This window comes from Lithobates pipiens, unplaced genomic scaffold (genome assembly GCF_037356315.1).
Source record: "Lithobates pipiens isolate NorthernLeopardFrog02 unplaced genomic scaffold, aLitPip1_a1.2 Scaffold_3, whole genome shotgun sequence".
Classification (NCBI taxonomy): domain Eukaryota; kingdom Metazoa; phylum Chordata; class Amphibia; order Anura; family Ranidae; genus Lithobates; species Lithobates pipiens.
The window spans coordinates 13,446,822-13,591,000 of NW_027507790.1; the positions used below are offsets into that span (position 1 = coordinate 13,446,822).

The 144,179-nt window shown below is 42.5% G+C and overlaps 3 protein-coding genes across 3 annotated transcripts in view; 2 read left to right on the forward strand and 1 right to left on the reverse strand.

The window, feature by feature from the left end:
* Window positions 1-1,753: 1,753 nt before the first annotated feature.
* Window positions 1,754-29,659, reverse strand: PLBD2 (phospholipase B domain containing 2). The gene is made up of 12 exons (XM_077461283.1): window positions 29,345-29,659; window positions 25,886-25,979; window positions 20,368-20,526; window positions 16,807-16,907; window positions 16,054-16,268; window positions 15,576-15,670; window positions 13,235-13,395; window positions 8,918-9,013; window positions 6,794-6,865; window positions 5,777-5,929; window positions 5,425-5,587; window positions 1,754-5,329 (listed from the first exon to the last, which is right to left on the reverse strand). The coding sequence occupies exons 1-12, from the start codon at window positions 29,527-29,529 to the stop codon at window positions 5,162-5,164; spliced, it is 1,662 nt and encodes a 553-aa protein (XP_077317409.1). The 5' UTR covers window positions 29,530-29,659; the 3' UTR covers window positions 1,754-5,161.
* A 96-nt stretch (window positions 29,660-29,755) lies between these two features.
* Window positions 29,756-112,613, forward strand: SLC8B1 (solute carrier family 8 member B1). Its single transcript, XM_077461282.1, has 17 exons — window positions 29,756-29,894; window positions 40,010-40,071; window positions 62,940-63,078; window positions 79,354-79,506; window positions 81,518-81,570; window positions 83,434-83,491; window positions 84,141-84,246; window positions 84,335-84,502; window positions 87,970-88,077; window positions 94,624-94,680; window positions 97,350-97,480; window positions 97,573-97,714; window positions 98,857-98,978; window positions 99,069-99,222; window positions 103,092-103,172; window positions 107,614-107,678; window positions 111,810-112,613. The coding sequence occupies exons 3-17, from the start codon at window positions 62,941-62,943 to the stop codon at window positions 112,002-112,004; spliced, it is 1,731 nt and encodes a 576-aa protein (XP_077317408.1). The 5' UTR covers window positions 29,756-29,894; window positions 40,010-40,071; window position 62,940; the 3' UTR covers window positions 112,005-112,613.
* Window positions 112,614-138,379: 25,766 nt separating this feature from the next.
* FICD (FIC domain protein adenylyltransferase) overlaps window positions 138,380-144,179 on the forward strand; it is an 11,253-nt gene continuing 5,453 nt past the window's right edge. Inside the window, exons 1-3 of the mRNA XM_077461284.1 lie at window positions 138,380-138,569; window positions 140,524-140,857; window positions 142,366-144,179. The exon at window positions 142,366-144,179 is cut by the window's right edge and continues 5,453 nt beyond it. Coding sequence (XP_077317410.1) covers window positions 138,546-138,569; window positions 140,524-140,857; window positions 142,366-143,441 — 1,434 coding nt within the window. The 5' untranslated portion in view covers window positions 138,380-138,545 and the 3' untranslated portion in view covers window positions 143,442-144,179. The remainder of the gene's footprint in view (window positions 138,570-140,523; window positions 140,858-142,365) is intronic.

The window sequence follows — 144,179 nt, forward strand, 5'->3', positions numbered from 1 at the left end:
TGATTTGCACCATAGCTTGTAGACTCTATAAATTTCACACAGATCATATAATATGCAAAAATTTGGTTATTTTTACCAAAGATGTGTAGTAGTATAAATTGTGGCCAAAATTTATGAAGAAAAACTGCTAATTTGCTAAATTTTGTCACAGAAACGAAGAAAAATTCATTTTTTTTTTCAAAATTTTCGGTCTTTTTTCATTTATAGCGCAGAAAAAAAAAAACCGAGAGGTGATCAAATACCACCAAAAGAAACCTCTATGTACATAGTGCGTTATCGGTACTATTGACTCGCCATGTTCATTCATAACTGAAGCATAGCAATGGAACGAACATTTGCTCTCAGCCCATACACACACACACGACAGATCCGAGTTCGCTGCTGAAATTGGAGCAAACTCATTGGAGTTCACTGCTGAACAAGTCACCACACATAAGGAAAGATTTTGGCATTTTGTGATCTGTCATTTACCATTGGTTAGAGGCCCCTCTTTCTAGAACAAGAGCACAAACAAGTGGAATTGTTTACAGCACTGAGGACTTTGTTCACCTTTATTATATGTTGGACTTATTACCTTAGAGTTGTGGTTGGACTTTGGATTATCGCTGCACTTATTATACAGTACTTTTTTTTTTTTTGCACCATTTGGATTCATGTGAGCTGTATTGAATTGCTAATTCACTGGCTTTCGTTTGCCATATCATTTGGAATTTATGTGGATGCAATTGTTATATATTTCATTATGTATTTTACCATTTAAAGTGACAATGCACTTTTTTCCCCCGCCTAGTACACACGCTCTTATGCTCACAGCCCAGCCCTGTTAGAGGGAATGCAAGAGTCTGATACCAGTTCAAAATTTGGGTATTTATGCTGTTTGCAAGAAATACATTTGATAATTTATTAATTAAAAAAGCTGCCTCAATGAGTACTTTGTAAAATGCCTAGAAGTTCAGCTTTAAGGCAGTAAACAGCATATGAAGACCAATTTTCCAAAAGGTCCTAAATCTAAAAATAATGTAGCAGAGACATTTTTAGCCATACACACAGGCAAGATTAAAAATTATGTAAAATGTGATGCAAATGGGGTTAATTTACTAAAACCAGATGCGAAATCTGGTGTAGCTCTTCATAGAAACTTCAGCCTTAAGATTAAAAAAATAAAAATAGCGTAAAAAAAAGCAGCCTGCAACCAAAATAAATTTAAAACAAGTCAGCAAAAAGTGTAGCTGCTGACTTAATAAATCGGACACACACCTATCTCACAGTCCAGCGATGTAGGCATACGAAGCCCAGCTCCTCTCCATGGTGCTGGCATTCTTACTACACTCCGTATGCGCGAGCAGTGCTACGAATGGTCAGGCAATCTTCTGGGACCTACGACGCTTCCTGGAAGATGGAGGGGAGGGAAGTGAAGTGAACTTCCTTCTGGTGCCGTGGAGCCCCGTGAGGAAGAGGCAATCTGCCCCCCCAAATAAAAATAAGGGTCAGGGGGGTCACCATCACTTAAAGCAGAATTTCCATTTTCTGGGTGCAACTCCGCTTTAATTGAACAAGCTGAAGTTAGAAGCAGATTTGTTTCTATGCACAGCTGCACCAGATTTTGCACCCCAGTTTTGGTAAATCAACCCTAATGTCTTTAGCTAGTTGGGGGAATGACAGAGCCAATTACTACATGAATGTACCCAAAATATTTAAGATTATAGGGGCCACAATGATCAGTTAAGTAAAATATCAATTCATCGACTCTAGGTTGAAAGTGAAATCAATTTTTATTACAATTAAAACATACATATCAGAAAGTGGTCTATACACATCTTGAAAACAAAAATGCAACGTTCCATTTACGCAAACATAATTGCGGGACAAGGTAAAGACACACAAGTATTGCTCACTTGTAGCAGCTTCAAAATCTTATTGCATAGAGGTTTTAGCAAGAAGGCAGATACCAGACAATTAGAATACCTGAATCTTTTATGGTACTGGCACCGATCTAAAGCAAGGGGGTTTTAAGCTAAAACTATAATGTTAGAAGCCCATGCTAGCAATGTGGATATGGCCCACGATTGACCAATCCACGAGGATAAATGTAAAGACAAACTTAGTTTTCTTTAGATAACATTTTGATCTGGGAGAGGAAATCGGCTTAAAGTCTACATCTTGCAAGAATAAAAAAAAAAAAAAAGCTTCTATGTGGTACAGATTAGGGGATATTGCCATTTGGAGCCATTAGGCGGTTATAGAGTGCAGACAGGAGACTAGCACGATATCAGATTCTGCTGTCTAACTGCAGGTTATGCTTCCAGCAAATGTTTAACAAAAAAAGTAGTGCAGCAAGCACAATATGGCCACTTGCACTGTTGATTAACTACAAGTGCTTTTGTGGATATGCCAGTTCCAAAAAGGCCGTAGGCACATTTGCAATGAGAATTAGGATTAAAAGGTCAATGTCTGCATCACTGGCTTCTAAAAGCACTTTGCCTAACAGGTTTATAAAAAAGGTAGCTGGACAGTCACAGGACCAGTAAAGCGGACCAACCATCATTGTTACACGCCCCTTGTTTTTCTTTTACATAAATAGCTTTAATAGGTACCTGTCAGACAAAATATGCAAGCTGACATTTCAGGCCTGTGAATGTCTTATGAAGTCCAGTAACTCAAGAAAATTGTGCAATTTTTTTTTCTGAGCACTTATCACTAGAAAAAAAGTGGTGGGGTGACAGGCAGCAACCACTTAATGTTCTAACCCTTCATAATTAAAAACACATTTTTATTGCAGTCTGCATTCTAATTTGAGAAATGTCATCTCGCTTCCTGTGCCAGTGACCACCAGGAAAGGATGGGAGGAAAAGCCGCCAAATTAGCATCAATTAAATCCGACAGGTTCTCCAACCTCAACCTTTCCCCCCAAAAATGTAAAACACACCACACTGACTGGATCTCCACTTTAAGCAAGGATTAATATGTCTGACTTGGTAGGTACCCTTTAAATTACATAGGCATCAAACTAAAATAAATGCTCCTCCCTCTTGAACATACCATTAAGAAGTCAAATTGTGTGTATAAAAAAAAAAAAAAAAAAACCCTATTTATTTACAACGAGACAAAGTATGGCTTAGGCAGCACAATAGCATGACTTCCCCAAAGATATGCAAAAGAGAATCTAAATTAAAGTCAGTGCTATGGATGGCAAAAGGCAGCCAGCAAAAAGGATACATGTACAAACAAACCCCAAGTCTTAATGTACATGGGACGTTTCTACAACCTCTACGGAACGATTCAACTTGGCAGATAGTAACCCCCATTTAAAAACGTCTGTTTTACCACGTTTAGAAGCATTTGGAAACAAACACATTATATATATATATATATATATATATATATATATATATATATATATATATATATATATATATATATAAAATTAGTTACCGCGCCTGGTGCTCAAAATGCCTTTAAACTCAGCGTCTGAACTCATTTTTTTTTGCTTTCCAAAAAAGGCCTCTAAACTCAACTGCCTAGAAACGACATTAAGACAAACCTGTGTACATGTACACATAAAACATTGGATTGGACTGCCCCTGTCAGTTTACCAGCAGCAGTGTACATGAGGCCTTAACAGCAATACAATTGCAAAATACTGTGCCAATCATATACTATGTAACATAATAAAACATTCAGTGAAAAAGATTATGCAACATCAGAACCTAGACTCTGCTCAGCGGTGGCTTTTCATGCGAGTTTGTGTCAGTTTTAACCAGACGCTTATAATGTCCTTACTGACGTTTTAATTGATTGCAATAAAAAGACAGCACTATGGTCTCATTTTGTCTGCTCCTTATGCAAGGCTTGCAGTGCAGCCCTTGCTGGTGTATGGCTGCATCGGGAGAAGGGGTAGTGGTTCTTTCAAGCTGTCAGACTGCATCTTGTTTGGCTGGAAAGGGGAGAGCTGCTCTCAGATAAGTAGGATGTGCTGTGCACTTTTCAGCTTATGCTTCTGGCAAGTGTTAAATTCACCTGGTTGTGGTGTGCAGTCACACATTAGAAGATTTAGTGGCAATTTCTAATGGTGGTTGACACAATTGAGACACTTGTTACACACAGGTACATTCCATTTACAGACTTTGAGGGTCACAATATAACATTTTTCTTTGTGGACCTTTTCCCCCCTAGATGATTTGTTACACATATGATTGGCACCGCATTTAAAATTTTCCCAAAAAATACTTTATATTGATGCATCATTTGTATTTTTCACAATGAAAGGGAGGAAGGGAGCTCTATTAGTGCAAAACCAATTGGAACATGCAGTAACCCTTAGAAACCAGATTTCTATTTGCCATAGTCAGACCAATTAAAAAGATAATTTGTCTGCTATGAGCTTAATGCAGGTTGCCATTGTTCTTTGTATGAAGTCTTTAAATAATTCTAAAATGTAAATGAAAGAGTATTTTAAAGTATTCGGTCATCCATGCATAGCCCTTAATGAGGGGAGAAAAAAAAAAAAAACACAACCACACACACGCAAGTAATGAGCATGCATTGAAAAAAAAAATTAATAAAAATAAAAAATATATAAAAACCAAGCTCAGAAATAAGCCATGGTTAAGGAAGAAAAAAAACAAAAAAAAAAAAAAAAAAAAAAAACAATTACTTTGCGAAAACAATTATAATAAAGCTCTTTGTTTCTAGAACAATCCCTTTGGGTTTATTGGCCCTTCCATGGCATCAAACTGCATTTAGAAGGTCACTCACTGATTACTCTGCTAGTGTTAATTACCCCTTAACGAAGTGGTTAATTATTGCAGATCATTGTACCGCCATGATCTCATGTAGGCAAGCTTGTGTACTTTTACAACATAGCTGCATTCTGACACACGGAAAAAAAAAAAAAAAAAAAAAAAACAACAACAAACACACATATCAAATTTTTAAAGTGCAGCATTTAACAGATTATCCTAGTCAATCAGCTCCGTTTATCAGATTAAAAAATTCCCTTTTAATTGTAATAGGGTCTGGAATACCAGAGTTGCATGAACTTTAGCAGATTCTGTAAATCTGGAGCGCCACAGACTGTTGCCAGATCTGCAAAACAAGCGGTTCAATCTTGACTATAATGGTTGCTGGAAGAACAGTCATTTGTCACATTTGAGAAAATACTTCATTTCCATCTAATAAGGATTGGATCAAACTTCCAGAGGTCAGGGTGACCCATATGCATGAGGTTACTGAACGGAGAAGTGCTCCACTGGAAGGGAGGAACCTGGTCCCATGTGGGGCCATTAACTGCAAGCATCATATACTCCTTTGCAAACTCATAACTGGTGACCTGTGAAGAGAGCGGAGGATATTTTCTTATGAAAGATTAATTGCATTAAAGAAATCCTCATAACATTATAAACACATTGGTGGGCCTTTACCAACCTTCATATCAGTGCCACCATGCTGTCTCTGGCGCATGGCTCCAAAAGGGTAAGTACCATTGGCTGAATTGAGATCGGACCGGGCAGAAATGGCATTCTCTCCATTTGGCTTTGGTTCACAACTTGAGCAGACTGACAGAGGATCATTCAAGAAGTTATTGTATCTGAAATGTGAAAATAGCCCATCGTGAAATTTTCACCACAGACCTACTAAGCAGGCAACTATTTTATTTTGGAAATAGAATGCATATTGCAAAAGATTCTTCTGCCAGATAAAAATTCAAAAAGCTAAATAAATATAATTGCCAGAAAGGAAGATGTTCCATTTCAAACTGGGACTGTGGCTTCCTTACCTCATGAGCCTCATCATAGATGGTAGATCCTCCACGAGAGTGTGATTCCTCCTGAATATCTGAGCCCTGGGAGTTTTAGAATAAGTGAACCAGTCGCCAAATTTTTTCACAAGATCAGGCTGGCCACTTGCATTAAATATATCACCGAAGTACCTGTGTAAAAGGGAGGAGGACAAGTCATGTTAGTTACGTAGATAGGTTGGGGGAAAAAATAAATAAATAAAAAAAAAAAAAAAAACACCCCACACGACCATCTTGTTCAACCAATAAAAGAAAAATACAATAATAAAAATCCCATACTTGGTATCCAGTTATATTATTGTAAAGCTAGGATATAATCCAGGCCTTTTATTTTGTTTTACACAATCTACTGAGCTGGCCAGAATCAGCTCTTCAGGGGGTCTATTCCACAGCTCAACTGTCATCATACTATAGATCCATTTCCATTTAGAGGTGCTAATCAATTTAACATGAAACTTTTACAGAGAAAAAGCACAACCCTCTCCAGGTCAACAAAATGCACTGCAAGGCATTTAGTAAAACAAACAGTGTACAGGTTACTCCATCGCTACCAAAGCATGCATTCCAGTCAGCCTGCTAAAAATTAAAACGATCAAGGCTAAAAATCACGTGATCAGTCAGTCTGAGAAAAGCACCATCAGATACAAGAGAAAAACTCTCAGGGGGCTGACACGTTCGGGAATCATAGCTGCCACAGGCAGAAACTGTCAAATATATTTATAAATCTCCTGATGGCACTTTACACTAGTATTTATACAGATCAAATGCCAAAACTGGTACTAAAAAAAAAAAAAAAAAAAAAAAAAAAAAAAAAGGTGGGTAACAGTCACATCAGCTTTAGGTGCCCGCAGAGTTCCTTAGGTTAATGGGCAATGGAAAGTTAGAACCCACAGGTAAAGGTTTGACTGAAAACATGTCAATGGTGCATTGAGAAGTGTCACATACTGTAAACACATATATAATACAGCTAAATTTAGCCATGCCATGTATACTCACGGAACATTGTAGCTAGGCCAGTATGTGCTCTGATAGAGGAGATCGGATTTATCAGCCCAAGTCATTAAACCTCTGAAAATAAATAAAAATAAAGAAGAAAAAAAAAAAAAAAAAATTAATAAAAAAAAAAGTTGCAAAAGAAACATTTTGCACTGTAGACTGCAGAGTACTGCAACCATGATCATGGGTGCAGTACACAGGCTCTTGCAAACTGTCCCCCCTCAGCCCTAGATCCGCATGGAGGCTAGAGAAGTAAACAATGGACTACAAGTGATATGATGTCATTACACTTGTGCCCCATTGAGATCTAATAGTCCCTTTGCTGTTGTGGAAAATGGGACCTGTAGTCTTTCCATTCACACATCCCAGTGAATCTGCCTGTGAATGGAAGACAGGGTTGCATGGGTGGAAGGCATTTTTAGGGAGAAGTACAACATAACTCAGGTGAGTGGAGGGCAGTGTGCTATTTGAGGAATGTGACCTAGTTACACCCTATAAGATCTGGTCAGAAAGGTGAACTATGCTTTTAAAGCAGAATAGTTACGAACACAATAAAAAAAATTAGAAACCCATCTTGCATCTAATAGAACGCATAAGGAAAGCAGACAGGTAGGCTTTTTATGACAAAGAAAGGCTCTCTATGTCACTTCTGTCATAGTTTCTACATGCCAGTGTACACAGAGCCATACATTCGCAGCACAGTATACACGGCCTCTCTATAGGCACACTGAAGTGCCAGTCTCGGTGTTGCGTCCCTATGTGTGCATGCATCGTTTCTCAGCTTCAGCAAGGACAAAATTGCTCTATTACAGATTGTACTAAACAATATATGTTGCAATATTGACTTATATACATAAAATATTCTAAGGTAGGTTCACATCCAACATGTGACTTAAATGGAGGCACCAAGCATTTAATGCCAAAACGCCTACCTAGGCATACTGGGTTCAAGCCAGCCAACCCAAAATGACCTGTGCAGCTCTGCCCTTCAAACTCATCATCATCTCAGCCCTTGCAGCCCCCAGGGATATGTGATGGGATATCCCAGGGGGCTGTGGGACTAAGAACACACCATTCTCTGTAGTTGTAAAAGGCAACAGGTAGGAAAATCCGCCCCCCCCCAAAAAAAAAAAAAAAAAAAAAAACCCCCACACAAAACACACAACACACAGTGTTTTAAACTTATTGAGTAGTAAAGGTTGGGGAGGAAAATACCACTTTTTGAGTGAAGGTCTGCTTTAAAACCCATTTGAATATATACAATGGGATACTTAGATGAATTGGTCTCCATGAAAAAAAAAAAAAAAAAGGGAAGTTTTCCCCTTCATTTTGTGAGCACACCATCTGGGATATGGGATATCGTTATTGGTTAGTAGGCAACATTTCTTTACATGCTTCATACTTCCCCTCCCCCCCCCCCCCTTTAAAGCAAAATTTTCACCAACAGTTCCTCTGCACGAAGACCCCTTTCACACCGAGGCAGTTTTATTGTGTTTTAGTGCTAGAAATAGCCTCTGAAAACCACCTCCCATTTATTACACTGTGTGCTTTCAAACTGGGGTGGTGTGCTAGCAGGACGTAACAAAAAGTCCTGCAAGCAGCATCTTTAGGGTGACTTGGGAGCGCTATAAATAGCTGCTAAAGCATCGCAAAAACGATCAGCGCGTCGGTGTGAAAGGGGTCTAAAAAGGAGCAAAAGTCTGGTGGTCTGATAAGAGAAAAGAAAAAAAAGGCTCCACATCAATCAGCTGTATTTTTAAGCTAAACAGGTGTGCACAAGGATTTTCACACGGGACAGGGGAAGGTTAGTTTATGGACATCCTGTGTTTAATGAGCTTGTACTCCGAGCCTGTAGCACATGTGTTACTAAAAACTAAAAACCAAAAACTGTTACACAAGCTAAAAAGGAAGTTATTCAACCATCAATGTGTGAAATGTTCATTCATTTTAGGTACTTATAAAAATGTGTAAAGCACTGTGTAAATTGATGGTGCTGTATAAGATGTACAATATACAAGTATATTTCAAGTTAACATCATTTAGATATGCAATAAAATAAATCATATCATCTATCTTTGCTAGAGATATCAATTAGAAATAAGCAGAAGCCAACCGTGAACTTACGGGAGTTGCTCTAGGACGATTAGAAGTCCACTAGGCACATCTGTTTCACCTGGTTTGAATTTGTTGTAATCAACCACCATCCACTGGTTGTTGTACCTAAGAAATATTTTATAGGACAGACAGCAAGATTTAGAAAAAGTCACTGAAAACGTAAAATCTGCAACAAAACCTGCCAGCAATTAGGATACAGAGCCCACCATCCCTAAACTACTCAAATGGTACAATATATGAAATTACTTCTACTGGAATGCAAACAATAGTAAATGTGCAGCAACTTAACAACTGCCCCATAGCCGAATGATGGCCACATGGTGGTTTCTTAACTCTGGGAGGCCGTCCTATGACATCCTCCCAGAATTCCCGCTCTCACGCGCCCAACCCCCCCCCCCCCCCGGGGCGCGCACTCGAGAGCAAATGTGGACCCGGCCCATCACGGTAAACAGTCGCTCATCGCGGCCGTTTACCACGTGATCGCTCCGTCAAATAACTTGTAATCACAATCACTTGTAAACAAACCGGCGTCATGTTAGGACGCTGGTTCCTCCCTCCCCTCTCTGTACCGATCGGTACAGCGGAGGGAGAAGAGATCGGTGTCAGCAGCACTGTGGGCTGCATCTGCAGTGCCCACATCACTGCTCACTGAAATTAACCCCTCAGTACCCGCCAATACCCTGCCATACCCAGCCATAGACGTCCCCGTCCATCCCCCCCCTCCAGCCGCCCTCCGGTGCTTCTACCGACTCGCCAATACGATCAAAGCCAGAATCGTTTTGTTTTTTAATTTCAGGCTTCCCAGCCTAGAGGTGAGATGTGGGGTCTTATTGACGTGTGGGGTCCATATCTCACTGTAAAGAGGACCTGTCATGCCATATTCCTATTACAAGGGATGTTTACATTCCTTGTAATAGGAATAATAAAAAAAATTCAAACTAAACTAAAATGAACAATAAATAAAATATATATATATATATATATATATATATATATATATATATATATATATATATATATATATATATATATATATATATATATATATATATATATATATATATATATATATATATATATATATATATATATATATATATATATATATATATATATTTTTTTTTTTTTAAAAGCACCCCTGTCCCCATCTGCTCGCATGCAGAAGCGATCGCATACGCAAGTCCCACCTACATATGAAAACGGTGTTCAAACCACACGTGAGGTATCACTGCAAACGTTAGAGCGAGAGCAATAATTCTAGCCCTAGAACTCCTCTAACCCAAAACTTGTAACCAGTAAAAAAAAAAAAAAATTGAAAGCGTTGTCTATGGGTATTTTTAAGTAGCGACGTTTGGCGCCATTCCATGAGCACGTGCAATTTTGAAGAGTGACATGTTAGGTATCTATTTACTCAGCATAACTTCATCGTTCACATTCTGCAAAAATTGGGCTAACTTTACAGTTTTTTGGTGTTTTTGTTTTTTTTTGAAGCACAAAACTTTTTTCAAAAAAAGATTTAAAAAAAAAAAAAAAGCGTTCGAAAAATTGCTGCGCAAATACTGTGCTCCGACTTTGGAGCACTTGTCGCATCAGAAGTCAGACCCCATTCTGTGCAATGGAACTGTTCTAAATTGGTGCGACTTCCATTGACATCTGTTAAAGAAATCGCATGCAAGTCGTGCCGAAGTCTTGTTGGGGTCCGACTTTGTCACAGGCATTGGGAACCCCGGCTTAAGGCCACACATGACCTTAAACCACAGAACACTCATTAGCAGAAAATGGTCTTGCTTTGCAACTTTTAGAAGACAGGTTATCCCTTTACCCAGAAACTCATTAGCCAAAAAGTAGTGTGGTAAAGATCAAAGCAGAATGCACAAAAAGCAAAAGCAGGAAAGAGATCATTTAACCAATTGCTGACTAGGCCTTTTACAGAACTTTGTTTAAAAAGTTCAAATCAGTGTTTTTTTTGCTAGAAAATTACTTAGAACCCTAAAACACAATACGATAGATAGGACAGATTTTTTAAAAGACATTCAAAAAAATAAAATGGGAATTGTTGCAATATTGTAAAAACTCAAAACAAAAAAAAATAAAAAAATAAATAAATAATATACAAAAACCAAACACCCCCCCCTAAAAACACACACACACACAAATTTGTTTAGAAAATATGATGTTACACTGAGTAACTAGATAGACAATACTTAAAAATCTCCATAGCCAACACTTTAAACATTTTTACAGGTTACCCATTTAAAGTTACAGTAGAGGTCTTGCACTAGTATTATTGCTCTGGCTCAGACGTTCTTGGCGACACCTCACATCTGTCATCTGTGAGGTGTCGTGAGCACCGTTTACATATGCTTGCATGACTTACGTATGAGTTTACTTCTGCACATAAGCACAGGGGGATGGGGCGCTTTAAATTTATTTTTATTTTTTTACATTTTCACACTGTCCATTTATCGCTTTTAATCCTATTGCGAGGAATGTAAACAGCCATTGTAATAGAAATAAGGACGACATGTCCTCTTTATTCAGAGATCTGGGTTCAAAAAGACCCCAAATCTCTCATTTACCTTTAAAAACAAACAAACCACACACCCCCACAACACCAGGAGTTATGCTAGCCATACCACCAGTATTTAATGTCCAACAAATGACGTATATTTACTAAAGGCCGATCGGCAACTGAAGGAGAACCTGCCGCTAGCCTAGAAATATGTAAATAGCAATGGATTAGGTTTAAACAACCAATCCTTGATCCCATAGAACCCTGAAGAACTGTGTTTTTTGTTTGTTTTTCATTCTGCAAATGAACAATTTCAGCATAAGAAAAAAGCAGCAAAGCAAAATTAACTTTAAACTTTTTTTTTTTTTTAAAGGAAGATGTTAGCGGCTCTCGTTTAGTTGACTCGGCTACACCAAATGGACGATTTAGCTGATGCAAAGTTTTGGGCAGGCAAAAGCCTTGGCAGTACTGGATCTGCTGTGACACTCTAGATTGTCAATTTAAACCTCCAATGTGCAATGAATGCAGGCAAACTAGAAAAGTTTCAAAAGGTCACATACTATAACCCTTTCATGACTAAGCCTATTTTTGACATTTGGTGTTTACAAGTTAAAATCCATACTTTTTGCTAGAAAATTACTTGGAACCACCAAACACACATACATTATATATATGAAATTAGATAATATTATATATATATATATATATATATATATATATATATATATATATATATATATATATACATACACATATATACACACATATATACACACACACACACACAGGTATATATATTTATTTATTTTTTGCAGAGACTCTAGAGAATAAAAACAGCGATTGTTGCAATATTTTATGTCACATGGTATTTGCGCAACTGTGTTTTAAAGGCAACTTTTTGGGAAAAGGGACACTTTCATGAATTAAAAAAAAAAACGAAACAGTAAAATTAGCCCAATTTTTTTGCATAATGTAAAAGATGATGTTACGCCGAGTAAATAGATACCAAACGTGTCACGCTTTATAATTGCACGCAGTCGTGGAATGACGACAAACTACGGTACCTAAAAATCTGCATAGGCGACGCTTTAAATTTTTTTCCCAGTTACCAGGTTAGAGTTACAGAGGAGGTCTAGTGCTAGAATTATTGCTCTTTAAAATTTTATTTTTTTTCTCTTATTTTAAATAAAAAAAATAAAATAAAAAAAAATTGATCACTTTCACAGTAATAGGTGGTGACAGGTACTCTTTATGGAGGGAATCGGGGGGTCTAAAAGACCTCCAATCCCTCCTTTACACTTCAAAGTATTCAGATCGCCGTTTTCAGTGATTCTGAATACACTGTATATTTTTAAATCCGGCGCAATTGGCGGCCGAGTAAACCAGAAGTGCCGTCATGACGTCACGTCCGTGTTTACAATTAGTAGACGGGAATGAAGCTGCTTACGGCTTCATTCCAGTCCCTCCCTAGCCGCCAGAAGTGGCAGATCGTGCATCGGTGCTCCCGATTGAACGGGTGCCCCAGTAAGAGTGGCGGGTGGGGGGGCGACGACATCCCCTCCCGCTCCGCCGGCATAACAGCTGAGCGGCTTTTAGCCGCATCGGTTATGGCTGGAAAGCCAATCGCCGCTCTGAAAAACGGTACCAGGATGATGCCTGCAGGTGTGGGAATCATCCTGGTATAACCCCCGGAAGCCGAGTACACACATCTGCGTACGCTCGGCGGCAAGAGCATAAATAACTAAGGAGTCAAAAAGTGATAATTTTACAACTTTGTTAAAATCGGTACACTTCAACTGTACTGGTCTACTTACGTTCCACTATTAAACTTGCTGAAAATATCAGCCCACTCCTGCCCTCCTGTTGCCAGCCTGTTCGCAATAATATTTCGTAACCATTCCAGAACAGAATTTTTCGGAGTGATATACTTCCACAGATCTGGATTACTATTGCCAATGGTGGTCTCCAGGCTCACCTGCAAAAATAAAGTGTGATTTAAACATTTTTAATCCCCAAGTACCTGAATATTACTTGGCATTAGCTTTTTAGAGTTCATGTAGAACATGTTTCACACTGGGGAGGGGGGCCTGAGAAGCAGCACAAGAACGAAAAAAAGCTCCTTTTGCAGGCACCAGGTAACGACAGGGACACTGTCTGTAGAACATCTACTGGATGTAAACGGTTAACATCCAGTATACCCCATATCTAGTCATAGTGGATGGACATCTCTGGCTTGCTACAACCTGGCCCTAGAAGCTTTGTGGCCTCACGGTTTAAAGCGTGGGCCCTCTTATCCATTTTTACATCTACAGCCACACTTCATTCCATATCAGGCCCTGCTGGGATCTCTTTCAGCTCAGTTAAGACTTCCCACTGTGAAAATATCTTTTTAAACTTGCTCAACAATTTCCTGAAGCCCTGACAAAGCTACAACAACTGTAAAAACCTTGTTGGGTCAACCATCATCCTCCCTATGTGATCTATATAGGATATTTGTTATATTGTTGTTACTTTATGCAAAACACAATATATGGGAGGCTGATCAATTAGGAAAGCCGAATGGTTATCGCATTGTTTTTATGTATGCCTATGGGGATATTTAATTTCCCTGAATGGATTTTAATGATTATATTGTAATAAAATGTTATTTTTGAACACGATTTCCCATAATTCTTTTTGAGGGGGTAGATTATGGCACTGCAAGTGCTCAAAACACATGCATGAAAAAACTATTTTGAATACAAATACCATCTCCATGATTTCTAAACTTTTGCCAACATACTTTATTTTTGCCATGTGGGAATAAGGCCTCTTGCACACTCCAGCTTGAAAAAAGCTCAGTAGAATTTGTTAGTGACCTACACAATGAAGCCCAAACCCCACTCCTGCCTTTGGGAATTTGAGAAATTGTGTTTTCATGTTCCCTTACCATCTTTAAGCAGAACTCCTCTCTAAACCCCCCCCCCCCCCCCCCCACTTTTTTTTTTCTCAGTCTTTATTTTTCTTCTTATCTCTCTCTCCTTCGAACTATGGAACTAAATTCCCTCAGTGTTTCCGAATTATGTCTACCAACGGTCACTTAAGTTTATATGATATAGTTGATAGACACAAGTCTAGCTGTGGGTGGTCGATAGCCATTGAGCAGACTCATTGCCCCACAATTTTAGGCCATTCTTATACTTTCAATGTAGTTTCAAATAACTTTTTTCAACCCTAAAATGCAGCCCAAATCTGTGTTCCCAGTCAGCATTTTGCGCTGTGGTGTGCACATATACATACATATGAGCATAAATACTAATGGGTTTTCCCTAGGAATGTATTTTGCATTCATTTGTGTGCACAACAAATGCCTGAAATTACGTTAAAAACAGCAGATGCTCAAATATCAGTACTGTGCGTAAGAGGCCCAAAATTTATATTTTAGGGCTTAGTGGGTTCTGTGCGTAGAGAGAACGACACACAATTCTTGCATTAATTTATCAAGCCAAGGGGATATTGTGGAAAAAAAAAAAGCTAATTTTCTGATGCAGAAATAGAAACATTAGCAATACATATTAAAGCAGAATTCCAGCCTAAACCTAATTAGTCTCATGTTCACTTCTGAACATCTATGCTGTTCACACCGTATATTTAAAAAAATAAAATAAAGGGAGCCTATGGGTGATGTCACCACTTCTGGATTTCCCAGCCATTGTCTAGCACTCTCTCCTCTCCCATGCAGCGGTCACTGACTAAGGGGGCCACTGGACCAGAGCTAGTTGAAAATAGTCAGCATAGGTGTTGAGTGGGGAGGGGACATTTTTTAATCTAGTTTAAACTGGAATTCTCATGAAAAATATACAGGCTTCCATGTCTGACTTATGTCTTGAGCATGCAAGTTCATCACGATGAGCCATTGGTTTCAATGTATTCTGAGATATTGAGCAGGAGGCCCGATTTAACTAGCTATAGCCAAACTTCAATCAAGTGCCTGCTGCAAGGATGACACCCAAGAAATTAGCATTTTCAGGAGGGGATAGGATTTTAATGGTCCCTATAACCAGCAAGGAGGGCTGAAATCTGGGTCAGGTCCAATACAGGACTTGCTTGCCTTCCACATACTTGCAGACAAATCTCTTGACTATAATAGTATATATCTGGATCTTGAATACTCACCAGGCCACTGCTCAAAATGTAGAAATCATCGCCAGAGAAGATGGTGCCTGGGTAAGATGAGAATGTCTGCACTGATCCCGGTACCACAGTGCCCCCTAACACAAAATAAATGGTTAAAAAAAAAACCCTTGTAAATCCAGTTAAATCTACAACATGCCATATACATGGCTGCCAAAAACGGAGGAGAAGAAGAAGAAGAAGAAGAAGAAGAAGAAGAAGAAGAAGGAGGAAGAGGAGAAGAAGGAGGAGAAGGAGGAGAAGGAGGAGAAGGAGGAGAAGGAGGAGAAGGAGGAGAAGGAGGAGAAGGAGGAGAAGGAGGAGAAGGAGGAGAAGGAGGAGAAGGAGGAGAAGGAGGAGAAGGAGGAGAAGGAGGAGAAGGAGGAGAAGGAGGAGAAGAAGGAGGAGAAGGAGGAGGAGGAGGAGAAGGAGGAGAAGGAGGAGGAGAAGGAGGAGTCACAAGCATCAAATCAACCCTCACCATTTGGGGATCTACGAAAGGGAAGGGTATATTTCTTGATTATCCGCAACATGGACTGGTAGGTATTCCAGGTGACATGAGACACCAGAAGCTCCTTATTGCCAGGTAGAAGTTTAATGAGTGCTGAGCAAGACCCTGAGCCCAGCGTTCTTTTAGCATCAGACTTATTCAGGGCAGCTTCTAGATCCTCTAGGTCTCCACCAAGTTGGAAAAGCCTGTTAAAAAAAAAAAAAAAAAAAAAAAAAAAATAATAACACACACACACACACACACACACACACACACACACACACACACACACACACACACACACAATCTCTGACAAAATAGAAGCTTGTTATTTCCATGTAAAATAGATTTCAGATTGGAACAGGGGGGAGTTACCAAATGGGGAATGCTATGCAATTGTTGGTAAAAATAAATTAATAAAAAGGCAGCATGCCGGCACGAGGAGAGAGCAGATTGAGCAGAGGAAGACCCTCAGTCAGCTACTACTACTCCTTTATTCTTGTTCCAACCTTCTGATTGAAAAAACACTCATCTATGGGCCCTCTTCAAAAAAGTGGACCTTGCAACAAGTGTCTGAATTGCTATCAAACCAAACTAGAAAATACTTCCCTAGTGCAGCGGTTTACCTGGAATCCGAATAAAGCCAACATGTAATATATTATACATACACACAATATTTTTAAGTGATTGCAATTCATAATTAGAACAGTTTTTTTTTTTAAGCAAAAAACACAAAACACTTACAAGAACCCAAAGGGGTTCAGTGTGAATTTCTTCCCAGGAAAGGAAATGACTTCATTGTAGCTGTCTTCTAGGCCTTTCAGCTGAAGCAATGCAAGTCGAATCTGCAAAGAAAACAGGTCTTATAAAATCCAGTTGTTTAACAAGTCTATAGATTCCACTCTTTAGTAGGAACCTTTCACAAATGCAAAAAATTTCTTTGTGAAAAGCTTCTAATGAGCGGAAACCAATTTTCAGACTCGCATGCACACACAAAGTCACCACCGTGGAATTTTTTTCTTTGCCAAAAACTGCGGTATTTTTGGAACTGAAGAAGGGAAGACTAAAGGCAAATTGATGGTGCACTTTGGGAGTGCAGCTGCCCCAGAGCTTAGTAAATGAAAGAAGCAAAGGGCGCACCGAGTGTAGTATTAACATAGATTGGACATGAAAGTCAAATGGCAACTCGTATTTGTATAGTAAAAAAGCACGCTGATGACAGGGCTTCAGCCAAGCACAATATCCCTCTCTGTAGTAGCTACAGCTGCTAGTGGCAGTGAAGGTCCCAGACCAAAGTGTGGGGAAATGTCAGAATCCTCAGACAGTGTGGGACCCAGTGGAGATTGATGTCACACGCAGGCAAGCATGGCTACACATTTCCAGGCTGCCCGGCCTCTTTGTCTAGCACTTTGCAATATCCACAGCAGCTTTCTGGCATCACTCTGCAATGATTGGCTTGTTCCCTGACAAGCTCTGCCAACCTTCCTGGGTCCATCCAGCAATAATCCATTTAAAGTGCAACTCCACTTTTGTTGAGAAAAAATAAAAAATCTCCTCTGGGTGATCTATGTACATTGCAAGGATTATAACAATTGCATATTCCTACCTTTTGTTATCCTGAAGTAATCCATGGGTGTGTCTGTGCCTCTGTACTGAGCGAGTCTAATGGGAGGGGTTTCATAAATATCTGTCAGGTGTGCAGCGAGTGAGGAAATCTGCTGGGCCTGCATTCCTATTGGAAGTATCTCACCAAAAATGACATTTTTTGTAGCAAGGGATGCCTGAAATCTGACTTAGGCTGACTTCTGGGAAAAATCAGTGAGCCAAATCACACAAGCAGGAATTTATGTTTCTGGGGAGTGGTCAGTACACAGTCTGTGTACAGAACTCCATGTAGCCATATTGCAAAAAAAAAAAAAAACACAGCGCTGACCCCACAACCAAACTCAAAATGTTCACAGTCTATATACAAAAAGTTATCTTGCTCTAGGTGCTGCAGCGCTCTCAAAGATCCACTAGGCGGTGGACTTAATCTGAAATATACAAGGAAAGAGCACACGGCTGCCCTAGTGTAATTCCAATTTTAATGATACAAAAAAAAAAAAAAAAACACAATAGAGGATTGCACTCACAAACATGGGACTTAGATCGCATGTACATCTCCCTTCCTGGCCTGTATAACTGGGTTGGCTGCCAAGAACGAGTGGTGATGGTATCTAGTCACTGTGGACTGTTTCGTCTCGTCGGGCAGTGTCTGCTGTAGGGGACGCACACAGTCCAGCCGGCGCTATGTGATGTCACTCGCAGCCGGAGAGGAAGGACAAGGTGAGTGAGATGTCTCCTCTTTAGCGAACCAAAAAAAAAAAAAAAAAAAAAAAAAAGTCACCAAGACTGCATGTTTTGGAGGTGTGGCCTGCTTCAGGTCACACCGTTACCACCTCTAGCCTGTCTTTACATGAACCCTCCAGCCCCTCCCCCAGGACTGCCAATACCGTTCGACAGAGCAGGAGCACAGAGTTCACAACACATTCAAAGAGGGGAGGGCCTGATACGATTACTGAAATTCATCCTTAATCTATTAAAAAAAAAAAAATCATCATTCTAACCTACAGCAGCCTTCAATAAAAAAAATAAAAATGGTAAATTATTTTTTTTGGACCCCTTTCACACCAGGGCGTTTTGCAGGCGCTATAGCGTTAGAAATCAGGACATAGGGTCTCCTCCAAGCCCCTTCCATGTCACATTCATCACCAGTCAGCTGACCTCTAGTCTCTTCCCCTCCCCCCCCCCGCCCCCAGCCATGCCGTGAACTGAATGGGCAGCTGCGAAGAGGCTGAGTGGGTGGCCGTGGGCTCCAGGAACAGCCCAGATGGGTAGCCACAAAGAGTGGGGCAGGCTTCAGGTAAAGCCCAGGATTCGATGACCCCCTGGCAAATCATCATTCGACCCCTGAGGGGGTCCCGACCCCCAGGTTCACTCACCTTGCCCTTCCTCTCCGGCCGCGAGTGACGTCACGTAGCGCCGGCTGGACTGTGTGCGTGCCCTACAGCAGACACAGCCCGACGAGATGAGGAAACAAAATCCGCAGTGACTTCTCATACCATCACCACTCGTTCTTAGGAGCCAACCCAGGTATACAGGCCAGGGAGGGAGACACACATCCTGCTATACATGCGATCCAAGTCCCATGTTTGTGAGTGCAATCCTCTATTGTTTGATTTTGCAATTGCATCATTAAAATGGAATTACACTGGGGCAGCTGTGCGCTCTTTTCCTTGTATAAAGCTATATTACAATGCAATCTCAGAAAATGACAGCAGCTGCAGATTGAAAAGCAAAGATGCATTTTTAAGAACATTCAATTATAATATGATTAGTGTCACAATTATGTGCTATAGTTTTTCTTTGCTATTTTTTTCCCCCACGAAAGTGGGAGTTACCCTTTAAGCCTTGTTAGGATGATGTGAGCTACATGAGTGCAAATGCCAATTTTATACCCATTGTTTTAAAGTGTTACTAAACCCAGGACCCTGCATTCACTATATTTGGTCTCCCATTTTAGTATAAAACAGTCTTGTAATTTCTATCAATGTCTAGCCAAGCACCGATTAAGACTTGGAGTTTTCATTCTCCTGACTGTCCTATGAGGCTGCACGACCCCAATTCTCTGCCTGGACAGTGCCGTTTGGCCCTGTGCTTATCACATGCACCATCCCACACAGCATGTGCATAGTACCTCCTAGGGCTCTGTGCTATCAGCAGATGGACTGGGGACAGTAAAAGGGGAGGATCAGAGAAGACAAGATCAAACAGCCTTTTTACACAGTGAGTGCAGAGGATTAACCCCTTAGGGTCTAATCTAACACTTTAATAAAATCTACAGATGGTGATGCCCCCTGCATTTCTCTTTTCTTCAGGATTTAACCATTGATGTGCCCAAGATGAACTTTATGGACTCCATTCTTGTTTGTTGCTTTTAGTGCTGAAGTTACCTATACACTTGTGTCATTTAGGTAAATGAGGAAAACATAGCCGACGTCTAAATCTAATTGTGTGCAAATAAAAAGCGTTTTCTTTTTTTCCCCTTGCATGCGATTGGACATTCTTTGCACAGAGAAGCTTTACCCCGTTTACTACTAAGCTATTGAGCAACTTCACTTGCAGAGTCTATTTTCCTTTAGTAAATCAACCCCATAATGTTTCTTCTACCATTAAAATAAATAAAAATAACGACCTGAAAATGCTGCAAAGATTCCTTATTTAATGTAAACAAAAAAAGAAAACCCCACACACCACACAACTTACTTGATGCCAGTAATCCTGGTCTTGATGCAACTCCATTTGTTCCTGCATCCAAGCCAGATTGGCTGATAGATAGTCCCGCAGGCGTTCACAGTATGGGGTTTGGTATTTATAAGGACCACAGTAACCAAACATTGTGTTCATCCAGTGCATGTAGATAAGCTGCAGAGGAATGCAAGCAAGTTGTAAGAGTGCTGCTTCTATTAGAAGGTATCCATTTCCCCCACTGCCTATTTTGTTCACTATGAACCAGGTTATCAAAAAGGGCCAACCAACCCCCTACATCCACTGAATACCAGTCATGTGAGTTTTACTTGCAATGTGGTGAAACATAAAAACCAACACAATATAATTTATGTTAACCCACAAAATACACATTGTATAAAATCTTATGATCATTAAATTTATCCCTGTGATCCAGTGTATGCTGTACAGGCTGCACACAGGACCTTGAACCCGCCCCCCCCAATCAGGTTGGCCATTCAAACACACACAAAAAAGAAAGGGGGGGGGGGGGGGGAGTAGCAAATCTCCACAAAGAATGTTAATTTCCCCATTTTTACATAAAGAAATGTTGAGATATGGTTGAACAAGAGGGTGGGCCCACATCCCAATTACATGGAACCAGAGGTCGATCGATATATCGGCTGGCCGATATTTGCCGTTTTTTTTAATTAATCGGCATCGGCCGATTGAGCTGATAAAAAGGCAGATTTAGAACTACAGTGCGACTTGGAAACGACTTCTGTAATAGAAGTCAGTGCAAGTTGCCTGAGTCTTCATAGAAGCACTTTCCTCCTCTCTGGGCAGTATGTCAAGAAAAGAGCAAAACTATACAATGTTTACACTTGAATGAATGAACTCAGCTCTGTGTGTAGAAGTTCTCAGTTTAACCATTTAACCACTTGCAGACCGGACCATTTTGCTGGTCAAAGACCAAACCACTTTTTGCGATTCGGCACTGCGTCGCTTTAACTGACAATTGTGCGGTCGTGCGACGTGGCTCCCAAACAAAATTGACGTCCTTTTTTTCCCACAAATAGAGCTTTTTGGTGGTATTTGATCACCCCTGCGGTTTTTATTTTTTGCGCTATAAACAAAAATAGAGCGACAATTTTGAAAAAAAAACACATTATTTTTTACTTTGTTATAATAAATATCCCCCAAAAATATATAAAAAAAAAATTTTTCCCTCAGTTTAGGCCGATACGTATTCTTTCTACGTATTTTTGGTAAAAAAAAAAAAAAAAAAAAAACGCAATAAGCGATTATTGATTGGTTTGCGCAAAAGTTATAGCGTTTACAAAATAGGGATAGTTTTATAGCATTTTTATTAATAATTTTTTATTATTATTTTTTTTTTTACTAGTAATGGCGGCGATCAGCGATTTTTATTGTGACTGCGACATTGTGGGGGACCCATCGGACATTTTTGGGACCATTGTCATTTATACAGTAATCACTGCTATATAAATGCAGTGATTCCCGTGTAAATGACACTGGCAGTGAAGGGGTTAACCAGTGGGTGGCAGTGTAGGGGTTAAGTGTTCCTAGGTGTGTGTTACTAACTGTGGGGGGGGGGTTGGGCTTTCATTTAGTGAACACTGATCTCTGCTCCAATCACATGAAGCAGAGATCAGCATCACTAGTTGCTAGGCAAAATGGAAAAATGCTGTTTACATGGCATTTCCTCCATTCGGCCGCTCCGTGAGACGATCGAGGGGATGCCCGCGGCGATCCAGTCCACGGGTCCCGCGACCGGACTCACGGGGGTCCCGACCAGTGCGGGAGCGCGCCGCCGGCGGCGCACTCCCAATGGCAGGGCAGCATTGAATATTGGACGTACCTGTACGCCAATATGCCTGCCCGTGCAATTCTGTCGACGTACATCGTCGTGCGCTGGTCGGGAAGTGGTTAAAGACTAAATCTTTTTTTCCCCCAAAAAAATGAAAACACCCAAAACAGTAATTAGCCCATTTTTTTTTCATCCAAAAGTTTTGGACTACCTGTTTTTATTTTATAGGCTGCTTTCACGCTGGAGCGGGCAGGCGTTGATGGTAAAATGCTACTAGTTTTAGCAGCGCTTTACCATTTTAGCGGTACTATTCGGCTGCTAGTGGGGCGCATATAATCCAGCTAGAGGCCGAGGAAGAGGTTAAATGTGCCCGTGAAGCACCGCTGACAAATTGCATTGCATGGGCTTCAGCAGTGGTGCCCATTAATATCAATGGGCAGGAGTGGTGGAGGAGCGGTATACACCACTCTAAAAACGTGCTGCATGCAGGACTTTTTTTTTTTTTAAACATCCTGCCAGCGCATCGCCTCAGTGTGAAAGCACTCGGGCTTTCACACAGACTGCAAGCGCTATTTTTAGCACAAAAGCGCCAAAAAAAATAAAATAAATAAAAATAAAAATAAAAAAAACACCCAGTGGGAAAAGTGTCTGTTAGGTTTTATGAGATGAAGGGGGATGATAAAAAAACAAAATTGGCCTAACATATGGGGAAAAATAAATAAATAAATAAATCAGCATCATATGTCGGCCATCGGTCGCCATGATTTCTAAATATCGGCATCGGCCAGAGAAAAACCCATATCGGTCGACCTCTACATGGAACAAGTGGAAAAGTTCCCCCTTAATGGGACTTTAATGGTCCGAATACAGTGGCTTGCAAAAGTATTCACCCCCTTGGCATTTTTCATGTTTTGTTGCCTCACAACCTGGAATTAACAAGGATTGTTTGAGGATTTGCATCATTTCATTTACAGAACATGCCCACAACTTTGAAGATTTTTTTTAATTTTAATTTGTTATTGTGAAGCAAACAAATAGGACAAAATAACAGAAATGTGCATAACTATTCACCCCCCTAAAGGCAATACTTTGTAGAGCCACCTTTTACTGCTATTACAGCTCCAAGTAACTTTGGATAAGTCTCTATGAGCTTGCCACATCTTACCACTGGGCTTTTTGCCCATTCCTCTTTGCAAAACTGCTCCAGCCCCTTCCAGTTGGATTGGTTTGTGAACAGCAATCCAAGTCTGACTACAGGTTTTCTATCGGATTGAGGTGTGGGCTTTTTTTTTTTTTTTTTATTTTTTTTTATTGCAAGTGGGGTCACATCAATGTTCGTTTTGAAACAGAAATCTTCTTGGTCAAGGGAATTTTCAGACAGTGTATGGTTTTCGTTGAGAAATTACATTCATTTTAAAAACAGAATGTTGTGAAAATTTCAAACAAACATTCTCTCATTCAGCAAATGTACAAAGATTTTCCGTATGAATATTCTCGTCTGAAAAAAATAAAAATCGATCCTTATGGCCAGCATAAGGCTCAGTACTCACCTATGCAGTTTGCTTTTGATCTGTTTCTGCAGTGCTTTTTGTGCATGTGATTTTGCTGCAATTTGTGTTTTTAATTTTTTTTTGGGGGGCAATTTGTTGTTGTGCAGATTAAAATGACAATTTAATACAACACTGTACCCTAATGACATCAACCCCCCCCCCCCCATAGCTTTATTTTGGTGGTATTTTTTCCCCCAAAAATATAAAAAGACCAAATAAAAAACAAAAACAAAAAAATAAAAATAAAGCACAACACTTTTTTTTTATTTTGTTATAAAATTGAAAAAACAGGTAATTTTTTGTCCGTCATTAATGTATGCTGATGAGGCGGCACTGATTGGCAGCACTCGTGGACATCAATAGGTGGCATAATCACCTATTCTTTTGGGGCTGATGTCCCTTTAAGATGAGCCGGTGATCAGCTTTTTCTTCTCCTACGCTGTCAGTGATCAGCTGATCACATGGTAAGGGGCCGAGACCGGCCCCTTACGCGGATCTGTGATCGCCCGAGTCTCAGGGACTCTGATCACGTCGCGCGCAGGGAGCGTGCACAGGGGAGGCCGTCATATGATGTCAAGTGGTTAAAGAGCAGGTCTGGACTTTAAGGTGAACCCCACCCCAAAACTAGCATGGGGTTCCCCTCCCAAATCCATACTAGACCCTTATTTGAGCATGCAGGCCAGGAGACAGAGGGGGATGAGCAAGCCATACCAGGCCACAAGCGCTCAACATGGTGGGGGGGGGGGGGGGTGCTTTGACAATTGGATGAGTTTTGAACCACATTCGATTTGCATGACATGTGTACCAAACCAGCTTTCTATTCATATATGTGGTGCAGTAGTGCAAATTCACTGCAAATTTATAGAGAGTCTTGAGTTTTGCTCAAGTTTTGAGCACTGCAGAGCGATTTGGAAGCAAATTACATTATTATTGCCTTCTATGGAAACAACCCTGGCCTGTGGTTGTGGGGATCTGCGGGCAGGTAGCTTATCAGAATCTGGAAGCCACTGCCGAGTAGCCCTGCCCCTTAGCCATTTAACTGCTTCCCATCCGGCCAATGTACATACACGGCCGGGTGGGAGCCCTCTCCTCAGAAGGAGGGGTATGGCGCATCTCTGATCTGCAGGAGGGCTCTGTGATTGGCCCTCCCGATCACATGATGGCCCTCTCCAATCACAGCCATTATGTGATGTAAACAAGCAGCCGGTTGCTAAGCAATCGGCTCTCCTCACACAGAAGTTGTCACTGAGGAGAGGAGAGCCAATCACTGCAACCGGCTGGTGATCAGCTAGTATGAGCTGTTTTTTTTTTTTACAGCTATTTACTCACTGATCACCAACCTAGTGTAAACACACATGTCTCCCACATATGTCCCACTAAAAACACATGTCCCAATGATTATCTGCACACATGTCTGATCACCTGCACACATCTGTACATGATAATTTGCGTACATATGTCTGATCACACAAACCAATTATACACTTTACACTTTTTTTTGGTAAAAGAAATTGTTGAATACATTTTGGCTTAAATTTATGGCAAAATTTGATTTTATTGGATTTCTTTTAAAATAAGAAAATAAAGAAAATATTGTTTTGTTTCCCCCAAATTTACAGTCATTTTTCACTTATATATCGCAAAAAAATAAAAAACCGAGGCGTGAATAAATACTACCAAAATAAAGCTCTATTTGTGCGAACAAAATTCCAAAAAGCCCCTTGTCGGGAAGAGGCCTTTGTACCAATCAACATGGGACAAGTTACTTTGGGGTGGGGCATGGGGCCCGGTGTGGTTCAGGAGTGGATGGGGATGCTTGCTTGTCATTGAGCAATCAACTTCAGTACAACTAGTTGTTGGATTTTGTTCACGCAATAGCCACTAAACAACGATCATGGTGTCCTGCAGAATACAATAGCACTGCAGGAGGGATTCCAGCAGCAACACTGACTGTTGAGCAATTTTCTTTCCACCTGTGCTGGAAAGAAAGAAGACTGCATATTCTATGGGCTGCTTTTGGATTAAGAATAGTTAATGTTGACTGGAGTGAGTAATCGCACATGACCAATATCTGAGGATTACATTTCAATGCTTAAACCAACAGTGACTGATAAAAGGCTGGTTGTGATAAAACACCGGAATTTGCATGTATCAGCAAATAGATAAAGACACTTACCCGCTGAGAAACAGCAGCTTCAGCCACCCCTGCAGCATATGCCTGAATGCTGTCATTATATTGGTCATTGCTCTGCACCTCTAGAACAGCCCACCTGGAATAGAGTACATCAATATCACACTTGTACAACATGAGCAAGTGAGGAGCAGCACGGTTTCTCTTTTTATACAGTACTTCCTATTAAATTGCAAAAGAAAAAGTATGACTTCCTAAAAATACATTAAAACACTTTTCTTTGTATTTTACAACAAAAAAGACTGGGGCAGCCATAAAAATCTGAAGCACTTAACAGTCGACAGACACACATTACCCGTTATTGTATAAACAAGTGGTCCGTTGCAACAGTCAAAATGACATTTGACACAACAGAAGCCTGCACTACTATGCAATAGTTGAAAATGTTCTGAAATCAGTTCCAGGGCAGTGCATTGCTATACTAGTAATACTTCTACTTGGGGTAGGGGGCAGTATACTATACTCCTGCAACAGATAAATTGGACCATTCAGATGGACATGCATCAACCCAAAGGTTGATTACTGAGCAGTGTGTCTGTGGGGGATAGTGCCATAGTAGGGGTGATCATAAAAGAGCGCTCCTTTTTATTTGAATTGGTGCAGGGAAATTTTTCTCTTTAAAAAAATAAAATTGCCCTGCACAAAGTTGACTGGCTTTGGGCCTTGCCCCTCCAATCCCCATCTCAAAATGCTACTTGTGTTCAAACCGTACATTCCTTTTAAAAAGTATTTGCTAAATGCTATTGCTCCTTGTTTAGGGACTGCCATTGCTGGTCTCCTAAAAATGCTAGTTGCTCTGGAAGGTGTAAGGCCCCTTTCACATAGGCTTTCCAATAAGGTCGGGCCACCTGTGCGTTTTTCAGGCGGACTTGATCGGACGCTCCATACACCCCTATGCATTTTTTGTGCTTTTTGCACTACAGAACATGTTCCATAGGAAGCCATGTTAAAAATCGGCTGAAAATCTGCAAAATGCACTAAAAATTGCATAGGTGTGAATCCAGCCTTATGGAGCAGCGGATGTCAGCAGCGACATGTCCACCGACACATGCTGCAATCCAATCCTGGTCACCAAATCCAGACGGATGATGGCCCTATTTTCCATCCGTCTGGCAGATTGGATCGGACAGGCGGTCTGTTTTTAACGGATCTCCCAGGACAGATCCATCTCAGCACAGCGAGCGAAAAACGGACAGCTCATCCGCCTGCTCAGTGGATCGACCCCCGCTGAGCAAAGCTGAGTCCGTCGAGCGGATGGCTACCATGTGAAAAGGACCCTAACACGTTCAGCATCTGGCTGCTCTTCCCCCCAGCTACACTGACAGTCTGCAGGAGCCTGGCATTACGGTCATAATCTGCTGATTATGGGTGCAACGCTTTACACGCTCCAGAAAAAAAAAAAAAAATAAAAAAAAAAACCCACACACAGCATAATAGGGAGTACTCTCTGGTCAGCACTGGCCATGGATCCACACTGATCAGTAAGCATCTTTGTTCCAGGAAGAAAGGAGCCTCAAAATAATTCTCTCAATGGACAGGGCAGCATATGTGGTCCAAGCAGCAAGGACTGCAGGTAGCTGAAATTTTTTTTGAAAAGTTAAGCAAGCCCTAAGTCCTTTTGAATCACAGTCCAAGAAACAACCATGCTTTAAATGTCAGGCCTCCTTTTCTACAACAGTGATAAAAAAAAAAAAAAAAAAAAAAAAAAAAAAGCCACCGTGGAGACACTTATAAAAGTTATCGCTAGGGACCACAGATACCATGGCGAGGCTCTGTGGCTTAGGCCCCGTACACGGTCGAATTTTCCAACGACAAAACAAGTCAGATTTTTTCAGACGGATTTCGTTTCTTAATTTATTCTGAGCATGCGTGGCACTTTGTCCGTCTGAATTGTCTACACACAAGCTGAATTTAAAAGATCAGATTTTGTTGTGGCAAAATTTTAGATCCAGCTCTCAAACTTTGTGCGTCGGAAATGCCAATGGAAAAAGTCAGATAGAGCCCACACACACACACACAACTGAATTTTCCGACAAGATCTGATCGCGTGTACAGGGCATTATGCATGAATTTGCAAATGTGTGCAGACTAAATCCCTGCTTTTAAGGCATACTGTTAGACAGGTCAATTTGGTTGTCTGCGGGCTGGTCGGTAAGTAAGCTTGTTTTTTTCCCCCCCTTGGATTTATCCTTGCCCCGGTTTACTCCTTATTTCTACACTTGTTCCAGGTCAGTAACTCAAGAGAGCAATGAAGCCAAAGCATGAACATGACAGCAAAGGAAATAGCTCCCCAAAAGGAGAAGTTCAACAATGGCATCTTCCATGTTCCAGTTATGACAGGCTTCCTTTGAATCACTGTGCCAACATCCCCATGTTGTTTTTGGACACCATAGTAGTAGTTGGTCTACAGTTGTGCTCTTCAGGATTTCCATATCTTATATTGACTAGGGGGAAAAGGAAAACAGTGGTGTGCAATTTGTAATAGATCTTGCATCTGGCTGCATCTAGGCTATAAGCCAAATATCTGAATGCAGATATACCCATGGCATAAAGCAATGGACTTTTTGGTTCCACATTTTGTCCTGAAATGAGGAATCGACTCCTTGGTGAGGGAAGTGATAACAAGCAAGTAACTTGTTTTATTCATATGAAGGATGTGGTGAGGCACTCCATTTCTATAGATTTGCCTTGGAAAATAAACACATGCTTTAGAATATTCACTTATCGTTACCATAATACTAGTATTCATTAAAGGAACAACATTATTCAAATTGTAGGTGTATTACTAAACCCAAGCACACAAACCTCAGGGTAAAACCTATGCTCAGACATCAGTGAAACTTGGCATCTCCTACTCCTAGTATCCCTTAAAATATGGGAGCTCCACCTGATTTGTGGTACCACCCAAACTGAGGGAGCTCCACATCTCCTTGGTGTATCACCTAAACTGCGGGAGCTCCATCTTCTTGTGGTGCCACTTAAACTATGGGAGCGTCTACTCCTCCTGGTATCACTTAAACCTAGGGAGCTCCAATCTCCAACTATCAGACTATGGGCTCTCCATTGCCTGTTGATATCAGCTAAACTACAGGATCACCAGCTCTTCCTGGTATCACCTAAACTACATAAGCGACACCTTCTCCTGGTAGAAGATAGTAGGTCTTCACCTTCTGGCATCACACTAGCTACGAGCATCCATTTGTTCCTGGCATCCCCTTTTTGATTAGGACTCCATCAATCCCCCCCCCCCCCAGTCCTCGCCTCCGCTAGACCTCCATCACCCCCAGTCCTCGCCTCCGCTAGACCTCCATCACACCCAGTCCTCGCTTTGTCTCCACTAGATCGCCATCTCCCCCTGTCCTCGTCTTGTCTCCATTAGACCTCCATCTCCCCCGTCATCACATATGACCGCCCTCCCTCCTCCGGTCAGCCTGGATCTCTCACCCGTTCTCGTCGATGGTATCCTTTAGTGCAGCCCAGGCCACAGCGTCCCCCCTCCTCCCGGGCACGGTGCTGAGGTTCCCTGTGAGCGGGTTTAGAATGACAGACACTTCCGAGCTCTGTGCCCTCACGGCCGAGGGAACCAACACCAACAACAGCACCCAGCAGGCAGCCATCTCTCTCGTCATGTGACTGCAGGCGGAGATCACGTGCAGTGGGAAGTCAGCTGACACCTGTGAGGGCGGAGACTTGTATTAACCTTTTATTCTGGCGGTAGTCTTTATAATCAAAACAAACGCACGCTGCCTGATATAACCACCAGGTACGGCCGCATTGTGTCACGGAGCTGTCACCCCTTCTAGCATTTCTCAGAGTTAGTTAATGAGGTGTCTATGAGCGAGGCCCCGCCCATTTCGTGTAAAAGCATGCGGTGGGCGGAGCCTCGTGTACCCGGTGTGCTTGAGTCAGCTGATCGGTGCGGGTGGTAAACAATAGTCCGCTGTATTGATGGAGGAGACACCATAGAGAGGAGCAGCCCGGAGAGATCATACAGGTAATGAGTGAATGAAGAGCACCCTGAGATCTGTCAGTGTTTAGTGTATGGGCACTGGGGGAGGGGGCACGTAGAGTGCAGTGTATACACACACTGGGCATGGCTCCCAACTCCCTCATTCGAGGGACTGTCCCTCATTCCTCCTCATTTTGGTCCAATCTATATAGACGTTACGTACATAAAATGCACTATTTATCTAGCAAAAAGTGTTTTCCATTGGTAAACCTTTCATTTGATTTCTAAAGTGTTGCATTTGTAAATTCCAAAAGCCATTAAAAAGAAATAGTAGTGGTAAAAAAGCACTTGTGGGCAGGGGTGGACTGACCATTCGGCCACTCGGGCACAGCCCGAGGGCCCCGGGCCACTAGGGGGCCCCATCAGGGTTGCCAGCCTCAGTAAAACCAGGGACAGTATGTAAAAATCTGTGCTTTTTTTTTTACATGTCTCTGAAATGTCCCTTACTGACATCCTTTTGGTCTAAAATCCTGAGATCATAGCTGCCCCACCTTTCCAGTACCTTCTCAGCCAATAGAAACATGTCTGTGTATACTATGTGTACATGTATGTGTATACTGTGTTTGTGTATACTGTGTGGCCCCATAATCTCCTATTGCCTGGGGGCCCCATGAGTTGTCAGTCCACCCCTGCTTGTGGATTTAATAAATCTTGTTTTTCTTTTACAGTTCTCCTTTAAGGGGGCGCGGTAAAGGGTGTTTCCTATGCCTGCATACTTTTGCTGATAGGTGTCCCTCATTCCCATCTCAAAAAGTTGGGAGCAAGATGCAGAGGACGGAAACTGCAAGGTATCATACCTTGGAAAGAGAGGGAGCCGCGAGCAGCAGATAGGTGGGGCATGCATGCGACCTCACGCCATTAACTCGCAGTCCAGCTGGGAGTGGGAGTAGGGATGAGCTCCGGCGTGTTCGCATGGAACACGTGCAGAGCCCGCCAGGAAGTTGTTACAGCGCTGCGCTAATCACAGGCAGTGAGACATTGTCCGATCTCTGCAGCCGCACATCGGGGCAATGTCTCGCTGCCTGTGATTAGCGCAGCGCTGCACCGACTTCCTGGCAGGCTCTGCACGTGTTCCATGCGAACATGCCTGAGCTCATCCCTAGTGGGGAGCGAGAGCCACGCTCAGCAGCAGGGGGCGGGCACACGCGACATCACTGGTTGCTGGGACACCCACTGTCCCAGCAATCAATGACTGTTAAAATTGGGCGCTACACTGGTGGCCTGACGGTCCGGGCAGAAGCGTTGCTCGGTCTGTCATTTAGTGACGGCTGATCTATTGTATAGGGACAGATAGGATGCAATATATACACACACTGGAGTATGATCACTGGGGGAAGATGTATGATCACTGCATGTATAATATGATGCGTACACAAACACTGTTGTATATAGATTCCAGACATATATCAGTAGATCATCTCATGTGTAAACACTGGAAATAGTGCAATCCTTTTTGGTGCACCCCTCCTCCACCCAGACATAGGCTTCATGAGACTCACAACACTTTGTTGTCCTCCTCCTCCTCCTGTGTGTAATCATTATCGGCTCTTCCACCAGAGATAGGAAATCATTCAAGTAGAACTAAATACAAAACTTTTTTTTTTTTTTTTTTACACCTGTGAATACCCCCCCCCCCACATATGATAAGATGTGGGAACCCCAGCAGGGTACCCACTATTGTGAGAGGCAGTTCCATTAAAGCAAGGGGAGGCAGTCAGCTCCCACAGCTAATTGCACCCACTCATACATAGAGCCGATCACTTGTAGGCAGCTAGTGGTTGACACTGCCCCAGTTTGCCAGGTTGGGGTTAATTGTGTTTCCAAGGTCTTTCTTGGCCGGTTTTCTTGGGTCCAACCTCCCTGGTCCTGTGTGCTATAGAAAGGGTGGGTTGTCACAGAACAGGAATAGAGGGGAAATCTTTCAATGCGCACATTAGGAACTACCCTAGATTTCCTCACTTTGGAAGGATTTACCCTCACTTCCTGTTTGGCTATGGGACAGGAAGTGAAGAGAAATCTCCCTGAAGGGAAACCGATGGCAAAAAAGCAAAGAAAACCGATGGGGGTTATAATCTAGCAGCAGGGAGGGATAAAAGTGTTTTACCTCCACCACCCATATATGTGTCATCTGCAGAGGATATTGATGCTTGCTAACCAGGTAAAAAAATGGCACCAGCTCTCTGTTCTTCTCTATTCTATATTCTCAGGTTTAAAGAGTTACTATCAATCAGACACAAGTGAAGTGTTCCACGCTACAAACCTAAAAGGAAATCTGAGACCGCAAAATCATACAATAATGCAAATAAAAATAGGTCCTAAATAAAGTCCCTAATGCCACACATGTGAAATATAAAGTGGTTGTGACAGCTTCATGGCCGGGTGTGCACCGTACATGCGCGAGTTGCGCTGTCTGCCCTGAATGGCCGGGCAGTCTTAAGCCCCATACACACTCAGATTTTCTGCTGATTTTTGTCTTCAGATTTACCAAAACCATGTACTGCAAGGACCTACCTGATTGCATACAAATTGAAACTCCTAAGGTCTGACCTCAGATTATATGGTTTTGGTAAATCTGAAGGAAAAAAATCAGCAGAAAATCTGATAGTGTGTATGAGGGTTTATGGGACCTGTGATGTGTCCAAGAAGTTTGGGAGGAAGGAGTCGGTGGGGGCAGAACTGGGAGCTGGGTACCTGTCAAAACTTTGTTTTGACAGGTACCCACTCTCCCCCCCCCCCCCAAAATTACATGGCAAATGTGGCGTGTAAGGAGTCCTTAAAGCAGAAGTTCCACTTCTGGGTGGAACTCTGTTTTAAATTAACTCCATAAATAGTTTTTGTAAGAGTCTTTTCACACTAAAGCCAGCCAGCAGGGACTGGGCAAATTTTGATCTATCTATGGGCAGGCTGGTTGTACAGAAGTCGGTCTCTCAATCAACTTCTGTACAACCAGCTGTTTGAAAAATTTTCACTAGACCAGTGGTGCCAATGAGTGTATTCTGACAGCAGGGATGCTTCCTCACTGTCGGAATACAATAGCTCCCTGGCAGGGATTCTCCCATCCACCTCCAATGTGTAAATGAGGGAATCGATTCATTTTCTTTTGTTCAATCCTCTGTCTGAATGAAAGAAAGTGAATTATGTATAGCCAGCGAAAGGAAAAAAAACCCACTTGATTTCCCCATCAACACTGACAGTGCTGATGGGGGAACCCCTCCTGCCAAGCCATTGTCTTCTCCTGGTGGGGGGGGGGGGGGGGGGGCAGGGGAAGTCATCCCTGCCCGGAGGACCATGAATATTGAATAGTGGCTAAATCCAGCAGGCTGCATTCACACCTGAGCATGTTTTTTTCAGATATTTTGTCACGTGTTTGCACATTTTGAGATTTTTATTGTACAGCCTTTTCCAAGCATTTTGAAGCTCTGGAAATTCGTATTCGCCAATAGAGAAACTGTCACCTGTTACATAATATGTTGCTATGTGCTTCTGCTTTTAGCTGCTTCAAAAATGCACCGATCTGCTCAAATCGAGCTTCAAAAGTGGCTACAAAACTTTTTGTTGAGCTTCAAGCATTTTGGAGTGGAGATGTGAACCACCACCATAGAGAATAATTGTTTTTTTTTTTTTTTTTTTTTTTTTTTTCCCCCAAGCATTTTGGTTCTTCGAGCTAGAAAATGATCCGGTGTGAATGGGTCCTAAAAGCAGATTTTTGCCCAAGCAATGATTTCCTCTGAGCAGGCCTGCTGCGGGAGTACTTGGAAGTAGGGGTGCACCACAATGAAAAATTTGGCGCCAAAACCAAAAATTCAGGATGCACTTGGCCGAAACTGAAATTGACAGTTTTTAAAAAATATATATTTTTATAAATAATTGTAATATATTCGACTTTTTACTTAATATCATGAATATGTATTTATTGTCGCTGCCCGTCACCCAAAGAGTTATCCTCCACAGTGAATCACTCTGTGGAGGATCACTCTTCGGGGGACAGTTGGGACCACCTCAAGGGAGGCAGCAGCCCAGCCCACACCTAAGCGCGGAATATAACCAAATATACATGTATTTATTGTTGGCCGTTACCGGCACCTTTTGAAGCGGTGTTAAAAATCCTACTTGCTGCATTTTTAGTACATATTTGGCAAACCACACCACAAAACGTGCCTCCCCATTGAAACGCAGCAAGAACACATCAAAAATACACCTGTCTTGTGCTTTTTGTTGCCTTTTTTTTCAGTCACATGACCTATGGAAAGCACGCCATAAGCCAGATAAAATTGTGGGAAAATCATGGGCGTTTTCGGAAAACATTATCAACACTTTTTATTTTTTTCATTCGGCACAACGTTGAAAACCCTATTTTCGGCGGCCAACATTTCAGTGCATCACTACTATTAAAGCTGCATTTACACTTGAGTTTTGCATTTTTGAGCGTTTTTTTTTTTTTTTGGGGTGTTTGCACATTTTTGTACAGCATTTTTAAAGTATTTTTGAGCTTTGTTGTCTTTTTTTATTAGCCGATAGAGTCGAAAATCACGTTTCATTATTTGTTGCTATGCTATTCAGCTTTTTCATAATTTTCATCTGCATTTATTTATACATTTTTTATTTTATTTATTTTTTTACTTTTTTTTTTTTTTTGTAAGGGGTTAAGGGTTGAAGATGCGGGTCAAAACGCACAAAGCGTTTTCAATGCATTTATATGAAACAAAAACCATGTCGGAAACGCACCAGTCTGTCTGATTTGAGCTACAAAAACAGGACCAGAACTTTTTTTTGAGCTTCAGAAGTCTTGTAGTGGATATGTGAACCATGTCTGTAGAGAATTTTTTTTTTTTTCTCTTCCACCTTTTTTTGAGCTTCGAATTTCAAGCTACAAAACGCTTCGGTGTGATTGGGTCCCTACATGCTCCAGCTGAAGTACCCCCAATAGATCGCTCTCTTGTTCTGAGCTGCTCACGGTGCATAAATTCTAGAGATGAGGCTGTGTGCCAGAAATGGCCTACAACCACTGGGCGTGACATGATACAACTGCGTATTATTCCTGGAGAAAATTGTATTGGTTGGGAGAGATGTAACCTTGAAATTAACTTCAGAGCTGTTTACACAATGTTTCTTTTCTTGTCATGGTGACCTCCTTCTTGCATAGTAAGCATAGGTTGTGGCGATCGTAAATTCCACATGAAAACAGTACTGCCCGTTTGGTACATATGATTCAGTCCCACACCAGTATCACCCGATGAATCTGGATCTGATGATTGCTCTTAGAGTAGCCAGTCCCGGGGGCACTACTAAATTCCAACATTTACATACTGGTCTTTTTTTTTTTTTCTGTGTGCTTCCTGCTCCTGGCCATTACATTTGTGGCTGATTGCAGCAAGATAATGTATGGCCTAGGTGGTATTAGGAAGGTTGAGGGAAGTAAAAAAATAAATAAAATAAAAAACACGAAAGTCTACATTCTCTACCTCCTATAGCACATTCTGGCATTTGTTTTCACTTAAACAATTGCATAATGCAAGAGTTGGGGATTATACAGAATGTCCTAATCATATCTAGGGCAACGTCATGTGTAAATATAGCCCTGTTTAAAAAGCCCTAGCTGTAGATAGACTGAACTTTTGGCTGGTTCTGCAGGATCCAGCCAAATTTCGATCCATGTGTGTCCGTTCTTGCTTAACAGAAGTCAATCGTTACATCCACTTTTGTCATATGGGCTTGTTGGAAAAATGTTCTTGATTGCCTGGCTGTAGCTGCTGACCAGTGTATTCTGACAGAGGGGAGTCCTGCTGTCAGAATGCAATGTCCAACCTGTGTACCTCGCTTCTGTGGATTGAGAAATCTGTTGGTTGCCTCCTTTTTTTTTTTTTTTTTTTTCAATCCGCCCACTGGCTAATTGGAAGAAAAAAGGAAAAAGAAAAAGAAAAAATGTAATCTTTGGTTAGCTTAAAGTGATTGTAAAGTCTCAAGGTTTTTCACTTTTAATGCATTCTGTGCATTAAGGTGAGAAACCTTCTTTGCTGTAGCTGCCCCCCAAGCCCCCCCCTCTTTTACTTTACCTGAGCCCAATCCGATCCAGCGATGTGCACGAGCCCAGCAGCTCCAGGCGCTGTCTCTCTCCTTTATTGGACATATCAATAGCAATACCATTGGCTCCCGCTGCTGTCAATCAAATCCAGTGATACGTGAGTCGGGGGTAGGGCCGAGTCCTGCTGCCTCTGTCAATGGACTCAGGAGCAAACCTACACAGGTGCCCCCAGGGAAAGTGGCTCTTCATAGGGACACCTGATGAAGGGGAGGGGCCAGGAGCGCCGGCGGGGGACCCCAGAAGAGGTGGATCAGGGCTACTCTGTGCCAAATCCTTGCACAGAGCAGGTAAGTTTAACATGTTTGTTATTTTTATGTAGAAAAAAAACAAAAAGCCTTTACATTCACTTTAAAGCGGAGTTCCACACACTTTTGAGAGGTGGTCTTAAACGAAAGACCACCTCTCTGTCAGAAACCATGAATCAGACCGAGACAGAAGTACAGTTAAATCACAATTGTTTATTAAATAAAAATAAAAAGGTAAATAGAGAAAGCGTAGTCAAAGCATATCCAGAGTCCAGTAACCGTATAGAGTAGTCAGCCAGGCCAGAGTTCAATAACCAGATCGGGGTAATCGGCCAGGCCAGAAGTCAGGGTTACAAGTAGAGCAACAGCAAGCAGGATAAGGAGCCAGGAGGGATGTCAGAAAGCCAGTCTTTAAAAGAACCGCAGGAGATGGTTTCTTGTGATGTGACCAAGGCGAAGGCAGAGGTGAAGTGAGCTGGACAGCTTTAAGTAGGCAGGTCAGACGAGCATGATCAGGAACAGCTGGTAACTGTAGAGAGAGATGAGAGCTGGCAATTAGCCGACAGCTGAGCAGCCAGCCCAGAGAAGGAAGGGCTAAGCCAGCCCTGACACTCTCCACCCCTCGTTTTTGAATATTTAAAAACATTTTTTTTTCCCCTCTATAGCACTTCTTTTGGAAGTACTCGGTGTACTTCTGATCCAGCTGGGCCGCAGCCATAGACATCACGTCCTGTTCTGCAGCGCGCCCCCCCCCCCCCCCCCCCCGTGTGTGTCCCAGAAGAAGAACAAGCTGGCTATTCACAAAGCGCCGCACAACTTGCGCAAGCGCAGTCAGAAACCGGCAGAAACTGCCGGTTTGTCTTAGTTGGAATAGGGGCGCCTTCACCCGATCCGATAGATGGATCAACCTCGGAGGGCCGACATCGCAGGCTCCCTGGACAGGTAAGTGTCCTTATTAAAAGTAAGCAGCTACAGTGCTTGTAGCTGCTGACTTTTAAAAATATTTTTTGCGCCTGGAACACAGCTTTTAACAGGCTCAGAGCAAAAGTAAATTGTAATCGATTTGAGGTATAACCAAAACTACAGTATCCTTGCAAAATCCTTAAGCGGGCTATGTGCATGTAACACTGTGGCCACATTGTGACAAAAAACAAAAGAAAATGCACATCTCTATGTCTGTATGTACTGCTGGCTCCTCCCCAGTCTAAAGCCCACTTTATGGACATTCCCATCTGGGAGTTACAGCACAGCACTAGGCACCACCCCTTCTACTCTGTTTATTTCCTGGCACTAGCTCGGTAAAAGTGCTGCAACAACCCTGGTAACTTGATCTCATTACAAGGAAAGGCAGATCCCCTAGCATACAACATCTATTTATCTACAAGCATGTTGTAAATCTACTGCATATTGTGTACCCTCGGTCAATGGTGATAAGGCAGAGAAGCTCTGATCGCATGTTTCAGTGTACTGCAGCAGGCTGATAGATCACGGCACAGAAAACAGTCACTGCCCCGTTTTCCAATTATGCTTATGGGTATTTGTCAGTGTGTTTTGCACTCAGGGTTCATTAAAAAGTCACCTCCTGTGCAGTGGGTAGAGGGCAAGCTATCAACCACGCTATCTCGACACGCCTCAAAACTGGTCAAAGTGCTTATACATGTGTTTTGTTCCCTGTTGCACAGGAGAACACAAAATCTTTCTGTTGCGACTTCTTCTCTCACCACTTTTACACCTGTTCACTCCCTATAGGCCAGAGCAATTTTATTGTCATTACTTTAAAGAATATGTTATCCCAGAATTTCATATTCCTGATATGTCTGTTGTACCACGTACAACCGCATACAAAAAATCGGGCCTGAGCAGTTAAAGTCATAATGTGCTAGTATGCATCGCCCCTGACAGCAGCCCCAGCTTTTGATTAATCAGAGCCAAGCATTTCTAACCGTTAGTGGGGTCAAATCAATGTTCTTTTTCAACAACAGTGGCAGAAAATTTCTATCAAACACATTTTTTAACAGTATATGGGGATTTTGTTCAGTGAGGTCTATTTGTTGCAAAATCAAATGTTAAAAGCAAACAAAATTTTGAAATACCATATTTATCGGTGTACAACATTCCCTTTTTCTCCCTGAAAGGGAGGGCAAATAGAGAGCAAACCATGGGTGCATGTTATATGCAGATATTTTATCTGGCTGCCTCCAGGGGGGTCAACGGCACTGATGAGGCTGCATTAATGGGCAACGGCGAGGCTGTAGACGGGCATCGGTGAGGCTGCATTAAAGAGGTGGTAAAGCCTCAAGGTTTTTTACCTTAATGCATTAAGGTGTAAAACCTTCTGTGATGTAGCTCCACCCAGAGCCCCCCTTTTACTTACTTGAACCCAGTCGTTCCAGCAACGGGAACAAGCACACCAGCTGCAGGTGGTGTCGCCAGTCCAGATTGATAGCAGTGCAGCCGCTGGCTCCCACTGCTGTCAATCAAATCCAATGACGTGGGGGTCGGGTTGAATCCTGCTGTCTGAGTCAATGGATGCAGCAGCAAGAAACGGGAGATCAGCTCTTGAGAAGAGGAGAAGCCAGGAGTGCCTCTGAGGGTCCACAGAAGAGGAGGATCAGGGCCACTCTGTGCAAAACCAACTGCACAGAGGACATAAGTATGACATGTTTGTTAGTTTTTTTTTTTTTATAAAAACAAAAAACATTTACATTTCCTTTAATAAGCACTGGTGAGGCTGCAGATGGGCACTGATCAGGCTGCATTATTGGGCATGGGTGAGGCTGAAGATGGGTATTGATATTGCTACATTAATAGGCACTGACCCTTATTTTGCTTCAAAGGTTTTTTCCTGAAACTTCCCTCTTAAAATGAAGGTGCGTGTTATACGCTGATAAATACGGTACTTTTGAACAACATTCATCAAAATCAAGTAATCGAATGTGCATTCAAATGTTTGTGTGAACGTTAGTTTGAATATAAATATATTATATATAATATAAAGGTAATTCCTTGCTTTAGTATACCAAAAATTACTCCATGTGGTCAAACTGGGCATTGCCCTGGTTGGATATTATCTGTGTAGAGCAAGCAAAGCATATGTATTTTTCATGGTTCGCCATTAACATAAACTGCTATGTAAAGATCCAATAAAACAGAAGGAAGGTGCTTGTCTATGAAATGCCAGTCGCTGTTTTAGGCTGCATTCAGTTGCCCATTTTTAGACACATACGTTCTACATTAAAATCAGTAGAAATAAATGAAAACATGCGTTCGTGCGTGTTTTAGTGCATCTTCAAACTTTTTTTTTTTTTTTTTTGCATTTCTTTTGAAGTCTGCATAGCCTGGGCTCTAGGATGGCAAAAATGTATAGTGGGTGGGGTGCAGCACGTTGCCTAATCCTTCTTCTTTTTTTTCTTCTTTTTTTTTCTTTTTTCTTTCTTTTTTTTTTTTTTCATGTAAATATTCAGTAAGAAAAATATGAGGAAGTTAATATTTCAAAATGTTTACTGTATATGCCTCTTCTATGGAATGCAGAGCCTCAACAAATCTGGGTCAGAGGGCTTAGCGCAATAGAAAATAGGCCTTGGAGGCAATATAGCTGAACAAATACACTAAACGTGTGTCCAAAAAAGTTTTAATAAACCAGTTGAAAAAAAAAACACTTGTCCAAAATCTGACAATGAATAGCCTATTGGGTAACAAGATTTACACGTTCTCAAAATAACTGCACTCTGTCAATACAAATCCTAACTCACTGCTTTTGTTGTTCTTCATAGGTTACGCTTTATATACGTTAAATAGTTCCGGTTTGTCAGGCGTTTTCAAGAATCTATCAGTCGTGAGTATGCTCTTATAATTTACTGTGATTTTGGTAAAGCTGAAAGAAGTTGCTGTAGTAGTAAAGCGTATGTTACCCTAAGTATTCATTTTGTGTGTGTTTTACATATGTGTATTTTATAAATCAGTCTCTATCATTTTCATGTACTTCTATCTGAAATACCTGTTTGATCCTGCCCGTCACCTTTCTTCCTTGTTATAAACTGACCGCACAAAGTACAGAAACTGATCTGTGTTAGCATGGTCAGTTTTCATCCTTTGGCTGACCATTCAGAGGTACAGGACACAGTGCAGACACACAGCATGCCTGTATTGGGTGGTTTGTACAGCCACTCTGCCCCCTGACCAATCACAGCCCACCCCTAGCACACCCCCCCCCTCCCAATCACAGCATGCCCCTTGAACACACCCCCTGCATAGGGCTGGGTAAAAAATCTATTTGAATCTTGAATCGAGTTGAGAGGTCAAATTGATTCAAATTTTCAGCAAATAGTTTTTTTTTTTTTAGAATTTTTTTTTTTTTTTTTTCACCAGGACCGGAGCTGACACCGCGCCGGTCCTGAGGAGCTGCGGGCATGAGTTTTTAGGTAAGGCCGCGGCTTCAGCCTACTTCGCAAGGCCGGGTGCCGCGGACTAGGCCGAAGCCGCAGATAGTTGGGAACTTCCGAATCGGACTTTTTTTTATTTATTTATTTATTTTTTAAACTCTAATGGGCATAAAAAAAAGTTTCAGCTTGGACAAAACTTCTTACCTGGCATTATTTCATTTTACTGTAAGGAACTGATCACCTTGGCCAATATCATTTTCAGGATAAGGAAAGACTAAAAATCAATTTTCAGTAGGGCTCTGCAGGGATTGTACTAGCAGACACTTGTGACCAATCAATGACTCTATTTCTGATAACATACATACTGATTAACTCCACTATCACATAGTTTTTACTTAAACAGTATCAGCAGTTTTTTTCATATGCAGCTAGCGGTTTTTGTTTCACTTGTTGCAACTTTTTTTTATTTTTTTTTTTTTTTGTATTTTTTTTTTTTTTTTTTTTTTTTACTGAAAAATAAAGTTTATAGTGAATTCATGGTTTTATTTTCAATGTTATTCTGTTTTTAGTGAAGTGGAAACTGTAAAAATTCCTCCCCCCTCATTACTGCATTTTAAGCAATAACACTGAAGAAGTTGTATATTTGTATATATTTTGCTGTTTTGAAGCAGCCATAATCTTGGTATTGTTTTTTTGCCGCCGACAATGCTCTCTGATAAAAGCGATCCAAGCAGCTGATTAGCCGATTGATTGCTTTTAGAAGCTGAGGGAGGGGTCTGCGCAAATAATGTGGGTGTGTTAAAAAAAAGCCGCTATTTTATTCTCTGGTAAAAACAATAAATAAATAAATAAATAATGTTTGGGGGTTCTAAGTAATTTTCCAGCAAAAAATAAAGAAACCTGTCAGAAAACATCTGGTCATAAAGTGTTAAATGCATCACTGTTGGGTCTCATGTACACTGCAGCTCAAAGAAGCTGCTCCTACAGGCTTTTGAGCTTTTCTGAGCTCTATTTTTTTCTGCCTGGAAACTCCCCTCCATGTTGCCCTATGTGTCTATGCACACTATGACTTTTTTGGGAGTTACAGGCAGAGAAAAACCCCACCAAACTCACATTTTTGAGAGGAGCTTTTGAGCAGAAAAGACACCTAATTGCCCAAAAATGTACAAAAGAGCATGAAAAAATCTTTAAAAGGCTAACGCACACAAAGAAAAATAGGAAAAATTAGCTGAGGGGAGGGTTTGTGAAAAATACGCTTATGCTCCAGGAAGCTCAATAAAAAAGTACAAGCTTCTTCAAGGTGAAAAAAAAGCTCAAATGCCTATAGAAGCAGCTTTTTTTTTTTCTTTCAGCTGCAGTGTGCATGAGCCCTAAAGTGCATGCATCAGATCAGGATGGTTTACCTGCAGTGAAAGTTTGGTGAATTTCACTTTCACTGCTTTATAAATATAGGGGCATCTTATTACCATTTGTTTCACTTGACCCTCCCTTCTAGATTGTAAGCTCTAACGATCAGGGCCCTCTGATCCCTCCTGTATTGTAACTGTCCTGTCTGCCCTTATGTTGTAAAGCGCCGTACAAACTGTTGGCGCTATATAAATCCTGTATAATAATCTTTGTAAAGCAGTATAAGTGACACTCGCTTAATATATTCAGTGCTAATGAATCTTCGGTGCATGTGTTTTTAGTTAAAGGGATTGAATAAACCACCCGTGTATTGTGTGCTGACTGTCACATTCACTGCCTCCTAAATATATTGCATAGTTTTATAACTAATATTTTTAACCACGTGGTCATGCAATGCTGTACCCAAACTAAATTTTTATCATTTTTTTTTTTTGTAAATAAGTAAGTAATTTTTCTCCTTCACTGATGGGCTGCACTTATGGGGACTGATGGGCTGCACTGATGGGCCTTTATGGGCACTGACAGATGGCACTGATGGGCACTGAAAGGTAGCACTGGTGGGCACTGGCAGGCATTGCTGATGGGACTGCACTTAGAATCAATGGGCTGATTATCAGTGCAGATCTCCCCCCCCCCCCGTCAGGAAAACCGCTTCTTGGCTCTGACAGTGTGAGTAGAGGAATGCCGATAACTGGCCTTTCCTATTTACACTGTGATCAACTGTGATTGATTGAAAACAGCTGATCACATGGTAAAGAGTCTACATCATAGCGAGTGACACACTGCAGCACGATCGCTGCCCAAAATCATTTCAGAACTTTTTCCACCTTTAATGTGACCAATACTGTAGAACTCAATTGACATACAAACTGAAATGTTTTAAAGTGTGGGGTGGGGGGGGGGGTGTTCAGAATTAAGCAATTCAGACATTCAAACCCATGATAAATAGGAGTCAGTACACACCTGCCATAATTTAAAGTGCCTCTAATTAACCACAAATACAGTTCAGCTGTTCTAGTAGGTCTTCTCTGACATTTTCTTAGTCGCATCCTACAGCAAAAGATGTGGTCTGCAGAGGGATCTCATTGTTAAAAGGTATCAGTCAGGAGAAGGGTACAAAAGAATTTCCAATGCATTAGATATACCATGGAAAAGTGAAGACAGTCATCATCAAGTGGAGAAAATATGGCACAACAGTGACATTACCAAGAACTGGACGCTGTCAGGAGGCCTACAGCAACATTAAAGGAGCTGCAGGATTATCTGGCAAGTACTGGCTGTGTGGTATGCCCTGTACACACAGTCGGACTTTCCTGACGGAAAATGTGCGATCGGACTGTGCTGTTGGAAATTCCGATTGTGTGTGGGCTCCATCAGACTTTTTCCGTTGGAATTTCCGATACACAAAGTTTGAGATCTGGATCTAAAAATTTTCCGACAACAAAATCCGATTTGTTTAAATTCCGACCGTGTGTAGACAATTCCGATGGACAAAGTGCCACGCATGTTCAGAATGAAAGCTATTGGCTAATGGCCTGTTTATAGTCCCGTCGTACGTGATATACGTCACCTCGTTCTCAACAATCGGATTTTCCAACAACTTTGTGCAACCGTGTGTATGCAATATAAGTTTGGGCCAAAATCCGACGGATTTTGTCATCGATGTCCAACCGTGTGTACAGGGCAGTACATGTGACAACAATCTCCCGTATTCTTCATATGCCTGGGCTATGGGGTAGAGCGGCAAGACAGAAGCCATTTCTTATGAAGAAAAACATCCAAGCCCATTTAAATTTTGCAAAAACACATTTGAAGTCTCCCAAAAGCATGTGGGAAAATGTGTTCTGGTCTGATGAAACCAAGGTTGAACTTTTTTGGCCATAATTTCAAAAGATATGTTTGGCGCAAAAACAACACTGCACATCACCAAAAGAACATCATACCCACCGTCAAGCATGGTCATGGCAGCATCATGCTTTGGGGCTGTTTTTTTCTTCAGCTGGAACAGGGGTCTTAGTCAAGGTAGAGGAAATTAGGAACAGTTCCAAATACCAGTCAATATTGCCACAAAACCTTCAAGCTTCTACTAGAAAGCTGAATATGAAGAAGAACTTCATCTTTTAGCATGACAACGACCCAAAGCATACATCCAAATCAACAAAGGAATGCCCTTGCAATCTGACCGATTTGGAGTGTTTTTTGCAAAGAAGAGTGGGCAAATATTGCCAAGTCAAGATGTGCCATGCTGATAGACTCATACCCAAAAAAGACTGAGTGCTGTAATAAAATCAAAAGGTGCTTCAACAAATTATTAGTTTCAGGGTGTGCACACTTATCCAACCATATTATTATTTAAGTTTTTTTTTATTTTTACTTGCCTCCACTTAAAAGATATCAGTTTGTTTTTCAATTGAGTTGTACAGTTTATAGGTGACAAAGGTGTCTCCATTTTTTTTTTGCATCACAGAAACTTGACATTTTAATGGGTGTGTAGACTTTTTATATCCACTGTACCTATTCTGAAGGCGCTCTGGTTTGGTCATATCATCGGCTCCCAGCAGCGGCTTCAGTATAGAGGAGAGATGGCCAACAACGGATGCCCCATAGTAAGCCTATGGGTGATGTCATTGCCCAGGCATTCCAGCTGTTAATGGTGCTCTCTCCTCTACACTGAAGACCGGACTGGAGTCCTCCAGAATAGGAAGTATAGGCACCTTCCTTCACCAGAATAGGTGGGAGCATAGTTAGGAATAGCTTGGAATTCCACTTTAGGATAGAAGATTTTTTTTTTTTTTTTGTGCGAACACTGCTGTTGCCACATTATTATCTTCGTTAAATGATACAGATAAACATTTGTAGTTTGTGTTAAAATAATTTGTTATAGTTTTAAAAAAAAAAAATCCCTTTGCTGTGCAGCTTCCTTCAGGATTGCATACATGGCAATTGATTTCCATACATAAAAAGTTTCTAATTGATATTCAGAAGGTGTATTATCTGTTTAGATATGTTTAGTACCTACCTTAGATGACAGACTTGTAGCAGAGCCCAGTGAAGGTTCAGTATACGGCTAGTAATGTGACTCTTGAGTCAGAACTTGCTTTCCTCTGTATTCCTCCTCATTGATCCCGCTACGAATGGAATGTGGATGGTGTACACTCACTTGAGCACTCAAGCCTGAGTGGATTTTGCGTTTCAAATGTCATTTATGCAGGTCCTTGATGGAACATTACCCCTTTGACCACTTTCAGACACTTAAAACACAAAAAATAATAAAGCATTGCAAAGTTCAGTGATTTATTGTATGTTTACTCTCCATTATAATTGGAACAACTGATTATTTCAATGTGATCTTTTCCAGCCACTTGATGCAGAAGTTCAGGCTTCCCTTGTGTAATGTAGCGCTTGACGATGGAGCTAAAATTTGGCTAAAAATTGTAAAAGTTAATTTACTTATTGGTATTATGTTATATATGTTCCTTTTGCACTTAAAGGGGCAGCAGCCTTGAATTATTAGGTGTGGTGTATTGGGTTTTGGGTTGGTGCACTTCATTATTAGTGTATTCATTTTAACATTTTTTCGAAAAAAATATTATTTCAAGAAAGACTTTATTTAACAAATGTGCAATAATCATTACAGAATAAGTGTGTACTTTTTTCCCATTGGAACAATAATCCGTTCAAAAAAAGCATCTTCACAGCTCAGACACAAAACCACAATAGAAAGCATAATGTCAGACCTCAAACGCTCAGTCAGGCGTCTTTAGAAACGATATAACCTCCTTACTCCTCAAAAAGAAATCCTTAGTGCTTGTTTCTAATCCATAGTACCTCAATTATAATAATATTCTGTCCAGAATGAGATCTGCCAGGGCTAAGCCCAGCACACTTAACCAGAGTGTCCAAAGTTTGTCAAATTTCCTAGAACTACCCCTATACTGGTAAATTTATTTTTCTAATCTTATGGTGGTACCCATTTGAGCAATCCATACCTTCACTGTTCGGGGATCTGTAGATTTCCAGTGTCTCCAAAATACATTTTTGAGCAGGGAAAAGGGCTCTGGCTATTGCTTGTGTAGAGGTGTCTTTAACCGGGACATCATCTATTATACCCAGCAAACATTGTTTAAGGTCCTCTCAAATCTGAACCTGAAAGACTCGGTGAAAAGTATCTATAACCCCCTTTCACTATACATGCAATTTTGGACACCGTCATAGAAGATATATCAGATCGCCATAATCCCTAATACGAGTGCAAGTAGGGTCATAGCTCATACCCAGTCTAGTTAGCCTAGCAGGTGTAAAGTGGACTCGAAGAAGCAAGTTTAGCTGAGATGGACATTGAGCAACATTGAGAGCACTGGGTAACTGCTAATAAAGCTTCCTCCCATTGCTCCTCTTTAAAGGTCCCAACATCTCATTCCCATTGGGAAATCACATTACCAGTACAATCTGGAAGGAACATATTAAGTAAAATTGCAGAACTGCAGGATATGAACCCCTTATAGGAAGTTACCTCGTACATGTAATTTGAAAATGGAAGTGGGGCTCTGTACCCATAAATCTGCATCTTTGTTGGGCCCTGATCCCATGTTGAAGTTGCAAATAATAAAATTGCATGGATGGGGGGGGGGGAGCAAAAACAGTGTTTAGAGAGCAGAGAGAATGCATAATTCACCATTATTAAAAAATTATCGCAGGCGAGTGACCCAATATTGTTGTTATTTCAGACCATATTGCATTTTCCCAAACTTGCTGTAGTGATTATTACCCCATATGGAGCTAAACCTAGTGAACACCTTCACCTGCTGTAGTGCCCTGTCCTTCTTCCAGATTTTCTGCATGAGATTATCGGTAGGGTACAATTTATTTGATTTACCAAAGTGCAATGCTTCTAGGCCACCAGCGACTTCCATCCCAACCGTGAGTCTAAGGAGCTTAGTAGTGGGATCAATAAGATAAGGTTTCTGGGGGCGTATGGCTCTTGCTATGTGCTACATTTGAGAGGCTAAATAGTACAGTTAGAGGTTGGGCGCTGAAGCTGCTCCAGCCTCAATCTAGCAGTTGTGGAATGCCAAATAAGGGACCTAAGAATTGAAATAATGATGCGGAATAGCTTCAAAAGGATGACCATCAGTGAATTATGAAGCACATATAATATTTGTGGCATAATTTTTAGTATTTTGCTTGCACCCAATGTTGTACATGGGTACCCATGGTGGTGGTTGAGAGTAATGCCGCGTACACACGGGCGGACTGTATGGCATACTTAGTCCGTCGAAACACATTTCAGCGGACAGTCCGCTCGTGTGTGGGCTTCAGCAGACATTTTCAGCGTGCAGTCTGGCGTACTAAGTATTTCGGATTTTTCGAAATTCTGTCCGTCGTACTTTGGTTTCAGCGGACAATCCGCTCGTCAGTATGCTAGTTCGACGGACTAAGAATGGCTCATGCCCAGAAAGGATTTACACGGCGGAAGGGTGCTTTGCTGTGTCTTGGACTTCCTATTTCTAGTCCCGTCGTACGTGCTGTACACGTCATCGCGCAAGCTTTCGACGGACTGTTTGTTTGCATCCGTGTGTGGTCAAGTCCGTTCAGTCGAAAGTATGACGGACTGTCCGGATTGTATGACGGACTAAGTATGCCATACAGTCCGCTCGTGTGTACGCGGCATAAGACCCCTTTCACACTAGGGCAGTTTTCAGGTGCTTTAGCGCTAGACATAGCCTCTGCAAAGCGCCTGAAAACCGACTCCCATTCATTCCAGTGTGTTTTGTCACACTGGGGTGGTGCGCTTGCAGAACATTACGAAAACTCCTGCAAGCAGCATCTTTGGGGTGGGTTGGGAGCGCTGTATTTAGCGCTCCCAAAATGCCCTGCCCATTGGAAAGAATGACCAGTGCTTAGAAAGCGCTGCAAAGCGGGAGTTTTTAACCCTTAAAAGTGCCCCGCTAGTGGCTGAAAAGCGACGCCTTGGTACTAATGGCCAGCGCTTTCAATGTGAAAGTAGCCTTATCCATCTTTTAAAATATTTTATTAGATATACAGCTCCATGAATACTAAATATTCTTTTTGAAGTTTTTACAAACTTCCCTCTGCGTTTTAGGATTTAAAAAAGAATATTTTTTATTGGGGTTGTCACTTTGGAGGTTGTTGTGTTATCTTTTTTGTGATGATTCATTTACCCCATGACACCAGACCTTTTGTGTGGGTGTCGAAGTTTTCATTGTTCTTTTTGAAAAAAGAAATTTAGGAACACCAATAACCAGCACCACTCCACCCACTGAACTAACTAGAAATAGCACAAAAATTGAAAAATCCAAAACCAAACAAATAAAAACAAAAAATACTTATCCTGCAAAAAAATTGAAAAAACTGGTGTATCTTAGCCCTTGTACACACGGTCGGAGATTCCGACAACCAAATCCATCGGAGTTATTCCAACGGATTAATCCGGAAGAGGTCCGGAATTGATGTTGCATACACACGGTCAGACTAAGTTGTCGGAAAATCCGATTGTACATAACGTGATGACGTTATTTTGTTACGACGGGACTACGTTCAGGCTAGTAGCCAATAGCTTTGGTCTAGGAATTTGATCTGAGCATGGGTGGCACTTTGTCCGTCGGAGTAGGCTACACATGATCGGAGTATGTCCGATCGGAGCATTTTGTCGGAAAATTTTACCGGCAAGTTGGAAAACTTGGTCCGTCGGATATTCCGACGGAAACAATCCGATGCAGACCACACACAGTCGGAATATCCGACAAAACGGTCCGATAGGACACATTCCATCGGAATCTCCGACCGTGTGTACAAAAGGGCTGAGAATAATTTTTTTTTTTCACATGTGGGAAGGTAATATTCTCCTTATGAATGTGATGTGTAGATTTATTATTATGTTCATTATGGTTCCATGATTTCCAAAAATGCCCTCAGTCGGTCTCTTTTCTACCCTGCCAAATTTTAATTGCAATGCATAAAATGTTTATCAAAGTGCCAGGGCTGTCCCCTGTGATTCTGTGTTGTCAGAATAACTTGTAAGAATTGACTCGTGTAGATAGAAGGAAGAGACAGCAGATAGGAACCACACTAGGTTCTTTGGACAAAGCAGATACCACTATAGTGTGAACTTGCCTTGATCCATTTTTCATGTCAAAGGTTACAACCACTTTAAACCTTTTTCTTATTCTGCTGTCCCTAATACTTGCAGACCACCTGCCTACACTGTACTGCAAACAGGCAGGCCCCAGCCAATGATTCATGGCTGGGACATGCTGATTGGCTGTGTCCAATCACAGACCAGGGTTCTGTACAGGGGGAACAATCTCTCTGTTTCATATTCCTGCAAAGCAGGGGTAAGAAACAAACATTTTTAGTAAAAAGAAGCACATTGTTGGGCACACAGTTTGGGGCAGTTCACACCACATGCAGTCCAGTGCCTTTTTTGTGCATCAAAACGCATGGGAAGTAGGCTATATGGTTTTCAATGGCATAGTTCACAAAAAGTAGCATGTTCTACTTTTTTTATTTTAATTTTTTTGGCACTGTAACGCACTGTAACTGACCATACTGCTTTGAACTACGTATGCCATTAAAAACCATATAACATACTATCCATCCATTTTTGTTGCAGAACAAATGCACTGGACTGCATGTGGTGTGAACTGACCCTTAACCCTACGATCAACCTAAATGTTAGCACTTTCCCAGCTAGTGTCATTAATACAGTGACTGTGTATCGTATTACCACTGTATTTGTATGCCTGGTGATATCAGTGGCAGTTAGTCAGTTCCCACCCAGCATCAGTTAGTGTCAGATTGCTCACTGCACCATCCTAGTCTCACTATAATTTGCTGATTTACCGCCATTCGTAATAAAAAATAAAATGAATACCATAGTTTGTTGGGATTTTTAGCAAAAGTTATGACAATTTTTTTTTTTTTTTGGATATGTATTATAGCAGAAAGTAAAAAAAAAAAAAATAAGTAGGATTCTATTGCGTGAAAGAAAAGCAAGGCACACAGGGGTTTTATGCAAATTCTACGCGGAGGGTGTCCCTGTAGGAGTTCGTGTTACCACTTCCTTTATACTTGTTTTCTGCTAGCTTCTGCAACTTTCTGGCTATTACCTCTTCCCTTGCCTATTTTTTTTCTATTTGCTTTATGTTTTCATTTAAAATGTATGTAATGGATGGAATTTCAGTCATACATTGTGAATAATTTGGCTAGTACATAATCTACCAGGAACCTTGAATCTTTAATGACCTTAGCTATCTCTCTGCTGCAGTGGTCTGGAGAAAATCCCCATGACCAATGCCATTTGTTTCACAGGAAGGCATATTTTTATTTTTATTTTCACTCCATGTCTAATACTAGAATATTATATCTTTCATGGAACCATAGAAAATTGGTATGAAATCAATGTAAGTGCAAAATCATGAAGAATCTGAAGACACTCCAAAGTCTTTGTGTGAAGAACGTCTGACCACAAAGGTCTGTTTTGTGGAAAAGACTATGCCAGCACATCTAGGAAAGATGCATGATGAACTTTTAGCAACTTCTGTGATTTCATGTCCTGTGTTCTTTTAATGTGGTACGGAAAGCAGTGCGGTGGTTACCCAGAAGAACCACAACATTTTTGAATTGTTGCAGAAGTCATGATCATAAAGGGGCAGGTCCAAGTTATTTTACACTTCATATTCTTAGCTGCAGGAAACCCTGCTTATTACAAGATTGGCCATTCATTAAGATTAGGCTTGGTTCATACTATACACTGCATGTGAATCGCACAGGAACCACACCACATTCCTGTGCGGTTTGAGCCCATTCATTTTGAATGGGCTCAAATCGCACCAAACAAGTGCATGCACCTTTTTTGGAGCTGCACAAAACTGGACCCTATGGTCATTTCTACCATGCGATCCAGTGCGGTGGAGGCAAATGACCTGTAACTTTGTAATGACACCTGCAGCAGATTGCAAGGACCGTGCTGTTGCAATAGCGTTTCCGGAACCGCATAAGTGGGAAGCTAGCCTTAGTAAACCTCTGTATTGTACAAAAAACAGAGAGTAGTTATCTATCTTATACCAACAAGAACGACCCCCTCCGGGAAGGGGAGATTTTCTAAAGTCCTAAGGCCGCGTACACACGCGCGGACTGTTCGCCCAACCTTGTTCGGCAAACAGTTTGTCAAACAGTCCGCTCAAAATTTGCATGAGCGGACTTGCCCACACACGAGCGGACTGTTTGACGAACAAGGTTGGGCAAACAGTTCGCTCAACTTTTGAAATGAACGGACTGGCCCACGTAAGGAGGAGGCAAATCCGCCCATTTCGAGCGCGTGTACAGGTAGGCGGGGCCCGCGAAGGAGACGTCGCGGGCTCCGCCGCCTGGAATGGGCTTAAAGGGGAACCCCAACGCCGAAAAAAATCGGCGTGGGGGTTCCCCCCAAGTCCACACCAGACCCTTGTCCGAGCACGCTACCCGGCCGGCCAGGAAAGGGGGGCGAGCGAGCGCGCCCCCCCCTCCTGAGCCGTACCAGGCCGCGTGCCCTCAACATGGGGGGGTGCCTTGGGGAAGGGGGGGGCCGCGCGGCCCCCCCACCCCAAAGCACCTTGTCCCCATGTTGATGAGGACAAGGGCCTCTTCCCGACAACCCTGGCCGTTGGTTGTCGGGGTCTGCGGGCGGGGGGCTTATCGGAATCCGGGAGCCCCCTTTAAGAAGGGGGCCCCCGGATACCGGCCCCCCACCCTATGTGAATGAGTATGGGGTACAATGTACCCCTACCCATTCACCTGTGAAATAAAGTACAAATAAAAACACAACACAGGGGGAAAAAATATTTTATTGCACAGCCGGGGGTCTTCCGTCTTCGGGGGTCTTCTCGCCGGACTCCTCCGCTATGTGTGTGTAGCTCTTTTGCCAGCGGAGGAGTCCGGCTTTCTTCCTCCCCGCCGCCGGCCTCTTCTCCCGACTTCGGGGGTCTTGTCCCCCTCTTCGGTTCTTCTGCCGGGCCACCGCGCCTGGTCCGGTGGCCCGGTCTTCTGTCGCCGTCTTCCGTTCTTCTGTCGCCGCCTTCGGTTCTTCTGCCGGGCCACCGCGCCTTCTTGTAGCTCTTTTACAGGCGGTGGCCCGGTCTTCTGTCGCCGTCGCCGCCTTCCGTTCTTGTTCTTCTTCTTGTTCTTCTTGTTCTTCTCCAGGCGATGTTGACTCGACGAGCTCTCCGGCCGGAATGCCGGGGACGCGCTGTGCGGTCACTTATATAGTGACAATGGGGCGGGGTCACATGGTATATGTCACATGGGTTGGTCACATGGGTTGATGTCACATGGGGACTATGACATCGTAAGGGGGCGGGGTCACCATGTGACATCAACCCATGTGACATATACCATGTGACCCCGCCCCATTGTCACTATATAAGTCACAGCGCAGGGCGGCTCTGGCATTCCGGCCGGAGGGAGCGACGTGTCAACATCGCCTGGAGAAGAACAAGAAGAACAAGAAGAAGAACACGAACGGAAGGCGGCGACGGCGACAGAAGACCGGGCCACCGCCTGTAAAAGAGCTACAAGAAGGCGCGGTGGCCCGGCAGAAGAACCGAAGGCGGCGACAGAAGAACGGAAGACGGCGACAGAAGACCGGGCCACCGGACCAGGCGCGGTGGCCCGGCAGAAGAACCGAAGAGGGGGACAAGACCCCCGAAGTCGGGAGAAGAGGCCGGCGGCGGGGAGGAAGAAAGCCGGACTCCTCCGCTGGCAAAAGAGCTACACACACATAGCGGAGGAGTCCGGCGAGAAGACCCCCGAAGACGGAAGACCCCCGGCTGTGCAATAAAATATTTTTTCCCCCTGTGTTGTGTTTTTATTTGTACTTTATTTCACAGGTGAATGGGTAGGGGTACATTGTACCCCATACTCATTCACATAGGGTGGGGGGCCGGTATCCGGGGGCCCCCTTCTTAAAGGGGGCTCCCGGATTCCGATAAGCCCCCCGCCCGCAGACCCCGACAACCAACGGCCAGGGTTGTCGGGAAGAGGCCCTTGTCCTCATCAACATGGGGACAAGGTGCTTTGGGGTGGGGGGGCCGCGCGGCCCCCCCCTTCCCCAAGGCACCCCCCCATGTTGAGGGCACGCGGCCTGGTACGGCTCAGGAGGGGGGGGCGCGCTCGCTCGCCCCCCTTTCCTGGCCGGCCGGGTAGCGTGCTCGGACAAGGGTCTGGTGTGGACTTGGGGGGAACCCCCACGCCGATTTTTTTCGGCGTTGGGGTTCCCCTTTAAGCCCATTCCAGGCGGCGGAGCCCGCGACGTCTCCTTCGCGGGCCCCGCCTACCTGTACACGCGCTCGAAATGGGCGGACTTTCCGAGCGGGAACAGTCCGCTCATTTCGAAAGTACAGCGGACAGGCCCACACACGGGCGGACTGTTCGCTCAAACACAGTTTCAGCGGACAGTTTTTCGGAATTTCCGAAAGACTTTGTCCGTCCAACTGTCCGCTGAAACTGTCCGCTGAAAGCCCACACACGAGCGGACTGTCCGCCCAAACACTGTTCAGCGGACAAGGTTGGGCCAACAGTCCGCCCGTGTGTACGCGGCCTAACATTTTCTTTCCTAAAGTGACAGCGCTGCTCCTCCAAAGATACGGTACAGTGAGTGAGCTTCATCGCCCTTGGACAGGAAGTGTGTTACTGGCAGATGAGGACTTCATCCATGACCGTGTAAGGATGAAGTTCCCTCACAGACTCCCTGGCATGTCTTCACATCCAGCACTCCACTGTGGTACACTCACCGACCTTTCTCTGCCCTGAGTCCATGGTGAAGAACTTAACTGGACCGTACATTGGGACACCTTCTCCTGCCCCTCTGCTCCAGGAACTCCTCATTAGTGACTGTGTAATGATGAGGACCTCACCCATGACCATGTAAGGGTGAAGCTCCCTCACAGCTCTCCCTGCTCTCCTCCCGTGATTGGTGCACCCCCCTAGATGGGGGTGCCCTCTTGCTGCTGTCTTGTACTCCATTCTTCACGTCTCCCGGCCGACCACTCCACCCAGTGGCATGTTACCTCAGCTTATATGGGAGGCCTGCCCCCTGCCAATTCCAGTTGGGGATTGGTCAGGGCTTCTCACATAAGCTGCCCGCCACTCCAGTTCTAGACCCTGCCCCTCTTCCAGATCATTCTCACTGGAAACGGCAGGCGCCTCAGAACCAAAGTACAGGTGGTCACACCCACTGCTACACTCACCACTCACTGCCCCCAGATCAAAAACAAACAGGCCTAGCTTGAAGCATAGGCCTGTTTAAATTTACCTGTACTGACAGAACCTACCAAAATTCCTCACTCTAGCACCTACCTATGGTAGAGGTTGCTACATGTATACATAAAACTATTTTTCAGAAATAAAGAACTGATAATTGGCATGTGCATATGTATTCACCCCCTTTGTTATGAAGCCCATAAAAAGCTCTGGTGCAAACAATTACCTTCAGAAGTCACATAATTAGTGAAATGATGTCCACCTGTGTGCAATCTAAGTGTCACATGATCTGTAATTACATATTCACACCTTTTTGAAAGGCCCCAGAGTCTGCAACACCTAAGCAAGAGGCACCCCTAACCAAACACTGCCATGAAGACCAAGGAACGCTCCAAACAAGTAAGGGACAATGTTGTTAAGTACAAGTCAGGGTTAGGTTATAAAAAAAATATCCAAATCTTTGATGATCCCTAGGAGCACCATCAAATCTATCATAACCAAATGGAAAGGAAATGGCACAACAGCAAATCTGCCAAGAGACAGCTGCACACCAAAACTCAAGGACCGGGCAAGGAGGGCATTAATCAGAGAGGCAGCACAGAGACCAAAGGTAACCCTGGAGGAGCTGCAGAGTTCCACAGCAGAGACTGGAGTATCTGTACATAGGACCACAATAAGCCTTACGCTCCATAGAGTTGGGCTTTATGGCAGAGTGGCAATAAGAAAGCCATTACTTTCAGCAAAAAACAAAATGGCTCGTTTTGAGTTTTTGAAAAGGCATGTGGAAACTCCCAAAATGTATGGAGGAAGGGGCTCTGGTCTGATGAGACTAAAATTTAACTTTTTGGCCATCAAAGAAAACGCTATGTCTGGCGTAAACCCAACACATCAACTCACCTAAAGAACACCATCCCTTTTTTTTTTAAGCGGTCAGGACTGGGAAACTGGTCAGAGTTGAAGGAAAGATGGATGGTGCTAAATACAGGGATATTCTTGAGCAAAACCTGTACCACTCTGTGTGTGATTTGAGGCTAGAACGGAGGTTCACCTTCCAGCAGGACAATGACCCCAAACACACTGCTAAAGCAACACTTGAGTGGTTTAAGGGGAAACATGTAAATGTGTTGGAATAGCCTAGTCAAAGTCCAGACCTCAATCCAATAGAAAAACAGTGGTCAGGCTTAAAGATTGCTGTTCACAAGTGCAAACTATCCAACTTGAAGGAGCTGGAGCAGTTTTGCAAGGAGGAATGGGCAAAAATCCCAGTGGAAAGATGTGGCAAGCTCATACAGACTTATCCAAAGTGACTTAGAGCTGTGATAGCCGCAAAGGGTGGCTCTACAAAGTATTGACTTTAGGGGGGTGAATAGTTATGCACATTGACTTTTGCTGTTATTTTGTCCTATTTGTTTTCTTCACAATAAAAAAAAAAAATCTTCAAAGTTGTGGGCATGTTCTGTAAATTAAATGATGCAAGTCCTCCAAAACATGTCGCGCATGCCTATATGATTGTTACAGGGTGAACTGGGATCACTACCCTTTCCAGCTGCACCTTATATGTATGTATTGATAGAGCTGTTTAAAAAAAAAAAAAAACGTTTGTATGTTTTAACATGTCTATGTTAATTTAAAAAAACTTTATTTTATTTATTTGTGTATCTCAAGTGTTATGGTACCATTAACCATTTCAGCAATGGTAGAATTTACCCCCTTCCTGACCAGAGCACTTTTTGTGATTCGGCACTGCGTCGCTTTAACTGACAATTGTGCGGTTGTGCGACGTTTTACCCAAACAAAACTGAAGTCCTTTTTTCCCCACAAATAGAGCTTTCTATTGGTAGTATTTGATTGCCTCTGCGTTTTTTTTATTTTTTGCGCTATAAACAAAAAAAGACCACAATTTTGAAAAAAAAAAAGCAATATTTTTTACTTTTTGCTATAATAAATACCCCCCAAAAATATATTTAAAAAAAATCTTTTTTTCCTCAGTTTAGGCCGATATGTATTCTTCTTCAAATTTTTGGTAAAAAAAAATTGCAATAAGTGTATATTGATTGGTTTGCACAAAATTTATAGCGTCTACAAAATAGGGGATAGTTTTATGGCATTTTTATTTAATTTTTTTTATTAGTAATAGCGGCGATCTGTGATTTTTTTATCGGGCGCGATCTGTGATTTTTATCAGGACTGTGACATTATGGCGAACAGATCGGATACTTTTGACACCATTTTGGGACCATTGTAATTTATACAGCGATCAGTGCTATAAAAATGCATTGATTAATGTGTAAATGACACTGGCAGTGAAGGGGTTAACCACTAGGGGGCGGAGAAGTGTGTCCTAGGGAGTGATTCTAACTGTGGGTGGGGGGAGGCTACACCTCACATGACAGCGATCACTGCTCTCGATGACTGACAGAGAGCAGTGATCTCTGTTCTTTCACTAGGTAGAATGGGGAAATGCTTTGTTTACAAAAGCATCTCCCCATTCTACCTCTCCGTGACACGATCGCGGGCACCCGGCGGACATAGAGTCCGCGGGACTCACTGTCACAGAGACCGCGGCGGGCGACATTCTGCCGACGTAAATCGCATGCGCTGGTCGGCAAGCTGTTAAAGTCCACTCTAGCCTCAAACCACAAACAATTCCGAAAGTTGATCTATAGTTGCCATGGGTTTTGTGCAGCACATAATGTCTTTTTGCTCTGTTTTGTAAGCATAGCTGCTTAACCGCTTGCGATTCGGCACTGCGTCCATTTAACTGACAATTGCGTGGTTGTGCGATGTTGCACCCAAACAAAATTGACGTCCTTTCTTTTGGTGGTATTTTGATCACCTGCATTTTTTTAATTTATTTTTTTTGCACTATAAACAAAAAAAGAGCAACAATTTTGAAAAAAACACATTATTTTTTAGTTTTTTGCTATAATAAATATCCTCCAAAAATATATAAAAAAAATATTTTTTTCCTCAGTTTAGGCCGATACCTATTCTTCTTCTACATATTTTTGGTAAAAAAAAAATCGCAATAAGAGTTTATTGATTGGTTTGCGCAAAAGTTATAGCGTCTACAAAATAAGGGATAGTTTTATTATTAATTTTTTTTACTAGTAATGGTGGCGAGCTGCGATTTTTTTATTGGGACTGCGACATTATGGCGGACACATCGGCCAATTTTGACACATTTTTGGGACCATCGGCATTAACACAGTGATCAGTGCTATAAAAATACATTGGTTACTGTATAAATGTCACTGGCAGTGAAGGGGTTAACAGTAGGGGCGATCAAGGGGTTAATGTGTTCCCTACTGTGTGTTCTAACTGAAGGGACTGTGCAGGGCAGATGACAGATCGCTGTTCATACTCTGTACGAACAGACGATCTGTCTGTTCTCCTCTAAGAGAACCGGAAACTGTGTGTTTACACACACACAGATCCCGGTTCTCCGCGTGTCAGTGGCAATCGTGACCGTCGGGCACTCGCATCGGCTCGGGGGGGCGCATGTGCCTCTAGTGGCCACAGGGCGAAGCAACGTTAATGTTGTTTCGCCCGGCCATGCCATTCTGCTGCAGTACAACTGCGGCGGCTGGTCATGGCACAGGCCCTTCAAAAACAGCACGATTGAGCTGTTCCTTCAGTGCGCATGCGCCGTTGACATCAGGGCAAGCGTATATGGTAAATATCTCCTATTTCAATAACAATGTCATACTTACCTGCTCTGTGTAGTGGTTTTGGCCCCGCCCCCTGCTCTCTCCTGATTGGCTCATGCTGGGCCAAAAAATATTTCCTTCACTAACATGCAGTCCTTCGGACTGTTGAACAACCCGTTCGTTTTTTTCATTTAAAAAATCAGATGGACCTAGAAATAGAACATGTTTCAAATCTGTACGACCTACTAATTTCCCATCGGGAAAACCGTCCGACGGACCAAATACAACGCAAGGGCAGCTATTGGCTACTGGCTATTGAACCTCCTTTTTAGTCCCGTCGTACGTCATCACATTCAAAACATGAACGGACTTGGTCCGTTCATGTGTGGGCTAGTCCATACGTTCGGAAGGTCCGTCCGCTAGTCTGCCGGAAAGTCTGGTCGTGTGTAGGCGGCATAAGTATATACACATCACCAGTATATTATTCACATACCTTTTTGCTTTCTTAAATTGTGATTGTGCCAGCATTTCTTGTATTGCAATACAAACATCCAGTAAAGCTAGCAATACACAGAGCAAATTAGAGCCATGCAAATGCATAAATGTATGCATTGGATGAAAGGTTTAGCACTGGGAAGCACTTTTTGAAAGATAAAAAGTGTATTTTATATTCAACGATATAGATCAGACCAAAATGAGGGACACGTGAGGAGGAAACAAGGACAGAGGGACTTTCTTCCAAATCAGAGACAGTCCCTCAAAATCTGGGACAGTTAGGAGCTATGTTCTTTGCATCCTACTGTCCAATATCCTTTAACCTAAAAATCAAAAGAGCTGGGCGAAAAAATTGTTGTACCAGCACTGGCTGTGTGCAATCAGATGCAGGAACTGCTCCGGTATTCTGATAGCCCCTAATGCCAGCTAGAATACACAATAGCCAACAAGTGAAATTCATCCTGTAGGGCTGAACAAGAAGAATCTTAGTGTGATGCCATGTTTTGTTGGCCCTGGGGCATAGACAGTACAATAATTCTCCTGTGCTCAAGGGTGGCGTAATGGTACTGGATGTGTTACATGTTGGTGGTTCAAATGAATGCACAGGTTTTGCTGCCCTCCTGAGGGTCAGGGAACTGAACCTAATGGGAACACTGTAAAACAAAGCGAGGGCACACCAACCTTGTGCATTACCCAAGTGGCATCTTTAATAATGTACCAAAAGAGATCTTCTCACAAACATGAAAATGATAAAAGCATTTCAAAGTTCATGGTAAAATCAAAAGCGACTAGGGATGGTGAAGAAGGGATCTCCCCTTTAAAACACATCAGCCATCTTGAAGGTCTTCAGACGTGCTGGGAATAGTCTCGGTAACCTGGTCGCTTTTGATTTTTACCATGGACATTGAAATGCTTTGATCATGTATGTATTTGTGAGTATATGTCTTTTTATACATTATTAAAGATACTACTTGGGTAATGCGCAAGGTTGGTGTGCTCTCTCTTCTTTGTTTTTCAGTATACCCTGTGGCACGCTGGGAGCTGCTGTATTTCAACCATGTGACCACATCCACTCAGAATCAGGGTACTCACTTGCCTTCTCACAGTTGGGTTAGGCTTATAGCCTGTACTGTGTTCCTTTAATTCTCTCTCTTTGTGGGAAGCGTTTCTTTCATAAATGCTATAACTTTTTTAACAGCTATTTATTCTTTGAATTATTAACCAGTTCCCGACCAGTGCACGCCGATGTACGTCGGCAGAATGGCACGGGCAGGCATATTGGCGTACAGGTACGTTCAATCTTTAATGCCACCCTGCTGGTCGGGACCCCCGTATAAAGGTCACGGGTCCCGCGGACTCAATCGCTGCGGGCATACCCGCGATCGTCTCACGGGGCGGCTGAACGGAGAGATGCCGCTGTAAACAGCTTCTCCCCGTTCTGCCTAGCAACAAGCGACGCTGATCTCTGCTCCATGTGATTGGAGCAGAGATCAGTGTTCACTAAATGAAAGCCCAGCCCCCAACAGTTAGTAACACACCCCTAGGAACACTAAACCCCTACACTGCCACCCACTGGTTAACCCCTTCACTGCCAGTGTCATTTACACAGGAATCACTGCATTTGTATAGCAGTGATTGCTGTATAAATGACAATGGTCCCAAAAATGTGTCAAAAATATCCGATGTGTCCGCCATAATGGCGCAGTCACATTAAAAATCGCTGATCGCCACCATTACTAGTAAAAAAAAAAATTATTAATAAAAATGCCATAAAACGATCCCCTATTTTGTAAACGCTATAACATTTGCGCAAACCAATCAATAATCTAACCTTTTTTTTTTTACCAAAAATATGTAGAAGAATACATATCGGCCTAAACTGAGGGAAAAAAATGTTTTTTATATATATTTTTGGGGGATATTTATTATAACAAAAAGTAAAAAATAATGCGTTTTTTTTCAAAATTGTCGCTCTATTTTTGTTTATAGCGCAAAAAATAAAAACCGCAGGGGTGATCAAATACCACCAAAAGAAAGCTCTATTTGTGGGAAAAAAAGGACGTCAATTTTGTTTGGGAGCCACGTCGCATGACCACGCAATTGTCAGTTAAAGCGGCGCAGTGCCGAATCACAAAAAGTGGTCTGGTCTTTGGCCAGCAAAATGGTTCGGGCTGAAGTGGTTAAAGCGGGGGTCCGCCGTTTTTTATTTTTATTTTTTTTAAAGCCAGCAGCTACAAATACTGCAGCTGCTGACTTTTAAAATAATGACACTTGCCCGCCCAGCGCGCCCGCGATGTCGGCACCCGAAGCTGATCTCTCAATCGTCTCTCGGGTGCTTCCCGCCGCCATCTTGGGTATGGGAATCAGGAAGTGGAGCCTTTCGGCTTCATTTCCCGGTTCCCTACTGCGCATGCACGAGTCGCGCTGCGCAATAAGGATTGTCCCCGCTGTCTCTGGGATCCGTGTGTTTCCCAGCAGGCAGCGGGGGACCTTCGGAAAGGGGCGTAGATTCTGCGGAAAAGAGCGTGGCTTCTGCAGAATCTACGCCGGAAGTGGGTGCAGATACCTGTACTGTACAGGTACCTGCACCCCCCTCCCCCCTGAAAGGTGCCAATTGTGGCACCGGAGGGGGGGAGGGTTCCAATGAGCGTAAGGTCCACTTTAGGGTGGACCTCCGCTTTTAAGTTAGAGCATTTAACAGCTGCATTGTTTTCAGATTTCACTCTAAGCTGTTGACTTGAAAGACGACCTTTTTATTTTTAACACATTTTGAGGGTGAACCATTTTGAGTCTGGTATTGATTTTAATTTTAAGGGGGTACCTTGTACAAAGAAATTAGCGGGGGTGGTGGCTGGTGAAGCCAATCTTCCACAAACTTCATACCAGCAACCCAAGCATGCAGCCTAGCTAGCCAAAAAGGAGTTAGCAGTGCAAGTAGCTAGCCCAGCCTTTCTCAACCTTTTCAACACAGAGGAACCCTTGAAATAGTTCTCCAGTCTCAGGGAACCCCTGCTAAAAGTTAGAAATCTACAACTCATGATACATTAGTGTGATGGACAGTGGGAAGAATGGTCCTTAAACTTGTGGTCATTGGGAAGAATTACCTCCTGACAAATAGCTAAAAATATCAATGGTGTCAGTGGGAACTCATACGAGAGGCAGAAATGGCCCAATGCTGAAGGAACCCCTAGCAACCTCTGGAGGAACCCTAAGGTTCCACGGATCCCTAGCCTATGGTAGGTTACTTGTTTCGATGTTGATACAAACAAGGACCTCTTCCCAGGGCCTCTTCCCAACATCCCCCCCGGCCCAGTGAATGTGGGATTCTGGAGAAGGAAAGGGAACATACCTCCCAACATTTTGAAATGGGAAATGAGGGACACCTACTAGCAAATGTATGTAGGCATAGGACACGCCCCCTGCCACACCCCTTAAAGAAGAATTAACCCAAAATAAAAAAACACTACTTAACCACTACTATTTCTTTATATTGGCTTTTAAAATTTACAAATGCAGCAATTTAGAATTTAGATGAAAGGTTTAGCACTGAAAAACACTTTTTGAAAGCTAAAAAGTGCATATTATATACAACTATATAGATCAGACCAAAAAAAGGGACAAATGAGGAGGAAAGAGGGACTTTCTTCCAAATCAGAGACAGTCCCTCAAAATCGGGGACCGTTGGGAGCTATGCTCTTTGCATCCTCCTGTCCAATATCCTTCAATCTAAAAATCAAAAGAGCTGGGCGAAAAATTGTTGGACCAGCACTAGCTGCGTGCACTCGGATGCAGGAACTGCTCCGGTATTCTGATGGCCCCTAATGCCAGCTAGAATACAATCGCCAACAACAGAAATCAGACCAAAATGAGGAACAAATGAGCGGGGAAGAGGGACAGAGGGACATTGCTCCATATCAGGGACAGTTCGCAGCTATGAAGGAAGGGTATCAAATGTTCCATTATACTTTACTAATGAGCAAAATAATTTCTACCTGTTTGGAATACCGACTTTTCTGCTAAAAAGTGATATAACCATGCATGTAAGATCACGCTGTTCAGCCTTTTACAGTTTTGACTTAAAAAACCTGATAGAACTGCCTGGGCTAGTCAGTCGGAGTGATTTGTGGTGTTTAAAAATAAAAATAAAAAATGGAAACGTGAATAAGCAAATTCATAAATACTAATAGACACTAAAGTTTAAAAAAATAATAATAATAGTTTGTATTTTAGGAAATTTCAATAATCACATCACTATTCAGCAAGACAGAAAATGTGGGTGTAAGGGTATGATTGAAATGTGACTTGTTGGAATGCTAGTGTAACTTCCTTCCCCTTTGTAGATCATGTGAGGCAAAGGAGGAAGTGCATAGACAACAGCCGTATCTAGACAGGAAGGGGGCACCCCGTGTTAAAGGAGCATGTCGTGACATAATGACAGTGAAAGATGGTCCGTGTATATATACTATAGCTTTTCCTTGGATAAACGGTTAACTTTGGCTTGTCAAACACAGGATGCTCCTGGCCATTTCACAATGGTTTGTGACTGCTGCACCTACAAGTCAAGAAGCCGCCAACCTCACACTATTCTCCAGACTTCCAGCTTCAGAGAGACATGGGAACTATGGAAGCTACACTACAGAAGACGTTGACGTAAGTAGAAACCTCACAGGCATTAATCTTAAGTCATTTCAAATATGTTTGTATTGTAGCGCATGTTTATAATATGACTTGAGGTATGTTCATGTATTTCTCTGCACTTGTATGTATGAGGGAGGAGAGAAAATAAATAAATATATACATACACCTACACAATTACAATCAGGGTCGTCCGATGAGGTCAGTGGCTGGTGAGGCACTGGCTAGTATCCGAGCCAGTACATACATCGCGATCGTTAAAGTGACCGCAATAATTCTAGCACTGGACCTCCTCTAAACGTGTAACCTGTAAAAAAATTTTTTAAAGCAACGCCTATGGAGATTTTTAAGTACCGAAGTTTGCACCATTCCCCGATTGTGTGCGCAATTTTAAAACGTGACATGTTGGGCATCTATTTACTCGGTGTAACATCATCTTTCACATTATACAAAAAAAATACGGCAGACTTTAGTGGGGTTTATTTTTTATTTTTTTATATATATTTTATATTCATTTTGTCCAAAAAAAAAAGCATTTGAAAAATTGTTGCGCAAATACCGTGTAACATAAAAAGTTGCAACAACCACCATTTTATTTCCTAGGGTGTCTGCTAAGGAAATATATATAATGTTTGGGGTTATGAGTGATTTTTACATGTAGGAGAGAAGTGTCAGAATTGGCCTGGGTGGCAAGTGGGTAATTACCATAAGTGAGTAATATACAAATTATTATATATTGTTTTTAAGGTAATTTACTATATTTTCAAAAACTGTACTCAAGCAGGTGGCTTAACGGACAAATTACTGCATTTTGAAGTTATACCTTCCAACCAGTAATAACACAGTAAATGGATAAATAATACATTATCATGTTATAACATATAGCATAATATATTATGCTATATGTTATAACAGTACCTTTTTAGCAGCTGCAGATTCTCATTGTCCCTCTTAACTGTGTGATTAAAAACATGGGATTGTGGGTAAACCTTATACACATAAACACATGATTTTTCCTTGTAGAGGGTTGGGCTGGAAGGGAGCATTTGTCTTTTAGACACATGCCCCCTTCTATGACACTGCAGTGAGAGGACAGCCTCCACTGCAGCATTTTTATTGGAGCTCTAATGGTGCTTTACCATTGGTCCAAGCAAGCTGTCCACTAGGCTCAGTGCTTCTGACACGAAGTGAGAGGCACTGTGAGCTCATCCTCTCAGTCCGCTGCAAACAGAGTGTGCCAGCTTGTATTTAAACTGGCCACTCTGTATGTAGCTTTTGAAAGGCTGTAAATGAAGCCCCATATCACTGAAACTATAGCTATTACTAAAGCTATTTGACTAGTTATGGGGTAAGACTTCAGCTATGTGGGTTCTCTGTGACCCCAGGTCACCGAGCTACAACCCTCAAAGTTCGATCGTTTTTTTTTTTTTTTTTTTTTTTGTTTTTTTTGGCATTTTTGTTTTTTATGTTCATGGCAGGTGAGTTTCTGCCTCACCTGCCTCCCTTGACTGCACGTCCCTGATTACAATGCTTATCCCTTTCATAATGGAGGATAAAACAAATCCCAGCACCTGAACACAATTTTGCGACTTTGACATGTGTTCGTAAAATTGTACATACAGTGGATATAAAAAGTTTACACACCCTTGGTAAAAATGCCAGGTTTCTGTGATGTAAAAAATTGAGACAAAGATAAATAATTTCAGAACTTTTTGTACCTTTTAATGTGACCTATAAACTGTACAAGTCAGTTGAACAACAAGGAGGCAAGTAAAAATTAAAAACTGAAATAATATGGTTGGATAAGTGTGCACACCTTTAAACTAATACTTTGTTGAAACGCCTTTTGATTTAATTACAGCACTCAGCCTTTTTGGTCTATAAGCATGGCACATCTTGACTTGGCAGCATTTGCCCACTCTTCAATGCAGAAATGCTCCAACTTTGTCAGATTGCAAAGGGCATCTCCTGTGCACAGCCCTCTTCAGATCACCCCACAGATTTTCCATCTGATTCAGGTCTGGGCTCTGGCTGGGCCATTCCAAAACTTTAATCTTCTGGTGAAGCCATTCCTTTGCTGATTTTGGATGTGTGCTTTGGGTCATTGTCATGCTGAAAGATGAAGTTCCTTTTCATGTTCAGCTTTCTAACAGAAGCTTGAAGGTTTTGTGCCAATATTGACTGGTATTTGGAACTGTGCATAATTTCCTCTACCTTGGCCCCTGTTCCAGCTGAAGAAAAACAGCATCAAAGCATGATGCTGCCACCAACATGCTTCACTGTGGATATGGTGTTCTTTTGGTGGTGTAGTGGTGTTTTTGCGACAAACATATCTTTTGGAATTATGGCCAAAAAAAATCCACCTTGGTTTCATCCGACCAGAACATATTTTCCCACATGCTTTTCGGAGATTTCAGATGTGTTTTTGCAAAATTTAGCCAGGCTTGGATGTTTTCTTCCTAAGAAAAGGCTTCCGTCTTGCCACTCTACCCCATAGCCCAGACATATGAAGAATATGGGAGATTGTCGTCACATCTACCACAGAGCCAATACTTGCCAGATATTCCTGCAGTTCCTTTATTGTTGCTGTAGGCCTCTGGGCAGCCTCCCTGACCAGTTTTCTTCCCTTTTCATCAAGTTTGGAGAGATGTCCATTTCTTGGTAATGTCCCTGTTGTGCCATATTTTCTCCACTTGATGATGACTGTCTTTACTGTGTTCCATGATATATATTATGCCTTGGAAATTATTTTGTACCCATCTCCTGACTGATACCTTTTAACAATGAGGTCCCTCTGATGCTTTGGAAGCTCTCTGCAGACCATGGCTTTTGCTGTAGGATGCAACTAAGCAAATGTCAGGAAAGACCTACCAGAACAGCTGAACTTTATTTGGGGTTATTCAGAGGTGCTGTAAATGGTGGCAGGTGTGTACTGACTCCTATTTAACATGCATTTGAATGATTGCCTGATTCTAAACACAGCTACATCCCCAATTAAAAGAGGGTGTGCACACTTATGCAACCACATATATGCGGACACAAGTCGCTCCAACTTATAAAAAGGTTCCTGTTACGACTTTGGGGGTGACTTGAGGTGACTTGCATTGACTTCTATAGAGAAGTCATTTTGCAAGTCGCCGCAGCTGTCATGTCCAGGTCGCCTGAGGCAGTCGTGCTGCCTCAGTGTGAACCGACACTAAGGATATAGCCGCACAGAACCAGGTGGTTAGCCAATCATATCAATTATGGTCACTTTATAAGGATACATTTAGCCTATGCTCTTCTCCCCCTCCCTTGGCCACCTATTTGGGGACCCAAAATTTTCCCCAGCTTTCAATTTATCTAGTGCCTTTATCAGATGGATTGATCGGGGCATAGTAACCTTGGAATCTTTCCAACATAATGCCACTTTTCTTTCATTCTCCACCCTCCAACAACAATTTGACCTTCCTCATATGGAATTTTTTTTAGGTACCTCCAACTTGGACACTTTTTTATGAACACTATAGTTTGGCTTGCAGAAGGCCAGCATTGGTGTTTGAGCAGATATGTAATTCTTCTTCCAGGGATAGAGTCACCATTTCATTGGTTTATAAGCAGCTCAATGAACATGACCTCCCAGAGGTCTCAGCCTCCCAGTCTTTAGCTATGGTACACTGGGAGGCTGAGACGGGCCAAGAATTTTCAGTCGAAGACTGGCAGGATATGTTATCTAATATGCACAGGTGCACTAAATCTATTGCAATCAAAGAAACTGTGGTTAAACTACACACCAAGTGGCATTATACTTGGTCAAGCTGGATAGAATGTACCCACTTGAACCTGACATGTGTTTCAGGGGTTGCCCTGACAGGGGTACTCATCGCCATAGTTTTGAGAGTTATAAGGCGATTAAACCATTATGACAGCAAACATCATCGAGTGTGGCCTGTATTACTTGTTCAATTGTCGCTCTTACATTTCCCATGTGCCTATTTTTTGCAGATAAACCAGAGGTGTTGCCCCCTGCCAGAAACTGTCTCATTTGCTGTTTAGTGCAGTTCATTGGGCTATATCCTTAAATTGGCAATCCCCCTGAGTCCCCTGGTCGCAGGTGGTACAGAGAATGGAGGCAATAAAAGTTATGGAGAGAATGTACCATACGGTTATGGAAACAATGCATATATTCCATAATAAGTCACATCGTATTAAAGGCCTCGTTAAGTGGTGGGATTGGCCATGTTATATGCGGATACATACTAACATCCAGTATATTTCTCTAAGTTGTAGTCATTTTGTGGGTTTTTTTTTCTTTAGATCAAAGAAGTTATTGTTCACCAAATATGTACTTCTTCATGTTTAAAATTTATGCTGCTTGCCAAATTTTTTTTTTTTTTTTTTCTTGTTTTTTGGTACTTTCTCTTTATGATCTTTTCATTTGATTTGTTTATTTTATTTGTCTTTTTTTTTTTTTTCACTTTGTTTTACTATATTGTACGAGCCTTTTGAATATTGTGTAACCATCTGAATTGAGACTATGGATGAATAGCCTTTCAGTGCCTTTATATCCTATGCCTTAATTATTTGGACATGGTTTTCTTTTTTATAACCTAATAAAAGAGCATTTGTAATAAAAAAAAAAAAAAAACAACTTTTTAAAATGACGGTCATTGCAATACTTTTTTTCACACCATATTTGCGAAACGGTCTTACAAGTGCACTTTTTTTGGAAAAAAATCACTTTTTTGAATAAAAAAATAAGTAAAATCAGCCCATTTTTTAAAATTTTTTTTTAAATTGTGAAAGATAGTTATGCCGAGTAAATTGATACCCAACATGTCATGCTTCAAAATAAAATGGCGTCAAACTTTTACCCTCAAAAATCTCCATAAGCGACATTTAAAAAATTCTACAGGTGCATGTTTTGCGTTAGAGAGGAGGTCTAGGGCTAGAATTATTGCTCTCGCTCTACCGATCGTGGTGATACCTCACATGTGTGGTTTGACTGCCATTTTCATCTGCGAGCGCTACTCACGTATGCATTCGCTTCTGTGCGCGAGCTCATCGGGATGGGGTGTTTTTAAAAAAAATAAAAAAAAATTTCTTATTTCTTTTACTTGATTTTATTTTTACACTTAAAAAAAAAAAAAAAAATGGATATAGGGTTATATGGAGGCCACCCTCAAAGCTGTGGGAATACCTTCCCACCTGTTGAGTATGATTATGGCCCTGTACTCAACCCCGACAGCTAGGGTCAGGGTCAATGGTTCCCTGTCCAGTGCCTTCTCCGTGTCCAACGGAACCCATCAAGGCTGCCCTCTCTCCCCAATAATTTTCATTCTAACGATGGAACCCATGCTCCGCAAACTGAGAGAGAACCCGGCGATTAAAGGCATTGATATCTCCCGTAAACAGTATAAAGTAGCCGCGTACGCAGACTACGTACTACTCTTCCTCTCGGACCCTATAACAATGATCCCGAATCTCCTTGCCGACTTTTCCCTATTCAAACGCTTATCACACCTTCAAATCAACTTCGATAAATCCAAAGCCCTGAACATTACCCTGCAGCCCTCTATAGTGGAACAATGCAGGAGTAATTTCCCATTCGGTTGGCAAACACAGGCACTGTCATACTTGGGAATTAAGATTCCTTCACGCTTGTCTGACATTTTCAACTGCAATTTCTCCCCTCTACTCCAAGCGATTCAAGGGGATCTTGCAAAATGGCACCTAGGCTCATTCTCCTGGCTGGGCAGGATAGCCATACTAAAAATGAATATCCTGCCTAGGATCCTCTATCTCCTCCAAGCTATCCCTATTAAATTACCGTTTACGTTTTTTGCCTCTTATAAGAGGATTTGTAGAGACTTCATATGGGCCTCCAAGGCCCCTAGATTGAGCTGGGACCGTATGACGCTACCCAGGACATGCGGGGGCCTTGGACTCCCAGATCTCCAAAATTCCACTGGGCGTGCCACCTCACCAGGATAGTGGATTGGCACAAACACCATCTCACCAAAGACTGGATTCATCTGGAAAACTCCTTTGCGCCCCCCTCATTGCCCATTGTCCCTTGGATCTCTCAAAATTTACAGCCCCTGGCCCTCACCTCCCATCCACTCATAAGAGCTACTCTTGCAATCTTCAAGCAGGCTTGCAAATCATTAGCACTAGTCCCCTCACCGGGCCCCATGACACCTCTGGACGAAAACCCAGACTTCCCGCCTGGCCTGTTACATAATGACTCAAGCACAAGAGACTTTTCCCTTCATGCTAGGGCCCGAGACTTCTTTAGCAATGGGACACTGATGTCTCACTCCTCGCTGACCGAATCTATGCCAGCTTTTAATATCCCTCGCTATAAATATTTCCAACTTAGGCCGCGTACACACGCGCGGACTGTTCGCCCAACCTTGTCCGCTGAACAGTGTTTGGGCGGACAGTCCGCTCGTGTGTGGGGCTTCAGCGGACAGTTTCAGCGGACAGTTGGCCGAACAAGGTCTTACGGAAATTCCGAAAAACTGTCCGCTGAAACCTTGTTTCAGCGGACTGTTCGCTCGTGTGTAGGCTTGTTCGGCCAACTAAGTCTCGCGCATGCTCAGAAAGGATTTCCACGTCGGAAGGTTGCATTGCAGTGTATAGGACGTCGTATTTTTCGTCCCGTCGTACGTGCCGTTCACGTCATCGCGCACGGTTTCAGCAAACTGTTCGTCCGTCGTGTGTGGCCATGTCCGTCCATGCTAAGTTTGAGCGGACTGTTCGCTCAAACTGTTGGACGGACAAAGTTGGGCCAACAGTCCGCGCGTGTGTACGCGGCCTTAGACATTTCTTACTTGCCTCCAAACCTCCACTTCCCTGGTATAGAGAGCTTACCACATTCGAGCAGCTATGTACAGGCTCCGAAACACAAAGCCACTTGATTTCCTTAATTTACTCTTTTGTTCTCCCAACATAAGATCAAAGACGATAAATTAATCCAACAGTGGGAATCTGACCACTCCATAGCTCCCACCCCTGCAGAATGGGAAAACATCTTCATACTTATGCACAAAGGTTCTGTTAATGTCTCCACACAAGAGAACAGATATAAACTTTTTTCCAAATGGTACAGGACCCCTGACAAAGTACATTGTTTCCACCCCTCAGTACCGCCAACATGCTGGAGATGCCATGCAGCCCGTGGCACTCTCCTGCATGTTTGGTGGGACTGCCCTTTGATTCAACCTTTTTGGACGGCAATTCACCGACAGATATCCCACATCACCACTTACACCCCGCCCCCTTTCACCGGCATACTACCTTTTACACTACACTTCTATATCCCCTCGCAAGTATCGCAAATCCCTATCCATACACCTTGTTAACGCGGCTAATCTCTGCATCCCCGCCTTATGGAGAAACACGACCCCCCCCCCTGTCGATGACTGGATCCGTAGGGTAGACAAAATTGCTGATATGGAGAAACTGATCCACCAAGCGCACGATAATCCTACCAAATTTTCAACGACCTGGTCTTGCTGGTTACACTTCAGATCGACTCCCTCTTCGACCTCGCCTCCCGTTCTGGTCTCCCCTGCACCCCCCACATGACGATCCTCCCCATTAAGAAATCACGAAACTCCAGATGGTCCTTACAAGCCCTGCACTTCTTTACCCTCCGGAGGGATATCATATCATGGGTTTACTCTTATTCGTAGTCACTGGATCCCCCTCACCCCCTTCCCCCTTCTCTCAACAAGGACCTGTAAATTGGTCCCACATCCCTGTCCACGTCATAGCCTGTAGAACTAACTACAAGACATTCCCCCGGCCGTTCACAGCAAGCTCCCGAAAGGGGTGTTCGACGGGCGGAAGAGACTCGGATAGTAGTAAGTCCAAGTTTGAGTTTTACTAGTTCTTATATAAGTACTTTTAGAACAACGCCTTTGCCTATCCTGCTGCCCTAGCTTAATGTTGACGTAAATTTCAACTAGCACTAAATCTTTGGGTGGTAATAGCATCTGACCTTCCGGTCGGTGAAACGTTCCTATCTCTTCTTTCCCTTTCACCTGTTAAGATACTTTAGATGGCTCCTCCATAATAGCCTTCCTTGCATACTGTTCTTATAACCTCAGAGGATTCCCCCCCAGGTTTGCCGCAGGTTAATCCGTTGGCCTTGTTTTGCCAGCGAATCGGAATAAGGAGTAACGATATTGTAATACATATGTGTTTCTGACTTTCTGAACTTATTTGGTCTATTTAAATGCTCACCATCAAAACCTGGATGTCTTGATTGTTTATTGACTTACTGTTGTTCAATGTCTTACTTGTTTGAAACCAATAAAACATTATTAAAAAAATAAATAAATAAATGGATCACTTTTATTCCTATTACAAGGAATGTAAACATCCCTTGTAATAGAAAAAAGCATGACAGGTCCTCTTAAATATGAGATCTGGGGTCAAAAAGTCCTCAGATCTCCTATTTGGACTTAAATGCAATTAAAAAAGAAAAAAAAAGTCATTTGAAAAATGACATTGAAAAAAGTATACTTTTTTAAGAGGTATGGGCGGAAGTGACGTTTTTGACCACCGTTATCATACACAGGACCGCCTCCTATAAAGAGGGATATCTTGGTTGTGGCAGCAGCTGCTGCCGTTACCGACATATCCCTCTTCAAAATAACGACGTGTATATATACAGGAGGCGGTCCTTAAGTGGATATAAAACCACCTCTGAAAAAGTGATCCACCAAAGATCGCTTTTCAGAGAAGTGGTAAAGTCTGACATGTATATGAATTAGCCCTAAGACTTGTACACCATTTTGTTTTTATATACTTGCAATGTATTTGGTTGATCTAAAGGCTTTAGGCCATACCATCCCACACTGAAAACCCATCCATTTCCTGTGCAGGCCGGTGTCCATTCTGTATGCACAATGGGGCAAGGCCTATGCATTAATTTCAATGCAATGCAGCTCCGCTACAGGGCATAGACATGCACAGATGAATGGAGCTCTGGAGTGGTGTGAAAAAATGCATACATACTGCATTTTTTGACCCCTCTTGACTCCACACCTTTGTGCACTGTTGTGGTGTGAATGGGGCATGTAGAAATAATTGTTGCCCTTGCAGAGACCTGCTATTTTAAGTATATACACAGGTCTGCACATAGTGTAAATGAACCCTTACAGTGGATGAAATTTGTAGTACACCAGAACTATTTTAGTTGCCCTCTTACCCACCATGTACAAGCTAAATTGCTTAGAAAAGTTTTGGGGGAAAATACTTATCACCTGCTCCTATAGCCGAGGATAGGTGCACCAAGGGGATACCTGGCTCCTGATGGAAGACATGATTTGTGTACAGGCAGAGCCACTATTTGGGCTATGCATGGACGGCACAGTGGTATAGTGGTTAGCACTCTCGCCTAGCAGTAAGAAGGGTCACTGTTTCGAATCCCAACCACGACACCACCTGCCTGGAGTTTGCATGTTCTCCCTGTGCCTGCGTGGGTTTCCTCCGGGTACTCCGGTTTCTTCTCACAATCCAAAGACATGCAGGTAGGTTAATTGGCTTTTGTTCAAAATTGGCCCTAGTATATGAATGGGGACCTTAGATTGTGGGCTCCTTGAGGGTAGGAACAGATGTGAGTGTGCAATGTACAGGGATAGGGACAATTGTAGACACTCACGCAGGTTGAACTGGATGAACTGGTGTCTTTATTCAACCTTACTAACTATGAAACTATTTAGTGGGTTGTGCCTAAATGTTGCCCTTTTCAGAACACAAGGAAACAACTTCTGTAAAAACAAAGTCAGTAAAAACAAATTTCCTCAAAATGGGACTTTAAACGACCATGAACACTCAAACAATGAAAATTATCAATTTCATTGTTTGAGTGTTCATGGTCCTTTTACAGTCCCATTTTCAGGAAATTTGTTTTTACATATTGTATCAGGTATGCGGACCTGAACCTCTTTCTTTTCCAAATCAGTTAGTCCAAATACCTCTTGTCCAACAACCAGTCAGTGACTGCAGTAGCTTATAGATGAACATGGCCTGATCCCTGAAATTCCAGGAGTGTTGTAGGTACAGTGGGGACGGAAAGTATTCAGACCCCCTTAAATTTTTCACTCTTTTTTGTTATATTGCAGCCATTTACTAAAATGAATTAAGTTCATTTTTTTCCTCATTAATGTACACACAGCACCCCATATTGACAGAAAAACACAGAATTGTTGACATTTTTGCAGATTTATTAAAAAAGAAAAACTGAAATATCACATGGTCCTAAGTATTCAGAACCTTTGCTCAGTATTTAGTAGAAGCACCCTTTTGATCTAATACAGCTATGAGTCCTTTTGGGAAAGATGCAACAAGTTTTTCAGACCTGGGGATCCTCTGCCATTCCTCCTTGCAGATCCTCTCCAGTTCTGTCAGGTTGGATGTAAAAGTTGGTGGACAGCCATTTTTAGATCTCTCCAGAGATGCTCAATTGGGTTTAAGTCAGGACTCTGGCTGGGCCATTCAAGAACAGTCATGTTGTTGTGAAGCCACTCCTTCGTTATTTTAGCTGTGTGCTTAGGGTCATTGTCTCGTTGGAAGGTAAACCATAGAATGGTGCCGATCCAAAAACGCTCACTTGAAAAAAAGCTAAAAAAAAACGTGCAGCTGTCACTGCAGATCGCTCAGGTGTGAATGGAGCCTTTAAAGACAAATTTTGTTGCACATTGTCTCAAAAGATTTGGATACAGCAATTACAAGTGACACAATCAACAATTTACCCCAACATAGAAAGTGGCTTTACTTCTACTTTCTTTATGATATGGTAGTATTCTTTTACAAATTAGTTGCAACAACATAGCACCATACATTAAAGGTGTTGCAAATAAGGACTAATTGAATGCTTCTACTAACTACCAATAATGAAAATGTTTCAGGGTGTCTTACTTTATATGCACATCTACAAGTGTGTTGCCTTATTGAATTGCCCCCTGTGTTAATTAGCAGCCTGTGCTGTAGTTTGCATTGTACAGTGGTTTATAGCTACCTTTAACAAAAAATACTATGACTGAATGCATGTGTATATATGTTTATTTTATATATATATATATATATATATTATAGTTTATCGGCGTATAACACGCACCCCAAGTTTAGGAGGGAATTTTAAGGAAAAAAACCTTACATTTAAATGCCCATCAATGCAGCCTTATAAGTGTCCATCTGCAGCCTTGTCCATCATTGCACCCTTGTCAGTGTCATTTGCAGCCTTGTCCATCATTGCACCCTTGTCATGCAGCCTTGTCCATCATTGCACCCTGGTCAGTGTCATTTGCAGATACGCCCTGTGTATCTCGGCGGCTTTCGGCCGTTCTCGGCAGCTTTCGGCCACCGAGAAGAGCCGAAGGCCGCCCAGAGGCTCACAACAGCGGGGGGATCGGCGTATAACACGCACCCACGATTTTCCCCTGATTTTAAGGGGAAACAAAGTGTGCGCTATATGCCTATATATATATATATATATATATATATATATATATATATATATAATCTCTTTTTCTTTTTTTTTTTTCTGGCTAATTGAAATCCTTCTTTAACTCAACAGTGTATGGCTTTGAAGAACGAAGTAAAGCTTAAAGTAGAACTATGGGCAAACATGTTGTGTTTTATTTTTATTTTTTTTATTTTCATTTTGGATGGAGCAAGGGAGGATTATAACCCCCTGTCGGATTTTTTTTTTTTTTTGCCATTTGTGTCCCATTGCACAGATTTCCTTTCATTTCCTGTCCCATAGCCAAACAGGAAGTGAGAAATTACTGCAAATTAAGATAATTCCTTGGGGACAACTAGGTCACCAGAACTAGTGTCCCCATTGGAAGATTTCCATTCTATTAGTTTTCTGGGGACAGCCCAAAATTTGGGATTTTTCTTTTACTTTCACTTTCAATGATAATGGTAAACAGAACAAATAGAGAGGGAGAATCTCCTTAACAGGGGCACAGGCAGCAATAAAAACCTTTTTAGGTGTTCTAATCCATCTCCTCTCTATCCAAAATGGAAAAAAAAAGTTTTGCCTTAAGTTCTACTTTAATTTATACATCAGACATCCCCTTAATGCCTCCCCCCCCCCTCTGTATCACACCCATATAAATAGAAGCCTTGGAGCAGTGGTTGGGGAGATCTTAGGCCCTGTTCACATCTGGTATTTTGGGATCTCAGGCAGAACCGATGTGATGGTGCCAGCGATTCCAAATCGCACTGCAATAGTGGAAAAACACACCATGCGTGTTAGGGTGCCATTCATTTCAGTGCGGTTTTGCCATGATTGTTGTAAGAGGCTTGTTGACCAAAGGAAGCTCCTGCTCCTTTTTTTTGCACAATGTGGTTTCCTGCAATTGCCACGTGATTTAGCGTGCCAAAACCGCACCTCGTTTAGGTGCTATTAAAAATGAATCCTCATGTAAATGGGACCAAAGACTTCAGGCCTCTCTGGGCCAGCAGTGGTCTCCAGGTTTTAGTAGCTGGTATGTAGTGTTGCATTGCACTAATGATGATAATGGCCACAGCAGTGCTAAGCAATCCTACATTACAGATCATTGAGAACTCTGCTGGGCTTGAAGCAGACTGGAGGACTCGCTACTGTTGGATGATTTGAGGAAGTTTGATGTTCAATTCATCTCCATTTAAATCTTGTTAATCATTTGTTATAATAAATTGGCTTAAAGTAGAACTTTGGCCTCATTGAGAAAAATGTATTGCATTAATTAATTATGAGTACATCTGCACTTGTTTTTCTTAGTCCACATGCAAAGCCTCACAAATGTCCATTCATCCTGCCAGTAAAGTTCTCTTTAGGCAGTTTCTTGTGATGGTGTGGCAACAATGCTGCACTGGTTCTAAGTTCACAGCAGAGTTGAGACTCTCATGTAGGCTGTGACTGCTTGGATTGCAGTGGGTGAGATGTGGCTATCAGCATTGTCACTGCTGAGCCACAAAACAGTAGCTTGTCAGTGAGCACCTGACCACACCTAGTGCTGCCCACTACTTTCTGGATTGACAGCACTGTCTTTGTTGCCAAAATCCTCTCAGTGTGATCTGCAGTGTCTGGGGAGGGGAGCATGTGAGAGACAAATGAAGAGGGATTTAGCTCAGTCAGGGAAAGTAAAGAGAGTTTTCTTTATGAGACTCGCACTTGTTTAGAAGTTACACCAGTGGCAGGTGGTGTTTTTTTTTGGGGGGGGGGGGCAAACAAAACAAAACGCAGCCCCCACCACCACCACCACCACCCGCTGTCTTTACCCATGGCGGGCTTGGGGTAAGCTGCTCCAGTGTCCTCTCCTGGAGCAGCTTCCGCGGTGTCTCCTCTCTACTCCTCCTGGCGTTAGGCGTCCAATAGGATAGCCTGACATTTTGGCCAGTCGAGAAACCGGTTTCATACCTGCTTCCCGATTGGCCGAGAGGAGGATCAGTGTTGCGACAGCGAACTTTCATTTGCTATTGCAACACGCCTAGGTGGGCACCTGACGCAATGCTCTGCGTCCCGAGTCCACCCTAATTTGAAGCCTATTAGAGCCTATGGCTCTAAACAGGTTCTTCAAAAAAAAAAACCTGGCCACTCTAATGCATATGCCCGGTGACCCAAAAGGGGCCGGACACATGAATAGGGGGTGGCCGTGAATAGATTCATTCTATATATGAATCTATCCACTGCATATAGGTGGTATGGAGGATGGGATGGGGGGGGGGGGGGGGTGGCGGTGCCAATGTGCACCTAATGGACGGGCTACCCTTGAGTTACACTAGTATGCCACAAGTTATGATTATATGAAGGTGTGTCTTTATTGTTGGCTAGAATGTTTGTGTGCAAATGTCTTAGAACATTTCTTTGTTTATGTCAATAGCAACTAGAAAAACCTGATAACAATAGTGTCCAAAGTTGTGTCATTAGTCCTGATGCTTTTTGTATGTGTCCATCGTCCAGTTTGTACTTCTTTATTTCAAATAGTTCTCCTTATCACATATTATTTATACTGTTTTTAGTAGTACAATTTAGTATGTACCATTGGAAAGGGGTAACGTTACAGCTGGTCACATGCCAGTGTATAGTGCTTCCTGATTGCATTTTATAAAGAGGAAGTTTTGCAGTGTGCAGAGAGGAAATTCCTGCTTTATGGCATAGACTTTTATGTGGTGGTTTTATAACAATGCTTTGATATAGTTGGTAGTAAACATGCACAATTTAGAGTGGTTGGTTGTAAAGCTCTGAAATAAAAAATGAACATAGCCTATCGCTCTATAGTGTGAATTAGCTTCAATCCAAACTACCTTTAGTGTGGTTCCTATCTGCGCTCTGCTCCTTTCTCTGCTGTCTGCTTGAGTCACTTCTGACAGTTTATGCTAACACCACAGAATCCCAGGGGCTGCCCATAGCTCCCAACTGTCCCTGATTTTGAAAGACTGTCCCCGATTTGGAGCAACGTCCCTCTGTCCCTCTTTCCTCCTCATTTGTCCCTCATTTTGGTCTGATCTATATAGTTGTATATAAAATGCACTTTTTATCTTTTTAAAAGTGTTTCCCAGTGCTAAGCCTGTCGTCCAATTTCTAAATTGCTGCATTTATACATTTTAAAAGCCAATATAAAGGAATAGTAGTGGTAGAAAAAAAGCCCTTGAATGAATGAATGAAATATTTGTATAGCGCACAATGCGAACTGAATCGCCTCTAGGTGCTGTGGCGAGCTTTGATCATCTGATAAAAGAGGAAGGTCTTGAGTTTTTTCCTAAAAGCCAGGTGATTTGCCTCCAGGCGGATGTTGGTTGGTAGAGCATTCCATAGCCGAGGCCCTTGGACAGCGAATCTCCGATCCCCCTTGGATTTATACCGGGCTTTGGGCACGAGGAGGAGGTTTTTGCTGGCTGATCGAAGAAATGTAGATTTATTAAACTTTTTTTTTTTTTTTTTTGGTTAAATCTCCTTTAAGGGGGTGTGGCAGGGGCGTGTCCTATGCCTACGCATGTTTGCCAGTAGGTGTCCCTCATTCCCATCTCAAAATGTTGGGAGGTATGGTTCCCCCCCACTTCCCTATGAGACTGTAGAGGGGGTTGCATTCCTTCCCTCCAGGAATCTCAGGTTTAACATTACACTCGGCTCCCCCTGCTCTATGCTGTTCAGTGTGTGACATCAGATTACCACCCCCTGCCTTCTAGAGCTGAGAAATGCAGTGTAAACTTTGCATTTTGAAGGGCTGTAGAGAAGAGAGACAGAACTTCCAATAAGTGAACCAAGATTCTGCATGTCCAGGGCCTGTTGCAAATTTCTTCATGGAATACCATGAGTGCGGGAACAGATTTTTATAGTGAATCATTATGGTTAGGAGCAGAGCAGAGCAGCCCAGATTTAGATTTAGTCAAAGCCCAGATACTATACAAATACTCTTGCTCCAAACAAATGTATATTCAGGTCAGACGTCCAGGAGGTAGTGTAGGAAAGGGGGGGGGGGGTGGTGCTGTAACATGGGAATATGATTTGGAGATAATGCCCCAGGCATAAGGATCTGAGTTACAGATACCTTCAAAAAGTGTCATACTAGTTAGGGAAGAATGTATTCAGAATGTATGAAGTATCGAAAGATTTCCCTCGTTGGAAGTTGGACTTGATCTTTCAGGACAGAGAGCAAATACTATCTTTTGGTAATTCACAGTCTTTGCTTTCCGGAAATATACAATGATCTGTGCTTTAAGTACTTTTATGGCAAACAATGCAGATTTTTACACGTGTGCAAAAAAGTAGAAAATTGCTCTAGAACTGAAGTGCTTAAGAATATGTCCGTGATTGGAGACCACACATTTTGATTTTGGCAAGTCTGCACATGGAAAATGTAAAGAAAAAGATACACTTTTTTATGTATAGAAAGAATTGGGTAGGAGTGATGATAGGGGAAGGAGATTAGGCATGAATGGAGGGGGGCTGGACAGGTCAATAGGGGGAAGAGCAGCAGACAGGAATGTAGGGGAGGAAAAAGAGGGGAAAAATGGGCAGTCCAAGGACACCTTTACAGATTCACTGGATAGATTTTGCAACTCTAATTTCCCCTCTTTCTGACAAGCACCAAAAAATGCAAAAACAAGTCTTATCAGAACAAAGCCCTCTTTTGGTTAATTCATAGATATCAACAAATTATCAACAAACTAGCCCAATATGGGCTGAATCTCATTCCCTGTAGCTTTGTTGGCTCATCTTATATAGATTTATGTAAGTAATCTAACCTTTATAAGTGATTAACTTTGGATTTACTTGAGCCCTGTGGTGTTTGTTTTGTGCAGTGTCAAGAGGTGGGAAAGGTAAATGTTTCTCTTCGCTGTGAATTCATCAGAAGCACGCCAGATTGCAGTGACAGTGATGGATACATTAGTTACCTGGATGGGGCGTTCTGCAGCTTTTCTCCGCCATTCTTTGCGCTGGCTATCTTCTTGTATGTAAGTATATATTTACATCAACCTAGCAATGATTAACTCTTGTGAAAGACTTCAAATTTATATTGCCAAGATTGGGAAAGCTCACGCAAGATAGTTTGTAGCAAATAACTGGCTATGCGTTTTGCTTCTTCATTCATTTGATGATCAAGACTTGTTTTATAAGACAAGGCATATTGATGTTAATCTTCCAAGTTCCATAACTCCCTGAGAATTCATTCTGCCATTGGTTGCAAATATACTGGAGAGATTTTGCCTTTAAAGTGGTTCTAAAGGCAGAAGGTTTTTTTTATCTTAATGCAGCTGTCCGGGACTCTCCCTCCTGATTGGCTGAGACATGGAAGGTGCGCCATTGGCTCCCACAGCTATCAATTAAAGTTGGTTAGCCAATCAGGAGAGAGAGGGGGTGTGAAGTATCTGAATGGACACATGGAGCTGCAGCTCAGGTGCCCCCATAGCAAGCTGCTTGCTGTGGGGGCACTCGACTGGAGTGAGGGGCCAGGAGCATTGAAGAGGAGGATATGGGCTGCTCTGTGCAAAACCATCACACAGCAGGTAAGTATAACATGTTTGCTATTTTTAAAGAATAAAAAAGAGACTTTAGTATCACCTTAATGCTGTAAATGTTGATTGTATTAATTGAAATCTTTTTTAGGACTATGTTATTTCACATACAGTATTACTTAATATGTATCAAAAAAATGTACATGTTATTTGGTGCAGTATGTCTGTACAAAATTATACTGTGTTTCGGTATAGTTTGATTGCAGTATACACACATGACATTGTTTTCTAGATATGTCTCTATTCTGGACAACTGCGAAATGCTGATTCTAGTTCTGTTGCTGGAATGCATACTATACTTTTCATTAATTACTTTTATGCTAGCCTGACTTGGGCTAGATGAACTTGTTAATATGAATTCTAGCTGTTATAAGTAAGCACAACAGAAAATACATAAATCACTTTCTACCTAAAGTGGACCTGTCACAAGCTTACTGCTGCAGCTGCTACATTCATGAGTACGTAGCACTTTGTATACTGAAAATTAGGCAGTTTAAAGTCAGTCTGCTGAATAAAAGGATAGCTGTGATCAGCAACTGGCACAGAGCATAGTTATTCATCATGAATGTGACTACCACCGCTCCCAGCCTGTTTTCTAAACTGTTAAATCGATGGGTTCAGTTCCGCTTTGATTTACTACTGTTCAGGGGCTCTGGGCTTCAGCAAAATGGTAGCCTCCAGCAAGAAGAAACCGGAGCGATGCCGAAGGCAATTTACAGCACACACTAATTTTGGTAGCATAGTTATTAATGTGGAATGTATGTTCCTTGCTAAGGAACATTATTTTTTATCAAGTTGTTATAGGTAAAGTTCTGCTTTAACAATAATTTTCCAATTTCCCTTGGGATTAGTTATGTACTCTGTAAATCCAGAACTCCAGGCACAAATACTGCCTTAATAGCCACAAAAGATATCATTTGACTTTGTGTGCATACCTTTACGGACCCATACTTTTGTATGGTAATATATCAGAGACCTCATCACTATGCTGTAAACCTATGCAGAGGGCAGCTGTAAGTGGGACCCCGCTGGCTCCGCCCACTACAGGCTACCTACAGGAGGGGGCAGATACCAGAACAGTCACCCTGCACAAGGAGAGAGAGCAGCAGTGACCGGTCATTATTACAGGAAGCTCCTGCAGAGGCAAAGTTTCACACTAGGTTAATGTAGAGATCTGGAAAAAGAACACAGCCCCCCAAGATTCAAGTAAAAATACACATGCCACTTGTATTTAGACAATGTTTGCTTATCCCAGAATACAGCTTTCTGCAAGGTCCCCCCAGCTTTGAGCTTTAATATATAAAAACATGGTTTCCATTCATACTGAAAGTAGAAAACCCCTTGTCAAGTAGCTGGAGGTAAGCTTTGACTGTGTGGGGTTGTATTTGGGATTTGAATTGGTACAACAGTTACTAGATTCATTTTATCTCACCTCTTGTTTCCTGCATAGGCCCTGTGGCTTCTTTACCTCTTCATCATCCTTGCAGTAACTGCAGAGAAGTTGTAAGTATTTCAGTTGACTTTTTCTTTTCCTACATAGACCTGTCTGGTTGAAGATGATTTACAAAAAATGTTGAAGTGCTATAAACGTCCTAAATTTGCTCATTCCTGCCTTTTCCAACTAAGCAAAATTATACTTTGTTATAACTATTCAGCTTATACCTGCAGTTCAGGTAGATGTAAACCTAAAATCACAGATTGAGTACATCCCTCTGTCCCTCACAATAATCATTCTTCTGGCTTTTTTTTTTTCTTTATAAATTACAATGCATAAAAAATACCCATTAATTCTGCCAGTCCCATGTGGGCTTTCATGGAAGCAAATCTATGATACCATATGATACCATTGTAAAGGGCCCTCTTGAGTGCTTGTAATTAATTTATTAGCCTGTGACATCACAAGGTGATACATCTCCCACCCAGCCCTTCTGCTTCTAACTGGCCTTGGCTCCGTAGCCATGCTGACAACACTAAAAGCAACTGAACAAGATGCATGTAGCAACAGAGCAGACTGGTTTTAAGCATCTATGTTGTGGCGCTGGACAGTTGGGGAGTGCACAAACACACACTCCCCCATCCTTTGTAAGAGGGAAGTTAAGAGAAAAATTGGTCACATGAGCACTCAATAAAGTACATTTTCAGATATATAGGACATTTTTTTATTTGGCAATGTGTTTTTCTGGTTATAATAGATCATTTTAAACCAATAAAATTCCAACCTCGCGTACTTGGACATTCTCATGAATAATTATATTGCCTTATATATTGATTTATCGCCCTTGGGAACTCAAGTATTGACTTGAGGCCTAGTGTAGCTTACCCTCTCATATAGGTTGATTGAATAGGCTATTACCTATTGTGCTAGTCTTAGTTTCAGGCTTGCATCTGTGTACTCATTGTGACCTTTGTTAAGCACTACCTCTGAGCTATGACTTCACCCCCCCATACCCGCCCCCCATCCATGTTACAGTCTCACCACTGACCTCTTCTGTTTTTTTAACCCCTTACGCTCTATTTTCCCAACTTTACCTTCCTCGCTTATAGTCTCCACCAGTGGCGACCGGTGGTAATTTATTCTGGGGGGGTGGCAAATAGTTGCAACTGCCCCCCCGGCCAGGTGGGTCTGATGCACTTATCCCATCTATGGTGGGTAGTGCTTCTCCCGGCTGCTTCCCTTGCTTGGCAGTGATGGCTTTCCCTTCCCCTGCTCTCCACGGGCATTGCAGCAGCTTCTGTTCCCTCTCTCCTCCTCGTCGGCCAATTCAGACTCTTCTCTTTTTGGCCAATCGGAAAACAGGTTTCAGACCTGCTTCTGATTGGCCAGATTGAGGATCAGTTTTTCGATAGCGAATATTAATTTGCTGTTGTAACACCTGGCTAGACCTCTGGCTATAATCATGTGTTGTAATTCATGCGCCCGGCATCCTGAAAGGGGCCGGATGCATAAATAGGGGGTGGCAGTGTCCTAGGAAAATAGCGTCCGTGGATAGAGCATGGGAGTGGTGACCATAAATAGAGGAGGCAACCCTTCCGCCACCCCTAATGGATGGGCCGCCACTGGTCTCCACCCTTTTTCTTCTTTTCTTTTGACTGCCAGATGCTTACTTCTTGTGCTTGATATCACCATTGACCATAGACTTGAATATGTTTATTTTCTTTTGCTTATGTTTTGATAAAAGCCAACAAAAAGGCTAAATAAATTAAAATTTCTGAACTGTAAGCCGAAATAGTCATAGGACTCAGTAACTCATTTTGGATGGGACTACTGTCAATGTCTACATTGCAATGTCTTACAATAATTGTTTTTGTTTTTTATTGATTGTGTTTGATTTACCATTTTCCATTGCTTTTTTTTTTTTTTTTTAGCTTTTGTCCAAACTTGTCTGCAATCTCAAGAACACTCAGGCTTTCCCATAATGTGGCAGTATCCTTTTTTCAACTACCTAATTATGGTTTAAAGTTTTAGTTGTAATGTAGTATGTTTGTTTGTCCATGGGCACTTTTAGTTGTAGCTGATGTCAGTAGTGTATTAAGTACTGTAGTAGTCGGTATACTAATCAGCTACTACTAAAGGTGTCCATTGACACATGATGGCCTTCAAATCACTAATCCTCAAATGCCTACAGGGCAGCCTCCAATAGCCCCAAAACTGTTCATGGTGGAGAAAAAGTGACTGGACAGATAGAATACCTTTTCTGTTTTTCTTAGTTATAAGCAGTGCTGACATCTTCTGTGTGCTCCTCCTTCTCTGGCCCACATACTGTATTCCTGTTTTGAATTTAAGCCAAGAGACTGTGTGAGATAGTCATGTCCAAATGTTCTTTGATTTCCATAAGCAGTCCATATGCTAATAGTTTACGTACATTATGTTTTTGTTTTTTTTGTTTTTTTCTTTATTCAAATTTTTTCCATTGTACATTTCTAGCGTTTAAGCAATGGCCACACTTTACTATTGTGCTGTAATTGCACAATGGTAAATCGTTGTCTACATTGGTAGCATAACACAATGGGCCAGTCTGGAAAACAGGTTGACGTATTGATAAAGCAGACTTCCTTGACCATTTAACCTTCATGGTGTCACCTTTCTGGCCTTTGGGAATGGGGCCCCTGATGTTTTCAGTGCTGTGGCTGCGTTCTCAGACTCCCGGACTGCTGGGCTGGCTATTGGTGCTCTCTTTGGTATGTATTAAAACCAATAACATTTAAGATTGTGTTCAACTAACTTCCAAAAATGTCAGGTGTATGACCCATGTGACCTCTTTCCTAGGTGCTGGTGTATTTGTCACCACAGTCGTAGCTGGAGGCATCGCATTGGTAAAGCCATTCACTGCTGCTTCTCGTCCCTTCTTGAGAGATATCGTATTCTACATTGCTGCCATCTTCCTAACATTTTATGTGCTGTATCAAGGTTATGTGACCTTACCTGTTGTTCTAGGTGTGTATCTTTTTTTTTTTTTTCCCCCTCCCAGTCCTATTTTATTGAATTGTATTTCTGTTTCATTATCAGTCTTTACAAATGGTTTTATAGCTAGCAGTGACATTCCAGCTATTTATATGAACATATCTACCGTATTTATCAGTGTATAACACGCACAACAATTTTAGGAGGGAAGTTTAACCCATTCATGACTAAGCCTATTTTTGACATTTGGTGTTTACAAGTTAAAATCCATATTTTTCACTCGAAAATTACTTGGAACCCCCAAACATTATATTTATATATATATATATATATATATATATATATATATATATATATATATATATATATATATATATATATATATATATATATATATATATATATATATATATATATATATATATATATATATATATAATTTTTTTTTTTTTTTTTTAGCAGAGACTCTAGAGAATAAAACGGCGATTGTTGCAATATTTTATGTCACACGGTATTTGCGCAGCGGTGTTTTAAACGCAACTTTTGGGGAAAAGGGACACTTTCATGAATTAAAAGAAAAAACAAAACAGTAAAATTAGCCCAATTTTTTTGCATAATGTGAAAGATAATGTTACGCCAAGTAAATAGATGCCAAACATGTCACACTTTATAACTGCACGCACTCGTGGAATGACGACAAACTACGGTACCTAAAAATCTCAATAGGCAGCGCTTTAAAAAAAATTCCGGTTACCAGGTTAGAGTTACAGAGGAGGTCTAGTGCTAGAATTATTGCTCTCCCTCTGACGATCGCGGCGATACCTCACATGTGTGATTTGAACACTGTTTACATATGCGGGAGCGACTTCCGTATGCACTTTCTTTGCTTCGCGAGCTCGCAGGGACGGCAGGTGCTTTAAAAAAAGTTTTTGATCACTTTTATTGCTGTCACAAGGAATGTAAACATACCTTGTGACATATAGGTGGTGACAGGTACTCTTTATGGAGGGATCGGGGGTCCTTTACACTTCAAAGTATTCAGATGGCTGTTTTCGGCGACTCTGAATACTGCATATATTTTTAAATCCAGTCAAGGAGACTGGAATGAAGCCGCTTGCAGCTTTATTCCAGTTCCTCCCTAGCACCCAGAGGCATCGGATTCGCCATTGGTGCCATTTGAACGGGAGCACCGGTAAGAGCAGCGGGAGGCGGCGGGAGGGGGGGCGGATGTCCCCTCCCGCTCCTCTGGCATAACAGCCGAGCGGCTTTTAGCCACATTGGTTGTTATGGCTGGAAAGCCAATCGCCCGCTCTGAAAAATGGTACTGGGATGATGCCTGCAGGTGCGGACATCATCCCGGTATAACCCCCGGAAGCCGAGTACGCACATCTGCGTACGCTCGGCGGCAAGGGGTTAAGGGAAAAAAACGTACATTTTAGATAAAAAACTTTGAAGCAAAATTAGGGTCACAGCTCATCAATGCACCCTGCTTAGTGCCCATCTGCAACCATTAAATTGCCCAACAATGCAGCCTGCTCAGTGCCCATCTGCAGCCATTAAATTTCCCAGCAAGGCAGCCTGTTCAGTGCTCATCTGCAGCCTATAAATTGACCAACAATGCAGCCTGTTCAGTGCCCATCTGCAGCCTCACCTTTCCCATCATTGCAGCCTCGCCAGTGTTGGATTATACCTGCTGTCTCCGAGGAAAGAGGAGGAGTGAGCACCACTGAATTACATAGAGCTGCAATCTCCTGTACCCAGCACTCCGTCACTCACAGCCATGCCTCCTGGCCCTGCTCGTATGATAGACAGAACAGTGGCCCAATGTGGGGCCAGGAGGCGTGGCTGTGAGTCATGGATTTAAAACCTTGGCACCCCAGATGTTTTAGAACTACATTTCCCATGATGCTCCACTACACTGCAGAGTGCATGAGCATCAAGGAAAATGTAGTTCCAAAACATCTTGGGTGCCAAGGTTCGCCATCACTGCTATAGAAAAAAAACAGGGGGTGCTGGCGCTCAGAAAACCAATGTGAATAAGATGATTAGGGATTGAACAATTGATAAGATTAATGCAAAAGAGAAAAACCATTAATGGCATAAATATGAAGTAATTATAGGGCAAGTGTCCAAACAGAAAAGGTTAAAAGTACTTGGGATGTAAGACATGTCCAATCACTGGTTCTTGCTTGATAGATGGGCAATGGATGCATGCACTATCACGGAGGGCTGCTCTTCTCCAGAGTGAAGCCGACTCAGAATCGTCAGAAAAAAACAAAAATAGGAGAGCGCCACTCATCAGAAAAAAACAAAAATAGGAGAGCGCCATCAGTGCTATGGTTGATAGGCTTAGCTCTGTTCCTGTGTGCTCAATGAAGGGGTGGGGGGGGGGGGGGTGTTCCCTTCCCTTCCCCTTCCCTCCACAGCTCTCACTGATCTGTGCAGAGTGTAACTTCAGCTCTCTGTCCCCTGCTTTTTGAAAGGTCACACAAGCTGTAAAAATTCTGAACTTTGAACGACTGTAGAGAGGAGAGACAGCTGCAGGTAAACGGATACAACTTTATGTAGAAGGATTTGTTTTATCTCTGTGTATCACCTGAGATCCATCGTTTTATTTGGTATGTGTGAAAATTTACAACTACTTTAACACGGTAGTAAACTCCCCCCCCCCCCCCCCCCCCCCACCCAAAAAAAGAAATAAAAACTTTCCCCCTGCAAGGCAATAATATAATGTGCTAGTATGGATCCCATACTAGTACATTATGAAAGACTTACCTTAAGTTTAAGCCCTCCAGTGGTGCACTGTCACAGCTGACAGGGCTTCCATCTTTACCTGGTCTTCCTTCCGGGTTCATGGGCCTTGGACATTTGAATGGCTGAGCCACAATGACATCACTCCCACTCATGCACACAGGAGCCATGGCACAGCACTCTGAAGGGACAGCATGCCATCCCTTCAGAGCACAGTACACATGCGCCGGTGGCATCACTGACTGCAGAAGTAGTGAATATCTCCTAAATGGTGCATGTTCATTTTATTATAAGCTTACCTGTAGGTACAAGTGAGTAAGCAGTGTTTACTACCACTTTAATACTTCCAGTGGTGTATGTAATTTCATCCACTATATATCATACAACATGTTATTACTTTAATTTTGGCTGTATATACAGCTGGTTCTGTATTTACTTTTATGCGCTTTTCAGTGATGGTTGAAAATTCCCCAGTTACATCTAACCCTTTTGTATAGAAACACTAAGTTCCTGTACTTTGTTTTCTGCATTTACTAAATTTCTATGCATCACCTAAAGTAAAAAGCTTGTATTACAGCCTTAATGCCTGTGTCTTTGGTAGACAGTGAGTGGCCTGCAAAAAAATATTCAAGAATAATGGCGAGATTACTTCTGTTATTACTTCTGTTTATATTTGCACCTAAATTAAAGGTGAAATGTTTAAGCTGTATTACTCTTACAGGGTCTAATTTTCTATTTTGTTCCCATAGTGTATCTACTGATGTATGTGGCTTATGTTCTTGTGGTGGTGCTCTCCACCTGGATCTATCAGAGGATGCGCCATCAGTCGTTGGCTGCCCCCAGCTTAAGCGAGCCAGGTAACATATTGGTTATTTTGTTGTTTCCATTTTGCTCTAACCTCATCAAGCGTATCACAAATGACAATTCCACAACCGTTCGAGTGACAGCTGGGAAGGTAACCCATATGCTGGTATATGTGGGCAAGTTAGAAGAAAACTGGTTTCACGCTGCGGTTGTAATCCAATAAAATGTCCTTTATTCTTCAAACCTGGAACAATAGTGTAGGATAGGTTATGCCGCGTACACACGATCAAACAAGCGGGTGGAAAAATCCGGCAAACTTAAGTCCGCCGGACAATCCCCCCATGTGTAGCCTCCGACATACTTTTTTGACCCGAAAGCCCCGCCACCTGGTATGGACTTAAAGGGGAACCCCAATGCCGAAAAAAATCGGCTTAGTGGTCCCCCCAAAGTCCACAACAGACCCTTGTCCGAGCACGCTACCCGGCCGGCCAGGAAAGGAGGGGCAAGCGAGCGCCCCCCCCCCCTCCGAGCCGCACCAGGCCGCGTGCCCTCAACATGGGGGGTGCCTTGGGGAAGTGGGGCCGCGCGGCCCCCCCCACCCCAAAGCACCTTGTCCCTATGTTGATGAGGACAAGGGCCTCTTCCCGACAACCCTGGCCGTTGGTTGTCGGGGTCTGCGGGCGGGGGGCTTATCGGAATCCGGGAGCCCCCTTTAATAAGGGGGCCCCCGGATACCGGCCCCCCACCCTATGTGAATGAGTATGGGGTACAATGTACCCCTACCCATTCACCTGTAAAATAAAGTACAAAAAAAAACACAACACACAAGATAAAATAATTTATTGCACAGCTCCGGGGGTCTTCCGTCTTCGGGGGTCTTCTCGCCGGACTCCTCCGCTATCTTCTTGTAGCTCTTTTACTAGCGGAGGAGCCCGGCATTCTTCTTCGTCGCCGCGGCCTCTTCTTCCGACTTCGGGGGTCTTGTCCCCCTCTTCGGTTCTTCTGCCGGGCCACCGCACCTTCTTATAGCTCTTTTACAGGCGGTGGCCCGGTCTTCTGTCGCCGCCGCCTTCCGTTCTTCTTCTTCTTCTCCTGGAGATGTTGACTCGACGTTCTCTCCGGCCGCAATGCCAGGGACGCGCTGCGCTGCGACTTACATAGGGACAAGGGGCGGTGTCACATGGGTTGATGTCACATGGGTTGATGTCACATGGCGACAGTCCCAGCATCCTCCGGGACTGTGACATCGTAAGGGGGCGGGGTCACCATGTGACACCAACCCATGTGACATCAACCCATGTGACACCGCCCCTTGTCCCTATATAAGTCGCAGCGCAGCATGTCCCTGGCATTGCGGCCGGAGAGAACGTCGAGTCAACATCTCCAGGAGAAGGAGAAGAAGAACGGAAGGCGGCGGCGGCGACAGAAGACTGGGCCACCGCCTGTAAAAGAGCTATAAGAAGGCGCGGTGGCCCAGCAGAAGAACCGAAGAGGGGGACAAGACCCCCGAAGTTGGAAGAAGAGGCCGCGGCAACGAAGAAGAATGCCGGGCTCCTCCGTTAGTAAAAGAGCTACAAGAAGATAGCGGAGGAGTCCGGCGAGAAGACCCCCGAAGACGGAAGACCCCCGGAGCTGTGCAATAAATTATTTTATCTTGTGTGTTGTGTTTTTTTTTTTGTACTTTATTTTACAGGTGAATGGGTAGGGGTACATTGTACCCCATACTCATTCACATAGGGTGGGGGGCCGGTATCCGGGGGCCCCCTTATTAAAGGGGGCTCCCGGATTCCGATAAGCCCCCCGCCCGCAGACCCCGACAACCAACGGCCAGGGTTGTCGGGAAGAGGCCCTTGTCCTCATCAACATGGGGACAAGGTGCTTTGGGGTGGGGGGGCCGCGCGGCCCCCCCTTCCCCAAGGCACCCCCCATGTTGAGGGCACGCGGCCTGGTACGGCTCAGGAGGGGGGGCACTCGCTCGCCCCTCCTTTCCTGGCCGGCCGGGTAGCGTGCTCGGACAAGGGTCTGTTGTGGACTTTGGGGGGACCCCCACGCTGATTTTTTTCGGCGTTGGGGTTCCCCTTTAAGTTCATACCAGGCGGCGGGGCCAGCAACGTCTCCTTCGCGGGCCCCGCCTACCTGGAGACGCGCTCGAAATGAGCGGACTTTCCTCCGCGTGTGTGGGCGAGTCCGTTCATTTCAAAAGTACGGCGGATAGTATGGCGGACTTAGTACGCCGTATTAGTCCACTGAAAAAGTGCCGTGTGTGGGCAAGTAGCCCGTTCGGAAAGTCCGACGGACAGTCTGGCGGGAAGTCCGCCAGACTAAGTACGTCGGACAGACGGCTACGTGTGTACGCGGCTTTACAGTTGACATGTTTCGCATGCAGGAGTGTTGACTAAGCACCCTCCGCCTGTACAGGAGTTCAAATGGCGAAACGCCCGTTGACTCTTGGGGCACCTCTCTGTAAGAAAACAGCAGATGAGGCAGATATCGTTCCCGGTCCTTGCCCTGGGATTCCACAAAGGTGCATAACATTTTGTTTCAAGGTGCCATTGAAACGCTCGCTCAAGCCGTTTGTTTGTGGATGATAAGGACTGCCCATGATATGCACCATCTGTATTTTCAGACAGAGCGCTTGCATCAAGCCAGACACAAACTGAGGGCTTTGATCGCTAATGAGCTCGGCTGGAAATCCCACTCTTGTGAAGATCCCCAGCAGAGCATCAGCGACCTTGTCTCCGTGAAGGGAAGAGAGAGCCACAGTCTCTGGATAACGCGTGGCATAGTCGACAACTGTTGGGATATAACCTTTGCCTGAACTTCTAGCAATGGCTAGAGGCCCAACAATATCCACTGCCGCTCTCTTAAAAGGTTTCTCACAGGCAAAGGTTGTAGCGGAGCCCCGTGTACATCTCCTACCTTGCCAGCCTGACAGGTAACACGGGAATGACAGTAGTCAGCTATGTCAGCAAGCATGGTAGGCCAATAAAAGTTATGTATCAGCTGCCCTCGTGCCTTTGTGATGCCCGAGTGCCCTGCTAGGAGAATCTCATGAGCCACTTTTAGCAACTGTCCCCTGAATTGACTGGGTACAACAAGCTGCCTCTTATTTAATGTCAGTCTCATTCACTTCTGCAGGCAAACCCTCTCTGTACAGTTTTTCCTTTGTCCCAGTAGATCTTTTGTTTGTCATTCTCTGCAGGAGGCGATCAACTAGACTCCTGAGCTGCTCTAGTGTTTGTCTGCAGTGCTGGCTTAAAGGCATAACCACAAGCAGTCCTGTGGCAAACAAAGACAGCTGCTGAGGATCAACAGAGGTGGAGTCCACTAGGTCAGAACAAGTAGAGGGCCCAGGGACCACCTCCTGCTGTTCTGCGACCAGGGCCTGCGCCTCAGCTGCCTTTGCAGCACTGCGAGTGACCACCAATATTGGCAATGCATTATCATCATCATCTTCATCACATTTAGCATTTACAGTTGTAGCATCATTGGAACATAGGTCTGTTTCCGTCACAGGCAAGGGGGTCTCCTCTCTGTTCTTTGAAGAAGGAGGACCTGGTACTTCCACTCCACCCTCCCCAGGTTGCCCAGATATTAATCCCACATCTGTACACAGTACCTTGGGGGGTCCAGAGGGTTCCGTGGGGGAGGTTCCCTAAATCTGTACCCAACAACACAGCAGTGGGGATCTCAGAGATATCCACCTCTCTAATCCCACTTCCTGCACCCCAATCAATGAACACACATGTACGGGGTATGTGGGAACGGATCCCCCAAACTCCAGTGACTGTAACAAACTTCTCTGGGATGATGTCAGTTTCTTCTATCACCTCTGGTCTGACCAATGTGATTTCAGCTCCGGTGTCTCGAAAACCAGTTACAGTCCGGGTGCCGATGATGACTGGCTGCAAGTCGGTATTTGTTCCTTGAGGTTTCCCACTGACGAACAGCACAACAGAAGGGTTGCTGGCTGGTGGGCCAGATGATGTGGTCTTCTTCTGCTCAGGGCACTGAGTCCAAAGATAGCCGAGTTCTCCACAGGTGTAACATCTGCTGTTGTCATTCAGGAATGGCTTGGCACCGAAACTGCAGGTGCCAGCCACTGAGGAACTTGGGTTGCAGGCGGAGTAGTGGTTGCCATGGGTGATTTCCTCCTTTCCAGCCATTCATAGGAGCCATGTGATGGTCAGATACCCGACTGTTGATATGCGTATCTGCCAGTTCGTCTGCTGCTTTAGCAGAGGTTGGCTTCCACTCCAGCACAAACAGTTTGACGCCTGTAGGACAGATGTGCAAAAGTTGATCTTCAATCATAAGCTCTTCCAGGGACTCCAAAGAATTGGCTTTCAAGCCTTTAGTCCATTGCCAGAATGTGGTGCTTAAGTAACTTACCACATCCATATATGACTCCTCAGGCCTGTTTTGCAAGCACCTAAAACGCTTCCAGTACACTTCCAGGGTTAACAAACTTTTGGATGATTGCAGCCTTTACGGCCTCATAATCGTTGTCCTGCTCTGCTGGTAATTCAACATATGCATCCAGGTCCTTTCCTCGCAGCCCTGGCATCAGGTACCAGGCCCATTTTGCTGGGGGCAGATGGTACTGACAGCAAGTTTTTTTAAACGACAGTACATTAATGTCACTATCCTTTTCCATAACTGGAAATTGGGCTGCCTGGCTCACACGCAGAGAGGCATCCCTGTGCTCTAGGGATGCGGGGTTCTTAGCCTGTCTTTGCTGCTGGAACCGATCCATCTCCAGTTTGTGCGGACAATCTGTCTCCCTCAGCGCAGCATCTCTCTCAGCCCAGCATTCTGCAGCTTCTCTCTCAGCCTGGTGTTCCTCCCTCTCAACCGCAGTCCTGCATTCCTCTCACTCAGCCGCAACCTGCCGCTCAAGAAACTGCAGGTATCCCACAGTATCCATCTCCCTGATGTGTTGTAGCGTTTCCTGCACTTGAGGAGAGTCTATGCTGTTTTCAGGCAATCTGGGGCTGGCCTGCTCATGCTGTAGCTTGGAGGTGACATTCGGTGATACCTCAGTGTCAGTCTCTGCTTGCCCATCCTGCGAGGCCATCTCTGAACTACTGGGCTCTGAAGTAGAGAAGGAGAATCTTTCTAGCTCAGGTTCCCTCTGGTTCTGGTCTGCCCAAATATCGAACTCCTGTAGGGCATGAATCACACCTTCACGATTTTTGCTGCCGATGTCAATTCCTCTTAATGCACACTCAGCAGTCAGGTAATTTTTGCTCATCTTCTTATATTCTGATAACCCAGGCATTTTGCAAGCAGAAAAGATAGAACAGAAAGCAGAGATAGAAAGGAGCTGTAGGAAATGGCTGGTGCTGTATGAGACAATGGCTCTTTTGAAGTGAGCCTGAGTTATGAGCTGAGCCTATGAATTCCATGAATTAAGGCAGAAGGGAGAGGGTTAAGATTACTGCTGTGATGTGTACCTCCTCTGACAAACCGTCATGGCTGGCATATGATTCCTGAACAAAAGGGCCACTCGCTACAGCTTTTTGGGGTTTCTAGTACATGATATCATTAGACGTACTGCCTCTGCTGCACTGAAATACTAAGCAGTGTTGCTGGTCCTACCCAGTTCTTCTTCTTGTGTTTTTTTTTATTTTTTGTTTTTTTTGTTTTTTGGGCAACAGAAGTCTTCCCTCCTATGGTATGGAGAAAAGAATGGGGTGTTCTGTAATCCAGTAGACGAGAACTGGGCAGAGATAACAACACTGCATGGCATTTCATAGCAGCAGAGAACACTGCATTGTGATCTCAAATCTATGCTTAGAAGCATGCTTTTATGTGTTTTATGTATTTTTCCTTGACGTCTACTTTTTAAGGGTTATAGGAAGTGGATTGGTGATTAAAGTATAACTAAAGGCAATTTTTTTTTTTTTGGAGAGCGATTAGAACACCTATCAGTTTCTATTGCTGTCTGTGCCTCCGTTAGGGAGATTTGCCCTCTCTATTTGTCCTGTTTTAACATTATCATTGAAAGTGAAAGTAAGAGACCCCCAGAACAGTAAGAGAGGACATTTCCAGTGGGGACCTGAGGGTTCCTAAGGAATGCCAATAATTTGCAGGGATTTCCTCTCACTTCCTGTTTGGCTGTGGGACAAGAAATTAAGGGAAATCTCTGCAATGGGACACAAATGGCGGTAGAAAAAAAAATATCTGACAAGGGTTATAACACTCCCTTTCTCTATCCAAAATTGTAAAAAAAACATTTGGCTTATAATACTTCTAAGCTCACTGGTGAACTTCACTATGCCTGTGGCAGCAAATAAGCTAACTTTTTTTTCCTGTAGATTTTTAGGAAATTAAAGAAAGGGTACATGGGCAACCTTTTAACTTAGCTTCGGTAAACCACACGGTGGCCCTTGAAATCCATATACTCAGCTTTTAATTTAAAGAGCTGTTGGGTACATAGTGTAGAGCTATTTAATGGTAGCATAACAAAAGTAAAATTCCTTGAAGGAATCAGTTATGAGTTATACCACACAGTAGTTAAACTAAGATTGATCCTGTTAAATCAGCCTTTTTTTTTTTCCTTTTTTATGTCCTGTATTTCCTCTTTCTATAATTAGATCTTCTGACGGACAATGAAGAACCTAGGGATTCCACTCCTCATGGCTCTGAGTTTGGTATGATCATTTTTAGTTTCTGTATTTCCTACCAGTTGAGACAGTTCTGTGTTCATAACTTCATGGTAAACATTTCGATTGTAATGTACAGTCTGGAACTGCCTGGAGTGCTGCTGAATTGCAGATTTTACTTGAAGCTCCATGTCAAATTTGTGAAAACAGACATTAAACTGCACCCATAAAATACAATGGAGGCATTTATACCGTCATTCAGCTGAAAAACAGAAAAATTATGTACTTTTCAATAATATATAATAGAAACCAAAAATATGCAGTGGTTCAAATAAAAAAAAACTACACCTGACACTTTTTCATTTCAATATTTATTTTCTGCATTAGCTTAAAATGCTTGTTTTTTATCCTGTTTGAATTTTATAAATAAACCCAAATTGTCCTTGGTAAAAAGCACTGTTCTGCATCAAGCAAGGCTCCAGCACCTCATGGTAGTGTTTAAGCTTGCCTAGGCCATCTTGTCTCTCAAATATTCCTCTTGGCTGGTAGGGCAGCCCATAATTTTATTTATTACGGGTATTTATGTAGCGCCAACAATTCACGCAGTGCTTTAAATATTGTATTCACATCAGTTCCTGCCCTGCAAGTGCTTATTATCTTGGGTTACTACCTCACACACACATACTGGGAACTATTCAAATAGGAGCTAATTTAAAGAGGAACTTTGATCTTTAAAAAAAAAAAAGTTAAAGTCAGCAGATTTAGAATATTTATTTATTTATTTATTTTTTAAGCAATGAGTTGCATTAGGGTTCTTTTTATTGAAATTCCCCATAAAGCAGACTGTGCATCAAAATGCAAGGTCCACCTGTTAGTTATCCAAACTACTGTGTAAAACTGGCACGTGAAACAAACAATGGGCCTTCCAGTAAGATCCAGGATACGCCTCACATTGCTTGAGCATCCCAGGATCTTAGTGGAACATCTGGGATTGCCCTCTCTCATTCCACCGCCCTGGGCGCAAGGGCCACATGAATTGGCCTGGAGGGCCCTCTCTTAGTCGCCACAAGTGATAGCCAAGTTGTAAGGCAAGTAAATCCACGGGGAGTGGAGGGCGAGAGCCAAAGGTGGTTGAACTCCATTATACCGCATTCTGGCTAAAAAAAAAAAACATGGGTGCAAGGACCACATAAAAATGGCCTGGAGGCCTCTCTCTTAGTCTCCACAAGTGATAGCCAAGCTGTAAGGCAAGTATATTTTTGTTATTTTTCTTTTCTTGTGTGATTTTTATTTTATTTTTTTGTGGTGATTTGATGAAGGATGGTGGTGTAATTAGGATGGCATTGGCATTTTTGTATGTGTGCACTATAATCTTTTGTTCTAATTAGGATTGAATTCCTGTTTAGTCTAGGGGGCATATAATACAGTAGGAGTGTCAAACTCAATTCTATCGTGGGCCGCCTCAGCAATTATAGTTGCCCTCAAAGAGCCATTGTATCTGTAAGATTATATACATTTATCTAGGGCTTTTTTTTATCCAAAAAATAGGTGCAGGAACTCAACCACGCCCCACCCACTAACCTGCATAGAATAGTGGGTGTGACCAAATTGCACTAACAGTGGGAGGATCTGGGAGTTCAGGGATGCGCTGTGTACAGAGTGCAGTTTCAGGAGTGCACTACGCACAGAGTGCACAGTTCGGGGGTGCACAACGCAGGACTCAGGGTTGCACGACATGCATGGCTCAGGGCTCAGCTCTCTTTCACAGACTGTCCACATCTCACTTCCACCCCTTCTCAGCGCTGACCTCTGAACTGCTCTCCCCTATTCCCCACCTCTGCACACATTTCCCTACACTGTCCTCATCTCTCCCTCCCCCCCCCCCCCCCCAAAAATCTTCCTCTTCTTCCTACATCTCGCCTAACTGGCCCGACACTAGCACCTCCGGGCAGTGTAGGCAGCTCCACCTCTCTCTCACTTGCAGGGAGATCGATGGTTCACATCTATCACTCAGACACAGATAGGGATCACAGTAAAGTTTGGCACATGATGCCCCAGCCCACACTGCACCTACATCTCCCTTGTCCCCATCTGTGAGAGCTGCAGAGAGGAAAGCTTTCCTTGTAAACACAGAAGGCTTCTGTGTTTACAATTGACAGTGGGGAGCGGAGGGCGAGAGCTGGAGGTGTTGGAACTCCATTTCACCACATTCCAGCTACAAAAAAAATCCCTTGGTGCAAGGGCCACATGAAATGGCCTGGGGGGCTGGATTCAGCCCGCAGGTCTTGTGTTTGACCCATGTGTAAGAGTATTGCTTACTTTAATCCTGAGTCCCCCAAGCTTCTGTCATGCCAGCTCTAGTAGTCATGACCGGTCCTACAAAGCTATAACTTTTCTACAGTCTAGTGGCTGCCCCTCGTCGATGTCACATTGTACATTGCAGGGCCAGCGACCACCACACTGGTCCCGCATTGTACGTAATGAAAAGAGCACCGGCTCCTGGGGTAGCAAGGAATATAGCAAATATTTCTTTCCTATTCACCCCTACACTAAATGAGCATTGGACCAGGGATGAGTGCAACCAAAATTTTTATTTTTGGTAATTATCCTGTATTCAAATTTAATATTACATCTTTTTCAGATCACTTGTGTGTAGTTGTAGTCCTGAAGTGAGGACCGTATCAGTTGCAAGAGATAAAAAATAATTCTTTATACAGGTGATGAGTATCGACCATTAATACCAGTGCAGCAGGGAACCTGGCAGATCCTCCTGGAATCTCTAAATCCAGTGGATGCAAGGAAGTGGAGGCAAAAACCTTGGCATTGGAAAATTCTAAAAGTTGCAAAGGTAACAAAAAATCAAGGGGGCTAAAAGACTGGACAAGTCCTTCCATCTGTAATTAAATTAACTTCATTTTTTAACCACTTATTCCCACCCAGTTCCCCATAGAGGTGCTGCTTCGTATCTCTGTCCCTGTGGTGGACCCTGACAAAGAGGATCTCAACTGGCAGAGGCCTTTAAACTGCATTCAACTAATCACCAGTCCTCTTCTCTGCGTCTTCTGTCTAAATTCAGGAAGATGTGAGTACCCACAAAAATGCAATTTCTTATGGTAAACAGTCGCTATCTCAACTTTTTATATATATATATATATATATATATATATATATATATATATATATATATATATATATATATATATATATATATATATATATATATATATATATATATATATATATATATATATATATATATATACATACATACATACATACATACATACATACATACATACATACATACATACATTTACAATATATGAACTAGCGCTATGGAAAGTGTATATTACAACCAAGTGTACAATTCATGCACTTATAAGACTACAATAAGAATCCACATCTACTAAAATACATGTAGGTGAGAGCTGCGCTGGAAATTGAAAAAAATAAAGTGTACAACGTACAATAGGCAAAGTGACATTTATATTTGCATTCCCTATTTATTCTGGCTGGCCTTTGGGGACATTGGGGAGCCGTGCAGGGACACATCACACACTCTACATACTGGTGTCGGTTAGGCACCACTAATTGTGATTTTTTTTTTTTTTTTTTTAACCTGCCGAGTCTTTGTGGATGTTTTAGTGTGGAATAAAGTTTTTATAGTGCACAATGATGATTCCTCTTGTTTGATTCTGAGCACATATAGAGTAAAGGCTGATGGTGAAGGAGCACCAGGAGAGAAGGCATGGAGCCAGCTGGAATGTTTTTTTGCAGAAATCGTGTATTGACCCTTGATATCCAGGGTCCAAAGCTCTAGTCAGTTAGTAGTGTGGCCACAGGGGGAGCTTTTGAGCTGGTCTCTATGCATGGAGCACTTTTCCTATAAGTGGAGTTGGCACTTTATGTGACGCATGGACACTTGACCCCATACGTCATCATTTGAGTTGCTTTTTTTGGATCACACAATTCATTGTATATTCACATTGGGATTTATTTATTCGATTGAGTTTTCTGTCCATTATATGTTGTACACTTTATTTTATTTCCAGTGCAGTTCTCACTTACTTATTTTGGTAAATGTGGACTTTTATTGCAGTCAATTTTATTTATTTTTTTAGCCGGTTGCTTACCGAAACATTATTTCGAAGTTCTCACATTAAACATGTAAGTGTCTTTCCTGTTATTTCGAGAAATATAAGTGTTACTTTCTTCCACCCATAGATGCACTGTACCTTATTCAGGGCACAGTGCCCATCTGGGCTCTTATGGTGATCATTGGAACTCCACTGGCAGTCGTCATATTTTTCACCACTGAGAATACCCAACCACCCAAGTACTACTTTGTAAGAATCTGATTAAAAGACAGGTTTTGTTCATTGTACTCCAGTGTGTGTATGCTTCATGTTTATTGCTTTCTCTTACTGTCTCCTCAGCTGTTCTCCTTCTTGGGATTCATTGCCAGTGCTCTCTGGATCAGTGCTGCTGCAACTGAAATTGTTAACCTGCTACGCACTTTTGGAGTTGTTTTCAGGCTGAGTAACACAGTCCTGGGGCTAACCTTGCTTGCCTGGGGGAACAGTATTGGGGGTTAGTAACAACATGTCTTCTATAGATATCTCTCTATATTTGTGAGTAGTTTACCTAAATTTACAGAAGTTGGAGAATTTGTAACCCTCTAGAGCTGGGCAGTACCACATATAAGGAGATAAATGAATGGTAGTACTGTGTGAGTCTGGATAATCCTATGGATGTCAGTAGATGAAGTGTCTATTTTATAACCTTGTTTGCATTAGTGATACTTTAATAACACACAAGCCAATATGATGTCCACTCAGTTTTCAGTTGGGTGGGGTGAAAGAGTAGCTGGGTGGTCCAAAAATGACAGCTCCCCAAAGTCCTCAAAACATTCTAGGAGCAAACAGCCACATAGATGACATTAAAGCGGAACTTCACACTCTCATTAAACGTTGACTATTTGAATTCATTATGCGGCTAACATTAGTAAATAGATCGGAAAGTATATTATATTTACTTGTGTTAAACTTTTTTCCTTACATTTCTTTAGTTACTTTTTGGGTTTCATGCCTAGGCAAATGATGTCATACGTTTTAGGAGTCTTCAGGAGGAGTGGAGGGGCTTTCTCAGCTAAGCACACCTTCCTTCCTAGTGTTTTTGGCACTAGTGTCCATGACATTCTTAAGTAATGGCAGATGAATGCACTTCCTGGCATCCATCTGTCCTTCGCGTGTAATTCTACTTTAAGTTTGCTCCTCCAAATAGACCCATAAGTCACACTGCATGCCTACCCCATTCACTAATAGATTACATGAGGCAACTACCAGGTAGAATGAAAAAAACACATTTTGCCAGGTTGCAGAACCATCAGATGTCTAGTAGAGTCTTTTGAGTACTTATAATGGCCTCGGGAGGACACTGCAAGTACTATACTGTAGATTTTTACCTACTTTTTCTGTCCAGCCAAAAGCTGGTAAATAGTAAAGTTAGAAAATAAAACCCTTGGTTCACACTAGATGCGGTGGGAATTTGCTGCGAATCCTGCACTGCATTAAAATCACAACCCATTCATGCAAACCAATTGCAGAGTGCATGTCAAGTTCACATAGTGAAAAGTGGTTGAGACATGATTCCGAATGTGGCACCACATCCAAATATAAGTGAAAAAGAAAAACCAAGGATGAACGTGGAATTTAAATTGGTAGCCAATTGAATAAAAAAATCCAAATTTATTTAAACATTTATTTAAACAGTAGTAAAACATGTTAAAATCAAGTACATGTCAAATGATTCCATAAATGTATGGTATTGTCCCACCTGGGTGAAACCTATGCAAACACTTAAGAAAACCTGTAGGTATGTCTATAGATATGGTGGACTCTGGCTGGTATATGCAGAAGGTCTTATATATCACGCCCCCACAGGAGATCAACGTACCGAGGGATCACTATGCGTTTCGCTTAGTTTCCTCAGGGAATCATATTGGTACTAAGAAATACAATATACATTACAAATATATATATATATATATATATATATATATATAACAGTGGGGCAAAAAAGTAACCAATTGTGCAAGTTCTCCCACTTAAAAAGATGAGAGGCCTGTAATTGTCATCATAGGTATTCCTCAACTATGAGAGGCAAAATGTGGAAACAAATCCAGACAATCACATTGTCTGATTTTTGAAAGAATTTATTTGCAAATTATGGTGAAAAATAAGTATTTGGTCACCTACAAACAAGCAAGATTTCTGTCTCTCACAGACCTGTATCTTCTTCTTTAAGAGGCTCCTCTGACCTCCACCTGTATTAACCACTTAAGGACCAGCCCTTATTTTTAGACTCTGTGTTTACACGTTTAAAACAGTTTTTTTTGCTAGAAAATTACTTAGAACCCCCAAACATTATATATTGTTTTTTCTAACACCCTAGAGAATAAAATTTCGGTCATTGCAATACTTTTTTTCACACCGTATTTGCGCAGCGGTCTTACAAGCGCACTTTTTTTGGAAAAAAATCACCTTTTTGAATAAAAAAAATAAGAAAACCGTAAAATTAGCCCTTTTTTTTTATATTGTGAAAGATAATGTTACAAGTAAATTGATACCCAACATGTCATGCTTCAAAATTGCGCCCGCTCGTGGAATGGTGTCAAACTTACCCTCAAAAATCTCCATAAGCGACATTTAAAAAATTCTACAGGTTGCATGTTTTGCGATACAGAGGAGGTCTAGAGCTAGAATTATTGTTCTCGCTCTACTGATCGCGGCGATACCTCACATGTGTGGTTTGACTACCGTTTTCATATGCGGGCGCTACTCACGTATGCGTTTGCTTCTGAGTGCGAGCTCGTCGGGATGGGCTGTTTTTAAAATTATTATTTTTTTTCTTATTTATTTATTTTACTTGATTTTATTTATTTTTACACTTTTTTTAGAAAAAAAATCCATCACTTTTATTCCTATTACAAGGAAAGTAAACATCCCTTGTAATAGAAAAAAGCATGACAGGTCCTCTTAAATAGGAGATCTGGGGTCAAAAAGTCCTCAGATCTCATATTTGGACTTGCAATAAAAAAAAGGCCTCTCTAATCTTTTTAAGTGGGATATATATATATATATATATATATATATATATATATATATATATATATATATATATATATATATATATATATATATATATATATATGTATGTATGTATGTATGTATGTATGTATATAATGTGTGTGTTCTTCGTGGGACAATAAAGTTAAAAAGACAAAAAGTATTTGTATTCATAACATATATTTTCAATAACATATATTTTGAGTGCTCATAGATACTTAGCCAGATTGCAGTAAAGAAACATGGAGTGCCCAATCCCATGCCACAAGGAGAGATAGAGGGAAAGCGTGCAGACAGCTCCAGAACAGAAGTGCTTCAAATATATTTCAGCTGAAAAAAGGGGCTTGCCATAGGGTGAAAAACATATACACCTGTCAAATGAATGAATAAATTACATATGTATATTTGTCTATTAAATATATGTTGGATCGGGGTAAGGGATATAGCCACTATTGCTTAAAGAGCATATATCGAAAAATAGATGGGTATATAGTCTTTTTTTGTATATCTTCCATGTGTAAAAGTTAAAGTTATGTGTGTGAAGTTAAAGACATACCCGAAATCGGTGTGCAAAACGCAGCACAATTTGTAGAATCGGACCGCATGAGTGTGGACACCCATACGATCCAATTCTGGTGCGGACGAAAAAAGGGGCCCTGCAAATGTAGTGCATTCATACAAATCCATGGCTCAAATCACACCCCAGAGTCACCACATGTAATTCGCATAGGAATGTGCTGTGATTCCTGTGCGAAATTACATGTGGTGTCCCACACTGCATCAGTGTGAACCCAGGCTTAGAGTTGAAAATTTGCTTTGGTGCCACTCTGAGAATTACATGCTGCCCCTTCGCTGGCATCACGGTATCATTTGTCATACATACATGCACAATAGCGACTGCAGCTGTATCATTTGTCATACATACATGCACAATAGCGACTGCAGCTGTTTTTTTGCCAGTATAATTTATATTTATATAATCGTTTTATAGCTGCATAATTGTGATCCTACCATATACCTTTACACCATTTTCTTAAAAGTTAAAGCTGAGCATTATATTTCATGCACAGTGGCACATGCTGGTGCAATTTTACTGCTGCTATTTCATATCTAATGCTGTTTTTGAGCATCATTTTATCTGTCTGGACCTCCGTCTGATCAAAAGTAGATTGTGGGTCCCACTTAGAAGGGAGTTTTCAAGCTAGGTGGGAAGATAATGCCACTGGAAGGTCTTTTAAGCCACTTCCTTGTAGACCATACAGGCACTAAAATATGTTGTGGTCTCACCTGTTTACTGCTTTATTCATAAGCTCTCTCTTTCTTTTCTTACAGATTTTGTATCTGACCTTACGCTAGCTCGTCAAGGCTATCCTCGCATGGCATTTTCTGCATGCTTTGGTGGAATCATATTCAGTATCCTTGCATTCATTTTCTTAGGCATGTAAAGGCAATGTATAGTGGCCCTGCAAGCTCCATCTGGTTGGACAAAAGTCAATTTAAAATAAAAAAATTGAGTGGAAAATGATTTACAGAGCAGCAAGTAGGTCTTATCAAATGCAGTCCTTGTTTGGCATCGCTGTTATATTCAGGCATCTGCATGTGGCAGTGGAGATTCCTCCATTCATGCTATCAGCATGAATGGAGGAATAGATTTTCTTTCATTCAGCACTGCCAAGCCATGTATGACCAGCCTTTGTCTACTCGTTTTCCTGTTCCCTTATAACTCCTCAAACAAATGACTTTTGTGAGCTACCATATGTAAATATGTAAAACCTCCTCTCAGGCTAGTACTGATCACGTCTAGGGTTTCCATCTCATCCCTTTAAACCCAAACACATTAATTACACAGGTTCTGTGGCTGATTAAAGAGGAAGTAAACCCTGATGGGTTTACTTCCTCTTTTTTTCCCTGCAAAGGTAAAGCATAATGGACTACTATGCATCGCATAGTAGCTCATTATGTGTCACTTACCTGACACAGGAGCCAGCGAAGTCGCCGCTGTCCCCTGTAGTCCGCCGCATCCATGTTGCTTGTGGCGTCTCGCAGCTCCGACGAATCACAGCGGCGCAACCGCGATGACGTCACTCCCGCGCATGCGCACGGGAGTCGCGCCTCGCAGCTCCGCCGCTGTCATACGGCGAAGCCGCGATGACGTCACTCCCGCGCATGCGCACGGGAGTCGACAAATTTGCCAAATCCATTCTTGGATTTGCCGCATTTAGTGCGCCTGCGCGCCGCTGTCTACGGTGCATGCGCCGTAGACAGCGGTGCCCATTTTCGGGCAAATATCTCCTAAACCATATAGGTTTAGGAGATATTGCTTGGACCTACAGGTAAGCCTTAATCTAGGCTTACCTATAGGTCCAAGTTGTTTGGAAGGGTTTACTTTCTCTTTAAGATGGTAATTAAACTCACTCGGTGCTTTATCTGCAATAACTTGGCCTCAGAACCTGTGTAATTAATGTGTCTGTGCTTAAAGGGATGAAGTGGTAACCCTAATCATTTCCTATAGGACTGTGCAAAAACAATACTTTTAAAGGAAATGGTGCACTATATGGATGTTAGCATGAGTGCCTTATTGCAAAATAAATAAAATGTTTGCATCATGAGCCTTATAATCCAAATATATACTAGAATATATAAAGTGCCTCAGACCCCTTTCACACCAGGGCGTTTTGCAGGCTTTATAGCGTTAGAAATAGCGCCTGCAATCCGCCCTAAAACAGCTGCACCATTGTCTGTAGTGTGAAAGCCCCGAGGGCTTTCACACTGCAGCAGTGCGCTGGCAGGACGTCAGGGAAAGTCCTGCCAGCAGCTTCTTTGTAGCGGTGAAGGAGCGGTGTGTTTACCGCTCCTCCACCGCTGCTTCCCATTGAAATCAATGGGGCAGCGCTGTAAAACCGCCGGCAAAATGTCGCTATTGCGGCGTATTGCTGGCAGTTTTAACCCTTTCTCGGCCGCTAGCGGCCGAAATGCGCCGCAAATCCGACGGTAAAACGCCGCTAAAAATAGCAGTGTTTTACCGCCGACGCTATGGGCGGCGTGGTGTGAAAGGGGTCAAAGTGTTAATAAATGAACAAATAAAGTGTTATCGTGCAAACTCCAAAAATTTCATACAATATAGGATCATAAAAAAAAATCCTGTATGTAAAGTTCAGTAGGTCAAGTTGAGTACTGTACATTCTTGTGAAGGAGTCAGATCATCTCACATCTGATGGCTTCATATGAGGTTTTATGTAGTTTTTAGGAAAAGTTAGAATCAGACCGCAGTAAAGACCTGATAGAATTCCTAACTCTTCCAAACCTCATCCAAAACTAAAAAAGGTTCTAGCTAGGGATGCACTGATATACCGGTCGCTTAAAATTATCAACCAAACATTGGGTTATCAGCGTTTTGCTACTATACAATAAAAGGTGTCGATAATGGCATGTTGACTTCAATGCAAAAATACCAGTCACATTAATTCAATTAAAAAATTTTTTTTTTTTAAAAACTGTCCATTTTGGATTCGTGCAAGTGCTTCCTTAATTTTTCAGTTTCAGCAGCAGAACTTTTATGTTAGTGCACCACTAGTTAGCTTGAGATACACTTCAGGCTTTGTATAGATTGGTGAACTAAATATTGGATCAGGAGGGTAAGGACTATAGAGACTAAATAAGCTTTTTTGCCATGCATGGAATATATATATATTTGTGTGTGTGTGTGTGTGTGTGTGTGTGTGTGTGTGTGTGTGTGTGTGTGTGTGTGTGTGTGTGTGTATATATAAAATTTGTTTTTAGGCAACTATAAAGCAAAATGGAGGCTGCAGACTGAAACGGTACATTTTTCAGTAAATTAAAGTTACAAACAACTTAATGATATGTTGGGGCTGATGGCAATAAGTCTGATTTCAGTTTTCTTAAACAAGAATTGTGACTATGGACAGCAGCTACAATTTTGTGCCCGTTTTCCTTTCTCTATTTTTGACATATATCAGTTCTAACTGATGATTCATTAAAAGACAAATAGCAACCACACAGAAATGTAATCTTTACTAATCTGCTTTTAGGGAACTGCACTCTGTTTTATTAAATATTACCCATTTTCTGAATTTCTAACATTATGCACAAGACTCGCGTAAAAATTAAATTTGCATTACTTTATTACTGTTATGGCAGCAGTATCGTAAACAAAGGATTATGACAATATCTACACTTTACGTGGAAGTACCAAAGAGTGGTGCTAACACAATGCTTGTACCACACTTCTAAACATAAAAATGAAGCAAGCGCTACTCCTAATTAACAAAAGGCTGCAAGCCTCTTTGTTCGTTAGGAGAGATCAGTTCTCTGTTTTTGTGGGTGTGAAAGATACAGCACAGAGAGCTGAGGCTGCATTCTTTAATTTGTTTGTCCATGGCTTCTCCTTGCCCAGCTCAGAATGGGAGGGAGGAGAGGAGGGTTGTTAACCTTGCAGGCTCTGCTCCTGTAGTGCAATCTCTGCATGGGCAGAGAGAGGGATGTGAGCTGTTTTGCAGGGCGCTCACATTCCATACGAAAAGGTCGTACCTGGTGGGAATCTGCAGCCATTTTCTATATGGAAAACTGATGCTTTTTTAGTTAAAGTGGTTGTAAACGCACATTTGTACGTTTTACCTATAGGTAAGCCTAAAATAAGGCTTACCTATAGGTAGTGGAAATATCTTGTAAATGTACATCGTTTAGGAGATATTTCCTGTACACTGCATGAACGATGTCATTTGCGCATGCGCTGTGACAAAACGGACCTTCATGCCGTTTCTTTACTCATTTGTGCCGTAACTGATGTCTCCCGCATGCATGCGTGAGAGTGACGTCACACAGCTCCATCTAGGCGCAGAGCCGGAGTCCGCAGCCCCAGAAGAAAGAGGGCAGAAGATGAATGCGGCCACCAGCGGGGACACCGCAGGCTTCGTTTGCAGGTAAGTGGCACATAATGGGATAGCCCATCATGCTTTTACTTTGCAGGGTAAAAGAGTTTCCTTAATGGGAGTGTGTCATAACACGGCAGGTGTGTCTAATTGGCTCCCACAGAGAAGTCCACTACACTGCATTAGACCTCAATTCTGGGACTTAAGGACTCCAATCTACACCTACATCGGCACTGTAAGTACTCTTCGCGACTGCAGACCAATCATATCGGCAGAATCGTCTGAGGTACCCGGTATGCTGGGACCCAGCTGAGTACCAGCCTGATCGGATGCAATCTAATATGCTCATTACATCAGTATTTACTCGCTATGATTTTAAGCTTACTATGTGACTTGAAGCGCTATATTGTTTAAACATCAGTGTTGATTAGCCTAGTGTGTGGATTGAGGTACCTACAACAGCTATGTGTAGACATTTTAGTCCCCATCACGGTATAAACTAAGGCCTTGGACGTCCATGGTTACCCCCATTCTGGGAAGGTCTGCACTACTTGTATGGGAACAATTATGCATATTGTGGATTGTTGTTTCCCTGGGAAACCTTACACTGAGGTGCTCACCACATCCACCCAATAAGGTTCAGGGTGCAGAGCTCCATGGGATTGGTTTCTAGGGATTCATAGATTTGGTCCCCAATTAGCTGGCCAAGTGTTAGAGTGCAGGTGCATACATAGGGGCAACATCTGAGCAGTCTATTCTGTGGTAGTGGTTCTAGCTGTGGTTCTAGATTTGGTTCTAGCTCTGGTAGGTTGTAGGTGGGATCACTGGGGGCTAGGTAATAGTGGGGGGGGGGGGTACGTAGGGAATTTCAGGGGGTAATTGTTTTAGAGGTGGATTGGGCCCTGAAAATAGAAGGGGCTGGTAAGTTTATTTTTTATTTTTTTTCTTCCTTAACTGAACTACAGATGTGTTAATTGGAGTTGGTCTAGGCTGTTTACTGCAGATGGGCCCATCAAAGACTGTGTTACAGGTGAGTTGTGATTCAGAGATTCTGAGATTTTCTGTAGTCCCTTTTTTCATTTTATTTTTGTTTTGTGTATCTTTACCAATAAACTATGGCTGTATATATGAACAGAAATTGCAGCTGCATTACTTTTTAGTAACATGCACAAATCCAGAATATTGTTGCACTCCTTGGTTTCTTTATTAAAGCATTATAATGACATTACAGGCATGACAGGAACATTTAAAGCAGTAGTAAACCTCAGCAATAAATTTTTTATTTTTAAACCCTGCTAAATAAAGTTATAATGTGCTAGCGATGCATACTAGCACATTATGAAATACTTGCCTTAGAACAAAGCCCTGCAGCACTGCGCTGTCAGCTCTGACTGTCGCTTCCATCTTCACCCGGTCTTCCTTTCGGGTTTGCATCCTCCAATCGTCTGATTGGCCCGCAGTGCAATGATGTCACGTGCAGGAGTCGCGGACAACCGCTCTGAGCTCTGAAGGGATGGTACGGATATACCGTCCCTTCAGAGCACATGGGCCGGTGACATCACTGGATGTATGAAGAGTGAATATCTTCCAAATCGTGCAAGTTTAGGAGATATTCATAGTCCCTATAAGTAAGCCTTATTAGAGGCTAACCTGTAGGGTTTACTTCCATTTTAATGTTCCTGCAATACCCGGGATGTCATTTTATTGCTTTGATAAAGAAACAAAAGAGTGCAGCAATATTCCGGATTTATGCATGTTACTTAATCTCACAGATGAGCTGTGCAGCACCCTGGGTACCAGCTCACAACTTGTAAGAGTCGGTCACTCACCTAGAGTGGCATTATTTTGGTTTTGCTTATCCGCATTACTTTTTGGTTAACCTAAACTTTTTTTTACTTTGTACTCCTGGGAAATCCCAAATTTAAGGGCCCGTTCCCACTTGTCCATTTTCTTCCACGTCTGCGATCATACTGTAGTGCAAGACGATGCAAATTATTCCCTATGGTTCCCAGTAACATCAATACAACCTATGGTGCAGTACGATTTTAGAAAAGGAGCAGGTGCTTCTTTTAGTACAGCATAGTGCAATTTTGGCCCCACAGACTTTAATGGGAGCCCATGAAAAGTGCATATACATGCTATTTTGGTGTATTTTTGCCACGGTTTTGTGCTTAAAACCTTCTACAAAATAATCACAAAAATGCATCAGAATGTGTTTACAAACATGTTACAAAAATGCACTGAAAAACATATTATGCAGCAGCACTAGCATGAACCTAGGCTTATAGTACCACCTGTTATGTATCCAGGACTGGAAGTGAAGGGAAACATCCCTAAATGGACAGTGACAGAAGAAAGTAAGAGATTGACAGATTGTAACTTTACCCAAAACTAAAAGGCCTCATGCACACAGGGCATTTGCCCAGCTCTCCTTAAAGCCTTTCCTCCTGACAGCAGCTTTTTGGCAGAAAAAAAACACTTGCAAAATGTAACAAACGTCAAGCATTTCTTTCTGCCAAAACTCTGCTGCTCCTGGATGTGCTAGCGGGGGGTTCCACCTCTAAACGCCTATGTGTGCATGAACATACATACATATATATATATATATATGTTTGTATGTGTGTGTATATATATATATATGTAAGTGACTGTAGATTTTATTGAAAGCTTTGATATTTTTGCAAAAAAAGTACATGAATGCTATATCGGTGCATAGGGGAGCTAGAATTTAGAAAAAAAATTAAAAGTGTACAAAGGTGAACTTACGTATTAGAGATTGGCTTGATGCAAATAAGCTCATCAGTTTGTGTTATGGGTTTATATACACTGTATCTTATTTTAATGTACAGTGAGTGTTTATAAGTGTATGTGTATAGTACTCACAAAAAAGAACTTGAGTCATATCAAAAATGTCTTGAGCTATATTGCTATATATAGTTAAAAACTTAAAATATGTGCTTGCTGAAAATACATTCTACTTTTATTTGCTCATCTGTTAACCTTCTCTTTGCTGGTAATTTGGCTACTATAGGAGTCTCCCAATGATTACTGGCATGAGTTTTAAATGGCAGGGAAGGAAGCTGCATTAGGACATACATTTGGCCTTCAAATGATCCTTATAATTGTCCCAGGGCAAGATGGGCTGTGGTCAATTTCAAATATGGGCAATGCCATATTGAGCCAAGATGGTGTCTAACGTGGCCCCATCTGGCTATTTGTTGGTTGGTTTAGAGACACAGAAACAGTTACAATGGTATAAAACATGCCAAGCTTCTTTAAAGAGTAACTCAACTTTTGTTGAGGAAAAAAAACATTCTGCCTCAGGGTGATCTTTGTACATTACAAGGACTTTAACAAACTTTGTTGCAGATTCTTACCTTTTGTTATTCTGAAGGAATAGCTGTTTGTCTGCGTCCATGTGTCCAAAGTGAATCTGCATGGGGGTGGTCTTCTAATTATCAATCAACTGCTGCACCTACAGGGCAGGGTCATTTTTAGATGTGATTTCCCTTTGAGAGTACCATGTTTCTCCAGAAGGGGAAGACCTACTCTGAAAATAGGAACTACTGCGATATTCGGGGAGGGCTCCAATACCCCAAAAATAAGCCCTAGTTTAACGTGGTTGGAAACTGCTAGAATCCTCTATTACAGTAGTATATAAAGTAAAGGGTGTGTGTTTCTGTAATCGAATTGAGTCTTGGCTGTTCTCCTGTTGCACTCCTCCTCTTCTCCCAGCTGCCCCCTCCCCCCCTGCAGTGCTCGGAGCGGGGAAGAGAGCCCAGGCAGGCCATGGAAGCGCCAAGCGGCGTTCAGCTGATGTCCTGCTGCTCTCCTCCTCTCCCAGTTGTCAGCGGGGGATCTCGGCCCCCCCTCCTTCTGCAGCTCTCGAAACGGGGAAGACCGCTCAGGCGAGTCATGGAAGTGCCAAGCGGCGCTATAAGAGGGTATTTTACACAAATAGATTACAGTAACACACACCTTTTACATTATATACTACTGTAATATCAAATTTTTGTTGCAGGCCATGGTCAAAATCTGACTTGTGTCTTAGTGCAGATTTCTGGGGAAATCAGTAAGCCAATCGCACAAGCAGGAAATTACATTTTCAGGGGGTGTTCTGTACACCATCTGCATACAGAACACCTCCAGGTAGACATATTGTATTGCATTTTCCAGAAAATGTCAGCGCTGCAGATTGAAAAGGAAAGGTAATTTTTAATAACATTTAATTATGTTATTACGTGTGTCACAATTATATATGCTATATTATTATTTTTTTATTTGCTAATTTTGTTCCCACGAAAGTGAAGTTAACCTCTAAATCAATGGTTTTCAACTCCTGTCCTCAGGGCCCACTAACAGGCCAGGTTTTAAGTATTACCTTGGGGAGATGCAAACTAGAATACTGCAATCACTGAGTAGCAAATGATATCACCTGTGATGTATTTCAGTTATCTTGCAAACCTGGCCTGTTAGTGGGCCCTGAGAACGGGAGTTGAGAACCACTGCTCTAAATGGTAATACCATAATATTTGCTTTATTGTGGATTTCGACAGCATATGACACGCCATGAACATGAGACCATACAGTTAAATTCTGGAAGGGTTTTCCCATACCATTTAGACCCCTTTCACACCAAGAGCGTTTTGCAGGCGATATAGCGTTAAAAATAGCGCCTGCAATCCGCCCTCAAACAGCTGCACCATTGTCTCCAGTCTCGGCTTTCACACCGGAGCGGTGCGCTGGCAGGACGTCAGGAAAAGTCCTACCAGCAGCTTCTTTGGAGCGGTGTGTTTACTGCTTCTCCACCGCTGCTCCCCATTGAAATCAATGGGGCAGCGCGGCTATACCGCCGGAAAAACGCCGCTATTGCAGGCGGTTTTAACCCTTTCTTGGCCACTAGTGGGGGTGAAAAGCTCCCCGCTAGCGGCCAAAATTCGCCACAAATCCGACGGTAAAACACCGCTAAGAATAGCAGCGTTTTACCACCAACGCTATGGGCGGCGCAGTGTGAAAGGGGTCTAAGAATCTTGCTGGGGCTAAACAAATGTAAGCTTTACCAAAGCTCAGATTCTTCTTTGCACTATAACTTTACACATACACAACCCACCAAAGCAAAGGTTAACAAGCTTTTCTGATGTTCTTCCTATTTGTTTTTCAGTTAGACGCCCATGATCTTTTGGTGTGGATATTGGCTGGAGGTCTTGGAATCAGCCTGGTGTTTTCACTGGTTTTCGTAACCGCGCAGTGCTTCCATCTTCGTCGTGTTTATGGAATTGCCTTACTTGTACTTTATGTTGTATTTCTAATTGTAGCGTTATTAACAGAATTTGGAGTAATCAAATTGGAAACCTAATGCTAAAAGGGAAAAAAAGGTCATAAACCAATATGCTGCGTTGAAGCGCCATTCTTCCACGATTTCTTAAGGTCATCATCTGGAATGGCTGCATCACTATCTCAGGTTTTTTTTTGTTTTAGGATGCATTTTATTTTTTTTTAAGCACAAAATTAAAAACGATTTTACAATGTGTTTATTTAAAAGGGAAAACCGTGTGTTTTAAATATTAAGTATTTTTTTAACAAAACTTTTTCACTTAAATTGTTCACCTTTTGCAAAAAAAAAATGAAAATGTGAACTGACATCATGCACCCTCAACCAACACCCCGTCGCACCCCCCCTTTCCTGGTCCTCGCTGTACTTTCCACTGGCAATGCCAGTGCCCTGCAACTAGAAGGCTGTATTGGCACTGAATCTCACCATCTCCAGAGTTGTAAGTACAGCAAGGACCAGAGGGGATGGGGAGGGTGTATGGTGTGTGTGTTCACCTTTTTTTTATGAAAAGGTGAACTAATGCTTTAAGTTGGCAGAACCATCAATGAACTTGTGGTCTACCAGTTTATTCATGTGAATGATCTGAAGGTTTATTTTATAGACTTTTTAAATAAAGCTGTTACTTGAACATTATACTTTTTGCCTGAGTTTATTATCTGAAAGTAGTTTGAAGCATTTCTAAACCTAAAACCAATAATGCAATCTTTGCAATTGGAAGTAAATCTTGTGAGCTGAAGACTTCTGTGTAATCTGCCTGTTCTCTGGTATCTTTTGAAGACTACAAAACCACACTCCTCTGTTAGAACAGGAGAGGAGTTGGGCTCACTAGTCCTCTCTCCATATTTTCCGTTCTGATACTGTACGAAGAATGAGGAATATCAGGCTAGGACTGAAAGTGTTTTACTGGCAGGATGTCCAGGCAAAAATAAAGGTTGTTTTTGGAACTGCATACGCTTTAAAGTCTCACCTATATTCAGTATCAATTGACATTTAAAATCAAGCTGACAGTAGGAGTGCCTGGAAAGTAGTCACTGGTAGCTGTATTAAGTTGCCTAATTAAGACTACCTCTCTTGGCATACTTTGCTGCTGTATCTAGAGGAGGATCATACTTTTCATGCAGGTCCCTTATGACAGGTCCCTTTATGATGGGTCCCTACAGACATAATTGGACTGATCATAAGTAGATATTTTCCAATGAAGTTGTACAAATATGTGTTTGCATTAGGCAATCTATTAAGAATGTAATAAAGATTGCGCTGTCCCTTTAAATTAAAATTATATGCAATTCAGTAGTTAAAATTCAACATACAGTTGTGTTCATAAGTTTACATACCCTGGCAGAATTTATGATTTCTTGGCCATTATTCAGAGAATATAAATGATAACACAAAAACTTTTCTTTCTCTCGTGGTTAGTGTTTTATTATCAGTCAACTGTGTTTACTCTTTTTAAATCATAATCGCAAAATAAACTAACCAAATAACCCTGATCAAAAGTTTACAATCACCCCGGTGATTTCGGCCTGATAACATGCACACAAGTTGACACAAAGAAGTTTGGCTATTTATCACGTACCTGGTAGAAGAGCCTGAATGGACGAGCAAGGCCTCCCTTACCACTCTGACTCAGGGCCCCTGATAGAGCAAACAGAAGGCACTGGAGTGCAGAGTCGCACGAGTGCCAAAAAGTCTTTGAGGGCAGCCGGGCGGCTAGTCCCGATAGTGCTGGTGAAGACACAGGAAAGCCTCAGCAAAAGACCAACAGGTGGCAGCAGGTGCAGATGACAGCAGCAAGTAGCAAGGTCAGGCTGGCAGGGTCATACACAGCAGGCCGAATCGGGTACTGGGTTCAGGCAGGATCGTAGTCAGGAACAAGGCAGGTCAAGTTGGATCAGCGGTGCAGGTGCCAGGGAGAAGACATGACATTGGTCACAGGACAAGCCGAAATCAGTACAGGCAGAGTTCAAGGGGGTGATCAAGACGAACCGGGTAGATGGCAGGAATCGGCACACAGGTTCACAGGAGACAGGATACTCAGGTGCTGACGACAAAGAAGCACCAGGCAAAGTACTGGCTGGATTTAAATAGATTTGCTTGGTGCCAGCGCGGGTGCGCGCAAGTGCCAGGGCACACACGGGTGCGCGCAAGCGCCATCGCGCATGAGGATGCGTGACGGCTTCTGTTTGTGCTCCCCTTCGCACATGCGCACATCTATGAGCCATAGCCTGGTTTCTGTGCGCAACAGGAATTTGCGCTCTTCTGCGCCTCAGGAGTCTTCTGGGGGGGACAAGACAGTCCGCTCAAAGGTAACCATCCTCACCTGTGATCTGTTTGTTTGTAATTAGTGTGTGTGTGTGTATAAAAGGTCAATGAGTTTCTGGACTCCTGACAGACCCTTGCATCTTTTATCCAGTGCTGCACTGATGTTTCTGGATTCGGGGTCATGGGGAAAGCAAAAGAGTTTTGAGGATCTGCAGGAAAAGGTAGTTGAACTATATAAAACAGGAAAGTGATATAAAAAGCTATCCAATGAATTGAGAATGCCAATCAGCAGTGTTCAAACTCTAATCAAGAAGTAGAAAATGAGGGGTCCTGTTGAAACCAAACGACGGTCAGGTAGACCAATTAAAATTTCAGCCACGACTGCCAGGAAAATTGTTTGAGATGCAAAGAAAAATCCACAAATAACTTCAGGTGAAAAACAGGATTCTCTGAAGACATGTGGTGTGGCTGTTTCAAGATGCACAATAAAGAGGCACTTGAAGAAAGATGAGCTGCATGGTCGAGTCTCCAGAAGAAAGCCATTACTACACAAATGCCACAAAGTATCCCGCTTACAATATGCCAAACAGCATAGAGACAAGCCTCAAACCTTTTGTCACAAAGTCATTTGGACTGATAAGACCAAAATTTTGCTTTTTGGCCACAACCATAAATGCGACATTTGGAGAGGAGTCAACAAGGCCTATGATGAAAGGTACACCATTCCTACTGTGAAACACGGAGGTGAATCACTGATGTTTTGGGGTTGTGTGAGTCAAAATTGAAGGCAAAATGAATGCAGTATGTTATCAAAAAAATACTGGAGGAACATTTGCATTCATCCGCCAGGAAGCTGCTCATGGGAAGTACTTGGACATTCCAACATGACAATGATCCAAAACACAAGACAAAGTCGACCTATCATTGGCTACAACAGAATAAAGTGAAGGTTTTGGAGTGGCCATCTGTCTCCTGACCTCAATATCACCACTCTGGGGAGATCTCAAACATGCAGTTCATGCAAGACAGCTCAATAATTTACAGGAACTGGAGGCTTTTTGCCAAGAGGAATGGGCAGCTTTACCATCTGAGAAGATAAAGAGACTCATCCACAAATACCACAAAAGACTTCAAGCTGTCATTGATGTTAAAGGTGGCAATACACGATTTTAAGAACTGGGGTATGTAAACTTTTGATCAAGGTAATTTTGGTAGTTTGTTGTGATTTATGATTTATTTTTTTTGTTTTCAAATTTTTTTAATGAAAGGAAATAGCCAGATTTACAAACATGTGGATGTGGAAAGATATCCATGCAGAACAATATAAAAAGGAAGTCAATGTTACATAGTGGTAATCCAGTACAGTATATCAGCATAACAGCAGTCATCAACTTCTAGTGTTACCACCTGCATCCAGTGGTGGGCTGTATATTCTAAACTAACCATCTGCATGGACCAAGTATACCTTTGAGGACTACAGCCTCTGTCGCAACTAGAGCCAAAGGTAAACCTTGTCCAATATAAAAGAAGAAAAATAAGGAAAAGAAAAAAAAAACAACAAAAAGAAAGATACAAAACATAAAAGGAGGTAAGGGGAGGAGAGAGGCTAGCATAGTTAATGTAGAAGTCTAAACCTAAACCATGGATTCCATTTAGCTTCATAAAGTGGGATTGTGTCATGAAGAGTATGAAATATTTTCTCAGAATGCATCATTAGATCAACTCGAGACAAAATTTGTGCGAGCGGAAGTGAAGGGGATTTCCAATTGAGAGCAATAGACCATTGCATAGCTAAGCAAATTGAGTGGATCAAAGCTCTCAGGTGTCTAGGGACATCTGTTGGGGACTGAAACAGCAGGGCGTGACTCACTTCTATGGTTATGCTGCAGCTGGCTAACTTATTAATGATGTCAAAGAGATGTTGCCATATGGGTTGGGTGATTATGATTTAAAAAGAGTAAACACAGTTGCTTGTTATTAAAGTGGAAGTAAACTCCCCTATCGTTTTCAGCCAAGGAAGCTGCCATCTTTGCCTCTGTTTAATCTTCAACTGCTATGGTGCTGCACATGTCATTCGTTATGACACCAGCCATTGGATGGTTTGATAGTTTGGCTGAGAGCACAGCCAATGTGCAGTTAGAATTCCCAGCATGCCTTTTTTTTAACTGTTTAAATCAATGGGTTTACTTCCACTTTAAATGGCTTCAGCCAAACACTAACCACAAGTGAAAGAAAAGTTTTTGTGTTATCATTCATATTCTCTGGAAAATGGCCAAGAAATCATAAATTCTGCCAGGGAATGTAAACTTAAGAGCACAAGTGTACATGATTTGGTGCTCTTAATTTATACAAATATAACATAATGCAAAAACTAAATTTTTATTCAAAGTGACAAAATTGGTTATTTGTAAAATTCATATAAACATAAAAACCATGATGAATCCTAAGCGAATAAAGCGCTCTGTGCTCCTAAATATCCATAGAAAAAAAGCGCTGCAGTTTCATAAGTGCTCCTTAAAGGAGTTGTAAAGGCAGAAGGCTTTTTTATCTTAATGCATTCTAGGCATTAAGATAAAAAACCTGTGTGTAGCAGCCTCCCCAGCACCTCCTAATTACTTTCCCTGAGCCCCATCTCTCTCCAGCAATGACCATGAGTGTCTTGGCCATCCGGGACTCTCCTCCTGATTGGCTGAGACACAGCAGCGGCGCCATTGGCACCCACAGCTGTCAATGTCAGTTAGCCAATCAGTGGAGAGAGGGGCCAGGGCTCTCTGTCTGAATGGACATACGGAGCTGTGACTCGGTTCGGTTGCCTCCATAGCAAGCTGCTGGCTGTGGGTGCACTCGACAGGAGGAAGGGGTCAGGAGCAGCGAAGAGGGACCCAAGAAGAGGAGGATCCAGGCTGCTCTGTGCAAAACAAACTGCACAGAGGAGGCAAGTATAACATGTTTGCTATTTTTATTTTATTTTTTAAAACAAGACTTTACAATCACTTTAAGTAAAAAGGGCCCCTTACCAAACCAAGATGATCTCGAATTGGAGATCAAATGCGCTTTTGTACCCCAAAGTAAAGGTTGGTAATCTCACTGCCAGACCCCTGGATAACTTGATGGAATGTGATGGTATATTCCTCACATGAAACCAGCATGACACATCCTTTACTCCAAATGCCAATCATTAGCATTCATATATATATATATATATATATATATATATATATATATATAATCTATAAAGAATAAACAAGGAGAGGCCACATGGTGCAGTACATTCAAATCAATTTTTGTTCTAAAAGGTATTGCACTTACATAAAGTTGAATAAAAACAAGCTATCCAAAAAAATATTCATATGTATGGCCGCGGAAACCAGCCGACACGCCAGTACGTGATGATGTCACACTAACTTTGCCCTTATTGGCCGATCTATTCCATGCCCAAGAAGACTCAAGCAGGGTTGTATTGAGAAAAGCCTACAGACATAAAAAACTCCCTGATACAACCATAAATGTCCAGAATGGGTGAAAGTTCTCTAATGTCTGTAGGTAGTGTAGTGCAAGTACTTTCCTAACCAATCCATTTAGGGTATATCTGGTCAGGTGACCCCTACTCAGTAAATAGTTGAGTCTGGTTGATAAATCTATTCTAAGGAGATTGTAGAAATAAGATTGTAATCTATGGCAAACTTCATATGGGAAGGGGTTAAATTATCTGAAGGAGAGAGTACCTAAAGGACCTCAGCAATGAGAAGGGAGGTGACGCACCATACGTTACACTAGTGGTGTCCCCTTTCTTTTACTATATAGCTGTTAACATCTGCTACACATGTTGCTTCATATCCAAATGTGTCGGTGAATAGTGAGAGTGGCTTCACGGATGTGCCTCCTTCTCTGTCTAGGATGCTGTTGAGCTGTGTTTGCAAGATGTCTTGTAGATTATAGGTGAGCTTTCCATAGGTTATAATGTACCCCATTTAGGAGTGTCAACAGTGGTGGCCCATCCAGGTGCTGAAGGGCTGCGACTGGTGCCCAGGGCTGCGGCTCCCTCAAAGCCAAGCCTCATGTCAAGAGATGAAGTGAAGCCCAACCCACCAGCTGCCACTGCTTCCAGCCCTCCTCGGCTCGGACAGGGGAGATCGGGGGAGGGGGTTGGGGTAGCTTTGGTTTGCTGCTCCCCCTAAATATTGAGCAACAGCTGCCACTGGATAGATCTCTAAGGCCCCTTTCACACGTGTGGATCCCAGGAGGGTCCATATTCAGCCATCCCCTTGCGCAGCGGGGATCGCTCCATTGATCCCTGCTGAGCCGGCGGATAACTAGTCCATCTCTGCACACTGTGCAGAGAAGGACCGATCATATCTCCGCTTTCCTCTATGGGGGATCGGATGAAAACAGACCGTCTGTCAGTTTTTCATCCGATCTGATCCTTAGAAGGATGGAAAAATAGGGTTTTCCTCCGTCATCAGTTTCAAATCATAGCGGAGACTGATGTCATTGGATGTCAGCAGATGTTCATTTGCTGACATCCGCTATCCCATAGGGATACATGTATGTCTGTTTTTCATCTGAAAACGGATGGATGAAAAACGGACATACGGTCCGCCCGTGTGAAAGGGCCCTAAAGCCGGCAATCAACCCATTTTTGGGATGTGCCTGTGTTTACACAAGCTTTTAAAGGAAAGCCCAAAACAGAGACAGGCATAAATAACCTCTTCAGTAGTTGTCTGGCTGTCCGGTTTCACCATCCTTGGTTGGTGACCTGTCATTAGTATGCATTTGAGAACTTTTGCAATCTGCATGCTTGTTCTGGAGGAGAATCGAAAAAATATAAGAAACCATGAGTAAGCATAACAGCCACTTAACTGATGCATTTAGAGAGGACAAAAATGGCAGCCCCCTTTTTTAGCTGTTTTTTTTTTTTTTTTTAACAAACCAACACTGCCTAGGTCAATGAAAAGTAAGACCAGCGAGGAGTCCAGATACACTGGTATAAGCAGTAATGTCATTTTGCTGCTAATCTTGGTTCTATGATATACAGCTAAATTAGCTAAGTCTGCATTTGTGAACACCAGGATTTGGGGCTTCTATAACAAGTACCAACCCAAGTTTAAAATGGAATTCCACCTTAAATATAAAGCAGAACTTTACCCATAACAACATCATTAAAAAATATTGTTCTTTTGCAAGAAACATACATTCCACACATTTGCTGCCAAAATGAGCGCGTGCTGTAAATTGCCTCCAGCTTTGTTACTATTTCTTCTTGCCAGAGGCTACCATTTTGCTGAAGTCCAGAGTCTTGTGCAGCATTAAATCTTTAGGCTGTCAGCAGATCGGCCTCTAACAAATTCAACACAGTGACTAAAAATCGAGTGCAACTGATCTTGTGCAGAACAGGATGAGACAGTGTATTACTGGCTTTTAAACAACATAGGCACTTATTTTTAATGTTTTACATAGTTATACCTGCAAAAGGAACCATCCTGACATGAGGACAGCAGGACTTCATTTTTTGACTAAAGCTACACTTTAACTAGCCTTAAAATTGTCCCTTTCCCCACCTAATGCCACGTACACACGATCGGATTATCTGGCAGACCAGAGTCTGCCGGAACAATCCATCCGTCTGTGTGCTAGTCCGCCAGACTTTTGACATTCCCACACACAGAGAAAAGTCCGTTCATTTTGAACGTGGCTCCAGGTGGCTCCCCGTCACCTGGTATGGATTTAAAGGGGAACCCCTACGCCGAAAAAACTGCGTGGGGGCCCCCCCAAAGTCCATAGCAGACCCTTATCCGAGCATGCAGCCTGGCCGGTCAGGAAAGGGGGTGGGGACTAGGGAGCGGCCCCCCTCCTGAGCCTTACCAGGCCACGTGCCCTCATCATGGGAGGGTGCTTTGGGGGAAGAGGAGGGCCCTGCAGCCCCCCACCCCAAAGCACCTTGTCCCCATGTTGATGAGGACAAGGGCCTCTTCCCGACAACCCTGGCCGTTGGTTGTCAAGGGGTCTGCGGGCGGGGGGCTTATCAGAATCCAGGAGCCCCCTTTAATAAGGGGGCCCCAGATTCCGGCCCCCTACCCTATGTGAATGAGTATGGGGTACGTTGTACCCCTACCCATTCACCTGGGGAAAAAACCTGAACATAAATAAAGCACAACGCAGGTTTTTAAAATACTTTATTAGACAGCTCCGGAGGTCTTCTCTTCTTCCGTCTTCGGGGGTCTTCTCGCCAGACTCCTCCGCTATCTTTTACTAGCAGAGGAGCCCAGCTTTCGCCACCGCCGCCCGGGGGTCTTCTTCTGACTTCGGAAGCTGAAAGCTGAATATTGGTCTGGGCAGAAGTGCCCAGTAAGCAATTAGTTAACCGAGACAAGAGAACGCTTGTGAACATTATCTTTCCAAACACTCCTCAGAATATCCTTTTTCCAAAGATCTACCTTTCAAAATTTCTGCTTGAAGGACAAAGTCCTCCTCTTTGGTACAGTTCCTACAAATTCTTTGAAACTGTTCCTTTGGAATGGCTTTCAACCAATTTTTGATGGTGGCAACTTTCAATCAGGATGAAGCCATTCCTATCAGTAAATTTAAAGTAGATTTAAAGTAGGTTTTTGTTGATAATACATTAGTTTCCCGATAAATTGTTGGATCCAAAAAAATGTACTGCCGTGTCACTCCACTCATATGAAAAATGTATACCCTATGTGTTGGAGTTCAGTTGTGACATGAAACCATGTAAAGATTCCACCCTGCCATATGAAGAAGGCATCATCAATATACCTTCTCCAAAATTTTAAGCGTCCAAAGAATTTACCATAAATGGCCCTATCCTCCCAAAAGTCCGTGAAAGATTGGCTAAGCTTGGGGCGAATTTGGCGCCCATAGCTACACCAGTTTGAAATACTCATGGCCATAATAAAAATAATTCTGTTCCATTCCAAATGTGAGTAGATCCAAAATGAAGGACCTCTGCTGGGGGGATGGTCTGTCATCAAAACCTAAAAAATATTTAGCTGCCACATAGCCTCTATGATGCGTAATGATCATATAGAGGGACGAGACGTCGACTTTAACAAGCAGAGTCTAACCCTCAACGTGTATATCTGCTAATTTTCTAATGATCTGTGATGCGTCTTTTAAAAAGGAAGGAGTACTGGTTACTAGGGATGGGCCAAACACCCCATGGTTCGGTTCGCTCCAGAACACCTCGATCAAGCAAAAAGTTCTAGCGAACTTGCAAACCCTATTAAAGTCTATGGGACAAGAACGTGAAACATCAAAAGTCCTAATTTTAAAGGCTTATAAGCAGGTTATTGCCATAAAAAATGTATGGGGACCCGTGTACTGCCCTAGGGACATGTATAAATGTAAAAAAAAGTTTTTAAAATTATCGTTTTTTCAGGAGCAGTGAAACGACAAAAAAACTAAAAGGTAGTTCAAATATAAAATGCAAAATAGGTTGCAGGAGGGGGTTAAATCCTTCTGTGACAGAAAACATCTGGTCATCTGTCCCGCTAATAAGGGGGAGGTATTGTTCTCCTTAAACAAGATTATATAGATGAAATGGGTAATCTGTTGTCAGATCAAAATACATATAAAGTTCTTCAATGTGATCCCACCAATAAATTTTAAATGAAATTGGATAAAATCATTAAACATTTCTATATGAATAAGATCATTGACAAAAAAGAGAAAGAATTTTTAATTCCCTTAGCACCCAGGGTTCCTATAATTTATTATTTGCCCAAAGTGCACATAAATTCTGAAAAACCTCCGGGTAGACCCATAGTCAGTGGGATAGACATCTTCACTTCACGTATTGGAAAATACATAGATTTTTTTTCTACAAACCTCCGGTAGCTGGTACTCCTTCCTTTTTTAAAAGACAAATCACAGATCATTAGAGAATTAGCAGATATACGTGTTGAGGGTGAGACTCTGCTTAATACTGCCAATGTCTCGTCCCTCTATATGCGCTAATTCCTCATTATAGAGGCTACGAGGCAGATAAATATATTTGAGGCTTTGATGACAGACTATGCCCCCAGCAGAGGCCTTTTATTTTTGATCTACTCACATTTGGAATGGAAAACAAATAAATTTTTATTATGGCCACGAGTATTTCTTACAAAGAACTGGCCTAGCTATGGGTGCCAAATTCGCCCCAAGCTTAGCCAATTTTTTCATGGACTTTTTGGAGGATAGGGCCATTTTATGGTCAATTCTTTGGACGATTACAATTTTGGAGAAGATATATTGATGATGCCTTCTTCATATGGCCGGGTGATGTGGAATCTTTACATGGTTTCATGTCACAACTGAACTCCAACACATGGGGTATATATTTTTCATATGAGTGGAGTGACACAGCAGTCAATTATTTGGATCTAAGTATTTATTAGGAAAATAATGTATTATCAACAAAAACCTACTTTAAATCTACTGATAGGAATGGCTTCATCCTGATTGGAAGTTGACACCAACTCAATTGGTTGAAAGCCATTCTAAGGGAACAGTTTCAAAGAATTTGTAGGAACTGTACCGAAGAGGAGCTCTTTGTCCTTCTAGCGGAAATTTAGAAAGGTAGATTTTTACAAAAAAGGTTACTCTGAGGAGTGTCTGGAAAGAGAATATTCACGAGCGTTGACTAAAAATCAAAGTTCACTTGTCTCGGTTAAACCAAAAAAACAGCTTGTAGAAAAACAGTCATCAAACCGATTTGAATGGGCGGTCCTCACCACGTTCTCTAGCCAACATTGATGGGTTGTGAATGTACTAAAGAAATATTGGAATATTTTGGGAGAGGACAGTGTACTTGGACCTGCCCTTCTTGAGTGTCCACAGGCTATTTTTAAAAAAGCTTGCACTTTAATAGCTCCTCCTTCTGTGAACAACATTTTTGAACATTTGAAAGGCTTTTTTTTTCCAATGCAGAAAATTTAAGATGTGTAAAACCTCCCAAACCATTAGAACTTCCAAATTTTTTTTTTCTTCTACATCAAAAAGATATGACATTAAAGATTTCATGACATGCCAGGCAAAAGGAGTAATGCATCTCTTCAGGTGCACATGTGGACTTCAGTATGTGGGCAGGATATGTGAATATTTAAATAAAATTAGGAAAGGTTTCCCTTCACATTGTGAACACTATAAAAAAAACTGCAACACTTCAAGTAATAGGCATTAAAAGATATTCCCCACATTGGAGGGGGAGTAATCTTAAAAGGCAGATTTATCGCTGTGAGACACAGTAGATTTTTTAACTAAAATCTTACCATGCTTGGGGACTCAATGTAGAATAGGATGTAAATCCCTTCATTAATAATAATTGAACAGATGTCACTGCTTCATTTATTCATTTTTGTCTGTTCTATCACTTAATATTATACAATTCGCCATTTTTAAAATCCCTATTAATTTTCCATTCATATTGTTTTTGGTTCCAGCAACTAGACACTTTGGGGTGATTTACTAAAGGCAAATCCATTTTGCACTATAAGTGCACTTGAAAGTGCAGTCACTTTAGATCTGAGGGGAAGTTTGAAATGAGGGGAAGCTCTGCTAATTTCTATCATCCAATCATGTGCAAGCAAAAATGCTGTTTTTTATTCTCCTTGCATGTCCCCCTCAGATCTACAGCGACTGCACTTGTAGTGCAAAGTGGATTTGCCTTTAGTAAATAAACCCCTTTGTCTCCATATCTTGTAGATAAATAGGTTATATTTGAGTTTGAACAATGTATTTTTTAATAATATTTCATTCTTAAAGCGGAGTTCCATCCATATTTTAAACTTTATCTGAATGAGTCCCTTGCTGCAAGTCTTAACAACATTTGGCATGTTTTTTGTTTTGTTTTTTTACTTACCTTGCCTTGTTGCTATGCTGTCCGTTGTAATCTGCCTCTTCTCGGCCACAGAACTGTACATCATATCCTACCACGCCTTGGCTCCTGGGAGGTGTTTTTCATCATTCGATTAAAAAATCTGCGAATTGAACAGCGATTTTATTAATCACACACATATATATATATTGGCTTTATGCCTCTGTCTTCGCCATTAACATGTGATCTCATGTACAGCTACAAATGGGTTTATATATTCCTGCATTATACCCAGCCCAATAGGCCTTAATGATTATTGGCAGGCTACGTACATAAACGGTGCAACTTATATTACACATATGGCCCAGTTATCTTTATGCTTTTTGATAAAATCCTGCCAATTAGGAACATACATTACCCCAGGGCTCGACAAAACCCGGGCGCCAGGTCGCATTTGCGACTAGAATTAGCGACCTGGCGCAGTACAGCTGGGGGTATCCTGTCTCCGTGGACAATCCCGGCGTGATCGCGTCAGGCCGCGCCGCCGGCGGCCGGTAATTGAGCCCCCGGATTTGAGACCTTCTGTGATCCTATGGTTCCTTCTGGAATCTGGCGCCCTCTTGTGGTGGCCGTTGGAATTACAACCAACAATGCTAATGGAGCTTGCCCTGTCTGCCAGCCTATCTCCTTCCCTTTACTTAGAACCCCTAAACATTATATATATATATATATATATATATATATATATATATTATAAATTATAATTATTATTATTTTTTTATTATTCTAACACCCTAGAGAGTAAAATGGTGGTCGTTGCAATAATGTCTGTCACACCGTATTTGCATAGCGGACTTACAAGCGCACTTTTTTTGGGGAAAAATAATTTATTTAATAAAAAAAATAAGACAACAGTAAAGTTAGCCCAATTTTTTTTTATATTGTGAAAGATAATGTTACGCTGAGTAAATCGATACCCAACACGTCATGCTTCAAAATTGCGCCCGCTCATGGAATGGCGACAAACTTTTACCCTTTAAAATCTCCATAGGCGACGTTTAAAAAATTCTACAGGTTGCACGTTTTGAGTTACAGAGAAGGTCTAGGGCTAGAATTATTGCTCTTACTCTACCGATCGCAGCGATACCTCACATGTGTGGTTTGAACATCGCTTTCATATATGCGTTCGCTTCTGCACGCAAGCTTGGCGGGACAGGGCGCGTTTAAAAAAAAATTTTTTTCTTATTTTAACCTTTATTTTTATTTTTTTCACTGTTCTTTTAAAAATAACTGTGTGTCACTTTTATTCCTATTACAAGGAATGTAAAAATCCCTTGTAATAGAAAAAAGCATGACAGGTCCTCTTATATATGAGATCTGGGGTCAGAGAGACCTCACATCTCATATTTACACTAAAATGCAATTTTAAAAAAATTCGTCATTTGAAAAAAATAAAACAAATAAAATGTCCCTCTAAGAGCTATGGGCAATGACTTGGAGACAGGTGGGGGGCTGGGGGCTATCTTCCCCTCACTCGTCTCCATGTCAGGCCAGGGACAGGTCCAGATCGCCGTCACGGACCTGGCTCCTAACTTTTTTAGCTGGCTCCTAGATTCCAAGCAAATTTGTTAACCCCTGCATTACCATGAGTATGCTGTATTTGGGAAATCCTATGATATTGAGATTATGACGGGGCATCCTGTGTATATATATCTAATACCATCATAAAAATTATTTAAAAATGTAAATAGGGATACCCATATATATCTATATCTATATATATATATATATATATATATATATATATATATATATATATATATATATGACTGCTTGTCATGCATCTATTATCTTTCACTTGTACACTTACTACTTCAATATAATATTCTTGCATATATATCTTTTTTTTTGTGAACGCTTTTAAGTAATGAACAATACAAAATAAACAAATTAAATAACAAATGCAAGGTAGCTTAATTGATATCACTCTTCATTACTTTTACTCGTCCCCTCCCAACTTTTTGAGATGGGAATGAGGGACATCGGCAAAAGTATGCAGACATAGGACACATGCCTACCAAAAAAACGTACAAAAAAACAAGATTGGTTAAACCCACAAGTGCTTTTTTTTTTTTTTTTACCACTACTATTCCTTTATATTGGCTTTTGGAATTTACAATTCAGAAATTGCAAAGCAGCTAAGCAGAAAGCAGCAATTTAGAAATCAGATGAAAGGTTTAGCACTGGAAAACACTTTTTGATAAATAATATTTTATATACAACTATATAGATCAGACCAAAATGAGGGACAAATGAGGAGGAATGAGGGACAGAGGGACATTGCTCCAAATCAGGGACAGTCCCTCAAAATCAGGGACAGTTGGGAGCTATGCTTTTACTTACGCCCTTCTTTGGCTTCAGTATTATCAGTTGTCCAATTCCCCCAGGCTAGCCCGGCCGTATTCAGCTCTTAAAAGTACATTTAGGGGATACCCTTTCTTTGTATAGTTAATTTGGATGTGGCACCCTACAGAGACAACCTCACCAATATAATTATTTCTTTATTATCACACACATTCAAGTATAATGCAGTGTAGCAGAACGGATTACCAAAAAAAAAAAAAATCTGTGTGGAATTCTGCTTTAATGTTTGATTCCAATCATCTGTCTGGTTTTATATAGCTATTTTTTTTTTTTGTAATTCCTTTATTAAATGCAAGAAAAAATAACAGAAGCATGGACAACATTGATAGAGCAAGAACAATTCCAAAACACAAAAGCTCTGGTATCACCTGGGTGGGAAATACAGTAGACAGTCCCGAACTTAGGCCTAAACAAACTTGTAGGCGCTCCCGAGCTGGGAGTGAGATTCTACTCCAAGACCTCCAATACCAGTCAGGCAATTTATTCCAACCCAAGTGAGCAGTAATCATTGCCGGACCATACATTGCAGTAATATACACAAATTTTCATTTTATAGAGAGGGAAGGGGAGAGGGAGGAGCGATGGGTCGCACCTCTAGCGATCAGGGCTTACATTATCGTTGACAAGCAGATTCCGGGGAGGCTCACCACCTATCCACATCCTCAAAAGCTGACAGACAATGTCTGATCAAAAAACCCCCCAGAAAAAATGAAAAATAAGTGGGAAGGGGGGGTATAAAATAGAGGACTACAAAGGTGGACAGGGGGAGAGGGGGCCAAGGGAGAAGAGCCAGAAGATAAAGAAAAGCAGGTATAAGAAAGAGAAGGAGACTTCAAGAGGGTTATTGAAAGAAGACAAGGCACAGAAATGAGTGGGATAGTGACCGTGGGCGTCACCCAGTCGCAGAGGGGGGGGAGGAGACGAGAATCCAGAGAACAGGGACCCTCCCTCATCGGGCAACTGGTGCCACCACCCGGAGGTATGCTTCAGTGTAAGTGAAATGCTGCCATGGTCTCCATGTCTCACGGAAGGCCTCCTCCCTGTTGTGTAGCGTCGCCGTGAGGTCTTCCATATCTCTCAATTAGTTCACCTTAGAGAACCATAGAGACTTAGCCGGCGGGTTCTCCGATCTGCAGCACAAAGAGATGCAGGCCTTCGCTGCATTCAGCAACTGAATGGTTCCTGTACTTTTTGATGGGTCGCTCCGTCAGGTGCAGAAAACAGGCCGCAGGGTTCCCCTCCAGGGAAGCACCGGTCAGGTGACCAATCGTGCCAGTCACCTCGCTCCAGAAGGGTGCCAGTTTGGGGCAGGCCCAGAAGACATTGTTCCCTCCACATCCCCACAACGCCAGCAACGGTCAGGCACCTGTGGGAAGATGCGGTGGAGAACGGATGGAACCCTATACCACCTGGTTGTAATTTTGTAGCACGTCTCCTGGACTCGGGTGGCCATAGAGGATTTCTGCGCAAAGTGGAGGATTTTCTGCTGCTGATCCGGGGTAAAGTGGGTGCAAAGCTCTGCCTCCCACTTAGCCACGAAAGGGGGGGACATACCCCTCTGCCAGACGGGTCAGGGCAGAGTAAGTAAGCGAGAGGCAGTGCCGCACCGGTTCCCCCCGATGGCAGATCTGCTCCAGCTCCGTGAGGGGGCGAGAAATGCCCGGCGTCCGCAAACATTTGTGCAGGAAATTCCTTAGTTGACCGCTCCAAAAATCCAGTGGAGGGTCCGCTGCCAGCGTCCCCGCCTCTGGAGTGAGCCGACCATCCGGGCCTATAAAGTCGCATAACCGCCGTCTGTCGCTCATCTGCAGACGTTGGAAGCAGGACCGGCACCATTGGGGAGGGCACCGGGGACACTGATGAGCTCCGGAAGGCCTCCCTCGCCACCCGCAGGGTACTACCCAATGTGGGGTGGTCTAGAAAAGCCCTCAGCAAGGGCGTTGATAGCCAGGGCCTGCTCCCGATCGTGTCCCCGGAGTCCTCCCCCTCCATGGTCACCCAATGTTTCGCCTCCGCATGACAATGCCAGTCCATTAACCTAGTTAGGTGTGCCGCCCTATAATATGCTTTCACGTCTGGGAGGCCAACTCCACCACCGTGCTTTGGCAGGTGCAGAAGTTGCAACCTAATACGTGGCTTTCGGTGTGACCAAATAAAGGCACGGAACATGGAGTCAATCCGCTTGAAAAAGGTGGGAGGGAGGTATATGGGCAACGCCTGTAGCAGATACAAAATGTTCGGCAATAGAGTCAACTTAAGTGCACTGCAGCTGCCGAACCATGTTAACGTAAGTGTATGCCAGTGCAAGAGATCTGCCCTAAGGCGGTCTAGCAGGGGCACAAAGTTGGCTGCGTACAGAGTCGCCGGGTCAGAGGTAACATCCACTCCAAGGTAGCGAATATGATCGGTAGCCCACCTACCACCCGCAGGCGCCAAACCACATCTCTTCCCACTGTGATGTTAAGGATGGAGGATTTAGCTAAATTGATTTGAAATGGAGAGATCCGTATTCTGCAAGAGATGATAGCAGGTTAGGCAGCGACGTAAGAGGGTCCGTTAGAAAAAAAATCTGTTCATCCGCGAAGGCGGCCACCTTGTGAACACCCGAAGACTTGGCATACCCGGCAATGCCTGTATTTGACCGAACATGGCATAAAAGAGGCTCCAGGGACAGGATAAAGATCAGTGGGGACAGGGGACATCCCTGTCGGATACCGTTCCTGATAGAAAAATAGGGAGACCTCGTCTCATTGACCTTGACCGCCGCAGTGGGGTTTGAAGCTGGTCTATTTTTTGATTATAATTTTTTGATAATTTTGCACATAGTCCCTCCCTCTCCTCTTTTCGATGAGGGTATTCATAAAGGAATGAACTATGTTTAATGTATATTTAATATTAATGTATATGTATATTTGTAATTTTTAATACACATGTATGCATAGTTTTCATATACATACATTTGTGTTTCATAAAATTGTTTATATTTTATCATTGAGCAGAACATTTGTAAAGTGACATTTCTAATTTAGGCTATCTTCTAGATCAAGTTTCATGATTCAAGTAGATGATTCAATATATATATTTGTCATTTTATATTTGATCCACACAAAAAGATAATTTGTTTGATTTTTCTCTATATTTTATTCATTTTTTTTTTCATTTTTCTTTATATTACAAACAGTGCTAGACTTGCGGGGTGATTGTTAATGAAGGGATTCACAGAATAATAATGTTGAATCATTGCAAGCAGACACACTCTTGTACATCTAAAAAAACAGGACGTGTCTCTAAATCTACTTCCGGTGTCACCTCTTCTTTAAAAGCCTTTGGCTAGCGTTGCAAGACAGTCTCCATTTCCCAATAGACGACAGTTGTGTGGAAACGCATCACATCGGAGAGTACTTACAACACCATTTGAGCTAGTTGGCAGACTGACACCGCCACTAAAGATATTATCCATGCTGGAATTTTTAACCACTATGTAAGTGTATCTATACTATTTTTTAAAATGAAACTGGCTGATTTACACTATTAGGCTTCTCCCTTTTCATATATGATCTTTTGAACACGTGGCGCTCATCACTGCAAGTGTATCAAGACATGCTGTTTGAAATCTCTACACCTGTGATCATTCCAGCACAAGCTTCCTTGATCTCTGTAATAGGGATCCATCAGATCTGGTAAGAGGCCACTCTCTTTTCTTGTGGATTAACACTTTGCTATTTTTCTTGAACACTGAGAGGCACTGAGTTGAATATATTTTCCACTTGTCACACTTTTTATTAAGTGTTTGGATTCACTTATGCACTTGAATTTTCAATTATATTAACAATTATATTTGTATATTGATATTTGATTAATGCACTTGTGGTATTTTGCTATTTTGCATCACTTATTTGTGATCATTGTCTGTTCATACACTGACACAATTTGTAAGTTTGAGCACTTATGTCAAATCCAACTTTATTTGGTTTATCATTACATTAGTTCACTATTTAAAGGAACAGCACACCATTAGTAATTTTTTTTTAAAACTGACAGGCCTGTCCATGTGAAAGGGGCCTAGACCTCACATTCTAATTGTGGCCTAGTTCATTAAATTCAGCTGTCATAAACAGAAATATGTATGCCACTGATAAACTTTCCTTCTGAAAGTGCTTGCTGTCAGGTTAGCATACTGATGTATTGCCTCAAATACCTTGTGAGTCACAGGAAGTTAGAGATATGGACTCCAACTTATTTTTCTAGGTCTGTGACTAAGACATTTTAAAGCCAAACACAGCCAGGCAACTATCATTTTCAGAAGGCCAGTAATGGCAGCACCATATTTAAAGTTCCTTGTCAACTCTTTTTAACTTTAAGACTTTACTTTGTCCATTACTGCCTCAAGCCACTCTCATTTACTTCTCTGGACAATTATTTCAAAAACCAAAATAGATGCAATTTGTGATGAGATCTCCACTATCCAGATATTTTCCCTACTTAACATACAATAGCTACTAGCACATTTTTTCTGATATGTATCTAACCACCTACCCCCTGGAGCCCATTTCTTCACAACTACTCTGGTCAGTGGTCACCCTATTGCTCTAAGCAGATTTTAAATATTGTCAAAAAAGCTAGTCAAGTGTGCAATGTGGATGTTGTGCACCTTGGCACCAATTATTTGTCCCAGAATGACATGAATTCTGTACAGAAGGATTTTCAGAATTTGGGTCAGGACCTTGACTAGTCGGGGTGTACTCTTTCATTTTCACAAATCTTACCACTTCTTAATGCACAAAAAGGAAAAGTCCAGCCGATAGCAGAGTTCAATGTTTGGTTAAGGTTTTGGGTATGTCAGTCATGATGTTAGCAGGTAGTCCGATATTGAGCTGTAGAAAAAAGATGGTCTGCATCTCTCACACAAGGGCACTGAGCTTCTTGGTATGGTATTTGTGAATATTTTAGACATGCATTTAACCTGAGAAATTGGGGCAGAGATTTAAAGAGGAAGTAAACCCTGATGGGTTTACTTCCTCTTTTATTCCCTGCAAAGGCAAAGCATAATGGACTACTACTGCATCGCATAGTAGCCCATTATGTGTCACTTACCTGACACAGGAGCCAGCGATGTCACCGCTGTCCCCTGCAGTCCGGCGCATCCATCTTTTCGGTGGGGTCTCGCAGCTCCACCGCTGTCATTCGGCGGAGCCGCGATGACGTCACTCCCGCTGAATGACAGCGGTGGAGCTGCGAGACCCCACCGAAAAGATGGATGCGCCGGACTGCAGGGGACAGCGGTGACATCGCTGGCTCCTGTGTCTAGGCTTACCTGTAGGTCAAAGTGGTTTGTAAGGGTTTACAACCACTTTAAAGTGAAACTAAAGTTCCGCTGTCACAGACTGCAAGCAGAAAGGCTCTTTATTGTAGAAGAGACATGCAGACAGACTGAAGATTATAATAATCGGTTGATTGACTCACTAGATAACTCAAATTGCAATGAAGGGAGAGGTTTTAATTATAAGTGACTTCAACATACCTGAAATTAACTGGAATCCTTAAACTGCAATTACAAGCAAGAGCAGGGATGTAATGGAGGCACTGAATGGAGTTTGTCTGAAACCGTTCGTAAAAAGTCCAACCCAAAAGAATCATATTCTAGACCCAGTAGTCACAAATTGGGATCAATTGTCTCATGTTAAAGTGGAGTTCCACCCACAAGTGGAATCTCCGCTTATCTGACTCTCCCACCCCTCTGGTGCCACATTTGGCACTTTTCAGGGGGGAGGGGGCGGGTACCTGTTTTTGACAGATCTCTGTCCCCATTTTCAAGTGATCTAACCGCAGTGGCCCCTCTCCTCCTTCCCCCACCACCGGGCCATTCAAAAAAAAAGCACACGCGCAGTTGGGAACTGGTTGGTTTCCCTTACAGACATGGTGGCGACAGCACCCAAGAGTCGATGGAAACATCGGGTGGGGTGCAGACATCACTGGATTCCACAACAGGTAAGTGTCCTAATATTAAAAGTCGGCAGCTACAGTATGTGTGGCTGTTGATTTTCAATTTTTTGCCTGGGGGGGCGTGAACTCTGCTTTAAGGTGGAAGGAAATGCAGGTTCTAGTGATGACCAAATCGTATATAAAAACATACGTTTTGGATTTCAAAAGGACAAATTTTGCTGAAATTAGTAAAAAAAAAAAAAAAAAAAGTTGGAATCAAATGATAGGATTCAGTAATCAGTGGGCACTTTTCGTCTTCCATCCTGGAGGCAACTAGATCATATGTCAGACAAAGTAATGTGACAGTCTCCCCGACTTCCAAGATCCTGGTGGTGACCTCCAGAGTCAGGGAGAACTGACATTCCTCCTCAGGGTACAGGTTACTAGGCATAGTGGGTGTGGTGCAAGAAGAAAAGATTGGGTGCCAGTCACTTTTTGTAAAAATTAACAAGGTTTTATTTCACTTAACAGGAATGGTAGGAGAAAGGGTTAGGGCACAGGACACCCTTAGGCAAATGCAATAGCAATTAAGGCAAACGCAGACCAAAAAAAGAACTAGGCAGACAGCAATACAGATACAAGGCCTTTAAGCTGAATGCAGCAATCTGTATATTGTAGCAACTGCTGTCTCCTATAGCAACAACTTGCACAGAATCCTACTGTAGATCTTCCACCTTAACTCACAGTATCCCACTGTAGATCCTCAAGCTCAGCTTGCCATCTCTCACTAGACTTCTTGGACTCTCAGCTACCTGCTGGATCCCTCAAGCTTCACCCACAGCTAACCTCTGTACTTATCTTCAAGCTTTACTTACAGCTACCCCGCCGCACTCCTTCAAGCTTTACTCACAGCTACCCACTGTATTCCTGGATGAGTCACTACTGAAGCTTTCCCACTTACTTCACTATCCCTGGCTAGTGAAACGGCTGCTCTGGTACTCCTTGAGAACTTCATCCCTTCCAACCTTGCCTCTGGTAACAGGAGTGGTCGTAGGGTTGCCACCTTTTCTTCAAGTCAAACCCGAACACTTTAGCGGCGCACAGCAATTATTATTTTTTTATATTATAAACTATATATTTTTTATTTTATTTTTTTTGTTATTAAATAACATTTCTAATCATATGAAATTAAATTAATAACAAGAGTTCCCCTTTACATCAGAGTCCGCAGAGTTCCCCTTTTACATTTGAACTCGTAGAGTTCCTTTTCACGGTAAGGGGGGACTCTGCAGACTCTGATGATAAGGAGAACTCTGGCAATCAGCACCTCTCATCCAGATGTATCTGAGGCTGCTGGACTTCAAATTTCCAGCCCCCACTTTCCTTTTCTGAAGTACAGTGCCGGGGATTGGAGTGTGGGCAGACACAGAGGGGTAGGGGGTGGGGGGGAGAGGTGCAGATCGAGCCCTCTCTCCTCTCCCGTCTGTGTGTATGTTTGGGGGGGGGGGGGTTGTTAGTGCTGGCTTTGGGCAGTGTGAAAGAATGTAACAGTCACTCTCAGCTTAGATAATTGCAGCCAGCAACCCTGCTGGGAAGCCATAGTCCAGTCTAAATAATGTGTCCGGGTTTCAGGCAGTCTGAAACCCGGACGCATGGTTCCAAACCCGAACTGTCCGGGTGAATCCTGGACAGGTGGCAACCCTAAGCCAAACCTGAACATATTTGCAGCACAGGGCAATTATTTATTTTTTGCAGTAAACAATATAGGATTATAAAGACCTTGGATACATTTTGGTGCCCCAAGGAGAGTATGTAATGTAGCGCACAGAGGGAACCTTGGCAAACAGTGGGTGTGGCCAAACTGCTTTTGCTGACATCACCCCACCCTTCTGTCAAACCTGCCCCAAACAGCTGCCTGCAGCTCCCAGATGGCATCAGATTTGTGTATGACTATCTCGTTAACTTGGGGAGCCACAGCCTGCTCTAAATATTGTGTCCAAGTTTCAGGTGGACTGAAACCCAGACACATGATTCAAAACCTGAACTATCTGGGTGAATCCTGGACAGGTGGCAACCCTAAGGGGTCATCCCTCTGGCAACTGCTTCTCCTTTACTTCTGGCAATGAACAGGCTCCCCTCGGGCTGAACCTCTAATACACGTAGTTCTGCCCCAGACTTAAGCTTTGCTGCTCCTGCTTTGCGGAACCTTGAATTACTGGATAGGCCTCACGTAGACCTAGCAGCCAGTAGGATTCCTGGATAGGCCTCAGGCCTAGCAACCAGGAGCTGTTTAACACACCTCCACCCAGGCCGCAGCCCGGGGAAGGAAGAACCCTGATCACCTGACTCCCCCTCAAATAAATAGCCTATTCCAGCATGCACAGCGGCCAAAACAAACTCCTGCTGATTGACTGAGACAACTTATTTACCCATAACCTGAATTCACTGTAATCCATCATCCTAATGTCAAAGGCAACAGTGCCACCTATTGACAGAAGAGAGTGACTACAAATTAAACTCGGACTTAGGACAAAAATCAGTGGATCAAAAACTACCAATTGGCCAGGCTAGTTACCACCTAGCACAACTAGATTTATTAGCAGCCCTGTTTAGGACCAGAGTGCTACACTAAGAAGAGTAAACAGAAGAGTAAAAACAATATGGTACGTCTAGGAAGCCGTCGGCCCCACGTGAGTTACCTTGAACGTTAAAGCTGACCAAGCGTATCACGCGTGAGAACCCCTTACAAGAGGACAGACCAGTCCTATACTGCACGAACTAGACTGCGGACTGGGATTACTCAGCCCAACAATCAGTTGACCTACCGTGCTGACCCGTCACCTGGTAAATACTCTCTTAGTAACCTGATCAGTACGAAGTTAATTTATGACTGTTGACTATTCATGTTCTTGTTCCCACTACAAGTGAAAAACGAAAAAGGAACGACTGGAGTATTACGTATCAGCATTACCTGCAGCAAATGTTTATCCTCTCTGTTTATTTTCATTTTTTTTTCATTCTTTTACTGTATATCAAGCTGTAATACCCTATCTCCTATAAATAAAGATTGTTTAAAAAAAAAAAAAAACAATATGGTACACTAAGGAAGTAAGTAGGTTGTAAAAGGAGAAAAAAAATCAGCATGTAGGAGATTTGAGGAAACAAAGTGTAGCTGATAGAGAAGTGTATAAAAACAGACAAAAGGAGGCCAAATGTATTATCAGTGCTGTCAAAGCAAAATAGAGGAGGAAATGGCTTAATCTATTAAGAAAGGGGGCAAATACTTTTTTCTAGGTAAATCAGAGATGGAAGGAAAAAATACAATGGGATCACCAGTCTGTTGTGGCATACCACAAGGTTATGTTCTATTTATTCTATTTGAAAGTGATATAACTAAAGGTTTGGTGTGTAAGGTATGTCTTTTTGCAGATGACACAAAGGTTGTGTGTAGCTGTGTGGACTAGCTTTTCTCCAGGTTGCCTTAACCACTTGCCTACTGGGCACTTTTACCCCATTTTTGCCCAGGACAATTTTCAGCTTTCAGCGCTGTCACACTTTGAATGACAACTGTGTTTTCCCACAAATAGAGCTTTCTTTCGGTGGAATTTTATCACCACTGGGTTATTTTATTTTTTGCTAAATAAACAAATAAAGACTGTAAAATCATAGTGTGTTATAACACTTTGGAAACAGTAAATTTTTCTCCTTCACTGATGTGCGCTGATACGGCTGCACCAATAGGCTGCATTGATGAGACTGCAATGATAGGTGACATTGATGAGGAGGCACTGATTGGCAGCACTAATGAGCACTTTTTTGGCAGCACTGGTGAGCACACATTGGCAGCGCTGATAATCAGGGCAGTGATTATCAGTGTACATGTCTCTTTTATAGAAGCCAGGTATCAGCTCTCTACTTCGACCCTAATGAGGAAAGGAGTGACGATAACCATATTTTTTTTTTTAATCTGTGTTTGGACACAGCTGATCACGTGGTAAAGAGCTGCTGATTTGACTCTTTGCCTCAATCTGTAATCAGCAGTGTTCTCTGGACACTGTGATCACAGAGCGTGCCGCCTCTGCCCTGCAGTGGGCGAGCAGCAGGCGTGATCACGGGAGGCCCTCATATGACACCCTCCAAGAACTAGCCATCCGCACTGTAGCAGTCATTTGGCTGTATCACATTTGGCAAGTGGTGGAAGAGTATGTAAACCCAACATTTCATATTCCTGATATGTGCCTGCTGTACCATGTACTTGTATGAAAAAGTATCCTGTACTCTTTGTATTGCTTCCTTTGTGTGAAATCCCTGGGGTGCCTGCCAGTGGCGTCACTAGGGTTGGTGTCACCCCCCCCCCCCACCAACAACTATAGTCCCCCTTCAGTACAGACCCCCCCTTGGTACAGACCCCCCTCCACTAACGATAGACCCCCCCCCCAAACTAAGTACAGACCCCCCTTCCTTAGTATAGATCCCCCCCTCAGTACAGACCCCCCTCACTAAGTATAGACCCCTTTCCTCAGTATAGACTTCCCAACTAGGTACAGACCCCCCTCCCATCAGTATAGACACTTCCCTCAGTACAGACCCCCCCATCAGTATAGACATCCTCCACAGTACAGACCCCCCTCAATTAGGGTTTCCACCTCATCCCTTTAAACCCTGAACACATATGAATTACACAGGTTCTGATACTAATTTAATGCAGATAAGGCACCAAGTGAGTTTAATTGCCACCTTAATCAGCCACAGAACCTGCGTAATCAATATGTGTTCAGGTTTAAAGGGATGAGGTGGCAACTCTACCCTCAATGCAGACCCCCATCAGTATAGACACCCCCTCTCTGTATAGACACCTCCATCAGTATAGACCCCCCTTCCTCAGTACAGACCCCCCCATCAGTACAGACCCCCCTCTCATAATATCCCCCCTGCACATATCCATCTACATATATAGATGGACTTCAGACCTCAGAACAGCGCGGACGGATATACACAGCGGACAGTGGTATGTGTCCCCCGGGCTCCTCCTCTTCCTGTGTTGATGTAAACAGAGAGGAGGGGAGGTGGCTTTGGTCCACTCCGCTAAGGAACACAGCTGCGATATCCGAGAGGCAGATCAGTGTAGGGCAGCGGGCGGTGTTGTGGTGCTGCTACTCACAGGTATCACCCGAAGGCCCCCACCCCAGGGATGACATTGGTGCCTGCCAGTTTCTCTGCTTTGCTATTAAAATTTGACCACACTAAGCAGGATAACAGTTTGGTCAGTTCTCATGCTATGCTGGGAACTCAACCTGCTCTCAGATCTAATTATTAGACTTGTCCTGACACCCCCCCCAGGCATTCACTGGGAAGCTCAGTGAACTGATGTTTCTCCTCCCCCAGCTATTACGCAGCTGAGAACAGAGGGAACGTGATCACTTATTTAAAAAAAAAAGAGTTTAAAAAAGTTTTTATTACTTTTTTTATAACTAAACAAAAATGTTCTGCTTTTCATTTCTATTTCAAACTGAATGGGTTTTCTTATAAGGTGATCGTTTACATACACTTTAATTCTGAGACACCCCATTTCATTTTTGAGTTTTCAATTATATCAGCAGCTTGAAATGAAATGGTAAGTGTAATAACACTAAATCACTAGCTGGCTTTTGTGGCAATAATATATCTATTGTTAAGAGGATATATAGTTTTTCCAAAACTCTCTAGAACTTCGGTTTCTTGATATTCCATACAGGTACACTTTACAGGGCGTCCAATCAAAATACACCACGCTCTGGTTTGCCGTCCAATCCTCTAAGAATTACGTCCTTGTTTCTAAATGGCTACTAGAGAACGAAGCATTTTGTCCCCGCTCAGGGCGCCATGTTGTAGTCTTTTCTATGGCCCTCAATAGGACTATTCCAGAAAGGAAGCCGCCCCCATAGATCGGTTTGAGGACACAACAAAGGTCCGAGTTCTACAACAGTGTGTTCTCCTAGTGTTGGAGGCCGTGCTGTGTGGCGTGGCGATGAAAGGCGATAGGTTAGAGGAAAAGGGTACCTAATGGCAGTAGCCAATAGCAGTTGAGATGTTTAGGTAGGTGGGACCAGAGCTAGAAGTTTGCTGTGCGTAATCCTGAAGAGGAAGTCTAGTCGTCCCAGCTGATGGGATTGTTCGGGGGCTCCCATGTATGTACATTGGTGATGTGGTGTCTGGGGGCTGTCATATATGAAGTGCTTCCTGTGTATGTACTGAAACGGGTGGGAAAAGGGGGTGGGTTGTTGTTTCTCATAGGTATACTGGCACTGGTGTCATTAGGGCTTGATCATGTATGTACAGACACTTGTGTAATGGGGGGGGGGGGGGGGAGATCATGTATGTACTGTCATTGCCACAGCCGTAAGGTGGGGTTCTTCTCATGTATGTACAGACCCAGGTCTAATGAGGGGGGTCATGTATGTACTGTCACAGAGGTGGGGGGGGGGGGGGGGGGTCATGTATGTACGGTCACTGACACAGATGTATTGGGGGGGGGGGGGGGGTCATGTATGTACGGTCACTGACACAGATGTAATGATAGGTCATGTATATACAGTCACTGACACAGATGTAACGAGGGGTCATGTATGTTTGGTCACTGACACAGATGTAACGAGGGGTCATGTATGTTTGGTCACTGACACAGATGTAACGAGGGGTCATGTATGTTTGGTCACTGACACAGATGTAACGAGGGGTCATGTATGTTTGGTCACTGACACAGATGTAACGAGGGGTCATGTATGTTTGGTCACTGACACAGATGTCATGAGGGGTCATGTATGTACGGTCACTGACACAGATGTCATGAGGGGTCATGTATGTACGGTCACTGACACAGATGTCATGAGGGGTCATGTATGTATGGTCACTGACACAGATGTCATGAGGGGTCATGTATGTACGGTCACTGACACAGATGTCATGAGGGGTCATGTATGTACGGTCACTGACAGATGTAATGAGGGGTCATGTATGTATGGTCACTGACACAGATGTAAGGTGCTGGGTTTTCATGAATGTGCTGATAATGGAAGGGCGCTTCTTGTTTGTACTGACACCGATTTAAAGAAAGGGGGGTGGTTATGTTTTTCATGTATGTACTGACACAGGTGTAAAGGAAAGTGTGTGGTGGGGTTTGAGTTTTTTTATATATGTACTGTCACTGGGGGGGGGGGGGGGGGGTGGGTTCTCGTGTATGTACTGTCACTGACAGAGGTGTAAATGAGGGGAGATTGATATATGAACTGACATAGGTGGGGATCTTTTCATGTATATACTTACACTGACACAGGTGTAACTTAGTTGGGGGGCTCTCCTGTATGTACTTTAATGTGCATTGTCTAGGTTAGTTTTTCCTAACTAAGGTGCCATTTGGGCTCCCCCCGGGTTGTGGGCAGCACAGGACCCCTGGTTCAGCATCATGAGTTGCTATGGTGGGGGCAGACTGACCCCCTGCACCATAACATCCAATGAGGTTTCTTTGCTAGAGCCAAAAAGTAGGGCTTCTATGTGATGGGGTGACTCGGATGTAAGGGGGACCTCTCTGATGTGAAGTTAATTTCATCAGGTGGGTTGTGTGTATTGTCCCAGGTTCAGGTTTCCCATTGATTAGTATAGTAACAATCCGTTTTTTACATTTTAGACTGGGGTACCTCCCAGATTTTGCATACTTTTATAGGGTGTTGTCACTGAAAAAAGGTTGTGATATGCTGGTCTAGGCACAGGTTGGATTTAATATCTGACAACTGATAAACATGTATGGAATTGGTCTGTATATCCCAGCCTTAGGCCAGTTTGTCGGGTACAGATGGAGACGGTAAGTGGTTTGTCTTAAAAGGCACTCTGATATCTGTAGTTCTACAGTTGCTGAAGATTTATAATCTACTTTCATTTTTGAAAGATTATTTCCTTGTCCTCGAATAGGAACATATAAGATTTCTATGTGCCAGTTAATCGGGTTTATGTTTACTATAGTCTTATCAGTAAAACAAAAATGATTTCTGATTGGTTGTCATCAGTTACAGCAGTTTCCATTGCTTTGTTTTAATAAGCCTTAAAGTTTCCCTACAGCAGCATTTAGCATGTTTTGTTCTATTGCAGGATCGTGGTGACCTTCCGGAGCATGACCATGCTGCAAATGTGTGGAATTGGATGATGGACACTTCAATGGCCGCCACGGACTTTCAGTGGCCACACTTGGGTGGCCGCTATGGAATGAGAGCAGCACTGGTGATATTATCTGGGTCACTTTTGGTGGTCCTTGTCCCTCTGAGTGGGCTGGAGGAACATTACAGAGCAGCTCTGAAAGTTCTCCTTCATTATAACCTCTGGGGAGGGGATGAGCGCATACACACATACACAGGACAGTCAACGGGTCTTACCGTTACTTCAGCTGCAATTGAATTTCTGGTGTTCAAACAGAAACCTTCCCCAGGTAATGGACATTGTGTTGTATGTTCATTTATGTCATCTTTTCCTACCAAGGTCTTCCACATACCATGGCAAAAAATGTGACCAGCATTCAGTTTAAAATAAGCATAAGAACTACACTGATACATCTGAATTCTGCCCAAAATCTTTTTTGTTGTAGTTTTGGATATTTCTAGAAAAAATAAAAAATGTCTCCCAAGTCTTCCTTCATTGCTTTCTGTGTCTCTGTTGGGAGAAATCCCATTGCTTGAGACAGGAATTTGAGGACAGTCTTCTCCCAGAAACCAATACAAGCGGCCAGAGGTTCACATTTTTATTCATTCTACTAAAGTGTTTTCATTGTTTGTCTCGTTTTTGGAAAGATCTATACTACTTGAATTGGTGACCCTGTTCACTAAAGCCTGGTACAGTTTTTCTTTCATTCAACCCAGCGGTTTGAATGGAAAAAAAAACAGGATGTTGCTGTACTAACTATTCAATGTTAATTCTGCAATCTGCCTGCTATGCTATTGTGTTACATAGTAGGTGAAGTTGAAAAAAAGACAGAAGTCCATCAAGTCCAACCAAAAAAATATAAACAGTCCTAGATATTCAATGGCAGTCCAACCCTAAATAAAAACTATACATTTCAAGCAAGTAGATGAGGGCATGTTCTTAGTGTAGCAATGTCACCCAGTACCATCTATAGACAGTGGAGACAAGGCTCCTGATACCGTCCTATGTCTAGTTCATTTGTGGTCCTTTTTTTTTTTTTTTTTTTAACCCCTTGATTTAAAGTAGGATTTAAACCCCAATTCATGATATTTGACCTAAGCACATATATCTGTAGTGTTTTCTTATCTCTCCTCAAAGCCCTGAGTCCTGTGTGTTTCTGCCGTTTCGTTGCTGTGTTATCAGCATGATAACTTCTCTGTCAACCAAGATGAAAGCAGCCTGAAATTTGGGTCGGAGGTCGCTATAAATAAATTGGCAGAGAACTTGACTTGTCACAGCACAGCTCTGCAAGTCTCTGCCTAATGTGGAGTGGGGGTGTGTGCCTTTCCTCCAATCAGCTGTCTTGGTTGTATGCCAAGAATCCACTCCCAGCAGTGAACAGGATGAGAAAATCTCTAACACAATGTGCACTTTCTAAAGAATATAGAAAGGGAAAGACAGCAGATATACATGTAAAACTTGTGTAGGGAGATTTGTTTAATCTCTGTGTATCGTCTGAGGCTGTCCACTTCATGGGTTATAGCAATGGTCATCCACCCTGTCCTCAGGGCCCACTAACAGGCCAGGTTTACAAGATAACTGAAATAAATCACAGGTGATATCATTTGCTGCTCAGTGATTGCAGTATTCTAGTCTGCATCTCCCCAAGGTAATACATAAAACCTGGCCTGTTAGTGGGCCCTGAGGACAGTGTTGATGACCACAGGGTTTACATCCACTTTAACGCAAAAACAGAATGTGACTGCCCATGGCTGATAAAGATTGTGACTTACTAAAGATGTATTTTTAATATTGCAGAGGTCGCGTTTGAAGCCAGAGCTTCTCTAAACCAAGCCCTAGAAATGAAGCGTCAAGGCAAAAGAGAAAAGGCACATAAACTTCTTCTCCACGCCTTAAAGATGGATCCAGATCATGTGGATGCTCTTAATGAGTTAGGTATCCTCTTGGAGGAAGAAAAAGATGTCATCCAGGCAGACTACCTATATTCCAAAGCATTAATGATCTCTCCCCACAATGAAAAGGCTCTAATAAACCGCGATCGGACATTGCCATTGGTTGAAGAAATAGATCAGAGGTATTTCAGTATAATTGACAGCAAGGTTAAGAAATTGATGTCCATTCCAAAGGGTAGCTCAGCTCTCCGCAGGGTCATGGAGGAGTCCTATTATCACCACATTTATCACACGGTGGCCATTGAAGGCAACACACTTTCATTGTCTGAAATCCGCCATATAATTGAAACCCGCTACGCAGTGCCTGGTAAGAGCCTTGAGGAACAAAATGAAGTGATTGGTATGCATGCAGCCATGAAATATATGAACACCACTTTAGTTTCTCGTATTGGTTTTGTGACAATCAACGACATACTGGAGATACACCGGAGAGTGCTCGGCTATGTGGATCCTGTGGAAGCTGGGAGATTTCGCACTACCCAAGTGTTTGTGGGTCATCATATACCACCACATCCCAGAGACGTTGAAAAGCATATGCAGGAGTTTGTGCTGTGGTTGAATTCAGATGAAGCCATGAGCTTACATCCTGTGGAGTTTTCAGCCTTAGCACATTATAAACTGGTCTATATCCACCCATTTGTAGATGGTAATGGAAGGACTTCACGCTTGCTTATGAATCTCATTCTCATGCAGGCAGGATACCCACCAGTAACCATCCGGAAAGAGCAGAGGTCTGAATATTATCACTTTTTAGAACTGGCAAATGAAGGGGATGTGAGACCTTTTATTCGATTTATTGCCAAATGTACGGAGACAACCTTAGATCTATTTTTGATAGCCACAGCAGAGCATCCGGTTGGTCTCCCAGAACCCAACCCTGATCTCTTTGAGTGCAAGCAAACACTTCCAGTGAAGACCTAAACTTTCAAACTATGTTGCGGACTTAGTTGCCTTAAACTTTTACAATTCCTAGAGATGTCGGCTACATCTTGTTAATTTATTTGAACAATTTTGCTGCTACATTTCTTGAGCATTTCATACCTACGGGATTGTACCACAGTGCAAACTAACAATTATACAACACCAGTTTTATGGCTTGTTTCCTAAAGCACTACATGTGTTTTGTGGTTCTCCAACTTCAAAAGCACTTTAGGCCCTAAACCTACAGGCTGTGTTTAGTATTGGCTTGTAAACTCAAGTCTTGAGAGCATCCAATTCAGAAAGTGTTTTAAAAGCTGCTTTCTTGAAGACCCTAAAATACTCTTCAGCTATGGTCTGGGAGTATAACTAAACACCCTCTTAATGGGCTTTAAACAGTGTTTGCAATCTTGTTTAAAGCCAAAGCCAGAACTCTCATTAAGAATTTTGATTAAAAAAACTACCAGACTGGAGCTGTAAGTAGTTTTAAAGAGGAAGTAAACCCTGATGGGTTTTACTTCCTGTTTTGCCTGCAAATTAAAAGCATATATGACACTTACTTGTCCCCTATGCAGGCCGCATCCATCTTTGCCCCTGTTCCTTCCAGGGCCGCGGACTCGGGCCCTGTGACTGGCTGGAGTCACGTGATGTCACTCCCGCGGATGCGCACGGGAGCTGTCAGTCACAGCACACGCTGAGGGAAGAAACGGCATGGTGGTCTGTTTCTTCACAGCGCATGCG

Excerpts from the sequence above, each read along its gene's own strand:
- PLBD2 (XM_077461283.1), bottom strand. The coding sequence starts at position 29,529 with ATGACGAGAGAGATGGCTGCCTGCTGGGTGCTGTTGTTGGTGTTGGTT. Across the intron at positions 25,980-29,344 it reads GATACCATCGACGAGAACGG|GTGGGCTGTTCTAGAGGTGC; the intron begins GTGAGAGATCCA and ends ACTCTATTCCAG. Across the intron at positions 16,908-20,367 it reads ACCAGGATTACTGGCATCAA|ATTCGACTTGCATTGCTTCA; the intron begins GTAAGTTGTGTG and ends TTTTCTTTGCAG.
- SLC8B1 (XM_077461282.1), top strand. The coding sequence starts at position 62,941 with ATGCTCCTGGCCATTTCACAATGGTTTGTGACTGCTGCACCTACAAGT. Across the intron at positions 84,503-87,969 it reads GACCTTACCTGTTGTTCTAG|TGTATCTACTGATGTATGTG; the intron begins GTGTGTATCTTT and ends TTGTTCCCATAG. Across the intron at positions 97,715-98,856 it reads CTGTCTAAATTCAGGAAGAT|ATGCACTGTACCTTATTCAG; the intron begins GTGAGTACCCAC and ends TTCCACCCATAG.